The sequence below is a fragment of the Onychomys torridus genome, chromosome 8 (assembly GCF_903995425.1).
Source record: "Onychomys torridus chromosome 8, mOncTor1.1, whole genome shotgun sequence".
Classification (NCBI taxonomy): Eukaryota; Metazoa; Chordata; class Mammalia; order Rodentia; family Cricetidae; genus Onychomys; species Onychomys torridus.
Window position 1 is genome coordinate 11,830,704 of NC_050450.1, and position 130,863 is coordinate 11,961,566.

A 130,863-nucleotide genomic window follows, 5' to 3' on the forward strand; every position below is an offset into this window, starting at 1 on the left:
TCTCCCAATCATGGGAAAGGCAATTTAACTAAACCTACAACTATGTAAATATTTTAAACTAACACCCTGTAATCAGAATCCTTGCTCCCTCTCCATCTCAGAGGTGCCCAGAGAGTACTAGCTCAAGTCTCAAGACACCAAGACTCTGAAATGCCATAAATCCCCAAATGTCCTCTCTGCCCTGTGTATAACCTTTGGTTATAAAAAGGAGCTTGTAGTTCTTCCTCCGGGCTACAGAGTCAAATTATTCTCTGTAGCCCTGACTAGTCAGATGTTTTGGAATAAATGTTGCTTCTGGTTTTTAGACTTCAGTGGTCTGCTTACAGTTATTTGTGTGCAGTTCCAGGACTCAATAGGGCTGAGCAGGCCGAGTGCCTGTCTCGCATGCACAGACCCTTAGGTCACGTCTCCAGCACAGCACACAAGCAGGCATGGTGGTGCGCACCTATAAGCTCAGCACTTGAGGTGCAGGGTGGGCAGATTAAAGTTCAAAAAGTCCAGCCCTACAGCTGTTTGAGACCAGTCTGGGATTCTTTTTCCTTTCTTTTTTCTTAAGACATCTGACCTTAAAATTGTGGAATCTTCAACCCAGCTGCCTCAGGCTGTGCATTTACACTGACAGTAACTTTCCAAGGCTGGCTGCCAGACAGTTCACCCTCAACCAATACTGAGTTGACTGCATGCATGTATCCACATGTTTTTTTTTTCTTTTTTCTCCACACTGTCTTTTATATACAGTATATATCAAATCCAGGCTCCTAAGCTGCCTGATGCTGGGCATGGTGTACATACCCATCATTCCAGCTCTTGAGAGGTGGATGCAGAACCACCACCAGGTAAGACCAGTCTGGGATACACTGCTAGACGAGGCCAGCCTGGTCTATACAATGGTATCCTGCCTCGACTCCCTCATGTGTCAAAAAATAGGCACATAACAATATATACCTCAGCCAGGCAGTGGTGGCACACGCCTTTAATCCCAGCACTTGGGAGGCAGAGGCAGGTGGATCTCTGTGAGTCTGAGACCAGCCTGGTCTACAAAAGTAAGATCCAGGACAGCCAAGACTGTTACACAGGGAAGTTCTGTCTCAAAAAAATAAAACAAAAACAAAAAAATACATACCTCATAATAAACTTGCTAGGGAAATTTCAAAACACCAATAGTATTCTTGATATAGTAGATATTCAAAATGATCATTAGAATATTATCACTATTATTATTAGTTACTTACGATTATTTAAAAAGCATATTTAATGTAAGGTAAACAGGGGCTGGAGGGATGGCTCAGCAGTTGAGAGCACTGGGCGCTCTTCCAGAGGACCCAGGTTCAATTCCACCACCCACGTGGTGATTCTCAATGGCCTGGAACTCCAATTCCAAGAAATGGGGCACCTTCCTCTGGCCTCCGTGGGCACTGTATGAAAGTACTGCACAGACTTATATGCAGGTTAAATATCTATACACATAAAAATAAAAATGAAAAAGTGAAATATTAAGGTAAATTGCCTTCCTGGCCAGGCATGCTGGCATATGCCTTTAGTCCTAGCATTTGGGAGGCAGAGGCAGGCAGATGTGAGTTTGAGGGCGCCTGGTCTACATAGTGAGGTGCTGTCTCAAAAAGAAATAAGTGAGTAAATAAATCAGCAAATAAATTGCTGCCTTCTGACCCTATTGCTTCTCTGATGTGCTGGATGCCATGTGTAGGCCACAGGCTATTGTGATACCATTCATCACTAACCGACTCTTCCAGTAGGTCTATTCTTCATGCACTCAGGAATTAAATAAAAAGGATTTATATTTTCTATATGTGTGTTTTGCTAGTTGAGGACTTACAAGTGGTTGTAAGCTGCCATGTGAATGCTGGGAACTGAACTGGGTCCTCTGCAAGAGCATCAAGTGCTCTTAACTTCTGAACCATTGTTCAAGTCTCAGGAATTCTTTCTAAAGAGTTATTTTATTTTATTTTAAATTATGTGTATACATGTGCATCTAAAGGTGGGTATGTATATGTGAGTGTAGGTACCCATGGAGACCACTAAAGGGCATCAGACCCCTTGTCCTTGGAGCTACAGGTGGTTATTAGCTGCCCAACATGGGTGCTGGGAACTGAACTCGGGTCCTCTGCAAATGCAGCACTCTTAACTGCTGAGCCATCTCTCCAATCCCAAGTCACTAAGGAGTTTTTCTAAATGCATCTTGGATGATTCCACTGTCCCAAACCTTCAGCAGCCCCCTTGCCCTCACAGGAAGCCTGCCCCTCAGAGCGGTGCAGAGGGGCCGTCAAGGATGCAAGCTGGGCTACCTCTTTGATTTCCCATGTCACCTCATCTCACCTCCCTGTGACCTCAGAGACACTGTCCTGCTCTCTTCTGTCTTCTGCTCAGTCACTGAAGCTTCCCCTGCAGAGTTCTGAAGATCAGACTAGGGGCTTGACTTCTCACCTGCCTGATCCCAGGTATCATGTGGGTTTCCGCTGGACTTCCGCAGCCCCTTGCAGATGGAAGGGAGGCTTGGGGGCCCAGGAAACTCACACAGAGCCTTACTATTGTCAGAGGTTTATGAATGTGAGCTCCCCTTCCTCCCTGCCCTGCCCTGCCCCACACTCCGCGTTTGAACCCTTGGTTCCCAGCTGGTGGAATCTTTAGGAGGAAGTGGGTCTGGGGGTAGCCTGAGGTTTGCTGGCCTCATTCCACTTCTGTTTGCTCTTTGCTTCCTGACCGAGGAAGCAACGTCACCAGCTGCCTCAAGTTCCTGTGACCACGCCTTCTAAACTGTGATGGACTGTATAGTTTCTTAAACTTCAAACTGAAATAGAACCTTTTTCCTTAAGTTTCTTGTCAGATAGTGGATCACAGGAGCAAAGTAAAGAACACAGAAACCCACAAGACTCACAGCACCCTCCTGAGATTCCATAAACCTCAGGGAGAGGGACTTTCCAGTGGCAAAGCTTTTATGAGTTGTCACCTACGGGCTGTGTGAGTACCCCATGTTACTACAAGTAATCGGTAACCAGTAAGTGACCAGTAGGTTGACTGGTTCACCAGGCTGGACTTGGTTGGAATCGTTACTTAATCTGCCAATGCCCCGTGTGGAGCAAATGGGCACTTCTGAGAATTAATGCAACCCCCGGAAAAAGCCGACATTCACTCTGATGTTTCCATTATAAACATTTTCTTTTAATTTAAGAATACTGATTAACACAGGACACAGGTTTAATTCATGGAATTGTGCACATGGTCACCAGTTACACCGTGACATGTTAGTTTCCTCATCACTTATTGGCACTGTCGAACAATTACTGTAAACAAGATCACTTGGTCTTTGTGAGTCTGCGATACTCACTAGTTGTGGTTTCCTACAGTGAGCTGATATATATATATATGTGTGTGTATAGATAGATAGGTACAGATCTAGTAACTAGTACATTAATGTGCACAATTTTGCATGGTTACTGAGCATCAGTAAAAATTATAAAAAATTATAATAAAAAGGGAGGATGTGCTAAGACTTGCTAGTACTGGGCCTTGTTTTCTGCAAAATTGACAGGACTGGCTAGAGACGTTTACCAAACTTGACTATACTAATGCATGATGGGTATACATCCAGACCTGCACAGAAGCGCCTCTTTGTGGGTACTGCCCTAGGCAGAAGCCTGCCCACCAGGCTTCCTGGGTTTTCACCAACCGTTTCTAAGTTTCTACCATCTTGAGTTTTGTGGAAAATCCTTTTCCTTGGAATTGGTCGAGCTAACCTCCAAAGATGACATCTCAGGAACTTTGTGCCCGAGTCAAGAACTTAATTTTGTTTGTTTAAAATGAGAAGAAGAGCTCCCAGGCAAGGAAGGGGTGAAGGATAGCTACATCTGGACTTTCTAGAAGAAACAGTTTCAATCTTTGTCAACACACCCTGGGCAAGAAAGGCAACAGCAGCCACTCCCTCCTCCAAAGAGAGTGATTCCCACTTGTGTCCTCGCTTAAAACCCTTTGAATGCCAAGGACCTGACTGAATCTGCACGTGTTGCTATGGTTCTCAGGAGGAAGCATGCTTAAACTAATAGATGAACTGGGGTTTGGCCTGCACTTGTTTGTTAAATCAGACCTTGAACTTTGGGATATTCTGGGTGGGGTCTGGCTCCTGGGCGGGGTCTGGCTCCTGGGCGGGCCCTGTTTCCTGGGCGGGGCCTTTCTCCTGGGCGGGGCCTTTCTCCTGGGTGAGGTCTGTTTCCTGGGAAGGGGCTGAGGCTGTGAACAAATGCCCCTCTGCACATGCTTTCTTTCCCATTCTTCGCTTTTCCTTGCTTTGTCTGTGCTTGACTAACTTCTCATTCTGGAGAATTTTGCTCAAACCCCCATTACCCCTTAAAGGGTCCTTGACTTACGAACACCCAGAACCCCTTGCTGGAGCACTTGCTGCTCTGACTTCAGCACTAAGGGTCTGTGCTCCCCGAGGGAGTGGGTGTCCCTGGGAGCGGGACTACATCTCATTTCATGTTTGTGTTCCTGGTGCTTAGAACAGGGCCTGGAACAGCACAAATATTTCATGAAAGGTGGGTGAGTGACTAAGTTATTAATGTGGAAATAAACATACTGGTGAACGAAACCTTACTGGGAGGGAGGGAGGGAGGAAGGCAGACCCCGTCACTTAAACGGTTGGAGAAATGATCTTACACATGGCTATGAAAAGAGGAGGCTCAGTCTCAGACCGCAGGGCTGTGAGGTGGATGGGATTCAGGGATCTGCTGTTTCTATTAAGCATGTCAGTGCCTTTCATGTTCAAGGCAAGTAAATTGATGACCATGCCTAAGGAAGCATAGAAGCTGGATCTTTGGATGACTCAAGAGCAAAAGGCTGAACTGGGAACCTTGGTATACCTATCTCTCCAGACAGTCAACAAGGGCACCAGGATGCAAAGCGAACTTTGGAAGAAGACAAAGCAGCCCTCTTCAGTCTACCCCATTAAACACTGCCTCTCTGAAGGATGAGGGCTCTGCTCAGGAGCCTCTCAGGTCAAGTCAGTTCTAAGAACATCATGCCTCCAGCTGAGGTGCTGGAGCCTGCATAAGCACTGGCTGCTGGCTGAGGGGAAGCCACACTCAGAAAAGGCCTAGACTCTGGTGGAGGTGGGGGGCAGTCCAAGAACACCATCATGAACCAGCAAGCTGCTTTCCACGTGTGGTATTCTTATGTCTTTATAACAACACATTACCTTTAATAAGAAGTCTAGCAGTGGACCCTGCATGGAACAGCCCTGCTCAGGACAGGAGGGAAGGTGGATGAGCGAAAGCCAGATTACGGAGTTCCCCAGATGAGGGGTCACAGGTCAGAGGCCCTGGCGATGAGATGAAGGGGCTCTATTGCCCGTGCTCCGCAGCTTGGGCTCCAGAGGCAGCTCCCTTGTGACCCCTGGGTGCTCAGGATGTAGTTTCCTTCCCTAGGGTCCAAACTGACACAGGGTGGAGAACCACCGCTGGTCCCACCACTCAGAGATCCTCTAGGAGCACAGGTCAGTCAAGGATAGAATTTGCAGGCCATGGACATCACTGGGCACAGGGCTGGGTGGATCTTGGTGTTCAGGGTACCAGAAACCCCTCCTCTCCCCCAAACACACTTCTTACCTCCTTACTTTGTCATTTCCTGAGAGCCATCCAGACCCTCACTAAGTCATGAGCGGGGCATGGAGCTAGAGATTTGGTGAGAAGCAAGGAAAGTTCATTTGTGAAGGACAAGAGAACACCAGCGTCTCTGATCCCAAGACAGGGTACTTGAGAAGGACAGAGACCCAGGGGTCCTGCCCGTCTGCCTCAGTACAGGTGTAATGGCCTTGAGTGGCTTCTAAGAAACTGGTTGGTCCATCGTTGGCAGAAATACGGCCTCAAGGCCTTTCCTAAGACAGTGTGCAAGGCTTACACAGAACTTAAGGGCTTTAACCAATTGGCACCATGAGTTCTGAAGGGAGGAAACTCAAATCCAGCTCCTCTCCCCCACTGCTCCTCCACAACCCACTGAACAATGAGCCCGCCCCACAAATGACCCATCAGTTTACGCATTCGCCTCTGATAAACTTTTAAGTGAAAATATGAATTAGGCAAACTAATCAAGTTGACACCACCGAGTCCAGGCATTCTCTGAATGTCACGGGAATGGCTTCTTTACTTGAAGTCTGCTAAGATGTCACTGAAAATATTGAGGAACAGGTGAGCGTGGTGATCTCTGAAGACCAGCGTGGGACGGAAACGGATAGATTTGTCACCGCAGCCCCCCAGTACCACACCTGGAAGAAGAGCAGGATCAGGTTAGGAGGGGGAGTCCGGGCCACGTGTGGGAGACTGGAACCTAAGTGGCACTGACGTCTGCCCTCCATTGCTCTCTCATGCAGCCCCTTCCTTCTGCTGTCCATTCTCCCTTTCTCCTGTCTCTCCTCCCTCACCAACCCTCTTCTATCCTTTCCCCTTAATTTTGATGTTTGTTTGTTTTCGTTTTTTGAAACCCGGTCTCACTGTGTAGCCCTGACTGGCCTAGAACTTCCTATGTAGACCAGGCTGGCCTTGAATTCATAGAGATCTACCTGCTTGGTGTTAAAGGTGTGTGCTACCAGGCCCAGCTCTCCTAACTTTTTTTTCTGGGGGGGGGGGTTCAAGACAGGATTTCTCTGTGTAGCCCTGGTTGTCCTGGAATTCACTTTGTAGACCAGGCTGGCCTCGAACTCACAGAGATCTGCCTGTCTCTGTCTTCTGAGTGCTGGGATCAAAGGCATGTGCCACCACCACCCAGCACTTCCTAACTTTGTATATCAGCTCTCTCCCTACTGGGTTGGATGATAGAAAAATCTCAAGGTAAAAGTTCTTGCCCATGGTGCACTGTGGGAAGAAAATGGATAAATAAGTACATTACAGCTGGGCGGTGGTGGCACATGCCTTTACCTTAATCCCAGCACTTGGGAGGCAGATCCAGGCAGATCTCTGTTCCAGACTAGCCTGGGCTTACCAAGTGAGTTCCAGGAAAGATGCAAAGCTACACAGAGAAACCCTGTCTCAAAAAACAACAAATAAATAAATAAATAAACAAACAAACAAGTAAGTAAATACACTACAAAAGCACACGCATAAGGGGCTGAGCCATTACTGAAGAGGGGTGGGTCCTGCTGATTTTCAAAGGGGGTTTCATCGTGTGTATTGGGTATACTTGCTGAGTTGCTCATTATCTTTGGAACTATTTTTCACATTTTCAAAAGGAGGCTACGGTTGGTGGTGGCACACACCTTTAATCCAGGCAGGCGGATCTCTGTGAGTTCGAGAACAGCCTGGGCTACAGAGTGAGTTCCAGTAAAGCTGCACAGAGAGACCCTGTCTCTCAAAAAACTGGAAGCTAGCCGTGCGGTGTGGCACATGCCTGTAATCCCAAACTCGGGAGGCAGAGGCAGGTGGATGCCAACTTCTAGACCTAAGCTATACAATGAGAACTTATCTCAAAATATAAATAAATAAAAGGTTAAAAGCTAGCTCAGTGGAACATACCTATAATCCTAGCTACTCAGGAGGCTTGTGAAGGAGAACTGTAAATCCAAAGTGAGTCTGAGTTACAGGGTGAATTCAAAGCCACTCTGGCAAGTTTAGTGAGACTCTTATTTCCAAATAAAAGGTGGTGGGGGCTCATGGGGGTAGGGGTGGAACAGGTGATTCAGTAGATAAAGCATTTATCATGCAAGCAGAATGGCCTCAATTCGATCCCTGGAACTCATATAAACACAGGAGAGAACTGACTCCATGAAGTTGTCTTCTGACTTCCACATGTGCTCCATGGCACTTGGACACTCACATATACACATATCACAGACATAACAATAATTTTTTTCCTTTTTTTTTTCTTTTCTTTTTTTTTTTTGAGACAGGGTTTCTCTGTGTAGCTTTGGAGCCTGACCTGGATCTCGCTCTATACACCAGGCTGGCCTCGAACTCACAAAGATCTGCCTGCCTCTACCTCCCGAGTACTGGGATTAAAGGCATGCGCCACCCCAGCCTGGCAACAAAAAAAAATTTTAAAGGAAAAATAGGGGTGGTGGGCAGGCTGTAGGGGTAGCTAGTCGAGTGGTACAATACTTGTCTGTTACAGCACAGGTAAAGCTGTAGGTTACTCTCCAGTACTACAACAAATAAATAAAAAAAGAAAACAAAACAATAGCAGCAAAACCTAGCTAATTGTCCCTGTCCTTTGGGGTTGCTTCAGGGACTCCATCAGAAGGCACAAGAAAGGCTGGAGGGTGTAGCTCAGTGGCAGGGCTTGCTTAGTGTACACAGGGCCCTTGGTTCTGCCCCCTGTACATAAATAAAAATAGAAACAAAGGAGATACAAGAGAAAGGTCTGATTGTGTATGACTGGGAGTGGGTACTCAGAGCTCCCCCAGTATCCTCCCACTTAAAACTCTCAATGGTTTGCCAGGCAGCCACGGCACACACCTTTAATCCCAGCACTCGGGCGGCAGAGGCAGTGAGTTTGAGGTCAGCCTGGTCTATAGCTAGTTTCAGGACAGCCAAGGCTACGAAAAGAAACCCTGTCTAGAAAAACAAAAACCAAACCAAAACAACAACAAAACCCCAAAACCATACCCCCCTCCCAATGGTTTCCCTTAGCTCTTTAGAAAACTCCAAAGCACTAAATTGTTCCTCAGGCCAGTGTGAGGAGGTCTGGCATCCGTTCCCCAGCATCACTCCTTCTGTCTGTCTGTCTGTCTGTCTCCAACTCAGTCTTCTATTTCTCCACCTCTCATAGTACCATCCTGCCGCAGACAATCACACATACCCTCCCTCTGCCCAGGACACCCTTCCTTTGCTGAGCCAGCCAGTCCTTGCTCATCCCTCAAGCCCTCAGTTAGGCACCAGCTCCCCTAGGAGGCCTTCCCTGACACTCAGGGCCTCTTCCCTCCCCCAGATCCCCACTCTCTTTCCTTGTTCCCAGGACTGAGGCAGTGACTGCCAAATGCTGTATTTACTATCTGCTTTCCAGACCAACCATAGCTTCCTGGAGGAAGGACTGGGCCTTTGCTGTGCCTGTTTCCACCTTTAGTACAGCTTGGCTTCTCAGTGGATGTTTGCAGCACATGAGTGGATGAAGAAATCTCTCATGGGCTAGTGGGGGGTAGCTAGTGGTAGGGCTTGTCTAGCCTATAAGAGGCCCTGGGTTCGATCCTCTGCACTGACTAAGCTAGGTGTGGTAGTATAGGCTTGTAATCCCAGCACTGGGGGAGCAGAGGCAGCAGGATCAGGTGTTTAAAGTCATCCTCAATTAGCTACATAGCGATTTTGAAGTGAGCCTGGGATGCATGACATGCTGCCTCAAAATACAGGAAAAAGAAAGAAAGTCAGATGAGAAGAAAGAGAACGAATCCCACCGCCAACTTTTCTTCTTTGGAGAAAGGGCATTGAGTCTGTTTATCTCATGCACCCCCGCTTCCCCAACTCCATACCTAGCAAAGCTGGCACCTACACCAGTGGAGTTTGAGACATGAGATGACCAAATTCAGTGTCCACTCCCATGACCTTACCTTTGTTCCTGGCAATTAGAATGAGTTTATTCCTTATGGTTTCATCCGGTGTGTCGAAGGAACAAAAGGTGCCCCGTCCTCTCACTCTGCTGACGAACTGGGGGTACCGGGCCTGCAGCAGGAAGACAAATTGGGATCAAACCTGGGTACCTGCTGGTGCTGCCATGCCCACACAGCTTTTATGTGAGTGCTGGGAATCTGAACCGTCTCCCTAGCCCTGTTGTTTGTGAGAAAGGCTCAGTCTACAGCCCTTGCTGGCCTAGAACTTGCTATGAGGACCAGGCTGATCTCCAACTTGAAATGACCTTCACTCCTCTCTGTCTCTTTAGTGCTGAGATCATTGGAGTGCGATACAGGCCTGGCACATCTCTTATTCTCATTCTCTCTCTCTCTCTCTCCTTTCTTTCTTTCTTTTGTTTGTTTTTTTGAGACATGGTTTCTCTGTACAGCCCTGGCTGTCTTGGTACTCACTCTGTAGACCAGGCTGGCCTCAAACTTACTGAGATCTGCTTGCCTCTGCCTCCCAAGTGCTGAGATTAAAGGAGTGCACCACCACTGCCTGGCCATTACTTATTTTCTATAATGATGACTTGTTGAAATAATAGTATTTTGAACATTGGCTAGGTTAAGTAAAACATATCATTAAAAGTAACTTTATCTATTTCACTTTGCTTTTCCTCTGGCTTCTAAGATATTTAAAATTACACCTGTGAGTCAGGCATGGTACCACACATCTGTAATCCCAGGACTTGGAGGTAGAGGCAAGAAGATGGGGAATTCGAGGTTATTCTTGATACATATCACGTTCAAGCCTGGGCTACATGATACCTTGTTTCAATAGAATAAAAAATGAAACAATTACACATGTGGCTCGCAACAAAGCCCATTGGACAGTACAGAGGAGGGAACTATGGCTACAAGAGCATAGGAGGAGCTTCTCAGTGGGATGTTTGAGTTTGATGTCAAGAGATAATGAGGGACTAGGAATGGCCTGAGATGGAAGAGCAGAGCTACCTGGGAACTGAAAGCGGCATGGCTAGCTGAGAACTGCTGGCCGGGGCTGAGACAGGTACCTGGAGGTCCAGCAGCCCCGTGAGCAGGGTCTTCCCGGCATGGGCCACGTTGGTGAGCAGGTCCTCCCGCTTGATGATATTGATGACCTCAGCCAGCAGCAAGTTCTTGGATGGGTCTCCCAGCCAGGTGTTGAAGATGCGGTAAGGCTAGAGTGGGATAGAGCATCGATCAGAAGGGCCCTCACAGCAGAACACTTCAAAGGGTCCCTGCCCCGAGGCACCTCCTGCCTCTCTTTGACTCCACCCCTTTCCTCTGTGCAGGTCTCTCCATGGACACTGCCCAGGAGAGAAGCCCAGTCGGCAGCCTTTAGCTGAGTCGTGGCTGTGTGCCATTTGGGGAATTCAACGAATGACTCTACTTGAAGTTTCTAACCCTCCCTTTACCCCTCCTGCAAAAAATAGAATATACCTCCACACACGTGCACAAATGTGCATGGGTACTCTCATCCACCCACATACACAAAAGAGGGCGGGTGTGAGGTGGCTCAAGCCAGGTCAGCTGTCATCCACCTGGGGTCAACCTAGCTGTTCCTCAGGAGCTGTCCACCTTATTTTATTTTTCTTTTTTCTTTCTTTTTTTTTATTTTTTTGAGACAGGGTCTTTCCCCAAGCTGAAGCTTATTGATTTGCTTCCTGCTTTTGCCTTCCCAGCTATACTATGGTAACAAGCATGCACTGTCCTGCCTGGCCTTTTATACAGTGTTAGGCTCAAGCTCATATTCTCCTGCTTGCAATCAGTTCACTCCATCTCCCCAGAACCTACACCTTTTCATCTCCCAAGGAGGAGAGACACCGGACCACCAAATATCTCAGGGCTGGGAGGGAAACATTGACTATCTCACTGAAGTTATCCAGTACTACTGAGAGAGACCTGGTTGTCAAGTACCTTGAGAAGTCTCTCAGGCCCAGAAAAATCAAGATGATTGTTCCTTAACTGCAGTGGTATGCATCACTTAACAAAGGAGATGCTCTGAGAGATGCAACGTTAAGTGATTTCATCTTTGTGCAAATATTCTTAGACAACTAAGATATCGTCATAACGTCACAGACAATTCAATCTCGAGGGAGCACTGTGATATGTGCACCCCGCTGTTGGCTGGAACCTTGCTGTGTGGTGCACAACTGCCCTACCATCTTCATTTTATACAGTAGGAAGTCGAGGTACAGAAAGGTTAGAAGATCCTAGCAAATTTGATTCATTGGTGGTGGCATTGGGATTGCATGGTGGTCTGCTGACTCTCAAACATTCCCAGTGGCAATGTTGCCAACTAAAACACTTCCCAGCCTCTCTTACAGTGTGGACTGGCCATGTGCCCAGGTTTAAGTCACATGTTAGAAGAAATAAAAGAACTAGGCTGAGGAGCTGGCTCAGCAGCTAAGAGCGTTCCTTGCTCCTGCAGAGGACCAGAGTTCCCTACTTAGCACCCTCACTGAGAGGCTCACAAGCACCTGTAACTCCAGCTCCAGGGTTCTGAAACTCTCTTCTGACTTCTGCTGGCATTAGCATGCACAGACACAACAATTAAATAATAAATCTGTGTGTGTGTGTGTGTGTGTGTGTGTGTGTGTGTGTGTGTGTGTGTATGTATGTATGTATATGTGTGTGAGAAAGAGAGAGACAGAGACAGAGAGAGACACAGAGACAGAGAGAGACACACAGAGAGAATGACATGGGAATCTGGAAGGCTGTTAAAGATAAAAGGAGGCCATTTTTTTCCTCTTCTTTTTCCTTACCACAGATTAGAACTGAAGTATGAAAACCAGAATGCCAGTAGACATTTTGGATGATGGTAGAAACTACACATAGGAATAATGCAAGAATTTTGGACCCTTGAAGGCTGTGTGTGTGTGTGTGTGTGTGTGTGTGTGTGTGTGTGTATTATATGTACACATGAAAATTTGTAGTGTATGTGCATGGCTAACAGATGGGCTCTGTGAGACTCCTGACTATCACTGATGGGCTCAGATCTTGGAGGGTGCTGTGGGTTAAACGTAAAAATGTTCCCCATAGGCTCATGTGTTTGAAAATTTAGTTCCCAGCTGCTGCTGGTGTTATGGAAGCCTGTAGGACTTTAAGGAGTGGGTCCTTGCTGGAGGAAGTGGGCACTGGGGACCCACTGTTAGGTGTTATTGTTCAAGCCACTTCCCCTCTCTCTGTTTCCTGACAGATGCAGTGTCATCTGCTCTTGTAACCATACCTCTGTCATGATGAATTACATGCCTTCAAATTGTAAGCCCAAACTCTTCTTTAAGACGTTCCTGTCAGGCACTGGGTCATGGCAACGAAAAAAAGTAACTACACAGAGGCTTGCTTGCCTTCTATACCTGGCCTGCCATAAGTAAAGCATTACAAAGAGAATACAAGACTCCTTGGTTAGATTGCTGTGTGAACTAAGGGACCACCAGAAATGGACAGGCACAAAGTGCCCATTCCACAGCAGCAGCTACTCATGTTATTATTGCACATGCCACCAAAGGAAACCTCTGTGCCACCCAGGAGGCCCCTTGGTTCCTTAGGTATACAAGGGAACAACCATGTGCTCTGAACAAGCAGAGAAAGCTGGGGTACTCACAGCACTTGGCCGGAACTCCTCCTTGTGGAAGAAGCCCCCAGTCATCATCTTCTTGCTGAAGGACATTACATCGGCTGGGTCGTCCAAGCCCCAGTGCTCATGGGCCCAGAACTTGCCCGTACAGCCCCCACCAGTCTGAACTTCATCCACCAAGAAGGCACAGCCATGCTGCTCCGAGAAGAGGGCAGGGAGAAACAAACACGTGTAAGCCTCCAGGGACCCCACCCAAGCTGGAGTCCAGCTGTGTGCCTCAGCCTTGTACTCTAAACCGAGAAGCCAAGCCCCATTCCCCAGTTATGCAGACCAAAACAGAACAGTTTGGATCAGAGCTGCATCTGAATATACCCTACAACTGCCCAGACGGAACAAAACCAGCCCCTCGAATACTCCCCACACCATCTCAGAGCTCTGCAGCATGTGGCTGCCATCCTGGGCTTGACTGCATCAGAAGGCAATGTGTGCAAGCTTGAAGCTGAGAAGTCAATCCCTCCACATCAGTGGCCATGTTCTCTGCATTACCCAGATTCACTAATTCCATGTGTGTGTAAACTGGCTCATGTCCCATGTGTCTTATCTATGAACTGACTGGTTTGATGTGTCTGTAGTACATACACCTGTTACCATGTACATAAAAACTGCACCCCCTACAGGCTCCTGTGGTGAGCATTTGCTCTCCTGACAGGGTGCAACTGGGATGCTGTGGGAAGTGGTTTAGAAGTGGGGGTCTAGCTGGAGGAAACAGGTCACTAGGTCTTGGGGGGGGGGTGGTTAGAGTATCTCTTGGTCATTTCTTGTCTCATTGTTTCCTGTCAGCTACGATGTGAACAGTTCTCCTCTGTCACATGTTTCTGCTGCCATAGTGATCTGCCCACACATGTGGGACTAGATGACGATGACCTGAACCCTCTGAAATAGAGCAAAGTCAGTCTTTCCTCTGGGGGCTTACTCTGTTAAATCAAGTAATTTGGTTGAAGTGATAAAAAGCTAATGCATACAATGCCCAATCCATTAGACCAAAGAGGTGGTATTGGCACTGCCCCTTTTATACCTGCTGACAATGGACCAGAGTGGACTGAAAAACAAGGCAAGTTCCAGAAAGAGAAAGCAGGAGGCTGTGGCCATTCCAGGGATCTCCTCACTGAACAAGTCCTGATGTGCTGGCTGGTCTATGTCAACTTGACACACAAACTAGAGTCATCTCAAAGGAGGGAGACTTAACTGAGGAAATGTCTCCATAAGATCAGGCTATAGGGCATGTCTTTTCTTTCTTTCTTTCTTTCTTTCTTTCTTTCTTTCTTTCTTTCTTCCTTTCTTTCTTTCTTTCTTCCTTCCTTTCTTTCTCTCTCTCTCTCTCTCTTCTTTCTTTCTTTCTTTTTTAAGATGTATTTATTTATCATGTATACAGTGTTCTGTTTCCATGTGTCCCTGCAGGCCAGAAGAGGGAGCCAGATCTCATTACAGATGGTTGTGAGCCGCCATGTGGTTGCTGGGAATTGAACTCAGGACCTCTAGAGGAACAGTCAGTGTTCTTAACCTCTGAGCCATCTCTCCATCCCTGGGCATTTCTTAATTGGTGATTGATAGGGGAGGGCCAAGCCCATTGTGGGTGGTGCCATCCCTGGGCAGGTGGTTCTGGGTTCTGTAAGAAAACAGGCTGAGCAAGCCAGTAAGCAGCACCCCTCCGTGGCCTCTACATCAGTCCCTGTCTCCAGGTTCCTGCCCTGTGTGAGTACCTGTTCTGACTTCCTTCAGTGATGAACAGTGATATGGAAGTGTAAGCCAAATAAACCCAACTTTCCTCCCAAACTTGCTTTTGTCATGGTGTTTTGTCGAAGCAATAGAGACCCTAATTAAGACACCAGAAGAAAACAGTAGTTTGGGGGCTGGAGTGATAGATCCATGGTTAATAGCACTGGCTGCTCTTCCACAGGACCCTAGTTCGATTCCCAGCACCCACACGGCAGCTTACAATTGTCTGTAACTCCAGTTCCAGGGGCTCTGGTGCATTCTTCTGGACTCTGCAGTCAGTGCATGCACATGCTGTACAGATATCCATGCAGGCAAAACACCCATACACAAAAAATAAGATAAAATTTAAAAAAATGAAAAGGAAAAACAAACAAAAACACCCCCCCCCAAAAAAAACCCTAGTAGTTTGGAGGCTTTTTTTTTTTTTTTTTTAAAGTTCTTACTCTATAACCCAGTCTGGTCTTGAACTGCATAACCCAAGATAGTCCTGAACTTGTGATAATCCTCCTGCCTCGTCCTACTAAGTGCTAGGATAGCAGACTTGAGCCATCACATCTTGTAAAACTTTTATTTTTCTTCTATGCTGAGGACTGAACCCAGCACCTGTGCATACCACCCAAGTGCTTTCCCACTGAAGGACAACTCCAGCCCCAGGGGCTGACCCAACAAACTTACTTTAAATAAGAATCACTCATGCCTCCCAACTCAAGCCTGCCCCCACCTCAAATGGAACACAGGACTCTGTATAAGCTAGGCAAACCTGTTCCATTGAATTATACCCCTTTTACTAATAAGGCCAGTCAGTTTCTGGACACATATAAGTTTTCATGGACCCAAGGCAGAAGAGGAGCCGACTTTTTGCTCTGGGAACCGAACTCAGAAACCTTTGTGGTCCTGTCCAGCCTCATTCCATGCACTCTAACCTTCCGGGCGATGTCTCTCAGCTTCCGGAAGAAGTCATCTGATGCGTGGTTGTCTCCGCCCTCAGACTGGATGGGCTCCACGATGATCCCAGCCACTGTTCTCTTCTTTTTCCGATATTTCACAATCAGATCTTCTACCTAAACCCAGAAGGGGAGAAGGGAGCTGCTCAGAGACCCCCCGGAAGGAACAGTAGATTTCATCGATGGGCATGGGGAGGGGGTGCATTGTGAACTTCTTGAAATCATACAGAAAGTGTGTCTGTGGCATTTCCCAGGACAAGTGTGGGACCTGTTAGGAGCCACACTCTGTACAGGAATGTGCTCTGCTGTTATTGGGGCTAGCACCTATGGGACAAGTAATTCAGCCTTCTAAGCCCTCTCTTTCTTGATCTGTAAGTGGGCACACATATTGCCCAGACTGGCCTCACATTTGCTATGTAGTGCCTGGCCTGGTAGCACACACCATTAATTCCAGCACTCAGGAGGCAGTAGCAGGTGAAACTCTGTGAGTTCCAGGACTGCCTGGTTTGCAAAGTGACTTCTATACCAGCTAGGGTGACATAGTGAAAACTTGTCTTAAATTTTTGTTTGTTTTTGTTTTTGTTATGTAGCTGAGCATGGACATGTACTCTAGACTCTCCTACTTTTACCTCCAAATTCTGGTTTTACAGGCATGTGCCACCATGCCAGGCTCTGTAAGTGGGCATATTCCAATAACCTATTGGAAAGGTGGGCATGGCCACTACTCTAAGCATGTCGCTGTTATTGCCTCTGCTGTGCTGTTACTGCTCTTTCTGCTTGTGTGCGTGGTTCGTGGGCAGACTAAGATAGGGCCTCATTTCAGAAGCTGTTGCAAAACCCATCTGTAGCAAAGGCAGACTGCAGCGTGTGGCTGTGTGTTGTGCAGTTGGGGACTGTGTGGGCAGAACACTTAGAGTGACTTGAGAAGACAGCCCAGGGTGCTAAGACATCCCTGGTTGGGGTGAGAGTGTACTGAGTCATACAATGGATTGAACTAAACACTGGAATGGCTGCCCTGAATGATATATAACTCTCACACTGCTACATTGGTTGCAAAACAAACAAACAAACAAATAAAACAAAAACAAACCAAAAAACAACAATAACTGTACATAAGAAAGGTCCCCTACTGCCCCTAAGTGCTTCTATGTTTGCGCTCTTGTTCTGAAGCAGGTATTATAAATTTTGGACAAATAGCAAGCACTATGATACTTCACTATTTGTTTAATAAGTATTCAAAATTTAAAACACCAAACCAAACCAAACCCATGACTTAAACAGTTTTTATGCAGAACACACAGTGTTCCAGGGGCTTAATTTGAAAAACAGTCTCACTGATACTTTTAAAAATATTAATTACATGTTGAGACCATATTCAATATATTAGGTTCAATAAAACGCTACGTCTCACTCCTGGAACATCAGCACTGGCGAGGCTGAGGCAGTAGGGTTTCTCCAAGTCTGAAGCCAGTCTGTGCGAAGCAGTGAGTTCCAGGACAGCTTGGCTAGAACCTGAGACTGTATCTCAAGGAACAAATAAAAAATGCTACTAAAATAAATTTCATCTATTTCTACTTATTCATTAAGACAGGGTCTCATCTATTCCAGGATGGCCTTGAATTCACTATGTAGCTGATAATGACCTTGAATTTCTGATCCTCCTGATCACCTCCTAAATGCTAGGGTTATGGACATGCAGCACCATACCTGATTTTATTTGGTGCCCAGGCCTTTGTGAATGCTGAGAGAACATTGTCTTCACCTCGCTCTACCCCCAGCCCTTGTCTTTTAAAGCCTGGTAACTAAGAAATCTGTAGTTGTCTAGGTTACAAGCCTGACCTATGGTCTCATCTCTTTTTTTTTTACTGCTAATACCAACCACTCAGCGCTCTGCTTGGCACCTGGTAGGCGTTTACTAAATACTGTTGAAAACGGTGACATGCTCAAGAGGAAAGTCAGCAGAGCTATTGGAGCATCTCCCCAGTATAAAGAATACAGTCACTGTTGCTCCAGCAGTAGACCTCTTCCTATACTTTGCCATTTCCTACATGGGGCAGATCAAAGGTGGCTGTTTCTGGGGAAATGGAGATGTGGAGGCAAAGGACTGCAGGTCCTCATTCTTTCCTAGTGTGACCTCCAGGGAAACTTACAGGAGCTCTAGAACTCAGGGAAAGAATGTCAACCAGGCAGGGGATGGGACCCATGGAGCCCTTTTCCTACCAGACATCCATATTAATTAAATACATCTAGTCTCCCTTATTTTGAAGTCACTTAAATTTGTTCCCAAAGAAATTGATACCAGAAGTGGGGATAAATGCTAGGTACCAAAACAATGCCTCTCTAGTCTCTTCCTGTATGGAACACTTGAGGCATGAGGTCTCGGTGTCCTTACTTCCTCCCCGAGGGGCACTACCACGTCCTGCACTTGTCCTCTTCTGGGCTCAGACTCAGGATAGAGAGAGAAACAGAGACAGAAGGAGGCTGTGGGGACCAGGTTACCTCTTCTAGGCAGCGGGCCTCCTCTTGCTGGTTGTCCTTCACAAACTCCTCCAGGGGGTATTTCAGCCGTGGGAACGGAGCAATGGGCCAGTCAAAGGAAGGGATGTCAATCTTGTGAATTGCTTTGGAGTGTGTGGTCGCTAAGCATCCTGAGCCCAGCAAAACAGAAGAGCAGACAGTGGGCTTGGGGCAGTAGCATGGTGTCTTTAAAGAGGGCATGATTAGCTGTTCAGCCTCAAACACGAGAACCTTGGATGGAGTGTGTGTGTGCGTTTGCTTCATGATTTGTCACAGATTAAACCCAAATGCTGAAGAGGAGAGATGAGTTCAAAACCCTTGCTCTGTCATTGCCTTGGAAGTTCCTCCCTCTGCTGACCCATAATCCATATTTGCAAATGGGTACAATCATCCCTTCTCTGCAGGAAACCGAATGGAATTGGTTGGTTACAGGAGGGATGCATGGGACATTTTTTTATATTCTGTGTTATTGCTGTTATCTTATTAATGTATACATATGTTTGTGTGAATGTAGGTCATGTGAGTGAAATGCCAGCAAAGGGCACGATACCTCCTGAGCTGAACTCACATATGGCTGGGAGCCACCTGGCATGGATGCTGGTAATCAAAACTTAGGTCCTTTTTAGAATAGCAAGCACTCACAACCTCTGGGCTATTTTTCTAGCCCTTTATATTCTAGGTTATAAGAATATATTTGCATTTCATATTGTAGAAAGGAATCTGTAGGTATGCAGTGTTTTTTTCAAAGCTATATTAAAATATTTTATTTTACATGTATGAGTGTTTTGCACGAGTGTTTTGTATGTGGACTGTGTGCTGGAGGAGGTCATCAGACCCCCTGGACCTGGAGTCACAGATGGTTATGAGCTGCCATGTGGTGGCTGGGAACTGAACCCAGATCCTCTGCAAGAGCAACAAGTACTCTTAACCATTGAGCTATTATCTTTTCAGCCCCGTTTTCTCAAAATTAAAAAAATACGTTCATGTATTTATTGGCCGGGGGTGGGGGGGAGTGTTCCAGCATGTGCATGTGAGAGCAGGGTGACAGCTAGTGGGGTCCCATCCACCATGTAGGTTCTGGGGATCAAATTCATGCCAACAAGTTTGCACCTTTACCCACTGAGTCAATTCAGCTGCTTGCATGTTCACATTGCAATAGTCCATTGTGTATACTGCTAGCGGTTGATTCTGAGTTAACCTTCAGCCTAGGTGGTGCTTAGGAAGGCTTGGGAGACTCTGCTTGAGAAATTATGAATGCTGCTGCACAGGAGAGATAATAATGAGGAAAAAGTTCAGGAGGTGATATGGAGAGACACACAAAGAGGAGGCTGACCCCTGATCAGAGGACAATACTGAACCTCAGAATGACTGATGCCTTTGTTCTTACTCCCTGTAAAATGTGCTGGAGATAGGAGGGGAAGGCATCAGCACACGTGCATGAGCATGTTCTCTCTCCTTCTCTCTCTCTCTCTCTCTCTCTCTCTCTCTCTCTCTCTCTCCAGACTGATGGCTTCCTAGATACAAGGAAGCTTAAAGATGGAGTGACAGGCATCATGAAGTCTGGAACCGTACTGGTCCCTCCTTACCCATAGTTCTCCCGTGGAAAGCACCCATGAAGGAGAGGATGCTGTAGTCGGGACATCCAGGACTCTAGAATGAAAAAATGCAGGCACCAGTCACCACTGTGAGCACTCAGTAGACCAAACAAAGGTAGGTGTCCATCAGAACTACGGTCCTTCCTGGTGTGTGTGGGGCATGTGGGGGCAGGAATGTAAACTAGACGCTAGCAGTCATGCCAGCCTGCAGGTGCTCTGTCTTGATCCCACTCTCCTTTAGCAGACTTAAAAGTTATAATTTTAAAACCAAGACATTTCACATCACTGTCTGGGTTTCTCGATTTCCACAAAGTCTGCCCCAGGTGACGTTTTTCTAATTGGTGGTAGCCGGTGGCTGAGAGCTGCCAGCAGAGGGCCTGATTCTACAGTTTCTCTGCTCCTCCAGCCTGCGCATGCTCCAGGCTGCCCTGACTTCCACAGCTTGTCCTGTGAGGCTGACCTGAGGCAGGAACTGAGCTATGGCTCTCCCTGGAAATGCATGGTCATCAGAAATGGCCAAGGCATCTAAAGAGGTTGGCCAGGGCAAACCGTGAGAGGAGGACCCCCATCCTCTCTCCTCATGGCAGGCAGTTGCCCCCTTGGGTTCCAGGGGCTCAAGAGTCTGGTGTGCAAGTTTTAGGCCCTTCCCAGCTTTAATCAGACGAGGAGGTGGTCCCTATTCACTTTCCTTTAAAAAATATTTATTTATTTAATGTGTATGGGTATTTTGTTTGTGTGTCTGTGCACCACATGGATGCTTGGTGTCAAAGAGGTCAGAAGAGGGCATTGAGTCTCCTGGGGCTGTGGTCACAGATGGTTGTGAGCTGCCATGTAGGTGCTGGGAATTGAACCTGGGTTCCATGTGAGTGCCCTTAATCTCCGAGCCATCGCTCCCACCCCAGAGTTTGTGTTCTTTACCCTCTACCAGCAAGGGACTCCTAACAGGCTTCTGGCTCCCTTGTGAAGAATTGCTACCACCTCTTTAGATGCCCTAGCGCTGAGCTCTGGGAGGCTGGCGCTCCCTGTGGCATCCTTCCTGAGACAAACTCTGTGATCTCCTTCCACACATCCCAGAATACTCTCATCACTATTTCCTGTACGTCTCCTGATTGTAAAGGTAACAGATGACCAAGCGAGGTTGGTGGCACAGGGTTGTAACCCCACAGTACTAAAAAGGCAGATGCATCGGGATCTCTGCATGTTTGAGCCTACAGGCTTCAGGTCAACCTGCATCATGGAAACTGCTATAAAACAACACAACAACACGGCAACAGACACATCATTAGGTATACTTTGATGTAGCTACTAAAAGTGAGGAATGAGGTCTGAAACCGTTAGGAGACCAGGCTGTCCTCAGACATCAAGTGAGGATGAGCCCCATCTGTAGCATGCTGTCTGAATTTGGAAGCCGGACATTTAACTGATTTTTCTGCATGCTTGTACAGAATAGGTGATGTGCATCCTTTTATGGTTGAAATTACTATAAACATCAGTGGAGTGAACACTCTAGTGTAGACATTTGTGCTGATGGTTTGGGTTGTACTAGATTTGAGTGTCATGGGAATTTTGTCTGTGTTGTGGTCTGATGTCCAAAGGAGTAGAGCATTGGGTCAAGAGGTGGGGTTCACACTCAGCTGGTTGGAATGGATCATAGAGTTGCTTGGCGGCCCCCGGGAAAAGGGAAAGAAAGGCCTTTGGAAGAAGAGGCAGGGCCAAGGGGTTGTGAGGCACTTAGTGGTGTGTGATGCGTGGTCACTTTTGGTTATCTCGGGTTTTTATTCTTAATATTTATCCCTGAGTTTTATTTTATAATAAATGGTAAAAGAAATTGGTGTACTTGAGCGGACATTCATGGTTTCTGTAGACTGTCAAATTCAGGAAGTTGTTCTGGATAATTAATGACCAATTAGGAAGAGTGCTACTCAGCCTCGTACTAGGAAATGAACTCTAGGTGCAAAGCACGGGGACTCCTCATTCAGAAGGAGGGGGTCATTCAACTAGTGACCAGGGCAAGTCCTCAGAGGGGTGAAGAAATAGGCCCAGAAACACCTATGAGCTAATTACATCGTGTGGGGGTGGGGGCGGGGTGGGTGTAGGCTGTGGGGTGAAGGATGAGTGTGGGGTGGGTGTGAGGGCGGGGTGTGGGTGAGTGTGGTGGAGTTACAGGATTGAACTCAGGCTGTCTGGCTTGGAATGAAACACCTTTACTGTGCCACCTCTTCAGGTCTGCACCTACCTGGTTAACCATGCAGGTCTCCAGCTCCTCTTTCGAGAAACCTCTTGGCCCTCGTTCCTTACTCTTGCAAAACGGAACAGAACATAATCAGAGACATGCTGGAGAAACAGGGGTGTCCCCCCCCCACACCAGGGTGACGCTTAACCCAGACACTAGACTATGTTCTTAGGAGTTTACTTGATGGTCTATCATGACATATTGAGACAGACACATGACACTAGTTGAGCTTGCAATGAAATAAGCAATGAAATTTTATCAGCAGCAACCAGGGGTTGTTGAAATGGGACAATTTAAGGCAGGGAAAATCGTGACTGTAACCCTCCGGGCAGGAGTGAAGGCGTTTGTCTGTCAGGCTATTGAAACAATGAACTCCCAAGAAACTGAAATTCCCCTGGGGTCTCATGTTGTGAGAAAAAAGGGCTAAAGACCAAGGAACACTAAGAGGGGAACCCCTCTCCTTGAGGAAGATTTACAAATTGTCAGAACCTTACAGGAGAGATTGCAGTTGAGACAATGGCGTGCGGGACCACACCCTGACCAGAACTGGTTAGTTATATAGATCTTGTCTACTTAAACCTAAGTCTCATATCCCGACCTGGAAGACAGACTTGGGGTGTGACCAGACCTCTTTTATTTATCCCTCTTCCCGATGTGGCTACATTGAATAAATCCCCAATTTTTGTATTTAATTTTTCTTTTTTTTTTTGGAGTTGAGGATCGAACCCAGGGCCTTGTGCTTGCCAGGCAAGCGCTCTACTACTGAGCTAAATCCCCAACCCTAATTTGTCTTTTTAATTGGCTTCTTGAGAATAGGTAGCTAAACCTGCCTTGTGAGTAACATAACTACACAGCAGAAGCTAAACCTTTTGTGCCACGCCACACTGGGGAGGGAGGGTGAGAGTGTGGCTGAGTCGGCATGGGTGCTCCTGCCCCAAAGCTTACCCGGTACCACATGAAGATGGTCTTGAATGCGTTCTCATTGGAGCAGGAGCCACAGGCCATGGTGATGAGCTGGGACATGCCTTTGGGTGCCACCTGCAGAGTGAGCCCACCATGAATCATTTGGACCCCATTTCTATTCCTAGAGCTGAATCCTCCAGCATTGGTGGGAGGTTAGGGGAGGCAGAGAGGGAACTAGGGATGCACCAGAAACAACAGGTTGGAAGGGTGGACTCAGTCTTTCCCAGGGTGGAGAAAAAGTCCAGAGAGATCTCTGAGGTCATCAGAGAGGAAAGAAAGCCAGAGAAACTCCGGTGAAACCCAGCCCAGTGTGGTTGTGTTCACCTGTCCATCTTGGCACCGGATGGAACTACACGTCGACACTCTGTCTCAAGTTTAAAAATAAGCGGTGTGTGTGAAAATATCAGTTCCGTCTGTGTCTCTGAGGCACCCGCACTTTGGAGATGTTAAACTGAGGTTCTCAGTGACTTTAATCCCTTGGCAAGTAGAACTAGTGAAGAGGTGACCAAGTTCTCATCACAGGACATGAGCACATTTCCCCATGATGCCCTTTGTCCCCCACACAAAACCCTTTCTTTTCTTCAAGATAAAAATTAAAAACATTCTTCTTGAGGGCTGGAGATGTGGCTCAGTTGGTAGAGCACTTGCCTAGCATGCACAAAGCCCTGGGTTCAGATTCCAGGCCCTGCATAAAATGGGTGTGCTGGCACACTCCTGTACTAAGTAGATCCGGGAGGACCAAATGTTCAAGGCTACCCCTATAGTGAGTTTGAGGCTAGCCTGGGCTACATAGATCATGCATTTGAGGCCATTCTGGGCTGTATGAGACCTGTTTACACACACACACACACACACACACACACACACACACACACACAACTGTTTATGAGAGAATCAGGTAAAAAGTTGGTCATTTCAGCAAAGCTATCTGTTGTCTCCTCCTTTATTGCATTTCCTTCCTTCCTCCCTTCCGTTTTTCCTTCCTTTTCTTCTTCCTTTTGAGACAGGGTCTCATGTAGCCAGACAGTTACTGCAGCAGCTGCCCTTCCACACACCCTTCCTCCCTTGCTTTGGATCTCTTCCTTCCCTGCCCCTGCCCCGACCACCTGAGGATGGACGGGCTGGAAGCCAGACAACAGGCAAGGGGAGGTTATCCCCAAACTCACCGACATCAAGGACTCCCGGAGCTTGTCTACAAAGTTCTCTGGAGGCAGGATGCCCAAGGCAGGTCTGTTGATGAAAGTGCTCTGTAAAAGAACAGGGGGAAAATACGTTAGTCCTTGGCCTCTGACCCAGGTCCTCTTCCACCTGGGGCCTTTGTGTAGTCGAGGGGTCAAACAGGCTCTGAGTAGCACTGTCGGCTGGCTCATGGGTGCTATTTCAGTGTTCGGGTTTTTTTTTTTTTTTTGGTGGGGGGAGACAAAATCTCACGTATCATAGGCTAGCCTGGAATTCAATATTATACCTTAATTTTAAAAGGTGGAGAGGGGCACTCTAAAGCCCTGTGACCTCCACACATGTGCTGTGGTGGACGCACGCCTGTACACTCACACACATGCAAGTGCATGCACTGTGAGTACACACACACACACACACACACACACACACACACACACACACACAAATGTGTCTTCAAATGGCCTCTGGCTGACGGATAGTTTTGCAAGGGCCTGAGTGAGGCAGGTGCCTTTAGGAGTAAAATCCCGTATTAACACACCTTCAGGGGCTGGAGCCAAAGCTCAGGTGGCAGAGAGCTTGCCTAGGAGGTAGGAGGCTCTGGGTTCCATCCTCAACACCCCATAGATCAGGTGTGCTGGCACACCTCTGTAACCCAGAACTGGGGAGGTGGAGGCAGGAGGATCAGAAGTTCAAGGTCATCCTCACCTACAAAGTGAGTTTGAAGCCTGGCTACACAAGACCCTGTCTCAAAAGTCCCTAAACAAAACAAAGTCAGTTATCAATGGTAAGTCACTTAAAACAAAGCTTCAAGGACTTTAACACGGGGAGAGCACGTTGTACCCATCTTTGCTTACAGGGGTTCTAGGAACACTCTAGGAGGTCATGGCTTCCTTCCTGTAGCCTTCCTCCTTGCCCGACTCCACCAGAAGGGAATGGTCCCAGCCAGCAAACAACAGTGAGGCCAGGGAGGAAGCACGATGCATCTGGTCACCTACTCCCTGGTCGTCACTGAACAGGGCCTTCCTGTGTCCTTTAGATAACTTGTAACTGGTCTGATGAGCAGCCTGAGCATTGGGACAGGGGTGGCATACTTTACAACTTCAATGAGTTCAGAATAGTTCAGGGTTTCAAGACAGTGGTGAAGGGAGCGTCTGGGCTCCAGGACAGGAAAGCCCAGGACACAGTCGGAGGCTGACTGGAGCCCAAGTCCCTTCCTTGTCTGGGAGCTGGAGCTGGCCCTCATGCTAAGGACCAAACACATCTGCAGTGGACTAAGAACAGAGCAGTCCTGGGGATTCGCCCCCACCACAAACCAGCAGGAGCTGGTAACAGAGAGAGGCTGCTCAAGGGATAAGGAGTGAGGTCACAAGGAAGTGGGCCTGCATTGTAAAAGGGATCACATTCAATGCAACTTGGCACCTTGGCTTGGATTCTAGGGCACATCACGAAAGTACTGTGTAGACTGGTGAGTCCCAGGTGAAATCTGTGGCTTGGCCCTGAGCAGCATTAACTTGTGTGCATCATTTGGTAAATGACCTTAACTACAGGGCCAGCTGGAGGAAGGGGGCATGAACTATCTTTGCAGTTTGTCTATACATCAAAAAGTATTCTCTTGCTATGAATAAGAATATTTTTTATAAGCTGTGTGGTGGTGGCACATGCCTTTAATCCCAGCACTTGGGAGGCAGAGGCAGCAGATCTCTGAGTTTGAGGCCAGCCTGGTCTACAGAGTGAGTCCTAGGAGAGCCAAGGCTACACAGAGAAACTATGTCTCGAAAAAACAAAATCCAAAAAAAAAAAAAAAGAATATTTATTATAAAAAATAGGTAAAAAGTAGGGATTGGGCAGGGTGTGGTGTAGATTCCTGTCAAGTTCAAGGCCCACCTGGTATACACAGAGAGATCTAGGCTGAGGACTTTGCTCCTTTGGTAGAGTGCTCGCCTACCACACACAAAGCCCTGGGTTCATGCCCACCACTGCAGAAATCTAGTATTGTGGCTCTCGCCAGCAATTGTAAGCACTTGGGAAGTGGAGGCAGGAAGCTCAGAAATCCAAGGCTGTCCTCTGCTACATAGGGAGGTTGTGGCCAGTCTAGATTCCGGGAGATTCTGTCAGAAACACAAACAAACCAGAACAGACAGATGGAGGTTGCAGTGGGATGTAGGACTTCTCAGACACTTCCTTCTCTTGGACAGGATCAGATAATGAGCTCATTGCAAACTGGAATGGTGCCCTTGCTGCACTGGGGGAGGCTCCTGGGGGCTTTGGGGTGTGGCTAGGCCAGTAGAAAGTGGGGCAGATCCATTTGTTGCTTTTCCTGCTTTGTGAGCCCTCCTTGGTGGGACTAGGAGATGCAGAGGGGGCAGGAAGGATGAGAAGTATGAATCATGAATTCTCCTCACTGCTGAGGACCACAGAGGTCAGGCAATTTGCCCAAGACACACAGACAGGACTCCAGAGAGGGCTTGCTGGCTTCTAATGGCATTCAGGGCCAGGTACTCCAGAAATGCTAATGCTGGGCACACATTTGCTTGGCACAACTGGAGACCTTGGTCTGTTGGCAGGGGCCTTACATTGCATTTCCTTCTGGCTCTGGTCTGCTCATGGGGCCTGGGAGAAATCAGGAACACGATGAGATCAGGGTGGGAGCAAAGTGCTGCCATGGGCTGCAGGGAAAAGGCCCCTGGAGAGAGACAGGCAGGCTGGCAGCTTGATTGCCTATCTGGGCCCAGGAAAGATGTGGGGGTGGTGTGCTTGCTCGACAAAGCGTGACGTTAAGAAAGAAGATATCTGGGACATGTGACTGCAGAATCAAATGAGGACAGGTTTCCAGAAGGCTTGCCACCAGCTTGGCCGTCTTAAAGCACAGCAATAGAGAACTGGCTAGGGCTGTGAAGCCTTGGGCAAGTCACCTAACCTCTCTGAATTTCAGGGCTTTGTCTGCAATGTGTGCACCTCTTGTCAGGTATTGATAGAGAGTCTTGAGGAGAGAAGGCATAGAGAGAGTACAGAAGAACGGTAGAACAGCCTAGGAGTCACAGCCTGGTGAGTGTCTTCCTTGGTCATCTCTGCATCCATCCCAAGTGCACAGAAGCCAGACTGCAGCTATTATTCACAGCAGTGTGACCATGCATGGGCTGGTCCAATACACAGTGCACAGTGTGGGGGAAATGTATTGAGATGGTCCTAGAGACATTAAAACTGGAACTCAGATGGAATCAAGGGACGGTATCCATTCTGAAGTGACATGAAATCATCAGTTTCATAGTGGTGCCATTGTGGCCTGAGAGGGTTGATAGGAAGCCAGATGTGGGTAGGGGTGATGAGAAAGTAGGAAGTTTTGTTGGGTAAGCATGAGGACCAGAACCTGAGCACATGCTTGATGGGATTGGTGGTACCCCTGTAATTCCAGCCTTGAACGGCTTAGATGGAAGACAGGGGTCCCATAGCAAGCTGGGGAGGTGAGGGTGAGGACCAGTGCTTGCCTGGGTAAGATGTGACAGGTATGTGGGGCAGGCAGAGAAGCTTCCTGTAAGAACAGGGAGACATCATTGCAAAAATCAGAATCATTGGGTCTTGACGTCACATGTTGTTGGGAAGGCTGCCTCCACAGGCAGCTGACACGGCAAAGATGTGTGACATGTTTGTTGACACATTCTTTCAGCACCAGCTGCCAAGGCATCTGGGATCTGCACAAGTTTTGAAACAAAGCAGCTTTTATTGTAAACACATCCTCTGAGCCTCTCGCTCCATTGGCCACCTTCTCAGGAGTCCCCGTGCACCCGCTCCATTAACTGGAGGCTAGACTGTCCTCTAGGACCTCCAAGGCAGGGCATTGCAACTGATCACGGATCTTTCAGGAGACCTCCAATTCTGAGGTTAAAAAGGACTTTTTGGAACAGGGTCTTCTGACCCCCAGGCTAGCCTTGAATTTGTTACATAGTTAAGGATGGCCTGGAACTTCTGATATCATTTGCATCTACCTCCTGAGGGCTGGAATTAGAGTCACGCATAATCACACCCAGTTTGTGCAGTGCCTGGGATCAAACCTAGGGCTTTGTGCAGGCTAGGCGAGCACTGTACCAAGAGTTACACCCCCAGCACAGTAAAGAGTGGGGTTCCGTTCTTGACTAGGACTGGGCTTTTTTTTTGTCCCCTGCTTTCCTTTAGGGATCAAGTTTCTTGGCATGAGTGGACAAGGATGTCCTCCCAAGTCACACAGAAACTCACATACACTAAGTGTTGGACAGGATATGAAGTGATGGGACCCCACCCCCACCCCAATGCTGGCAGGAAGGGAAGTCAGGTCAGTAAGTGTGCAAACTGGCAGGATCTGCAGAAACAGAACACGAGCACTCACGACGGCCACAGCTCTGCTGCTAACTCTGTATCCATTAGAGACACATAAGTGAACTCCACAATGACACGGGCACCATTATCTGCAGCAGTCACCCTCCTGAGAGTGCCCGCTGGAACTTTCTTCAGGAGGGTAGATAAGCTGATGCAGTATATTCACACAGGGCAATGGAAATGCCATGAATTACTGAATGGACAGTCACCTGCCCACAAGAGGGTGAGGATGAATGTCCACATGATTTTTTGAAAAAAATAATCAAACATGATAAAGAGTATATGAGGAATGATTCTGTTTGTGGGGCAGTGAAGAGGAGAGACACGGGTGTCTTTTAGGAGAGAGGGGCAGGGTCTATCTAGTGCGGATGGTGGAAATCATAGCTAAGTGACCTGTCTTGATCCCTGTTACTATTCATCCATTCTCAGTGAGAGGTGAAGCCTATCATATCCTGTTATATAGTGCAGGCTCATGGTGGCACAAGTTCAGCACATTGGCATTGAAAGGGCAGCCACAGGATGCTAGATACCCCGCTCCTCCTGCCTCCCCCAGGACCATGCCTGTGTCACCAGAAGTTGTCGTGAAGGCTCCTAAGAGGCACAGCTAGGGAGATAGTTCTGTCTCCCTTGGGCCAGTGTGATCACATGTGCAGAAGCAGAAAACGGCATGGCTCTATTGCAGGTGGTGATGGGAGGTTTCAAGGAGACCAGGGAATCTGCCAATAGGCTGAATGAGCCTCCAGCTGGGAGCCTGGGGGGCCTGCCCCTAGGAGCAGAGTCCACAGCTAAGCTCAACAGACCCCGGCCCGAAGCAGAGGCCATACACAGGTATTGCTCTGAGTTTGTCATTTTGAGACAGGGTCTCATGTAGCCCAGGCTGGCTTCAAACTTGCTATGTAGCTGAGGATGAACTTGAACTCTGATCTTCTCCTGCCTCAGCTTCCAGAGTGCTTGAATTATAGGCATGTGCCACTATGAGTAGCTTTCAGGTATTGTTTTAAATCAAAAAATTGTGGCTGACTGTTCATATAATAATTGAAAATGAATATATATAACTATCAAAATTGCATGGTGGAACAAAGAGGAAAGTAAAATTTCTCTTGTTACTACTTACTATTTTAGACAGGCTCTCACATAACCCATTCTGGTCTCTAATTCCTGCAGCTGAGGGTGCCCTTGAACTTCTGGCCCTGCCTGCATCTCTCCAGTGAGGAAATCATTGATGCTCACCACCATGCCTGGTTCAGTAAGTGGTGTGGCTAGAACTCAGGCCTTCCCTCCTGCTGGCCACTCTGACAACTGATGCACCCCAGAAAGTGACATCTAAAGAAGGTCCTCACGGGAGCGTGGGAAGCAGTAGGCTTCTTGGACAGATTCACTGAGTACACCGAGGAGGGACCCGGTCTTCTCATGTGTTAAATGTTAGAGTCATGGCTCATACTCAGGACAGCTCTTCTATGCTGGAGCTTCTCAGCCAAGGTTACCGTACCCAGCAGAAGACAGGGGAAATGGCCATTTCTAAGACTGTGTGTGTGTGTGTCCATGACAAGAGGCCCCCACAACATGGAGTGGCCTGGCTCTAAACACCATCAGTGCCAAGCTGAGAAAACCTACTGAAGGCTAAACTATTTTTTTTCATTATTGTTAGCTATACTTATCTGGGAAGAGGGAATCTCAGTTGAGGCCTTCCCTCTGACAGATTGGCTTGTGAATAAGTCCATAGTACATTGTCTTGATTAATGATTGGTGTGAGAGGGGGTGGTGCCTTCCCTAGGCTGGTGGTCCTGGGTTATAAAAGAGAACAGGTTGAGCAAGCCCCGAGGAGCAGGCTGGTCAGCAGCAGCCTTCACGGCCTCCGTGTTCCCACCCTGACTTCTGTCAGGTATGAAGTCTGACATTAAGCCAAATGAGCCCTTTCCTCCCAAGTTGTTTTGGTTGGTGTTTTCTCACAGCAACAGAAATCGAACCAGGACAAAGGTGGTGTGAACTCTCGCTGCTCTGGTCCTACCTGAACCCTGCCCACTGATGTCTCTGCTCAGGCCATTCTGTCTTTTATTCCCCAAGCATGCCTCTTCTTCACTGGCTTGCCACCTCACAGCCTCTCCTCCCGCAGATCCCTGGGAAGTTCTTCCTGACCTCTGAGTGCTCCATCACAGATGAACTCAGTTCCTGGATTTACTTCCAGCACCTCCACCGGCCCATGTGACCTTGGGCAGCATGATTAATACTGACTGTCAACTTGACAGGATCTAGAAGCACCTCTGAGAATGTCTGCGAGTGACTTTCTAGATTGCATTGCAGTGGGAGAACCTGCCCTAAGTTTTTGTGGTGCCATCACAGGGCTGGAGTGCTGGACTAAATCAAGTGAGCTGAGCACCAGCTTTCACCTCTCCAGGCCTCCTGACTTCCAGTGCACTGTGACCAGCTGCCTTATCCCTGCCACCATGCCCTCCTCACACCATAGTGTGCCCCCAAATTACGAGCCCAAATAAGCATTTTCCCCTTAAGTAGCTTATGTCGTAGCAAATGAGAACACTAGGACAGGCAGATATATAATCCTTTTGCTCTTCAGTTTCTTCATCTATTAAACATTACCGAAACACAGAATGTTGCTGTCATAAAGCATAGACCACACTCTACTGGCAAAGGCAGGCAGATCTGAGAGTTCGAAGCCAGTCTGGTCTACAAAGTGAGTTCCAGGACAGCCAGGGCTGTTACACAGAGAATCCCTGTTTTGAAAAACCTAAATCCAAAATCAACCAAACCAAACCAAACCAGAAGAAGTACATTTATAAAGAGGAGCTGGGGGCTGGAGAGATGGCTCAGAGGTTAAGAGCACTGATTGTTCTTTCAGAGGTCCTGAGTTCAATTTCCAGCAACCACATGGTGGCTCACAGCCATCTGTAATGAGATCTGGCGCCCTCTTCTGGCCTGCAGTCATACATGCTGTATACATAATAAATTTAAAAAAAAAAAGGAGCTGGAGAGATGGCTCAGTTAAGATTACTTGATGCTCCTTGGCAGAAGACCTGGGTTTCCTTCCTGGTATCCACATCAAACTGTAACCAGCATCCTAAAATTCCTATTCTCAGGGATCTGATGCCCTTTTTTGGCTTCTGAGAGTACTGTATACACAAAATGCCCATTCATATATACATATACATAAATACACACACACACACACACACACACACACACACACACATATAAAATCAAATAAAAATTAAAACCACTGGGCCATGGTGCACGTCTTTAATCCTAGCACTCGGGAGGCAGAAGCAGGTGGATCTCTGTGAGTTCGAGGCCATCCTGGGCTACCAAGTGAGTTCCAGGAAAGGCGCAAAGCTACACAGAGAAACCCTGTCTCGAAAAACCAATAAAATAAAATAAAAATGAAAATAAAAAAATCTTTAAAAAAGATGACTAAACACCCTAACAATCATCTTGGAACTCTCATCCAATAACTGATGGAAGTGGATGCAGAGATCCTCAGCCAGGCCCCAGGTGGAGCTCCAGGTGTCCAACTGTCGAGAAAGAGGAGGGTCTGCAAGAGCGTGAATTGTTGAATCCAAGATTGCAAAAAGCACAGGGACAAATAGCCAAACGAATGGAAGCACATGAATTATGAACCAAAGGCTGTGGAGCCCCCAGCTGGATCAGGCCCTCTGGATAAGTGAGACAATTGAATAGCTTGACCTGTTTGGGAGGCACCCAGTCTGTGGGACCAGGATCTGTCCTTAGTGCATGAGCTGGCTGTTTGGAACCTTGGGCTTATACAGGGGCACTTTGCTCAGTCTGGAAGGAGGTGACAGGACTTGCCTGTACTGAATCCACCAGGTTTAAATGAATCCCCAGGGGTGCCTTGATCCTGGAGGACATGGGAATGGAGGGAAGGGGCTGGGGAGAAGGTGGGGGTGAGGGCGGGAGGGGGGAGGACAGGGGAACCCATGGCTGATGTATAAAATTTAAAACACATAATAATAAAGAAAAAAAAAAGAACACAATACTTGGCACATGCTACATGTTCATATATGTTAAGCATTATCATTGTCTAATGCTTGTACAGCACTGTGTCCTTTACTTTGTAGCCTAATTGTGGTTACAATTCTCAACTGCTCTATGGGGTTAAGAGACTGTCTCCATGGCAGTGGGGATGCTGGGCTTTTCAGGCTGTCCTAGTTACATTTTGTCACTGTGATAAGGACCATAATTAAAACAGCTCTGGGAGGAAAAGGTTTATTTGTCTTACAGGTCACAATCCATCACTGAGGGAAGCCAGGGCAGGAGCTCCAGGCAGGAACTGAAGCAGAATCCATGAAGGAACTGCTGCTCACCAGCGTGTTGCCCACAGCTTGCTCAACTTTTCTTAAAAATAAAATTTATTTTATTTTATGTGCATGCCTGAGTGTATGTATGTGCACCACATGCATACAGGAACCTGGAGGTCAGAAGAGGTGTTGTATCCCCTGGAACTGGAGTTACAGATGGTTGTAAACTGCCATGAGGGATCTAGGAACCCAACACACATCCTCTGCAAGAGCACCAAGTGCTCTTACCTATTAAGCCACCTCTCTAGCCCCTTAGCTTGCTCCCTTATACAACCCAGGAACACTGCCCAGGGTGGCACTGCCCACAGTGAGCTGGACACTCCCACATCTATCACTAGTCAAGGAAATGCCCCACAGATACGCCTACAGAACAATGGGACGGAGGCATTTCCTCTACCGAGTGTCCCCTCTTCCCAGGTGACTCTAGTTTGTCAAGCTGAAAAGACCTAGGCAGCACCTCACTAAGGCATCTGAGTGCCTGGCACAGGGCACACGCTCAGCAAGCATCTTGGATGCTGCAAAGGAACTGAGCAAGCATCTGAGTCTAAGGACGTCTAGTGAGTCTGGTCGTGAGCCGTCTCGTCTGTCCTTAGTCTGCACACCAGGGAGACATACCACATTCTGAGGCTGCTGGATGAGTTTCGCCAGAGCCGGATGGTTGTAACCTGGGGAGAGGAGGGTGCAGTAAGGTTAGGGAATGCCACCGCAGCTGAGACCCCCCTCCCCAACCCCAGTTCTTCCCTCCCCACGTTTTCATCTCCAAAATACTCTGCATGTGTCAAAGGCTCTGACCCCTGACTTGAAATCTCTGTGAATGCAGCCCGGAGAGCCCCAAGTTCCCTGAGGACATGGGGATGTTTGTTCAGGTTTGAGACACCACCTGCAATGTGACCACCATGTCACATGGTACATAGTGCCTTCATATACACATGCATGTTCCTAGGGTCCCACTGCTTTTACTTTCCAGAGGGGCTGATGTTACACAATCTGAAAAGCATCTTACAGCCATCAGGTAAATAAACTGTGATTTAACACACAATAAACTCCTTGCTGTGCCACCATGTAGCCGGAGAAAAGGATGAGTCCATTTGTGCTTCTGGAATCAGTGGTGTGATCTGCTACTAAGTGAAAAGGGGGCAGATAGAAAGTAGGTGTGGGGCTGGAGAGATGGCTCAGCTGTGAAGAGCACTGGCTGCTCTTCCAGAGGTCCTGAGTTCAATTCCCAGCACCCACATGGCAGCTAACAACTATCTGTAACTCCAAGATCTGACGTCCTCACACAGACATACATGCAGGTAAAACACTAATGTATATAAAAGAATAATAAATAAATAAAAAAAGAAAAGTGTGCACATGTATGCACTGAATAGCTTATTAGAAGAAACCAATAATAATGGCTTTTTAAGGATTATCTCAGTAGACGCAAAAAAAAAAAAATTGGCAAAATGCAGTGTTGCTTCGTGATAAAAACACTCAACAAGCAAGGAACTGAGGTTGGAGGTGGGGGCCCATGCCTATAATCTAGTAGTTCAAGGTCATCCTTGGCTACATAGTAAATTTGAGGTGAACCTGGGATATATGAAATCTGTCTTCAAACAAATGAACAAACAATAAATAAGAAGGGCCGGTGAGATGGCAGGTAAAGTGCATGCCCCCTAAAGCCAACAACAAGAGTTAAATCCCTAGAATCTACAGAAATGTGACAGCAGGAATTGACTTCAGAGTTGTCTTGTGACTTCCGCACAAATACTATGGTATACATCTGTATGCGTGCACATACACACAATAATAATAATAGAAAACAAACAAAAGTATCCCCAAAGCAAAACCCCAAAACAAAAGTAACTGCTGCAAGCCTCAGGAATGTAGTAGGAATTCGGCTGTATATGCTAAAGCTATACCTGGAAAAATCAAGGAATTCTTCCAGAGGAAAAAGCCAAATCTCAAGGAGTATTTGGTGATATTTGGCTTTTAATATATTAGCTATCTTCTTCTTTGAATTTCATATGCACTTTCATAGTTTTTCCCAGTTGATTCTTTATCCTAAAAACTACTAAACAGTGTGGATTGATTACTCTTTGGACATATACATTTAAGGTATTTGAAGAACAGCCTCAGGAAAGGCTTCCTTTCTCTAGGCAAACAGAAATAACATTCCATACCACCACCTGCAAGTCTCCTGAGTTAAGGTAAATTCCATAAAGAGACACTGCCTAGATTCAGTCGGACCTTGGGTACATAGCTTTGTTTCTTGTGCAAAATTAAGCTCAGACCCTCCTTTCTTATACAGCCTTAGTGGTGTTTATATTAACATTATAGACTCCTAACATTTACCTAACCACCTCTAAGGAATGTAGTTTGATACATAAATTCCCTTTTTCTGATATGTTAACCGATTTTTGCTCTTAGTTGATCTTCTCCCTTTACCACTCCCCTTTTGGGTTAGAAAAAAAAGCCTGATGGTCACTGCCTGAGGAAAACTCTTGTCTGCCTTTATGACCCTGTAAGTATTCAAACCTGGTGACCTTGCCTTAGCCAGAGCTCTGCTATTACTGGGGTGTATAACTATAAACCTCAGAGACTGGGGGACTTGATTGGAGAACTGGATGGACGAGATGGGGATGAGGAAGAGCCTGGCGGGGAAGAACTAGGTGGGTAAGAACAAGATAGGAAAGACCAAGATGGGGCAGAACTAAGATGAAGGAATCAAGACAGAACTTAGAGGGGAGAGCAGAAAGATGTGGAGAGAATCAGACAAGAAAGGAGCTAAGTGTGAGAGCAGAAAAGAAGCTGTGGAGAGAGAACTGACTCAGAGAATGAAGTGTGTGGACTAAAGAGTTTCGTGTGCACAGACTTGTTAGCGAAACCCCTCAGATTAATCTGCTGCCAGTGGCATCTCTTGTGGAACCCCGAGTGAAGGCTATCGAGGGGCTGGACCCCATAGCTTTTGTTGTTTGTTTTTGTTTTTGTTTTTGTTTTTTCAAGACAGGGTTTCTCTGTGTAGCTTTGTGCCTTTTCTGGAACTTACTTGGTAGCCCAGGCTGGCCTTGAACTCACAGAGATCTGCCTGGCTCTGCCTCCCAGTGCTGGGATTAAAGGCGTGCGCCACCACCGCCCAGCAAACTTACTTTCTTTCTTTCTTTCTTTCTTTCTTTCTTTCTTTCTTTCTTTCTTTCTTTCTTTCTTTCTGTAGCTTTTGGTAAGTAACCAAAATGCTAAGAATTAAAAGGCACCTCAGTTTGATAAAGGATGTTTGTGCAAAACCTCCTTGGGCTAGGGATGTAGTTGAAGTTGGCAGAGTGCTTGCCTAGCAGGTCCCGGGTTCTACCCCCAGAACCATGTAAACTAGGCTTGCTGGCGCACAACTGCAATCCCAGCAATCCAGAGTAGAGGTAGAAGGGTTAGAAGTTCAAGGTCATCTTCGACTACATAGTGAGTTTCAGTCTAGACCCTGTTTCAGAACAGAAAGGAGAGGGAGAGAGGAAGAATGGAAGAGAGGGAGGGAATGGGGGGAGGGAGGGAGAATGAGGGGGGGAGATGAAAACCTCATCGCTAATGTCCTCATCAACAGTGAAAAGACCCTATATTTCTCTGCAAACTCAAGAGCAAGACAAAGACATCCACTGTCACTACTGCAGCACTAGATTCTAGTCAGTGTGACCAGACAAGAAAAGGAAATACAGTCAGACAGTGGTGGTGCACATTCTTAATCCCAGCACTCAGGAGGCAGAGGCAGGCTCTGTGAGGTTGGAACAGAGAGTTCCAGGACAGCCAGGGCTACACAGAGAACCCCTGTTTCGAAAAACAAAAACAAAATAAAACAACAAAGATCAAATTGTATTTTTATCCACTTATAATGAATGGCCCCCAAATTGAATCTAAGAAAAGTATATTGAATGGCATCATTATTAATGTTTCCTCCCCAACAAGCAGCTCCTGAAAACTAGATGCCCATTGTGCTGTTGAACCAGAGAAAGCATGTAAATATAGCTTGATCTGACTCAGTAATCTTAGAAAACTTTCATAGAAACTTCAGGTTTTACCTATACATTTCTGAAACATACATCTCTCTCTCTCTCTCTCTCTCTCTCTCTCTCTCTCTCTCTCTCTCACTCACACACACACACACACACACACACACACACACACACACACACACACACACCAGCTAGATGGATCAGCAGGAAAAGGTATTTGCCATAAGCCTGATGGCCTGATGATGATGGTGATGATTTTTAAAAAGCCCAGCAGGTGTGATAGAAGAGGTTGAGGCAGGAGAACCGTGATTTTTGAGGGTAGCCTAGACTACATAGTGAGTTCTAGGTCAACTTGAGGTACATAGCAAGACTCTGTAACAAACAAAATAAAATGAATAAAATTCATTCTGATTCCCATTTCGTGAGCATCAACTACATGCCTGGCTCTGAGCTAATGCTTGACCCTGATAATCCTTCCTTATTCTGCCAGAAGCCCTATGGGGTCAGGCATGGCCAGGCAGTTGGTGCAGATGAAAAACAGCAGATGCAGCTGGGTATGGTGGTGTATGCATGTAATCCCAGCTCTTGGGAGGTGTAGGCAGGAGAATCAGGAATTCAAGGCCAGTTTGGCCTACACAGTGAGTTTGGGGCTAGCTGGGGCTACATAAGATCCTCTCTACTCTCCTCCCTCCCCTTGAAAATAGTATGACTCTAAGAAATTAGGGAACATCCTCATGTCCTCTATGTCAAGGCAGGCCTCAGACCCCACAATTCTGCTTAGAATCACCCTCTCTTTTATGGCGATTTACATGTATTGAGTATCTACAGTGTGCAGGGAACTTTCTATTCATTACTGCTAGTTCTATGGTCAAGGTTTCTATTGACTGTCAACTTGACAGTACTTAGAATCATCTGGGAACCAGCCTTTAGATGTGCCTTGCAGAATTTAATTGATTAGGTAAATTGAGGTAGGAAGGCACTCACTCTGAAAATGGGTGGTACCATATTGAGTTCCATGCTAGCCAGGGCTATACAATGAGACCTATCTCTAAGATAAAAGATACCTAGACAGATAGACAGATAGATAGGTGAATAGATGACAGATAGATAGATGATAGATATGATGAAGGATAGATGATAGATAGGATATAGAAATAGATGATAGGTAGATAGATAAGATGATAGGTAGGAAGGTAGGTAGACAGACAGAGAGACAGACTGAGCTGAGTACCAGCATCCGTCACCTTATGCTTCCCGACTATGCATGGTGTGACTAGCCATTTCTCTGTCTTGCTACCATGTTTCCCCTGACTTGATGGACGGTATCTTTAAACTGAGCCAGAATAAACCCTTCTCTCTTAAGTTGCTTTGGTCAGGGTATTTTATGAGAGCACCAGGAAAGTAATGAACACACCTGGCAATAATCTCGGCAGGAAGGCCAAAGGAAGACGTGTGCACTAATGTCTGGAGACGGACCGTGAGACGCCTTTGCCCACTCCATCCCCACCGAGGACTCACTCAGCGCAATGCATTTTAGTTGAATGAATTAATAGCACAGTAAACCAGTGATGTGGGCAAGAACTCAAAAACTTATAAGGCATATGAGGAAAGAGCCCTAGGGGGAGCTTAGAGCGGAAGTGGGTTTTTACCACACATAATTGCAATGTTTCTTCCACTCATCTGTGGAGATCTTGGCCCCTGAGGTGATGTATTCAGAGCTTGTTTGCAGCTACTCCTGGTCTTTGGAAGGTGATTAGGTCATGTGGATGGAGCCCTCATGAAGGGAGTTAGTGCCTTTATAAAAATCAAGGGTTTTTTGTTTTTTTTTTTTTTTTTTTGCCTCCCATCTTGTGAGGACCCTGTGGGAAGTCAGCACCTTGTCCCAGAAAGACAGGGATGCCTGAATCTGTGATGCCTGAATCTTGGACTCCCAGCTCTCAAAACTGGGCGAGAGCATTGTTAGCTATAAGCTACTCAGTCTCCAGTGTTTTGTCTTAGTGTCCTCACTGGAGGAAGACGTCTATTTTTTAACTGGAATACATCTACTTTGATAAAGGAGGCTTTGTGTCACTGAGACTAGAGGCTGGATGAAGTGAAAACAACCTTCGTGGGTCTGCCTGAGGCTCTGGACCTGGGCCCATTCTCCTCACTAAAAGGCTGTTTAGACAAGTATTAAACATACAGCACCACCAGGCAAGACTCTGGCTTCACTGTGCTGGCTGTGGAGAACAGATGGGGGTGGGGAAGGGTGCAGAGGGGGAGTTAACATAATTGGGTCTCTTCCCTAGCCCACGCAGGCTTGCAGGGCCCAGGACTAGACACTGCTCATCACTCAAGGAGAGAACACTCTCTGGGTTTTTCCAACCATTTTCTGGCCAGAGTTCTGGCTTATCATGCCGCCTGGGTGTCTATGACTTTTCTGCCTCAGTAGATAAGCCTGGTCCTGGGAAACCTCATTAAATTTCAGAGGCAGCTCGAGTCACTGGCTCCCAAAGGAGAGAGATGAAAACAGAGCTCCAATTAGAACAACCTGGCTTTGAGTTGTGGGACCCCCACAGCAGGGCAGGTATCTACAAGGCTGCTCTGTGGTGGGCTGAGGTGGGCTCACTGTCTGTGTCCTGGAAGGACCTCAGACTCCCTGGACCACCAAGCAGGTTCTGTGACCTCCGGGAATCTAAAGTGAGGTCAGTGGAGGGTAATATTAAAAGACTCTGTGATAGGGCAGTCATGGCCATATACTAATGTGTGAAGCGCTTGGCAACATGCCAGGTTTCTGGTAAATTCTCAGTGAGTATTAGCTTAGAAACTATCTGGAAGCCGGGTTGGTAGTGCATGCCTATGCCAGCTAGCCCTTGGGGGTGAGCTCAAAACCAGCCTGGGGGGCATTGAGATGGCTGAGTGGGTAAAGGTGCTTGCTGCCACGGCTGATGACCTGAGTTCAAGCCCTCAAACCTACAGGGTGGAAGGAGAGAACTGACTCCTGCCAGCTGTCCTCTGACCTCCACACTTGCACCATGGCATGCACATGCACACTCACACATGTGCACACAACAAATAAATAAATATAAAACCAAATAACAACAGATGAAAACCAAGGGGAGAAGGGTTTGTAAGTCTTGAAATCCTTGGTGCCTTCAGAGGCTGAGGCATCCCTGAAGGATGAGTCACTGTTGCTGTCTGGTCACATCTCAGTAGGAAATTAGAAGGTCTGAGGACAAGTGCTGGGGAGGTAGAGGAGGAATGGACACCCAAGGCTGGGGTTCAGGGAGATCCCAGGGTGCCAGGAGGTGGGGGTGGAGAGCTGTTAACACAGAGCATCAGAACCAACTCCCCATGCCTGTCTCTTCTACAGTAGATAAGTAGTATCATCTGTGAAGGGACAGACACAGCCCACAGGCCACTGAACACAGCTGGGTATCTATCAACCAAAGGGACAATAACCATCCAAGCTGCAAACAGCAGCTGCCTCATTTCCAAATTAACCCTGTCTGTCCCACTGTCTGTATTAGCTCCATGTGGCTGGGAGAGGAGCCCAGTTGAGGCAGGTGCTGCTAGCATCCACTGAGGTTACATTTCCCAGGCAGATCATCCCCATATTCCAGCTGCTGTCTGTGTTGGCTGATAATGGCTCCAGCTGCCTCCTCCTCCTCCAGAAACTGCCTTCCATGCCTGGAGGCCGCTTGCTGGGCCTCCTCTTGGCAGTGGATAGGCAATGAGTGGCCAGCTCAAGGGTGCAAAAGGGCTAGTGTCTGCCTCAGTCTAGCATGCAGAGAGTCTCCTGTGAGAGCAGAGACCTCACCCTTTTGATCTTCTCTTGCTGGAAGCTATCTTCCTGCCTTCCCTTTCAGTTCAGGCATTCCTTCAGCAGATTCCATGAAGAATCCTCGTCACAGGCTCTGATAGGAAACCCAACCTAGACAGCACCATTGAGCTGTGATTGCTCTGTGAGTTTACCTCTTCTAGCTTTCTTCACCTAGTTGCAAAATTGGCAAAGAAATGAATACACACTCATCTGGTGACATCTGGAGGAGGAGAGAAGGCCCTCGTAGGTGTTAGAGCACAGAGGCTGCACCTGTTGAGTACCTTCCCCAAGCTGCAAAGCAGCTAACAGCGAAGGTGGGGTGGGGCAAGAGGACCAGCTCCCAAATCACTGCTTTGTACACTATTTAGCGCCTTTGCTAACCTGATAAGCTCAGAGACCATTCCCTTCCTAAGTGCAGCGACTCCTGCCCTCTAAAGGCTATAAATGTAAGGATCTCCTTCCTTCGCTCTGTGAATTGCTGCAGGATCTCCTATCCCAGCTTCCCTCACTTCAAGTGTCAGAGTCATTAAAAGCAAATTGATTGCATCACCTCTGCTTACCAAACCTGTAAAGAATCTTTATTATTTACAATAATATCTAATGGGCTGGAGCTGTGGCTCAATGATTAAGAACACTTCCTGCTCTTGCAGAAAATCCAAGTTCAGTTCTCAACACCAATATTAGGTAGTTCCCAATCATCTGTGACTCCAGCTTCAGGGATTCCAGGAGTATCTGTACTCACATACATACACATAATTAAATAAGTCTTAAATATAACGTGAACAAACAATGTCTAGGGACTGGAAAGATGGCTCAACAGTTAACAGCACAGCTACTCTTCTAGAAGACCCTGCTTTTATTTCCACTACCACATGGAGGCTCACAACCATCTGTAATTTGGGTCCCAGGGGATGCAATGCCCTCTTCAGGTCTTTGTAGGTACTGCACACAGGTGGTATACATACATGCAAGCAAAACACCCCCATACTTAAAATTAAAAGAAAAATCCTTAGCAACAACAAAACAGTGTCTAATCATGTCCTCTCCACCATTACTTGTTCATTCACTTACTCTTGGTGAGAGAGGCTGGTAAAACATGGAGGACAAATATTTAAAGCCTGATAATCATAACTAAAAGGAAGCGAGAGGTGACTGTCCATCTCTTACCTATGGGGACAGAGGAGATCTGAGAATACAGGTCCAACATGCGGTTGCCATCCACATCTACTAGGTAGTTGCCTCGGCTTTCTTCATAGTTGCAGAAAAAGTGCACAGCCTCTGCATTCTTGGGAAAGAGGAAACTGGTTCAGGCTGGCTACTCCTCCCCAGATTCATAGTCTTTTAGGACTAGGCTTGGACCGTGGAAACAGACTACATCCTGCTCATTCTACACTACATGGGAATCTGTGGGTGCTGGCTAGCTTCTGTGTCTTTCTCTGGGAAAGATGATCCAAGTGGCTTGCTTTAAATTGGTTTGTGAAGCCATGGTGTTGTGTTTTGTGAAATTTTATGTCTGGTTTGTTGATCACAACAAAAAATGGTTGAGAAGTAACTCAGAAGCAAGTTCGGACAAGTCAAAGAATGTGTGGTGGGCCTCAGAGGAGCCACTAAGAAAACTAGAAATGAATAGAAATTAGAAATATAAAAACATGGGCTGGAGAGGTGACTCAGTAGTTAAGAACTTGTATTGCGTATACAGAGGACCCAAGTTTGGTTCTAAGCACCCATGTGAGATGGCTGCCTGCAACTCCAGCTCCAGGGGGATCTGACTCCCTCTTCTGGCCACCATGGGTAACTACACATAAGCGCATACACAAACAGACATGCACACATAAATACAATCATTAAAAAAAGAAATAGTAGAAGGAATCTCCTTGTGCCCACTCACCTGGATTGTGTTCAGCTGTTTCATTAATTCCTGCAGGCAAGAACAGAAGTATCAGCCATGGATGGTACTCTCCTGCCAAAGTGTCTTAAATATCTCCCATGTTTTTCCAATTATTGAGGCTTTGTTTTTGGCTTCGATGCCAAGAACTTGATAGCCTATTAGTCAATATTATAAATAAATATTTAAAAATTACTTAATACAGATAATTGATAAAAATCTACTCCACATCACAGTAAGTGGCAATTACAACAGATAGATCAGAGATTCGGATTTAAATATTCGGGAAAGTAAAGGAAGCAAAAAGTTATTTTATTCTCTTATTTATTTTTGAGACAGAGTCTATTGTGTAGCCCTGGCTGGCCCAGAACTCAGTAAGTACACTAGGTCAGCCTCAAACTTATAAAGATACACCACTTCAACTTCAGAGTTCTGGAATTAAGGGCTTTGTGCCACCACACCAGCCTGGAAGTACAAATGTAGCAAAAAAAAATTTTACGCTGAAGGCATTTAATGTCCAAAAATAAAGAACCCTCTCTTCTTTTTCTGTGGTACTGGGGATAGAATCTAGAGTCTTGCACATGATGGGTAAGTTTTCTACAACTGAGCACAACAATTAATAAATGGGACCTCTTGAAACTGAGAAGCTTTTGCAGGGCAAAAGACACAGTCAATAAGACAAAAAGACAGCCTACAGAATGGGAAAAGACCTTCACTAATCCCACATCTGAGAAAGGATTGATCTCCACAGAATATAAAGAACTCAAGAAACTAGACATCAAAATACTGAATGATCCAATTAAAAAATGGGCTAAAGAGCTAAACAGAGAATTCACAAAAGAAGAATCACAAATGGACAAAAGACATTTAAAGAAATGCTCAACATCCTTAATCATCAGAGAAATGCAAATCAAAACGACTCTGAGATACCACCTTACACCTCTCAGAATGGCTATGATCAAAAACACTAATGACAGTCAGTGTTGGAGAGGATATGGAGCAAAGGGAACACTCCTCCACTGTTGGTGGGAGTGTAAACTTGTACAACCACTGTGGAAATCAGTATGGCAGTTTCTCAGAAAATTTGGAATCGAACTACCTCAAGACCCAGCCATACCACTCTTGGGCATATACCCAAGGAATGCTCAATCATACCACAAAGACACATGCTCAACTATGTTCATAGCAGCACTATTCATAACAGCCAGAACCTGGAAACAACCTAGATGCCTGTCAACTGAAGAATGGATTAAGGAAATGTGGTAAAATACACGATGGAGTACTACTCAGCAGAGAAAAACAATGACAGCATGAAATTTGCAGGTAAATGGATGGAAATAGAAAAAATCATCCTGAGTGAGGTAACCCAAACCCAGAAGGACAAACATGGTATGTACTCACTCATAAGTGGATTCTAGATATAAAGCAAAGGACAATCAGACTGCAACCCACAGTACCATGTAGGCTATATATATATAGCAGGGGGGACCCTAGGATGACTGTGGCTTATAATAAGTTTTGGTTTTACTCAATTACTCTTGAAACCTTCATGTGGCCTGGGTCATTTTCACACATCTCTAGCAGACGCTCTGAGAGGATGCCTAAGCCACCTGGCACCTGTCTCCTGGGTCTTTGTCCCAGGTGTGGCTGACTCACCTGAGATCTAGGCCCTGGGACTTCTGTCTTCATCAGTGGCCCATCATAGTCAAATTCAATGTCAACCTTGGCAGCAGCTTGACTGATGTATCTGGATCCTGCAACACAGAAGACCAATGAGAAGCCCCGTGACAAGACACAAGGAGAATTAGCCTCAACAGATGCCCTCAGTCCTTAACAGGGGGCCCAGGACCTCAGCTTTGTTCAGACAAGGACATCCAGAAATGCTGCATCTGACCCAATTAGACCTGTGAGAACAATGAAGATTCTAAGACTGGGAGAAGCCACAGCCAGCGAAGTAGCTGGAAATGCTCCATCGTAAGGGAGCATGACGAGCTGACCCAGCTTCCTGTTCCTTGTGTTTGCTGGCTTGCCCTAGGTGCACAGTGAGTGTGCAGTGCCTGGAGGCCCGAAGGTGTCAGATTCCTGGGAACTGAAGAGGCTGGAACTCCAAGGCGGCTGTGAGCTGAGTGGCGTGGGTGCTGGAAACCAAACCCAGGTCCTCTGCAAGAGCAGCAAGTGCTCTTACCTGACGAGCCATCTCCAGCCTCCATTTCACTTTGTGAAGACACGTAGCAAGAAAATGATGAACCCAGTGTACTGAGCTCCCAACGTGTGGGAAGGCCTAGGTTCCATGCTCAGCATGTGTGTGTGTGTGTGTGTGTGTGTGTGTGTGTGTGTGTGTGTGTGTAGGTCAGAGGACAACTTTTGGGAGTTAGTTCTTTCCTTTGCCTGTGGGTTCAGGGTTGAATCTAGGTCATTATTCTTGAATGGCATGTGCTTTCTCCGGCTGAGCTCTCCTGCCTGTCCAAAACCTTCAAGGACCGAAGACTGAAGAGACGGCTCACTTCCTGCTCTTGTAGAGGACTCAGCTCAGCTCCCAGCACCCACATTAGGAAGACCTCAACAGCCTGTAATTCCAGCTCTGGAGAGTTGATGCCTTCTTCTGGCCTCTGGAAGTACCTTCACACCACACACACACACACACACACACACACACACACACACACACACACACACTTTAAAAAAATTCAGAGGCTGGAGAGATGGCTCAGTGGTTAAGGCCACTGGCTGCTCTTCCAGAGGTCTTGCGTTCAGTTTCCAGCACCTACATATTGGCTCATAACATCTACAATAGGTTCTGATGCCCTCTTCTGGTGTGTACACATACATGCAGACAAAGCAGCACCCACATACATAAAATACATAAATACATTTAAAAAAGAAACCCAGTCCAAATTAAAGCCAGTTGTATATCTGCAGAGCAGAGTCTCTCAGCCTCAGGACTGCTGACATGTTGGCTGGTCATCGTTGGCTGCTCAAACACTTCAGGTGCTCAGAGACATCCTTGCCATCGGACAGTGGGATACAATGTACACCCATCCTGGTTAAGCTCTAAGAGGGGAGCTGAGTGCAAGGGCATGTGCCTGATTGCAGATACTAGGGTAGTTGAAGCAGGAGATCCCTTGAGCCCAGGAATTCAAGGCCAGTTTGGGAAACATCATGAGGCCCTGTCCATATCAATCACTTTTTTCACTGCTGTGATGAAGTTCCTGGAAAAGGAACACAAGGAAGGGTGGGTTTCTTTTGGCCTACAGTGTGAGGGTTACAGTTATCATGGCGGGGAAGCCTCGTGACAGGACTGTGAGGTCACAGTGTCTACAGTCAGTAAGAGATGGAGATGGACACTGGTGTTCATCTTGGTTTCTCCTGGTTTTTGTTTTGTTTTTGGGTTTTCAAGATGACGTTTCTCTCTGTGTAGCTCTGGCTATCCTAGAATTCACTCTGTAGACCAGGCTGGCCTCGAACTCACACAGATCTGTCTGCCTCTGCCTCTCAAGTGCTGGGACTACAGGTGTGCGCCACCATCGCCCGGTGTCAGTTGTTCTCAACCTGTGGGTATAACCCCTTTGGGGGTTATATATCAGATATCCTACACATTAGATATTTACATTTCGATTCATAACAATAGCACAATTACAGTTATGAAGGAGCAATGAAATAATTTTATGACTGGGGGTCACCACAACATGAGGAACGGTATTAAAGGGTGGCAACATTAGGAAGGTTGAGAGCCACCGGTCTGCATGATTCTAAGCCCTGTCAACTTGGCAATCAATATTAACCATAATGGGGTGGGCGGGGGGGGGGGGGAGATGGCTCAGATGGTTATGTGCTTGCCACACAAGCATGAGGACATGAGCTCCATCCCTAGCATCCACATCAAAAGGGACATGGTGAATAATTCCAGAGCCGGCCGGGGAGGGAAGGAACCCAGGGCATGCTTTCTACTCTCCAGACCCTGAGGATACCCTGGTGCCTCAGCAAAAGCAACACTTCTCCCAGAATCAAATTCTTATCAGAATCACAGAGAAAAAAAAAGGTCTGTAGAAAGCAGGAGTATGTTGTGGGCACACAAGACTGGACGCAGCAGCAGAGGTTCACGATCCGGCCCTCTGTGGTGACGATGGTGCTTATGGCTCAAGGTCAATTCTTTACACCACAGAGAACAGTTGCCAAAAGTCCTTAGCCTCCTTCCCACCCCCTTTTCTTTTTGAGACAGGGCTTCTCTGTGTAGCCCTGGATGTCCTGGAAATAGCTCTATAGACCAGGCTGGCCACGAGCTCAGACATCTACCTGTCTCTGCCTCCCAAGTGCTGGGATTATAGGTGTGCACCACCCACCACCCCACCTTTAATATCCTCTTGATCTTTAAAGATAACTATTAGTTTCTTTAGAGTGTGTATGCATGCACACTCATGTACCATGTGCCTCAGGGATTGTGTGGAAGGCAGGGGGTAACTTTTAGGAGTCCTTTCTTTTCTTGTCTCCCACTGCCCCCGCCCCGACTCATCACCCCCTGTTAAGGCAGGGTCTCTTGTTATTTCTGCTGCTGTGCTACAGACCCCAGGCTAGCTGGCCCTCACATTTCTGGCCAGTTCTCTTGCTTCTGTCACAGGAGTGCTGGCATTATAGCTAAATGCTCCTCTCCCCAAATCTGGCTTTCAACCTGGGTTTTGAACTCAGGTTGTCAGGCTTGAGTGGTATCCTACTTAGGGTTTCTGTTGCTGTGATGAAGCACTATGACCAAAAGCAAGTTGGGGAGGAAAGGGTTTACTTCAGTCACACTTCCATATCATAGTTCATCCCTGAAGGAAGTCAGGAACTCAAGAAGGAAAGGAACGGAGGCAGGAGCTGATGCAGAGGCCATGGAGGGGGGCTGCAGATTGGCTTGCTCTTCATGGCTTGCTCAGCCTGCTTTCTTATAGAACTCAAGACCACAAGCGCAGGGATGGAGCCAACCACAATGGGCTGGGCCCTCCCCCATCAATCACTAAATAAGATCTTACTTACAGTCAGATCTTAGAGAGACATTTTCTCAGGTGAGGTTCCCTCCTCTCAGACAACTCTAGCGTGTGTCAAGTTGACATAAAACTAGCCAGCACAAGTAGCAAATGCTTTTACTAGCTGAGCCAACTCTCTGGTCTTAACAAATGAAACTATCATTCCCAGAAAACAATTGTTCCGTATGTGAACAATGTCAAGGTAAAATCCAGCTAGAGCCCTGCCCTGCCCTTCCTCCTCTCATTCATTCACTTGTGTGTGTGTGTGTGTGTGTGTGTGTGTGTGTGTGTGGTGTGGTGTGTGTGTGTGTGTGTGTGGGTATATGGGATGCATGAGTGTGTATATGGGATGTGTGTGTATGTGCATGTGTGTGGGATGTGTGTGTGTGGTGTGTGTGTGTATGTGTATGGTGTGTGGTGTGTCTGTGTGTCTGTGTGTGTGTATGGGATGTGTGTGTGTGTGTATGTGCATGTGTATGGGATGTGTGTGTGTATGTGCATGTGTATGGGATGTGTGTGTGTGTGTGCATGTGTATGGGATGTGTGTGTGTGTGTGTGTGTGTGTGTGTGTGTGTGTGTGCATGTGTATGGGATGTGTGTGTGTGTGTGTGGGATGTGCATGTGTATGGGATGTGTGTGTGTGCATGTGTGTGTATGGGATGTGTGTGTGTGCATGTGTATGGGATGTGTGTGTGTGTGTGTGTGTGTGTGTGTGTGTGTGTATGGGATGTGTGTGTGTGTGTATGGGATGTGTGTGTGTGTGTGTGTGTGTGTGTGTGTGTGTGTGTGTGTGTGTATGTGAAAGGTGCATGTGTTGAAGTAGTGTGGTGACTTCTTCCCTCTCTCCACCTCATTGTTTGCTGCAGGGTCTCTCAGTTAACCTGGAACTCAATGATCTTGCTAGACTAGCTAGCCAGAAACCCTAGGGCCCCTCTTGCTTCCTTTTACAATGCTGGAATTACAGGTGTGTACCACCGCACCCAGCTTTTACACACCCAGATTTTATGTTGCTGCTGATTCTCATACTTGTGTGACAAGGCCCCCCCTCACTTTTGTTTTGTTTTGTTTTGTTTTGTTTTTGAGACAGGGGTTTCTCTGTGTAGCTTTGCGCCTTTCCTGGAACTCACTCTGTAGCCCAGGCTGGCCTCGAACTCACAGAGATCCCCCTGGCTCCGCCTCCTGAGTGCTGGGGTTAAAGACAAGCAACACCACTGCCCGGCTAGGCAAGCCTTTTTTAAATCAAGATCAGAGAGTAGGCTCAGCTGGTAAAAGCACTTGCCACTCAAGCCTGACTACATGAGTTCGATTCCTGCAACCCAAGTTAAAAAGACTGAGCCGTTGCCTCCATCCTTTTTTGATTGTTTTTGAAACGAAATCTCACGATGTTGGCCTAGAACTCCCTATGATGCATCCCAGACTGGCCTTAAACTCATGATCCTTCTGCCCAGTATCCTGGGTGCTGGGATTATGGAGATAATAGGCTAAAGAGACCTTGTTTCAAAAATAAATAAGTACAATTAATGACTTGGTGACAGATTCCAACTTGCTGCAGGTCAGCACTTGGAGACAGCCCCATGCTGTGCATGATTAGATGGAGTGGGTCAGAGTTCACAGTTGGAGCTCAGTGCCCAAACACTCAAATCAGACAGTTAACAGCTGGGGTTGTGTGCACCCTCCAGGCATCTGTTCCCATCACTTTTCCTTTTCACTCCCCTTCTTTCTTCCCCACCCTCTTTCTTCTTTGTGTAGCTTTGTGCCTTTCCTGGATCTTAGCTCTGTAGACCAGGCTGGTCTTGAACTCACAAAGATCTGCCTGCCTCTGCTTCCCAGTGCTGGGATTAAAGGTGTGTGCCACCACTGCCTAGCTCTTCTTTCCTTCTTAGCCAAGCCTGTACTTGAACTCCTGACCCTCCCAACTTAACCTCCTGAATGCTGGAATTATATGGCCATTGGCATCATGCCTGTGACTTCAGCTTTTTTTTTTTAACATGTCTCATGTACCCAGGCTAGCCATGGACTTTCTATATAGCTGAGGATGACCTGGAGTTCCTCCTGACCTGAACTCCTGAGTTCTGGGATTATGAGTGGTTCCCACATCACCCTTTGGTGTATTTGTGTGTGTGTGTGAATGTTGTGTGTTGGGGCACTAGAAGCTGATGTCAGGTATCTTCTTCTGTTGTTCCCCTAAGGCACCCTGATGAACCCTGGGCTGTCCTGTCCTGGGACTTCCTGTCTCCAACTCCTAAAGGCTGGAATTATAAGCAGGCTGCCACACCCATCAGCTTTTGTGCGAAGATCTGAATTCCAGTTCTCACTCACAGTAAATCCACTATCTAATGAGCCATCTCCTCAGCCCAAATGCCCCTGTTTATACAGAGCTGGGGAGTAAACCCTCAGCTTTGTGTGCTAGGAAAGCACTCTGCCACTGAGCGACACACCCTCAGCCTCATTTTTTGTGACTTTCTTCACTCCTTAGCACCAACCCCAGCCATGCGTCTTCCTTTCTGGGTCCTTCTGCCTTAGAGGCCACCACCCCTGAGCAGAGCGGCGCTCAGCCGCATCAGCTTCCTACTTGAGAACTGTCCATCTGTGGACAGGCGTGATGCCCACAATGGGAGTAAGTCTCACCAAAAAATGCTAGGAAAGCTCCAGAAGCAGCCAGATCCTTCTATCTTGACCAGAGACCCCTAGTCGTCACTGTGTCTCTTGGGGAGTCACGCCAAGACCTTGGGTACTTACCACATGTGAAGAGACAGAGGTTTTTCTGGGAGCTGCAGGCCACCCGCCGGGTGAGCAACAAGAAGGCCATGACCCCCTCCTTCAGGAAGAGGATCCTTTCACTCCTGAAAGAGACCGAAAACACAGACTTAGGCCCACGGGGATCCAGCACCGCAACAGGCATCTGAACTCAATGTTGCCCATTTTGTAGCGAAGGTTCTTAGGATACAAATCCCTTCTCTGTATGCTAAATACTCTTCAATCAAGCACATTTTGTGCTGAATATACACTTTAATTTACATACTTTTTCCTCATCTTTTACACTGCAGACAGGATGAGCATACTCACTCTCTATATAGAAAAATAGAGGCCCAGAGAAGTGGTCCAATTAGCAAAGTGCTTGCTATACAAGCATAAGGGTCTGAGTTTGATCCCTAGAACCCTGAGAAAGAGCTGAGTGTGGTGGTGCATGCTTGTAATCCCAGTGCTAGGGAAGTGGAGACAGGGGGATTCCCTAGTGCTCACTGGCTAGCCAGTCTAAACAAATCAGCGAGCTCCAGGAGAAAAAGAGACCCCTGTCTTAAAACACAATGTGGAAAGTGACTGAAGAAGACATCCAAGGTTGACCTCTGGTTTCCACACACCCCCGTCATGTGCATATCTGCACACACACACACACACACACACACACACACACACCCCTAACAACTCAGAGTTGGATTAAGAGCCCCCTTAAGTGAGGACAAGTGTGTGCTCTGGGGGAGGAAATTCTGACAGGAATCTTCAGTGCAGACATCTCTGCTGACTCAGTGCTAGAAGCTCAGAACTCTCAAACCTGTCCCTTCATGGGCTGTCCAGGGAGCTTGGGTATGCAGTGTGTGTGGGGACAACTGGTGCCCATTTCATAGGACACACTGTCTTAGAATAATAAACTGTCCAAATGTGCTTGGAATGGAGAGATTCCTAGCACATGAAACTTTCCATTTTGAAACCAAGGCAGTCCTGGGTTATTGGCACTGTCACCCTATCTAGGGTCTCAGGCCTGAGGCTCATCTTGGCTGTGGATAGTTAGAGCACTAACTATGGTGATATTTTATTTGTGCTGAAATGTGGTGATATTTTATTTGTATGTTAATAAATGAAGTTTGCCTAGAGATCAGAGGAAATAGCAAGTCATTTTAAGAAAACACAAGTCAGATACTGGTAGCACACTCCCTTAATCCAATCACTTAGCAGGCAGGGTCTCTGTGTGTTCAAGGCCACTTTAATCCTAGTACTAATCATAGAGACCTGGAGGTCTGTACAGACAGACAGAAAGTGACAGAGCTGCGTAGGAAGAGGAAGTAAGGTAGCTGGGCTAAGATAGCCAATGAGAGGGCAGAACAGCAAGGCAATAAAAGCCTGAGTAGTCAGGGAGTCTTGGCATTTGGATGCTGCAGAACTGGTGATGTAGGCTGGCTGGTGGCCGTCACTATTTCCCTGATCTCTCTAAGGCTTTCACTCCTATATTTGGCTCTGTGTTTTTTATTTAATAAGACCATTTAGAAATTCGTCTACAGCTAACACTGTTAGGAAAATGCAAGTTCCTTCTCCCATAAATGAAGAGGGCCAGTGGTGTTTCCCTCATGGATGTCCCCCGAATCAAAAGGAAACACGAGGAATACGAGTTAGGAGTCCCTACCTGAACAATGCCTTTGTGAGCAAGTGTAGAAATTCCTTCGTAGCCTGGCCACCTTTGTTTTAACCTGCTGGTGCTAGCCGGAGCAGTTTCTGTTGTCATGGACAGAGTGATGGACCCTGGGCAATAGTAGATTCTGTTCAACTCTATCTTTTGTCTCTGGGAGGATCCACCTCAGCCAGCTGTGCTGGAGACCTTAACTCTTCCTGGGTGGAAATGCTGTCACATGAGTATGGACTGAAATGCTCCAAAGGGCACACTGTCTGGCTCCAGATATCTGGCCAGTTGTCTAGCAAACAAAGCTCCCCCCATTTCAGATCTGAGGCAGGGCACTCACAGGGGTGACCACATTGGTCATGGGACTGCCTGACACCAAACACTGCTGTACTTGTAATAAACTAATTAATTAAGTTAACCTAACCACAGTAGATAGAAGGCTCAAAGTGGGGGTGGGAGACATAGTTCAAGGCTGGGCATGGCACCTCATGACTTTAATCCCAGTGTTTAGGAAGAAGGGATGAACAGACTTTCGTGAGATGGAACCTGCTCTCCATAGTGAGTTCCAGTCAGAAGCTGCATGGTGAGATCCTGTCTCAAAAGGAAGCCATTCAGAGAATCCATTTCATTTCTTTTCATAAGAGAAAAATTAGGGAGAAAACAGCAGGCTTTAAAACTGTCACCATAAGCCAGGTGGTGGTGGCGCACGCCTTTGATCCCAGCACTCGGGAGGCAGAGCCAGGCGGATCTTTGTGAGTTCGAGGCCAGCCTGGTCTACATAGTGAGATCCAGGACAGGCACCAAAACTACACAGAGAAACCCTGTCTCAAAAAATCAAAATCAAAAACAAAAGAAAACTGTGACCATAAATTAACTTAGAAACTATATTCTTCTTTTGACAATTTAATGAGTTCCTAAAAAGGTGATTCTACTATGTCCAACTCCAGAAAGCCTACTACTTCAGCAGCAGGGTAACCATGTAGAAAAAGTGGTCACCACCTCTCACTTAAGGCCGATGGTCTCAAACGGCACTGAAACTTCACAGAATTCAAGCTTATTCCATTAAATATGTTCTTTAAGGGCTGGAGAGATAGCTTAACAAGATCCTCTTGCAGAGGACCTGAGTTCAATTCCCAGCACCCACATGATGGTTAACTCCAGTTCCAGGAGATCTGCTGGCTCTTCTGACCTCCTCAGGCACCAAACACATATGTGGCACACATACACAGATGCAGGCAAACACACTCACACACAAAATAAAATGAAGAAATTCTATTTTAATAAATATGTTTTTGAGAATTCAAGAATCTTGAAGGACTTGAGCATGAACGTTTGAATAGCCCATCAAAATGAGAGCCACACTCATGCACTTTCAATGACAAGTCATTTTGGAAAACGTATCCTAGTGTCGTGTGACATTTCAGTGCCCTGCAGCTGAAACTAAGCTTATAGCAAAACACAATCTCTGTCAGACATTCTCAGAAGAATTCATGTTGTTCATTCACTTTCTTGCCCACCAATTCATTCAACAAGAGTTAATTAAGTAGCTCTTACAGGCAAGGCACTGAGTCACTTAGGCATAGGAGGAAGAAATCAGATAAAACATGTTCCTAATTCTCTGGCAGAGGGCTATGATCAGAAGAGTGGGAGAATTCAGTGTACTAGGCTGCTTTATTCAACCTGTCATTAACTTCCTAAAATAAGCTGGCAAGGTATGCATATAAAAAGAATTTCCAGTTCACTGTCAACAATGAACTTCACAGAGCACAAACCAAAAAGCTAGGCATGGTGGTACCCCTGTAGTCCTAGCATGTGGGAGTCTGATGCAGGAGGACTGTGAGGTCAAGGCCAGTCTAGGCTACAGAGTGAGGTCAAGGTCAGCCAGTGATGCTCTGTAAGACTGCACTTGCCTCAAGAACAAAACCAAGCAACCAGACAACTCCAGCATAGAATCCTGACTGACTGGCTGGTATGTGCAAGGTGCTATGTGAAGATGAAGAGCTTTCTTCTGGACTAGGCAGGTGTGTGCGTGCATGCGTGTGTGTGTGTGTGTGTGTGTGTGTGTGTGTGTGTGTGTGTGTGTATGTGTGTCTTCTTTAAGCTACAAAGTTAAGTCGATTCCAAAGCCAAAGAAGAAGGGGAGCCGAGATAAGTAGTGCTCATTGGTGTCAGATGTGGGAGACAGTGAAGGGAGGATCCAGATAGTGCAGAGCCGGACATGATTGGAGCAGGAGGGTGGGATTTGCTGGAGCTCACCCCAAGCACAGTGTCTATTCTGACTTCTGTGGAGAGACATCTCCAGAAGAGGTGACCTAGCAAAGCTGTCAGGTTTCCTGAGAGGAGCAGAGGACACGCATTCAGCCGACCTATTGGACACCAGGGTCACCATGAGCACACAAAGTAGGCTTGTGGGACACTGATATGGGAGAGAGGATAGAGGAGGCCTGGAATAACTCCACAATCCTTAGTCTTGAAGTTGGTGTAGATGTTCAGATATTTGGGTTCTGCCCTTAGGTGATGGCAAACATCTGTAACCCTAGAACTGGGGAGAGCTTGTGTGTGAGCTTTAAATGAGACTGTCCCAAACAGGTTCATGCATTTGAATACTTAGTTCCCAGTTGGTGGCACCGTTTGGGGAAGTTTGGGCTTATTGGGAGAAATATGTCACTGGTGGTGGGCTTTGAGAATTTAAGGCCCAGACTTGTTGTAGGATATTTGATCACACTGTGAACCCTGAGATTGTGTTAAGTAAATAAAATCAACCTTGGGGCAAGAGGCAGAGCCAGCAACTAGTTGACTGGAAGCAGCCATTGAGAGGAAGAGGGAGTCAGGAAGACGGACAGAGAAATGCAGAGGAAGTAGTAGGGAGGGACTTCAAGTCCGGCAGCGGCGGTTTTGGTTTAGAACTGTGGAAGAGAAACTCTTCTTCTGAGACACCAGCTAAGGAGGAAGGTCAGTGGTTGCTCCTCAGCCTCTCTGAGCTAGCAGGTTTTCACCCCAGCATCTGACTCCCAAGTCTTTATTGGTGAATTGTAAGACTGAGATTTAGATTAAAAACAACACACACCATTTCCAGTCACTCTGTTTCATGCTTGTGGTTCAGGATAAGAGCTCTCCGCTTGCTACTGCAGCCATCATGCCTGCTGCTCCCGTGCTTGCCCACCTTGGCGGTGATGGACTCTTACTCTGGAATTGTAGACTCAAACAAACCCTTCCTTCTGTGAGATGCCTTGGTCATGCTGTTTTATCACAGCAATAGAAAACTAACTAATACACTGTGGCAGGATTCTAGAGTTTGGGGCCAGCAAGTGCTACTATATAGCAAGACCCCATCTCAATAAATAAGTGAATAAAAGAATTATGGCTTCTTTTTAACAGTTACGTGTGTGTGTGTGTGTGTGTGTGTGTGTGTGTGTGTGTGTGTGTGATATGTACATAGATATTATGTAGAGTCAGGGGACACAGTCTAGAAGGCATTTCTCTCCTTCCACCATATGGGTCTCAGCATCCGAGCTCAGACTCTCAGCTTTTGTTGCTAGTGCCTTTACTGGCTAAGCCATTTTACAGGCCCAGAACTACAAGTTCCTAAACACGGTGTAGTGGTACAGTCCTGTAATCCTAGCACTCAGAGACCAAGTTCAGCTTGAGCTATAGAGGGAGACTAATTAAAAATAACAAAATCTGTGAGTTCCTCAAGAAGTTAAAGGGAGCCGGGTGGTGGTGTTAACACACCTTTAATCTTAGCACTCTGGAGGCAGAGGCAGGAGGATCTCTGAGTTTGAGGCCAGCCTGGTCTACAGAGTGAGTTCCAGGATAGCCAGGGCTACACAGAGAAGCCCTGTCTCAAAAAACCAAAAAAGTTAAACAGAATTGCCATATGGCAGATTCCACTCAGATGCTAATATGACAACGAAATGGGAAACAGGACTTAAACACACCATTCCATATGCTCACTGCATCACTGTTCACAATACCCTGGGCCTTAAACACACCATCCCATACACTTACTGCTCCACTGTTCACAATACCCTGGGACGACTTAAACACACCATCCCATACACTTACTGCACCACTGTTCACAATAGTCTGGGGGCTGGCATAATCCAAGCATCCATCAACAGATGAATAGATAATCACAGAAATGAACAAAGGGGGGTGGGGATTTAGCTCAGTGGTAGAGTGCTTGCCTAGCAAGCGCAAGGCCCTGGGTTTGGTCCTCAGCTCTGGAAAAAAGAAAAAAAAAAAAAAAAAGGAATGAACAAAGGGCTGACACGGGCTATGTCACAGAAAAAGCCACATGTTAGATGACTCCACTGATGTGAAACTTCAAGAACAGGAAATCCAGGGCTGTCGAGGTGGCTCAGAGTGTAGAAAGCTTGCTCAGCATGCATGAAGCCCTGGTTCTATGCCCAGCACAGGCATGGTGGTAGGTTATCCCGGCACTCTGAGGTGGATGTAGGGGGAAGAAGTTCAAGGTCATTCTTAGATATATGTTGACTTCCGGAACAGCCTGCTTTATATGAGACCTTGTCACAAAACAAAACACGCATCCCCTTCTCCAACCAATCAACTAAGCAAAACAATAGACTAGGAAACTAGCTGAGAATAGACAGTTTCAAAGGTGAGTTGCTAGGCAGTGGTGGTACACACCTTTAGTCCCAGCACTCAAGAGGCAGAGGCAGGTGGATCTGAGTTCAAGGCCAGCCTGGTCTACACAGAGTGAGTTCCAGGACAGCCAGGGCTACACAGAGAAACCCTGTCTCCCAGAGGGGGGAAGAAGTAGGCTAATACTGAGTGGTGCTTTTTCCTTTGGTATGCTCAGAAACCAAAGAGAAATTTAAAATCAATTAAACAGCACGGTGATTATCAGACCGCACGGCAAGCCAAGAGTACTTTTGCTTCAGCCTAGAGGTGGCTCCACAGTAATTCTGGTCTACTTCCACCAAGCCAAGTTGAAAATTCTGCTCTACCCAGATAGCTAATGCCTCATTCCTGCCCACCTCTCCCATCCCACTAGCTTTAATTAAAATGCTAATTAGCTCCTGTGCTTCCTCTTATCTGCCTGGTGCAATGGGACAGTGGGCTGGAGCAGGATGGCTGGAGAGGAGAGCTGATGTTGTGATCCACAAGGTGAGAAGAATTCACCTAAAACAGCAGGGAAGAAAACCAGAACCGCCTCTTCCAGGTTTGCTCGCTTGGCGGCCAGGCGAGTGCGCAGTGTAGCCTGGTCAGCACAATGCCCACACTGCAGGAAAACAACCACCACCCAAACAGAAACCTTCCCAGGGAGGGCATTTACTCCGCAGGGAGAGTGGCAGGGGCATTCACTCACATTTATTGCTTACAGACGACATTCAACCTTCCCCCGCCCCTTTTTAAGAGAGGGTGCTATGTGGCCAAAGTAAGCCTTGAACTTCTGACCCTCTTGAAGCCACCTTCCCCACCCACTGAGTGCTGGGCTTGCAGGCACCACCACCATGCCTGGTTTTGTGCTGGATCTCCAGCCCAAGGCTCTAGGGATACTAGGCAAACCCTTGGCCCACTGGGCCACATCCTCAGCCTTTGGTGTATTTTGTATCTAACTTAATTTGTCAGCAGGATCTGCCTTGGCTGAGAGGCTCAGAAGTTTAGTGGGCTTGTAAGTTCCCAGAGATGCCAGGCCAGAGACTGGTGGCCCTGGTTGTACCAGGTTGTGTCAAGTCCTGCTCGCACCAATACACCGGTATCTCACTTGTGCCACCTGGGCAGGAAAGAGCTCTGGACACGAGTTGCAACTTCTGCTAACTACCGGAGGGTAGACATGACCATAGGTCCTGGACATATGGCCACTGACCCTGAAGATCAAACATAGGGATGCAAGAGAGCAAATCCTGCAGTGGTCACCTGCAGAGGAGGTGTGTGGAAACCAGATTCTTGGGGCTGGAGAGATGGCTCAGCCATTAAGAGCACTGGCCATCCTTCCAAAGGACCCAGGTTCAATTCTCAGTACCCACATGGCAGCTCATATGTGTTTGAACTACAGTTTCAGGGTTTCACGTAACACACACGTGGGCAAAACACCAATGAATATAATATAATATGATATGATATGATATGATATGATATAATATGATATAATATATAAAAACATATTCTTTCCCCTTGATTACCCATGTCTCGAGTTGTTTACAACTTTCAGAGGGATGTCACCTCTGAGATTGGGGAGATGGGTCAGTCTGTAAAGTGCTTGCACATAAGCCTGAGGACCTGACCCTGAGCCGCAGTACACACATTACAAGGCACACACTTTTGAGACACCTGTAATCCCAGCACTGGGAGAAGAGACAGAAGGATCTCTGGGACTTACTGGCTAGCTAGTCTAGCTCAATCTGAGAATTACAGATTCTGTGGGAGAGTCCAGCTCAAAAAAGATATGAGGCCAGGCTGGTGAGCACACCTTTGATCCTAGTATTCAGGAGGCAGAGGCAGGTGGATTTCTATGAGTTCGAGGCCAGCCTGGTCTACCCACTGATTTCTAGGACAGCCAGGTGTTGTTTGAATCTTAGATGGTCTTTTAGTAAAAAATCCAGAGCCAGACATCAAGGTGAAAGTTGAAAGATCAGAGAAGCAGAGCAGCCAGCCACTAGTTCTTACCTCTATGAAATCCTCAGCCTAACGAGAGTGAGTTCCTGTTTCTTCTCATCTTAAATACCTGTCTCTGCTCTGCCATATTACTTCCTGGGATTAAAGGCGTGTGTGCTTCCCAAGCAAAGGCATGAGATCTCAACTGCGGGGATTAAAGGTGTGTGCCACCACTACCTGACCCCTGTGTGTAATCTAGTGGCTGGATCTGTCCTCTGATCCTTAGGCAAGTTTATTAGGGTTTACAATATATCACCACAGCCAGGGCTACACAGAGAAACCTTGTCTCAAAAAATAAAGTAAGGTGGAGAGTGACAGATGCTAACCCCTGTTACATGCCCATGAGCGCGCGCGCGCGCGCGCGCGCGCGCGCGCGCACACACACACACACACACACACACACACACACACACACACACGTCACTGCTATTTGTCTGGCTCAGGAGCAATGCCTACTTACAGTCATTGAATAAACATTTAATGCTTGACAAAAATCTTGATGACGGCATCTGCCATGGGCCCTTTACACAGGAAAACTTTGTTAGGACCATATGTATGGTTAGAAAGCTACACACCTCCCCCGCCACCTCTCTGGAGTTCAGAACGCTTTTTCATTCTCTGTCTCACTGAGCTTGAGACAAAGTACTGGCAAGGTCTGGGACATTCTTTTCTTCCCTTGCAGCTGGCAGCTTTCGCAGACTTAATGGCACATAATGGCACACAATGGCCAAGTGTCCCACAAGGCCAGGGGTTGCCACGGCAACCCATAAAGCCAGAGCCCTGGGTCTTTGCAGAGGGTCAGCAGGGCCTCATTCACATAGTGATGGGTGGGTGCAGCACAGTCCTCAGTCCTTCAGACTAGGTCTGGAATCGGCCCCTTTCGCTGTAGCAGGGACACTCCTCCCTCCATTCGTGAGTGGTTTTTCTCAGCCTGCCTTATGGGCTTTTTTTTTTTTTTCCCCCAAGACAGGGTTTCTCTGTGTAGCTTTTTGCACCTTTCCTGGAACTCACTTGGTAGCCCAGGCTGGCCTTGAACTCACAGAGATCCTCCTGCCTCTGCCTCCCAAGTAGTGGGATAAAGGTGTGCGCCACCGCCACCACCACCCAGCCTTATGGGGTTTTATAATCTCATTGGTGATTTGTGTAAAGAAGGAGGAACAGTATTCTGTTGCACAAATTCTAAATGGTCTTATAATAAAAACCCAGAGCCAGATATCAGAATGAAAGCTGAAAGATCAAAGAAGCAGAGCAAGCCACAGCTACCACCTCTAACCTCACCAGCTCCTCAGCCTTCAAGAGCATGAGTTCCAGGTTGGGGATTTAGCTCAGTGGTAGAGCACTTGCCTAGCAAGTGCAAGGCCCTGGGTTCGATCCTCAGCTCAAAAAAAAAAAAAAAAAAAAAAAAAAAAAAAAAGCGTGAGTTCCTGTCTCCTTCTGCCTTATATTCCTTTCTCTGTCCAGCCATATCACTTCCTGTCCCAGTGTCCCCAGTGCTGGGATTAAAGGTGTGTGCAACCACTGCCTGACTTCTATGGCTAACGCTGTGGCTGGCTCTGTCCTCTGATCCTCAGGCAAGCTTTATTTCTTAGATTTCAAATAATATATCACCACAGTGTTCTAGAAATGAGCAAGGGTTTCCTAAGGAAAATGGAGGGGTGCGGAAGGAGGGTAAAGGAGCCATGTAAGCAACACATCACAGCTGGGCAGGTAAAAGAGCTTGGAGACTCCAGACAAGAGTTTCATTGCAGCGACAGAAGTGGATCCGGAGCAACACCGATGCATCTAGGCTCACTCATACTATTTCTGTTTACCAGGAGGAAAAATGGTTTTGCTTCTCACACAAGATCACCCAGCGACAGACAGTGGGGTTACTTACGGTAGAAGGAACTCAGTTAGATGTAAATATAATGACCCTTGTCACATCACCAGCTTGGTGGCTTCAGTACTTAGCCCAAAAATGTCACCAGACAACTTGGACCAACACGTATCCATTCTCACAGAAAAAGGACCCTCACCATTATCAATGTTACAGCTTCCTAGAGACCTGTGTTCTGGTCACACACTTATCCTTCCTGGCTCAGTCCCAACTGAGCAATGAAACCTCAACCCACATTTGGCTCTTTCCCTACACTGCAATTTCTTGCCCCTCTGTCTCTTCTGAGAGGCAAAGTTCCAAATTCCATGAAGGCCTCTCTCCCATCTAAGGTCTGATTGTCTGGGTCCTCCCCTATTGCCTTCCGCACGCTCACTCCACCCTTGAAATCCACATGTTGCAAGCTACGCCTGGAGCGTAGCATGAATTCTAACTGGTCTAAATAATAAAAACCTGGAGTCAGATAGAGGGGTAAATGCTGAAAGATCAGAGAGACAAAAGAGCAAGTCACAGTTACCAACTCTTACCTCACCAACTCCTCAACCTGAAAGAGACTGACCACCTGTTGCTTGTCTTACATTCCTCTCTCTGCCCAGCCATATCACTTCCTGTCTCCATCTCATAAGCATGAGATCCGAAGTTCTGGGATCAAAGATGTGTACCACCACTACCTGGCTCTCTTTCTCTTTTAGACTGGATCAATCTTGTGTAGCCCAGGGTGGCCTTGAACCCACAGAGATCTACCTGCCTCTGCCTCCTGAGTGCTGTGATTAAATGTGTATGCCACCACTTCCTGGCCTCTATGGCTAACTAGTGGCTTAGCTCTGTACCCTGACCTTCAGGCAAGCCTTATTTGTTAGATCATAAACAAAATATCACCACACCTGGGGTGATCCTATTTGGAGACAGAAGCTTTGGGAGTGTATTAGGTCAGGAGGGTGGATCTGCCACATAAATGAGATCAATGCTCTAATCAAGATGCCTCAGAGAGATCCTTCAACCTTCCCTCCACTCGAGGACACTGAGGAAAGTTGGTCATCCATGAGTCAGAAAGTGGGCCCTCTAGATCCACCAGATCTATCAGCACCCCAGTCTAAATCTTGGAACTCCAGCCTTCAAAACTATGAGGAATAACTTTCAGTTGTCTATAAAGCATTCAAGTCAATGGCATTTTGTTATAGCTACTTGAAGCTACTAAGACAGTCATTTGTTTTTGTTTTCTGAGAATGTTTCTTGCTATGTAGCTCTAGCTGGCATGAAGCACACTAGGTATACCAAGCTGGCCTTAAATTCACAGTAATCCTCTTGCTTCTGCTCCCAGAGCTAGGATTTCAGGGGTGTGGCATTACACCTGATCATTAGCCAGTCTAACTGGAATGACATTTACAGCTCTTTCTCATGGATCTTAAAAAAAAAAAAAAAAAAGAGCCAGGTGGGGGCTGGAGAGATGGCTCAGTGGTTAAGAGCACTGGCTGCTCTTCCAGGGGACCCAGGTTCAATTTCCAGCACCCACATGGCAGCTGATCTGACACCTTCATACCAATGCACATAAAATAAAATTAAATTAAATGTTTTTTAAAAAAATGAGTCAGGTGTGGTGATGTACACCTTTAATCCTAGCAATTGGGAGGCAGAGGCAGGCAGATTTCTATGAGTTCAAGGTCAGCTTTGTCTACATAGTTCTAGGCCAGCCCATAGTAGCATCATGAGAACATGTCACAAAACAAAATAAAGTAATGTGTGACTTCTTACCTTTTCTCCCTTTTCTTTCTCATCAGTCCTTATAACATCTAGGTATCTAAGTACAAAGAGGTAATAAAGGGGAGACCCAAGGGTGGACTAATGAAAACCATCCCAAGTCTTGCCATCCTGCTTTCATAACAGAACACTAAACTAGCAGACTCCTACTCCTTTATTATTTCTTTATAATTTGTTTTGTGTGCGTGTGTGTGTGTGCTGGGTTTTGAACATAGGGCTTTGAAAAAGGTCTATTATTATAATTATTTATTTATTTAATTATATTCATGATATTCATTAATTACACTCATGATATTAATTACATTTGTGGTGTTCATTGATTACATTTGCAATATTCATTCAATAATTATATTTATGATATTCATTAATTATATTGATTTATTACATTAATGATATTATGTCCTGATACTACTTTCCATTTGTGGGGCTTCTCTATCACACAAAGCAGAGATTCTGTACTTAGGAAATCATTGCTCTATATTCCTTTCTTCTCCATCTTGAGATAACGTCTAATCTTTCTGTCTCTATGAATTTGCATATTCTACATATTTCATGTAATACAATTCTATAGTATTTGTCCTTTTTTGAATGTAAAAACATTTTATGTACAACTGCAGGAGAACTAGGTCTATTATTATTATCTTTATTATTTTTAATTATGTGTATATATGTGCATCTGTATGTGGGCATGTGCACATGAGTACAGTGCACCCAGAAGTGGCATTGGATTCCCCTGGAGCAGGAGTCACAGGCAGTTGTGAGCTGCCTGGCATGGGTGCTGGACCAAATGTGGGTTCTCTGCAAGAGCAGTATGTGCTCTGGGCTACTGTGCTATCTCTCCAGCCCCTGAACTCAAGGCTTTGTGAATACCAAGTGCAAGGTCTATCCCTGAACCACACCCTGCCCTGCACTAGTTTTGGAAGGCAGGTAGTGTATTAACTTTATTTTTTATTTCAAAGTTTCTCTCTCTCTCTCTCTCTCTCTTTGTGTGTGTGTGTGCATATAAATTTCAGGCTTATATTTGTTTTTAATTCGATGGAAACACCATTTGAATCTTGATAGGGATTGCATTTCATCTGTAGACTCCTTCAGGTAGTAAGGCTATTTCCACAATACTGATGTTTTCTAACTCATGAACATGGACTCTTCCTACTTTGTGTCCTCTTCAGTCTCTTTCATCAATGTCTCAGAGTCTACATTAGAGATCATCTGACTTTTCTTTTCTTTCTTTCTTTCTTTCTTTCTTTCTTTCTTTCTTTCTTTCTTTCTTTCTTTCTTTCTTTCTTTCTTTCTTTTTTCTTGGTTTTTCAAGACAGGGTTTCTCTGTGTAACATCACTGGTTGTCCTGCAACTTGCTCTGTAGACCAGACTGGCCTTAAACTCATAGAGATATGTCTACCTTTGCCCCCTTAGTGCTGGGGTTAAAGGCGTGCACCACTCCGTTGAGATCATCTGACTTTTGATTAAACTTACTCATAGGCATTCTGTTTTTGTAGCTCCCATGACAGGGACTGTTTCCTTGGTTTGTTTTTTAGGTAATTTGGAATTATCTGAAATTAATACGAGAAAATGGCTATACCAACAAAAAGGGTGTACAGAGTCAATACAATCCCCATATCTATTCCAATGACATTCTCACAGAACTAGAAAAAAAACAATCCTAAATTTTTACACAGAAGCACAAAAGACCCCAGATAGCAAATTGATCCTGAGCACAGAGAAAAGCGCTGGAGGTATTCCACTTCCAGACTTCAGCTAAGCGGTTAACAAACGCAGTTATTAGCACAGAAACAGGAACCTGGGCATTGGAATAGAACACAGGACCTAGAACTGAACCCACGCTGTTGCCTGAATTTTCAACAGTGCCACCAGAATCCACTGGAGAAAAGCCTGTTCTTCTACACACTGTGCCAGGAGTAGTGAAGATCCGCACAGAGAATGAAGCTAGATCCCCTGTCTCGCCCTGGAGAAAAGGAATTAAAAACAGATCCTCTCTCTTGGTAAACATCGAACTTTGAAGCAGGGAAAGGAAAGCGCCGAGAAACTTCCAGATGCTGACCCATAAAAGGACTTTCCGAAAGGCGCCCAGAGCTCAAGAACTGACAGTGAGGGCGCAGCAAACTGAAAAGCTCCTGGCATGGAAGGGAACGACGGGAGCTCACACGGGAGAAACCGGCCAGTTATACGTCCGACGGAGGGTTAATATCTAAAGAAGAGTACCAAGGAGGAATAAACGTGAGAACTATCAGCATCCTTTAGCCTCGCTCTGATCAGAATGGCTGCCACGGGAAAACAACAAATACAGCGCGCGTGTGGGGAGAAGGAGCCTGCGCACCCTGCTGGTGGGATATAAAACTGTTCCTCAAGGAACTAGGAACAGAACCACCACTAGGCTCAGTACAGCACTTCTGGGTGTTTACCCGATGGAGGCTGGGTCAACATATCACACAAACGCTTAGACATCCATGTTGACTGCAGCACAATTCACAGTAGCCAGGTTATCAGCCCGTCAATAGAGGAGGGGGTAAAGAAAACATGGTACACATGCACAAAGAACGAAATGGTACCATTTTCAGGAAAATGAGTGGAACTAGGGATCATCATATTAAGCAAAATAAGACAGACACAGAAATATGACGTGTTTTCTCTCATTTGTGAATTCCAGATTTTATACACAAAGGGACTCTGACCAGTGTGGCAAGCATGGCTCTGGCAGGCCTTGCCCCTCCTTCTCGGTCATCCCCTCTGCCTTGCCAAAACCTAAAGCTAGCCATCAAGGTCTGTTCCCTTATTTGGTCACTTCCTCCTCCTGAGGCTGACCACAGAGGTCCAGCTATCGAAGTATTGAATCTAGCAACCAGAAGACCCCTTTGGCTGCCCCAATTAACGTGCCCAATCAAAATATACCACTGCATCCTAGCCCATTCTAACACAGGCCTTCCCCTTTTCTTGAAATTCTGAAAAATCACCCCTGCAAGGTCATTTGCTGCTGTTTTCCTGCCTGAGTCAGAAGAAGAAACCAGCACTTTACATTTTCTTTCCTGCTTAATAAAGGATCTCTGTAAAAACAGGTGCTTGGATATGGTTTGTGCCTAATCCGGGGTCCATGAGGGAGTGCCTGCTGTGTAGGGAGAGGTGGTGTCTCCTTCTATATAGATACATACATACATAAAAATACATGTATATGTATGTGTATATACATGTGTGTGCATTCAATATAATCTCCATCTGAAGTGGCCGAAGTACATATGTTTAAAAGATTGTCTGCATAAGCTCATCACTATTTACACTTACTACACACTAATAAGAAGGCTTATGTAAGAATGGGGCCACCATGACAGCTCAGTGAGTGAAGGCACTGGCCACTCAGCCTGGTGACCTGCGGTGATACGGCAGAGGGAGAGAGCCAATCCTGAAAGTTGTCCTCCACATGGGAACCCCCACATACATGCAGGCACACAAAATAAATAAACATGTAACTTAGAAAACGGATATTTTAAAGTGCAAAGATGAAAGAAATGCTAAGGTATGGGATGAAAGAAACAACTTTGGTGCATTGGTTGCAATAATTTTTGGTAATCTTTAGTGTTTTCTGTACATAAGATCTTGCTGTCTACAAGCAGTGACCATGTGACCTGCAACTTTTAAATTTGGATAGCCTTAATTTTTTTTTCTGCCCAATTGCTTTTTCCTAGCTCCTTGAGGTGCAGTGATATATAGCTCACACGATCTTTTGCCCTTTTTAGTATAGGTTTTGATCCTTACACAGTTCCTACTTAGTGTGTCTTCTGTTGTGTCCTAGAATTTTCAGAAGTCTGTTGAAGGAAAGGGTTGAAGTGGCCACCTTAGTCTTGTTCTGATCTGACAGAAAAAGCTTCCTTCCTTCCCTGATTCTGCAGGTTGGCTTTGGGCTTGCTACACATAGCCTATGTTATATCATGATATGTTCCTTGTATACCTAATTAACTCAGAATTTTATAATTAATTAGTGCTGTGGATATCGCTCTGTGTAAATAAAATTCTGATTGGCCAGTGGCCAGGCAGGAAGTATAGGCGGGACAAGAGAGAAGAGAATTCTGGGAAGGAGAAGGCTGGGAGAGACACTGCCAGCCGCCGCCATGAGAAGCAACATGTAAAGACACTGGTAAGCCACAAGCCATGTGGCAAAGTATAGACTAACAGAAATGGGTTAATTTAAGATAGAAGAAACAGATAACAAGAAGCCTGCCACGGCCATACAGTTTCTAAACAATGTAAGTTTCTGTGTGCTTTCTTGGTTGGGTCTGAGCGACTGTGGGACTGGCAGGTAAGAGAGATTTGTCCTGACTGGGCCAGGCAGGAAAACTCTTACTACACCCTATGTCTCCTGAGACAAACATACAGTTTTGTTCTGGTATACCGTGTTTTTTGGTTTGTGTATGTTGAACCACACTTGCATTCCAGACATGATTCCTATCTACTTATCAAGTCCTCAGTGTACTATTTAATTTTTTTTTTTTTTTTTTTTTTTTTTTTTACGATTGAACCCAGGGCCTTGTGCTTGCTAGGCAAGTGCTCTACCACTGAGCTAAATCCCCAACCTTCGGTGTACTATTCATTGGACTCTGTCTGGCAGTGTTTCGTTGAAGGTTTTTGGAAGAGTGGCCTGTGGCTTCTTTAGTTTCTTTGTGTTCTTGTTTAATTTGGGTACCAGAGTAACTAATGCTGGCCTTACAGAACAGGTTTGGGAGAACTGTTTCTTCTTCAGTTTTCTGTGCTGTTGAAGAATAATTAGTAGTTGTTCTTTAAATGTTTGGTAAAATCAAGAGTGAAGCCATGTGGTCCCAGGCTTTTCTCTGAACGGTGACATTTCATTGCAGGTTTAATATTATTTGTTATTTGTATCTTCGAGTTTTCTATTTCTTTGTGAGTCAGTTCTGGGAAAGTGTATAGACACAGGTTGGTCCTTTACTGCTAGTTTGTTATATTAGTTGCTTTTCTTATTGCTGTGACCAAATGTCCAACAAAAAGCAGCTAGGGGAAGAAAAGCACTGGATCCCTGGAAAGTTGCAGAAAGGCGTGGGACACTGTGTGGGAGCTGGAGCCAAACCCAAGTCCTCTGCCAGAGCAGCAAGTGCTTTAAACCACTGCACCACCTCTCTAGCATGCCCTATATGACAGCTCAGGTGGCCATGCCAGCTTTTTTAAAAAAAATTATTTTAATGGTTTTTTGAGACAGGGTTTCTCTGCGTAACAGCTCTGGTTGTCCTGGAACTCACTCTGTACACCAGGCTGCCCTCGAACTCAGAGATCTGCCTGTCTATGCCCCCCTCCCCCCTGCCAGGTGTTGGGATTAAAGGAGTGTGCCACCACCGCTGAGCAGCGTGTTTTTGTAATTCCTCCTTCATTTGTGAAGGATAGCTCTGCAGAATATTATGATCTCGGTTGGTGGGGCTTCTTTTTGTTTGTTTTTTGTCAACATTGTAAATATCTCATCTTTTCTCCAGCCTGCAAAGTTGCTGCTGAGATGAGATGTCTGCAGCGGGATTAAATGAACCATCCGTGTGCTGCTTCTTTCCTCCTCTTGCTTTGATGGTCTCGTCTTCAGCTTTAGCCTTTGAGAGCTCAGTTGTCTTGAGGTGGATGTCCTGGTTAGCGTCCATTGTCAACACGGCTTAGAATCATCTGAGAGAAAGGGTTGGTGTGTGAGCATGCCTCTGGAGGACTGTTGGGGTTGGGAACTTTTGTTGGAGGACTCAGCCAGCTCTGGGTGGCACCACACCTGGTCAGGTTCTCCTGGTTGTACAGGAAGCTAGCTAAGCATAAGCCTGTGAGTGAGCCTGCTAGCAGCGTTCTCCCGTGGTTTCTGCTTCAGTTCCTGCCCTGACTTCCCTCAGAGATAAACTGACCTGGAAGCTCCAGCCCAGCAAACCCTTTCCTCATCTAAGTTGTTTCTGATCACAGTGTTTTACCACAGCAACAGAATGAAACCAGAGCAGCAGACTTAATTCTGTGCCTGTCACCGTTGACTGTCCTGTGCCTAGGTACCTATACTCTCTCTAAACTTGGGGAGTTTGGCTATTGTTATTACTCTCTTTAAATAGCTATCTTTTGGCATTCCCGGTCCCCTTTGAACCGCAACATTGAATATATGCCTTTTTTCCCCCAAAAAACAGGGTTTCTCTGTAGTTTTGGTGCCTGTCCTGGATCTCACTCTGTAGACCAGGCTGGCCTCGAACTCACAGAGATCCGCCTGGCTCTGCCTCCCGAGTGCTGGAATTAAAGGCGTGCACCACCCGCCCGGCTGAATATATGCACTTTTAATGCTGAACCAAAGTCCTGGAAGCCTTCTTTATTCATATTTACTCTTCTCCCCTCAAATTGTGTATTTTCAAATAGTCTGTCACGGAACTCACTGGTTTCTAAAAATGGTCTTCTAACTTCAGACATCCATTCGAGGCCAGGGTGGGCTCCATGCCTTAGCCGTCATCAGCTAGTGCTTAGGCTCCAAGCATCACCACAGAGGAGCTGGCTCAGCTGCTGCAGTATTTCCCAAGCAGATACTGGTATTCTCTGTGTGATGCTGGAGTCTGGAGAAAGATGTGTGGGCAGTCCTGTGGCCAGCAGTACAATAATGCTTCACTGCACCCTGCCTGAGTCGACAGCCTAACAAAACCAGTGCCCCAGAGGGACAGGATGAATGCAGCCTGCCTGACATTGTGTTTTCATGTCCTGAGGCCACTTCAGCTGGCTGAAGGGTATGCCCATTGAAGTCCAAGTCCGTCTCAGTAGACCTAGGGAGAGTCTAGATGCTCTGTCAATAGTCATGGGTCTGTTGGGTTCTGCTCAGTGCTGGGTTTTATTTCTGATTGACAAGTGTAAGTTCCAGGATAAAGTCCTATGCTTACTGTCCTGCCCTACATCAGGGGATGCAGTCTTTCTCCAAACTGTGCTACTGGAGGCTGGAGATGGTACCCACAGTCCCTTATCTGTCTGGCTGACACAGGCTCAGTCTGTGGCACTGGCTTGGCAGAAGGGACTTCGGAGTTCTACTCAACACTGAGACTCACCATCCTTGGCCTGGTAATGGTCTGAATCTAAGACCTAGATTTAATTCCTTCTCTTCAAAATGAGAGTGTGGACTTCCGTGATGTGCACCTCAGAGCTGGGAAAGAGTGATGGGACCAACTCTCTCCTTTCTGTCTTCTTCAGTGAGAACCCGCACACGTGTGTGTATGTGTGTAGGAGGGTGCACATGAGTTCATATTGCATGCCAGAGGTTCATGTCAGGTCTTCAATCACTCTCCACTTTTTTGAAATGGTTTCTCCTTGAACCCGGAGCTAATCAATTCAGCTAGACTGGCTAGCCAGTAGATCCCAGAGGTCCTTCTAAGTGTTGGGACTACAAGTACAAGGTACTATGTCTAGTCCTTTACTCCAAGTTTTGGGGAGTCAAACTTGTGTCCTCATGCTCGCATGGTGAGTACCAATTTTTCCAGGCATGTCTTTTCATCTCCCTCTCTCTCCCTCTCTCTCCTCTCTCTCTCTTCCCCCTCTCTCTTCCTCTCTTTGTCTTTCTTCTTTAAGACAGAGTTTCTCTGTACAGCCCTGGCTGTCCTGGAACTCGCTCTGTAGACCAGGCTGGCCTCAAACTCACAGAGATCTGTCTGCCTCTGCTTCCTGAGTGCTGGGATTAAACGCCACTACTTCTAGCTGGCATATCTTTTCTTACTACAATGATTTCCTTAGCTTTTGAGAAAGTAGTTCCACATATAAGTAACTGTTCAGATGTTCCTCAATCTTTTTCAAAATTTTTTATTTTTGGACAAGGTCTCAATTATGTCAGGCTAGCACACTATGAACTCACTATGTATCTAGGGTGTCCTTTAGCTTCTGACCTTCCTGTCTTCACTTCTCTAGTCTGGGAGATACTGGTGTGAACCACTACTCCTGGTTTAATGTGTTGCTGGGGATCTAGGCAAGCTCTCCATCAACTGTGTTCCTGGCCCCAGAATGATAGCTGGAGGATTTGAACTTGTGACCAAGTTGCTGTGCCTGCCTTTCCCTTTCGGGGTGGCCATGACAGCCACCCAGCATTGGCCGAACACTGGTCTCCTGAACATCACTTGGGGTCTTTATTTAGAAAGTCCTCTTGCCTGCATCTACCTCCCTGTGGCTTGTCTGCATGGGAAATTCAATCCACCCATTTAGGGGGTGCATTGGCTATCACAGAGCAGATGGCCAGAGCCATTAAAGGATTAACTGTGCCACCCACGATGTCTTTTGAGTTGTTTAGCTCAGTTTTGCTTAGTCAAGAGAATGGGAATTGATGAAGGGTAGAATTGAGGGCTGAGCCACGAAGAGGTCTCTGTGGGAAGAGGAGGAGGAGGAGGAGGAGACCATGGGCTACTCCTGGTTATCAAGGCTCAAGGCCAGCAACTGTTACTTTTGTCTCTTTTAAAAAGAATCAACTCGGGGGTGGGGGTGGGGATTTAGCTCAGTGGTAGAGCACTTGCCTAGCAAGCGCAAGGCCCTGGATTCCGTCCTCAGCTCTGGCAAAAAAAAAAAAAAAAAGAATCAACTTTGCTCTAACACTTTATCCATACTGAGCTAAGGATCCAGACAAGTAGAACTGGGAATTTATGCTATGTGGCCTTCTTTCCAGGATGGGGGAGGCCATCAATGTGCCCACAGCTTCCAGAGTTCCTGAGGTGCCTAGTTCCCAACTTCGAGAGAAGTGCCCCTTCCTTTTTTCTGATTGACACTTATATGGGCAAAGGGACTTGCCAACTGATGTAAAGCAGACCTTTAACCAGTTATGGGAAATGTTGGAAATCCCCACCAGTCCTCTAGGAGGAGGGCGAAGGGCTGCAAGGACCAGCTTCGGGCTTTCATTAACCCCTTCATTTCTTGCATAGCAAACTAACACAGCCACTCTCTTGCCTAGACATGACCTGGCTCCCAGGTACCCTGAGGAGGATAAAGTTACAGTCTTGGGGGAGGGGGCACAGTGTACTCCCCATCTCCCCTAGCTATCTGTCTCACCAGAGCACCAGAGCTGAGTGTACACTGATCTTCTGTTGTTCAACCAGTATCATTAGCTGTGGTGTCTTTTCTATCTCACCCCCGGCCGACATTCCTCAGTCTTGGGCAACTTCTCTCTCTCTCTCTCTCTCTCTCTTTCTCTCTCTCTCTGTTTTTCGAGACAGGTGTATTTTTGAAGCCTGTCCTGGATCTTGCTCTGTAGACCAGGCTGGCCTTGAACTCACAGAGATCCAACTGGCTCTGCCTCCCGAGTGCTGGGATTAAAGGCGTGCCTCACCACTGCCCGGCATTTTTTCCTCTTTTCTTTTGTGTGTATATGTGTGTGGAATACAGATATGTTTGTGTAGGTGTGTGCATGTGAGTGCCCTGTACATTTGTGTGCATGTGGAGCCATGATCAGCTGGGTTGGCTATCCACTGAGCTCCAGGTCCTCTGGCCTCTGCTCCCCAGCCCCGGAGTTACAGGCACAGCAGTTTTTTCTTGTGTCAGTTTTACTGGCTGAGCCATCTTCCCAGATTCCTTGTGCATCTTTTTGTGGTGAACCTCAGGTCACCTTCTCTAGGAAGCTTTTGACAGGTACCGGTTAGATGCCATTTATCTACGTTTCTTGCCTTCCTTCTCCCTCTTCCTCTCCTTCCCTCCTTCCCGCTCTCCCTCCCCACTCCTTTCCTCTCTCCCTCCTTACCTACTGTCTCTCTCTCTCTCTCCTTTCCTCTCTCCCTCCTTACCTACTGTCTCTCTCTCTCTCTCTCTCTCTCTCTCTCCCTCTCTCTCTCTCTCTCTCTCTCTCTCTCTCTCTCTCTCTCTCTCTCTCTTTTGAGACAGTATCACTATGTATATGTATCCCAAGCTGGCCTAAAATTCACCAGGCTAACCTTAAGGTCATGGTGACCCTCTCTGCCTCAGCCTTCCAGGTGCTATAATTATAGGCTTGGGCTGGCATGCCTGGCTTTGTTACAAACGATTTCAAGTCCACAAGGTGTCTGAATAGGCTTGGTGTGCTCATCCTCCACTATCCAGTTTGTTTGTTTGTTTGTTTGTTTGTTTTTAAGCTGAGGATCGAACCCAGGGCCTTGCACTTGCTTGGCAAGCGCTCTACCACTGAGCTAAATCCCCAACCCCACTATGCAGTTTTAACAGTTGCTAATATCTACCATGCTCAAGTTACATACAAACTTAAATGACATGTTCTTCATTTTTTGAGACACTGTCTCAAGTAGCTAACTTGGCCTTGAAGTTGTTATGTCACTGAGTATGACCTTGAACCTCTGATCCTCTGGCCTCTATGTCCTGAGTGCTGAGATTACAGATGTGCATCACTGCTCACAGTTGATGTGGTCCTGGGCACCAAAACCAGGGCTTTTGTGCATGCCAGGCAGGTACTCTACCCACTGAGCTACAGCCTCAGCTCAGTGTAGCATGGGTTATTTCACTGTTTACCTGCAATATTTTCGTATCTGTCTTTCCTGTTAGTCTGTTAATTCATTCATTCATTCATTCATTCGTCCATCCATTGTTAGATACTGGTGTTTCCTGACTATCTACTGTCAGGATACACAACACTAAGTTTAAGGACCCAAGTGTGGGGTGTGGAAACAGATAGGAAAACCTCTGCATTCCATTAGAAAAGGCAGGCCACAAACAAGTAAACACATCATCATCTGTCTTCACAGAGGGACATTCTTTGCTCTCCAACTCCTTGGAGGCCCAGATAACTGACAGGACTCTACCTGCACCCGCTCAAAATGGCTGCTCCTCCTTCATGCCAGTTTCAGGGTAGATTCTCGAAAGAGCCATAAGAGCCAGGAAGGAGTACATTTACAAACACTCTAATTTCTGATTCCTCTGAGGAACTATCATATTTAAAAAGGGAAATAACACAAAGCAAACAAAATGGAAGAGCCTCATTCCAGCTCTCCAGGGCCCAACTTTGGAGGCTCTGGTAGGTGTTGTCTGTCTATAAATTCCTACTGAACAGGTGTGTATACATGCAGTTCTTTATAGAACTCCAGAGAGTCCTAGGCTTGGCAATCCAGAGGCCAAACATCCTTCTAGTTTGCAGGTAAGTCCTAGATACTGGTCCTGCTATTCAGTGTAAACGTGTGGAAAACTCCTAACACTATGCTGGGAATGAGACCCAAGAGCCACCATTTGGGACTTGCCCTCTGTAATACATAAGCTTGGCTGTCAATTTGTCTGTATTTAGATCACCTAAAAGGCACACCTCTGGAGTCTGTAAGGACATGTTCAGAGAGGTTTAGCTAACTAAAGAGGGATGATGATTCAGCCTCAGCGTGGACAGCACCATGCCCTGAACTGGCATCCAAGGCTGAACGAAAAGGAGAAAGGAGGAGGCTCCAGTATCTTTCCTGCTTCCTGACTGAAGAGGGCATGTGACAGGCCAGGTGGAGTGCACGGCATGTCAGACATGTGCAAAGACATGTGTCAAATTCTCTGGTAAAAAAAAAATACTAAGGGTTCCAAGGTAGTGACAGCAGAATTAGAAACCAACCGTTTGTGTTGCAATCTCACACTGTGTCCCTGAGTTGTAATGGTCAAAAACCCACAAGCAGGCCCTATATGTACCAGGAGAGGGACCTCTGGCCAATTCAGGGGATACTGTGATCTCAACACAACAGTAAAGCAGAGACAGTGGCAGTGTATGCTTCCTAATTACTACCCCTGGACCAAGCCTTGTCCTAAGTTTTGGACATATACAAACATCTTTAAAGTTCATAACAGTCCCCAAAGTAGATACTACTCTTATCTACTCACAGAAGGAAAAGAAGGATGGGAGAGAGGATCAGTGGATAACTCACACAGCAGCTAGGTTGCTAACCAGGACACAAGCCCAGGCTGGCTCTCCATCCAGTGTTCTTTGTTTTGAGACAAGGTCCCTGGTAGTGCAAGATGGCCCAGAACTTAATATGTAGGTATGGCTGACTTTGAACTCTTGATCTTCCTGCCTCTGCTTCCCAGGGACTGATCACAGGTATGAACCATCATGGCACACTCACTGCAGTCTTCTTCACCTTGCAGTACAGGAAGGAGTAACAACCACTCAGACACTTTAACTTCTTATAGTTAAAATCCTGCTGGGTTGATCTCAGTAATTCCACAGTAATCAGCAGGCATCAGATCTGCCTCTTCTTCCTCTACTGGAAAAGGGGTATTGTGGTAGTCTGAATGAAAATGGCCTCCATACCCCCCATAGTGAGTGGCACTTTTGGGAGGTGTGGCCTTACTGGAGTAGATGTGGTGTTGTTAAAGGAAGTGTGTCCCTGGGGGTGGGCTTTGAGGTCTCAGAAGCTCAAACCAGGCCCAGTATGGCATTCTCTTTCTGCTGCCTCCTGATCCTAATGTAGAACTCTCAGCTACTTCTCCAGCACCATGTTTGCCTGAATGCTGCCATGCCTCCCACCATGACGATAATGGACTAAATCACTGAACTGTAAGCCAGCCCCAATTAAACGTTTTCCTTTATAAGAGTTGTGGAGCTGGTGGCAGTGGCGTATGCCTTTAATCCCAGCTCCTGGAAGGCAGAGCCAGATGGATCTCTGGGAGTTCAAGGCCAGCCTGGTCTACAGAGTGAAATCTAGGACAGGCACCAAAACTACACAGAGAAACCCTGTCTTGAAACAGGCCCCCCCCCCAAAAAAAAAAGAGTTGCCATGGTCATGGTGTCTCTTCACAGCAGTAAAACCCTAAGACAGGTATGAAGGGCTCTCTGATCCCCAGGCTGCTCTGAAAATTAAAGATGATCTAAGTACAAACCTAGAACAGACTTTCAAGCCTATCACAATGAAATGGTTGTAATGACACATTGTATCAATTCTAGCAGTGGGGAGGCTGAGGCAGGAGGATTACAAGTTCAAGGCCAGTCTGGGCTATTGAATGATTTAAGGGCAAGTCAGTCTGAGTAACTTGAAAAATTTTTGTCTCAAAAGTAAACATTAAGAAATATAAAGGCTGTGGGTGTAGCTCAGTGGAAGAATTCTTGCTTACCACACACAAGACCCTGGCTCCCACCTCCAGTACACCCAGAGAACAGAAACTTAGCTAAACAAAAACAAAAGCAAACAAACAAAAATCCTAACCACTAGTGACCATAAAACCTTCAACTGTTAAGTGAAAACTTTACCATACTCCTCTTTACACTCTGTTTATTCCTTCTTTCATGTCTGGAGAGTGCACTCGGAGGCCAGAGAAGCATGTTGGGTGTCCTGCCTGTCCCGGCCTCTCACTGAACCTGGTGGTCATCAAGTCCTAATGATCCCCCTGTCTCCATCATCTATAGCACCAGGGTTATAGATGTGTGTGTGGCCACGCCTGGCTTTTTACATGGGTTCTGGGATCTAAACTCGGTTCTTATGCTTTTACATTTCAAAGAAAGCACTAGAACCCATTAATCTGTCTCCACTCCCCATACCAATCTTTCCGTTCAATCTGCCTTCCCAGCTGAGTCACCACCATTGTGATATCCTGTACCTTCAGAGAGCAAACCCCAGAATAAATGACTCCAGAGGGAAGTGTTGCACTCTCAAGAAACGTACCATTGAGAAAACGCCATTATCATACACAGTCTATCCTCAGATTCTCCATTTGTCTCCCAAATGTCTGTGGCTGTTTCAGGTTCTCCCAATTAAGTATTTCAATCCATAGCTTTAAAAAACATCTCATTTCACCTGGAAGCATCCCTTAGCCATTTTGCTTTTGAAGACACTGACATTTTAGGAGTTGAAGGTAGTTACTTTACATATACTTTTTCTTAGTTGATCAATATTTTTCTTTAGTTTTCTGCAAAATAGGCTGGAGTTCATGGGCACATGAGAAGGAAGAGGTCAGGCCAGATGATGAGAAATGCCCATGTATTGGGGGCATGTGGGTAGAAGTTAAAGATTTCCTAGAATCAGCCTGGGGTGGTGACTGTGACCATCATTTGGGAAATGGACATAGGAGGATCAAGAGTTCAAGGCCGGGGTGGGGCCCAGGATGTCCCACCAGAGGAGCTACTGGTAGATCTTGATTGAAGAGGGAGAGAGAGCTGGCTGTGGTGGCCCATGCCTTTAATCCCAGGACTCAGGAGCCAGAGGCAGTTGGATCTCTGTGAGTTTGAGGCCAGCTGAGTCTACAAAGTGAGTTCTAGGATAGCCAGAGCTATACAGAGAAACTCTGTCTCAACAAACAAGTAAAACAAAACAAAACAAAAAAAAAAAAAAAAAAGAGGAGAGGGAACCATTTTCTTTAGAGGTCTAGCCACTAGTAAGTTGTTCATGTTCCTCTAAATAACTCCTCATCCATGATCGTGCACGTAACACTAAACTAACCCAGTGAGTCACAGGCACACGAAAGATATGAAGGGAGGGAACGATGGGGGTAAATATGATAAAATACTTTATATCTGTGTCCAAAATTGTCAAATATATTTTAAAGTCAACCAGCAACTAATAAATGAGATCATTGGAAAAATCAAATCCTCTTTTAAACTGGTAAAGAAAAAGAGTTCAAGGCTGGACTCTGCAGCAGCTCAAGGATAGCCTGGGCTACATGAAGTCCTGTCACAAACAGACAAACACTTTCCTGCAAAGCAGTGAACAGGGAAGCTGAGAGATGGCTATATCTCCACAAGATGACAGAGGCAGCCATGAGCGAGGCTGGAGAGACTGAGAAGCAGAGGTGAGTGCGGAAAAAGTGGTTGAGGGGCCGTGGGGGCCGGAGGAGGAAAATGGCTGCAGAGCTGGGGGGGGGCAGGGCTCCATGTGCACCTCTGATCTATTCTGATTTGGAATACACACTTCCAGAGGTTAAGGTCCTGCTATCCCTTCTCTCCCAGGGTACCTGGGACACTTTACACACCACCGTCAGCATTCACCCAGGCTGCTGTCTGCCAGCTGCTTGCCGAGTCTCCCAAGTCTTCAGGGCAGGTCAAGCACAAAGGCTTCCCTGCCAGGGTGACTTGGTTGCCAGCTCGAACACACTGGCCGTGGGATCTTAACCTGCAAGCTGCCAGGATGCTCATCTCACCCTGCAAATGAAATATCATTTCTGAAATCACTGCCTCTGGCTGCCTCTTGGGGCATGGGCTTCTTCTGAGAAAAATAAAAAATGAACTTCTAATTGAGTACAAACGTGCAAGGAGCCGGGCTCCAAAGCTGCCCCGCGCCTGCTCTGGCACCAGCTTTCCAGATTGCACCCGCAGTTCTCAATGCAAATTTTCTGTCCTGTGGAAGCAAGCAACGTGCTGCAGCTTGTGTCCCTGGGCCCCTCATTCAGTGTGGCGTCAAACACGAAGTGGTGCAAGTGCAGTGTCCCCAGCAGGGGAGGGAAGGATTTATTCTGGGGCTCCAGGATAATGCCTTTTCAAGGTGACCCTTTCTTGGTTTTCAGAGAGCAAACAAATGCCTACAGCATTTCTCCATCTCTGTGAAAGGACATTCCTTATCGTTATTATAACCATCTTTATTTTGTTAATGGTGCTCAGCCTGAGGTGTTGTCCCCTATAAAGCACCCGTCAAAAAATGTATGTACATCTCTGTGTTCTTTACACACAAAGCCACACACAAGTGCAATTCACAAATATAAGGCTGCATGCACACAATTACATACTCTTGACATTACACTGAGACACACCTCCATACACCAGGAGAAAGATACAAATGGGAGACTTGCACACATGCGCACACATGCAAACTTGCACTCACATGCTTGGTGGTCAGTGTTCCAGAACCAGCTCAGCTTTTCTGTTTTAAAACATTTCCTTTATGCCATTCTGTAGGACCCAGAGACAGCCAGAGCAGCTCATCCTCTGGATGTCCAGGGAGGCCCCAAAACACAGACTCAGGGCACAAGGAGCCCTCTGGAAGCAAAGCAGTCCTGGGAATGGAAGTACTGAGTTGGTACCCAGCCCATGCATGAGGGAAAAGGATGGAGAGAAGGTGAAGTAATCAGAAGAAACAAAGAAAAACAGACAGAGGAAAAGGTAACTAGAACACAGCTGTTTAAAAAAGATGTGTGAAGCCAAGCTTGCTTCAATCCAGAAAGAGGAAAACAGCACCTGGGACTTCCGGAACGGGCTTCTTCCCCTTCCTCATTCCAGGGGCCTCTCCTCAGATGTTTCCTTGGAAGGCTCAGGCATCCCTGAGGAATGTGCTGACAGGCAAAGCCTTAGATCCCTAAATGGCTCCCCTGGACTCAGGTGGCTGTGGATGACACTCAGCAGATGCAGCCCCTGCCACTCAGGAGTATATGTAGTCACACAAAGACCTCCAGAGTCCAGGAACTTCTCTGGCTTTGTGGTCCACCTGCTCTCTCTTCTCAGGGTGAGAGGTGACCCTGAGAATCAAGCACTTCCTCCTGTAGCCCAAACCAGGGTCATTGCCTGTGGGGTTGTGGGGTCAGGAAGAGGAAGAGGGCTGATCGCAAGCAGTGAGGGGTGTGATACAGAGCATTTGGTCATGTGCTGCTCATCAGTTGCCATGACAACGACAGCAAGAGGGCGGAGGCACCCCAGACGGGAGGCTGAGAGATTCCTTGGTTCTAAATCACAGTGACAGCACTTCAGTTGAGCTATTACGCCGTTGCCGGGACAACCAATGGGATCAAATCACAGAGGAAATCTATAATTATTACAAGCCAGATACTGGTGTGTTCAGCACAGTAATCAGCATGTCAGGACAATTCAACCTGAACCCTGGGAAGGAGAAACGCCAACCTCTGGCCCCCAAATCTGGAGAGAACAGGCTAGAAGAGACCCCATGTGGTAGAAGTATTGATGTTACAGATGTCAAATTTAAAAGGATCGCTTAGCCAGGGGACACATAAACATTAGGTGAAGCTACATGAGATTGCCAGTAACTGTCATTGAAATGTTTCCTGTGGATTCATCATGGGCATTTCCAATGCACAGCAAAGTTTAAACAAAGTCTACAATGAATGTATGTGTGCCTACCACACAACTCCAGGCATTAACAATGTTACCATGAGTGCTTTCTTGGCCTGATTCATTTTTAAATGCATTTTAAACTAAATCACAGATATTGTGCCCTTTCCTAAAATACTTTGTCCTGAATAAAACGAAGTGTTTGATCATTAAAACAAACAAACAAACAAACAAAAAACAACCAATAACATAAACAGAATGAAGTCTGTTAGGATTTTCTGTTTTTCCCCATCCATCTGCTCTTACATCCCTCTATTTCTTGGCCATCCTATTTCAGCCCCTAAATCTTTCAGATTACAAAGTTTAGGCTTTTTCCATTGAGTAATCATCTCTCTTCTTAGATGGTATGTTTGGAAAAGTGCTGTTGAAGACAAATATATAAACGGAGATGTAGCTCAGTGGTAGAATGTCTGCCTGGCAGGCGGGAGGCGCTGACTTCAATTCCTAGCAACACAGACACACACAAAGTAATATGTGTGACTTCAAATCTTCTAATAGTTCCCAATAAAAAGATAAGAAATTGGTAAGTTAATGTGAGATGTAAATTCTATTTAACCTGTGTCCAAAACCTCATCATATCAACATGTAATCAGCACAAAAGCTAATTAATGTAATTCATATTCCTCTTGGCAAGCCACCTTCAGAATTAGGGATGTATTTATGCTTACAGTGTCTCAATTCAGACCAGACACAGTCCAGATGCTCGGAGCTGGGCATCTCATTGGAGAATGTAGTTTAGCTTAGTACATCTAGACTACCCCACCTTTAAGTGAGGGTGCTCACTAGTATCCATGGAGCACCTACTGTTTATTCTCACGAGCCTGTGAAGTAGTGCTTTTGTGAGCAATAGGGAGAGAATCTCAGGTAATCTAGGAATCTACCCAGCATATTAGCAGTAATCGCAGGACCTGCTGCTTAAAGCAGAGTTCGTCAAAAACATGACCTCTCATGCGGTTATCAATTGATGACGACTATTTTATTACTATCAATCACACATGTATGCAGGAAACTGATTGCTTAAGCATTCATTTAAAAAGTATGGAAAAGGGGGCTGGAGAGACGGCTCAGTGTTTAAGAGCCCTGAGTGCTCATGTGAACTCATAGACGGAAGCAGCATGCACAGGGCCTGCTCCGGCGTGCACCAGGTCCTCTGTGTATACTGCAGCTTCCAGTTTCGTGTTTCGATGGGATTCCTGAGTGTGCAAATGAACGGGTCTCTGATTCTTTTGCCCTCTCTTTGGTCTCTTCCTTCTGCTGGTTTGTCTTGTCTAACTCCGAGGTGATCATTTTTGTTTTATCTTGTTACATCTTATTTTGTTATATTTTTTAAATGTGAATGAATGAATGAAAACCTAGCCACCCTGGTTAACAACTAAACTGTCACTTATGCCTGCTATGAGAGGAAAAGTCGGTTCCTGACAGTAGAGTCACACTGGGTATCAACTACTCCAGGACAGACCTCGTGGTCAGGAGTAGTTGACCAACATAAAATGGACTCCACTGGTTTATCTGGGTGCTTTTTTCACAGTTTGGTGGGGTTTGTTGTTGTTTTGGTCTTTTCCTTTAGGGTGTGTTTTGTTGTTGTTGTTGTTGTTGTTGTTGTTTTTGAGGGGTTTTGTTGTGTTGGATTTTTGTTTGTTTTTTGAGAAAGAACCTAAAGTTAGGTGGGTAGGGAGGGGAAGAGGATCTGGAAGGAGATGGGAAGGGAAGAACATAATCAAAATATATTGGTTTAAATTAAAAAAAAAAAAGGAGCCCCTCCTGCTCTTGCAGAGGACTAGAATTTGGTTCCCAGCATCTACATTAGGCAGCTCACAACCCCCAGCAAATCCAGCTCTAGGAGACCTGACATTCTTTCTGGCCTCCATGGGCACCTGCACACACATGCACATAAAAATCTTGGTTAAAGTGTGCAGGGGGGGTTGGGAGAGTGCTGGCCTAGCATGCACCAAATCCTGGGGTTTCATTTCCAGCACCACATAAAACATGTGTAGTAGCACATACCTGTAATCCCAGTACCCAAGACATGGAGCCAGGAGGATCAGAAGTTCAAAGTCATCTTGGTTACATGGTGAATTCTAGGCCAGCCTAGACCTCAAAGACCAATCATGGAATAAACAAGAATATGCAGTGAACTCTGAACTTCTTACCACTGAGAGATCTTAAGAATGAATAAACCTGATTAATTTAAAGATTAATTAAGAATTAACAGGTTCCTCTACTAGTGTGCCTTTTGTCTCAGTGGGCTGTGAATTGGGTGGAAGGTCAGGCTTCCACTTGCTCAGAGCCCTTTATGGGCTCCCATCCCAGGAAGGCTGAGGCTCTAGCTCTCCCTTACTTGGTCTGGGTGTAGACCCTCATTTTAATGATGCTATCCATATATTGACTGTGTGCTCATGGGAATGACTTTATGTCTAGGACTTGGCATGATCATGTACCAAACGTGACCTGGGCAGCCACCATCCTTAATCCTGGCTGGCATGTTCAGGGGTGAATTCCAGTTAGATGGCTTATTTATTTATCTATCTATCTATCTATCTATCTATCTATCTATCTATCTATCTATCTATCTGTCTGTCTGTCTGTCTGTCTATCTATCTATCTGTCTATCTATCTATTTATTTATTTATTTATAAGTTCTACAGTGTGGCTACTGCCTTAGAAATGTCAGCAACTCTCTTGCTTCTTGCAAACTGGCATAAAGCTGATGTTTTCAACAGGATTAGATTGATCTGGTCATGAGCTTGAGGAAGAAACCCAAGGAAGAGGGAGGGGACTCTGCCCTGACTCCAGAGCGTCTTAAATTCACTTACTTCATTTCCACCCTCCAGATGACCAGGGACAAATGTAGGGATAGTCATCTTCCTGCCTTTCAGCCTTAGCCTGTTGCCTACCTTAGCCATCCCTACCTGCCAACTCTTCAGCCATCTCTTCTAACTTGTCAGGTCACACAGCCCCTGGGAGGTGCACGGAGCTACAGCCTTGGGGCTTTTTGCATACATCATTCTTGCTATCTGCATTTCTTCCCTCACTCCCCCTTGGTTAACTTCTGTTCATCACCCAAATTTCACATATCCCCAAATATTTCCTCAAAGAAGCCATTTTTAAGTTTCTGGTGGAAATGATTTTCCTAGTTCTGAAACTATGTTCTCCCAGCTCCCCATATAATTATTTTTCAGGCATCATGGTTAGGTGCACAGATGTCTTCCCTGATACATATACCCAGTTCACATGAAAACATTCAGTATTCAATGAAAGAGTTTTTAAACTTTTATTAAATTTTAATTAACCTATTAATTTATTGTGTGTGCTTATGCATACACATGGGTCATGGTGCTCTTGTAGAGGTCAGAGGTCAACTTGTGGGAAGTTAGTTTTCTCCTTCTACTATGTGGACCCCCAGAGACTGAACGTGGACTTGGCAACAAGTGCCTTGACCTACTGAGACATCTCACTGGCCTCTGTTGCATGAGTAGCTATTCCATTTTACAGATGAAGATGAGATCTCAGAGGAAATGCAGCTTCTGCAAATGGAGGAATTGTTCTAGAAGCTTCCTGTGTACATAGGTCCTATCCTGAGAACACAGAGGCTCTACTGAGGGTCATGGGGAAATGGCTGGTGCCTAAACTCGGTGATGGCATCATTTGCTGCAAGGACTGTGAAATCTGTCCTCTCTCAACTGCTTAGAAAAATGGAAACGAACAAACAAGAAACATGTGTGTTCAGTGTGTGGAGTCAGTGAAGGAAGCTCCCGGGCATTAATGCTATCTGCACATCTCATGACTGAGAGTCAGGACACTCCTAGGACCACCAGGGTCTAACCCTTTTGGAGAGGAAAATAGCCACAAGGACTAACGAGAGGTGGGTTTTTGGTTTGTTTTAATTGTGAATGCACATAAGTGTAAGTGCACGCAGAGGCTGGAGATGTCAGGTGTCCTTTATCAATTTCCAGCTTATCCGTTTGAGACTCGATTTCTCGCTGAACATGAGACTTGACTGTTTTCAATGAGGCTGTCCAGTGAGCCCCAGGGACTCTGTTGCTTACCTGTTTTTGTTGTTTGTTTTTCTGTGGGTGCTGGGATCAGAACTCAGATCCTCAGGCTTGCAAAGCAAACACTCTTAGCCACTGAGCCATCTCACCACTCCAAGATCTTAAACATTTTTACCTTAAATAATCTCAACTTCAGAAATTTAGCTAATCCAGGTAGTTATCAGTGGGGCAAGAGTTCTAGAGCATATCTGACAAAGAGCAGCCAGCTGAGAACAATGGCAGCGGCCTGCAGTAGAAGCCTTGCTCAGCACAGACAGCAGTGTGAAAGCTTGGTACTCTTGACAGTTTCCAGACACTATGCAAAAAGATAGGAATAAGATTTTTGAACTCATATAAAGAAAGAAAAAAGAAACCTGTGGGGGGCGGGGAGTATTTTTTTTTGAGACAGTGTCTCACTGTGTAGCCCTGGCTGGCCTGGAACTTGATGTGTAGACCAGGCTGGCCTCAAACTCAGAAATCCACTTGGCTCTGCTTTCTGAGTGCTAAAATTAAAGGCACCACCACACCAAGCCTGGAAACCCATAAAAATCTTACATAAAGTCTGAGTATAATTTGTGGAGGCATGAATCAAGACTCTGACGAAGGCCTAGCCTGTTTAATAGCTTGATCTCGGACAGAAGGTTCTGGGTAGCAAGCTACTTTTTTTCTCCCTTCTCCTCCTTCCTCACTCCTCCTCTTCTTTTCCATGTTAGTTCAGTTTTGTTTTTGAGACAGAGTCTTCTGTATCCTAGACTGGACTATATAGCTAAAAGTGATGTTGAGTTTTGGATCTTTGTGTCTTAAGTGTTGCGGTTACAGGCATGTGCCACTATACCCACTTTATGTGGTACTGAGGATGGAACCCAACACCTTGGGCATGCCAGGCAAATGCAGTACTGATAACCCCATCCCTAGTCTACATTCTGATTGCTTGTTAATGGTCTATACAGTTAATTTTACCAAGTGGGTAAAAGCACATCTGGTTTCCTCAATAAACAGGTAAACTGTCACAGGAAGGAGGGAAACACAAACAGATGGCAGCTGGATGGGTCTAGACATTTAATTATGGAAAAACACTATTGAGGTACATGACATGATATTAGCAGGGAGCCTGGAGGCACTTGGACATTGATCTGAATTCAGTTTGGTTTTGAGAAGTGTGAAAAGAGATGAGTTTCCAAACAGATATAAAAGGACATTAGGATTCTGGCACTGAACCAGGTCAAAATGGCTTCTAATCCCCAGGGGGAAATACTTAAAAGTTGGAAGTAGGTCAGCACAATCAGGGAGTTTAGCACATTTGCAGCATGAAGTGAAACTTTATCATCTCACTTCAATGGAAAGCGGGGAAGCTTGGAGAAAGATGCGTGGAATTCCTAGAGGGTCAGGAATGAAGGTGTTCTCAGGCCCAGGTTACTCTGGCTTATTCAGTTCTGGACTAGGAACCTGAAACACATGGCCATGGCCTTTAAAACTAGACTTTTATTGCAACACAGCTGTACCCACTTACCTATGGTTGCCTTTGCACCATAGAGCAGAGTTCAGTAGCTGGGAAAATGGCCACTGGCCTAGGTAGCCCAAGCTTAGCTGTATAGTCACAGATGGTCTGTCTGCTCCCTGTAAGAAGTGGTGGCCCTCTGCACTTGGTTACCAGGAGCTCAAGTTTAGGGAACACTCCCAGATTTTGGGTTGATAGGGTCCTTTTGGTATCAGAGATCACTCCCCCCCACCTCTTTTTTTTTGCTGATGTATCAGCAGGACACAAAGTACATCTCTTTCCAAGTCCACATTAGTGTACTTATATTGTTTGTAACATTTCTCCTTGGACTGAGAATGTAGGTCAGAGAAAGACGGGGGTGGGGTGGGGGGGGGGGGGGGGGGGGTGGGGGGTGGGTGCGGTGGTGGAGAACAGAAGGCTGGAGAGAGAGCTTAGTGGGTAAAGGTGCCTGCCGCCAAGCCTGAGGACCTGAGTTTGATCCCTGGAACTCACATGGTGGAAGGAGAAAAGTGACTCTAATAAGTTGTCCTCTGACATTCCCATGGACACTGTGGCACTACCCCCCCCCCCCCATACACAAAACAAAACACACATTCTAAACTGAAATCCCAAGTTTCTTCACAGAGTAAATAACTTTAAAACCTTTATTTTTAGTGAGTGCTTTGTGTCTGTGAATCTCACGCATGTCAGGTCCTGTGGAAGACTGCAGAGGGCGTCAGCCACCCCTCCCCACCAAGAACCGGAGTGACAATGTTATAAACTGCCATGTGGGTGCTGGGAACTGAAGGCAGTCCTCTGGAAGGGCAGCCAGGGCTCTTAACCCCTGAGCCATCTCTCCAGCCTTGCTCCTTAACTCCCCCCCTCCCCCATCCCGAGACAGGGTTTCTCTGTGTAGTTTGGAGCCTATACTGGATCTCGCTCTGTAGACCAGGCTGGCCTTGAACTCACAGAGATCCACCTGGCTCTGCCTCCCGCGTGCTGGGATTACAAGTGTGCCACCGCCACCCGGCGCACCTTAACTTTTAACAGAAATAAATTTAAGTGGACAGTTATATCTATTGAATCTAGAAAGCCGATACAGTTTCATATAAATAAACTCTAACTGAACTCTGGTGCCCGGGATTAGGCTACACCCTCAGAACAGCTCGGGAATCTCCAGCCCCTCTCTCTTGGATCTCCACCTTCACCACCACCTGCCAGGTCCAGGCTTCGGCTTCCTGCACCGCAGCCCTTACCCTCCTCGGCCTCTCTCAGTTTCCTATGGTCTGTATGCCATAAAGGTGGGTCCTCTTTCTGGCCAAGACAACCAGTCACAGTGGGCTCCAGGAGGCTCTGCATGACCCTTCTACCCTCTCTCCCCTTCTCAGTCAGCATGCCTCTTGCTGTTCCTACAATATTCGAGGCGAGCCCCACCCGCAAAGCTTTGCTGTTCCCTCTCCACCGCTCACAAATCTCATCCATAGCCTGCCCCTCCATGGCGCCCTTCTGTCTTCTCCCGGTCTGTCTCTGCTGGCTGTTTCCAGCTGTATCTGCCCTCTGCGCTCTCTCAATTCTTCCTCTGATGGCAGTTAAGAGGGAAGCATCCAGCCTTCAGAGAGAGGGGCCCTGCTAATACCCGGGTTTGTAGGTGAATCTACTCCTGCTGCTTTAAGTAACCCCCTGTCTTACAGCGATCCTAGAAACCATAAGTCAGCTTTTGGCGTCTGTGTAGATATGCTCCAGGACCCCCGTTTGATTTAAAAGTCTGCGCATGCTCAAGCCTCATGTGTAAACCAGGACCCGTGCATGCCCTCTGTGTACTTCCAATCACCCCCAGCTGACTAACAATGCTTTATGTTATTATAATACCATATTTATATATTATACATTATTGTGTACTAATTATTATAAAACCACAAAAACACTATAGACTATTGTTTAGGGAGTAATAATAAGGAAATCTATCATGTTCAGGACAATTTTTTTCCTGATTTTCTCTCCACTTTTTTTTGTAAGTTGTCATATACATTTTGGGTTAATATAGGATGCCAGGGGCTTGTGTAGCCCAGGATGACTTTACACATCTGAGCCTTCTGCGTCCACCTCCCAAGTGCTGGATGACAGGAGTGTACCACCACACCTGGTTTATGTGGAGCCAGAGGTCAGACCTAGGCTTGGCACTCACTAGGCAAACACTCCATCAACTGATCTCCATCTCCGCCCCTTCTTCTGAAAATTCTGATCCATGGTTGGTAGGAGCTTGCAAATACAAAGCTGCCCGTGTTGTAAAATATTCCTTTATACTGTGTGAAGATATTTCACTGTGATGGGTTTAATAAAAAGCTAAATGGCCAATAGCTAGGCAGGATTTTCAGGGCAGAGAATGCTGGGAAGAAGATGGTCAGAGTAGTGAAGAGACGGCAGGACTCAGGAATCAGCATGGGCAGTACAGAGCAAAGGTAACATAGCCATGAGACGGAGAGTAAATTAATAGAAATGGGTTCATTTAAGTTGTAAGGACTAGTTAGAAACAAGCCTAAGCTATCTGCTGAGCTTTCATAATTAGTAAGAAATCTCAATGTTGTTATTTGGGAGCTGGCTGGAGGAACAGAAAAATCCACTTACAGACTGGTCAAAAACTAATCATGACTGCTATATTTTCCTTCCTGTCGCTGTGACAAAACTGTCTACCCAAAAAGCAGCTTCTGGGGAAAGAACTCATCTGGCTTACACTCTGGTGACAGCCTGTCATTGAGGGAAGTCAGAACAGGAACTCAAGGCAGGAACTTGAAGCAGAGACCACAGACGAGCTTTGCTTGCTGGCTCACTCCCTCAAAGACTTATGATTAGCTAGCTTTATTACACAGCCAGAACTACCTGCCTAGAGATGGTGGGGCTAGGCCCTCCTACATCAATGATCAACCAAGACATCCTCCCACCCACCCCCTCCCACCTCCTACCCAAGACAGTCACACAGGCCACTCTGATGTAGGCAATTCTTCAATCAAGGCTTTCCTCTCAGTGGACTCTGGGTTGTGTCAAGTTGACAAAGTCAACCAGGACAGTGACAATCCCTATAGGTAGAAAACATTACGACCTTTAATTTACAAACCACCTTCTGTAGACTACAGTGGATGCAGGAGGACCACAAGCTTGTACATCCAGTATACCAGGGGCATCTGTACCCACGTGTCACCTGCACATTGTGCTCAGACTTCACTACGGACATTCTCAGGACACTCACTCCTCTTGTCTCCATTCAAATCCAAACTGCCACCTCCTCTACTCAGGTAGCCCCAGCAGCCTCCTTTGAGGTCTCTCCATTCAAGTCACTTTCATAGAAAAGCCAGAGGGACTTAGTGAAGGATATCATGTCTGGTGCTTTCTATGAAACTGTTACGGATTGAGCTGGATATACTCCCCACAGGCTCATGTGTTGAAGGTGAATCTCTAGAAGGTGTTGCTACTTAGAGAGGCTGTGAAACCTTTAGATGATGGGACCTAGTTTGTGAGTGGACCACTGAGAGTGTGCCTTTAAAAGTCCCCATCTCAGCCAGGCGGTGGTGGCACATGCCTTTAATCCCAGCACTTGGGAGGCAGAGGCAGGTAGATCTCTGTGAGTTTGAGGCCAGCCTGGTCTACAGAGTGAGATCCAGGACAGGTACCAAAACTACACAGAGAGATCCTGTCTTGAAGAAAAAAAAAAAAAGTTCCCATCTCTTCCTCTCTCTGCTTCCTGCCCACTAGGAGGTGGACAGCTTTTGTACCTACATGTTCTGTTGTTGTGATATTTTCCCTCCACATACAGCCAAGCAACCACAGACTGAGCTTTTAGAAGCCATGAGCCAAATAAGACCTTACTTCCTGCTTTGTGTTGGGTATTTTGTTGTGGTGATTGGAGAGGAAGAGATGTGTCTGCCACAGGGCTCTGACTGCAGAGTCAAGGACAACTGTCTAACTGGAGGCTGATGTTCTCTCTCCAAGTGGGCCCTGCTGTACATCTGATGCTGGTGGCTCCTTCCTCATGCTAATATCACCCTTCAGAGAGGCCTCCCTTGACCCATAACTTGATCAAACCAGCCCCACCTCTTTGGGGCACCATATTCATTTTTGTTTATCTGTGACTAATGCATTGATCTTCTCCAGAGGCATGAAAACTCCTCATTTCCCTTCACCTCTGTTACTGCAATGCAGTAACTGCAGACAGGAAAAGCAGGCCAACTTTCCAACAGGAAAAATTAAAAGCAACAAATATTAACTGTGGTAGTTTGAAAGAAAATGGCCCCCAAAGGAAGTGGCACTATTAGGAGGTGAGGCAGTGTTGGAAGAAGTGTGTTACTGTGGGGGTGGGCTTTGGGTTTTCTATGCTCAGGATACCACCCAGTGTCTCAGTCGACTTCCTGTTGCCTGCAAGATGTAGAACTCTCAGCTCCAGCACCACGTCTGCCTGCACGCTGCCGTGCTTCCCACCATGATGATAATGGACTGAACCTCTGAAACTGTAAGTGAACCTCCCTCCAATTAAATGTTTTCTTTATAAGAAACATGCAGGGGGTGGGGGTGTTGGGGATTTAGCTCAGTGGTAGAGCACTTGCCTAGCAAGCGCAAGGCCCTGGGTTTGGTTCTCAGCTCTGGGAGGGAAAAAAAAGAAACACGCCATGGTCATGGTGTCTTGTCACACAAATAAAAACCCTAACTAAGACAGAAATTCAACTTGAGGAGTTTCCTCCACAGGAACACAGATTGCTTTTGGTCAGCTGAGACAGGTTTGCACAAGATCAGCCTTCTTCACTCTGTCCCTTAAGCATCTGGCTGCCAGAAACACTCCCTGATTCCTCTTGTAGTGCTTCCATAATCCCATAAGCCCCCACTGACAAGAACTGACCAGTGCTCTAGCGCCATGGATAGATTGCTGAATTCCAAACTTGCAGAGAACGCCTGGGTGCAGGGGCCTGCCCTTCACTATGAGTGTTCATGCAGTCAGGTCCCTTAATCCTGTTGTGCATTCTGTGCGAAGTCCTGGGTAGAAAGTAACTCTGCAGGAGAAAGTGGGAGTTATAGAGGACACAGGGTGCAGAGGTTACAGGTGTGATTTGTGTACTCTGACCTGGATTCAAGTCCTAGATGTGCCTGATACCATGGCTGCAATGTTTTGTAAGTTGCAAAATGGGAAAGAAACTACCAGAAGGTAGATCCACCTCAGTAAACTAAGAAAGTTCCTTGCATGGCATGGGATTGGCTCTAGGGAGTGAGCACCTTCTGGTCTAGACGGCTGGAGAAAAGCTTCAAACATTAGTTTACGCAGTCAGTTCAGAGGGTTCTGAGATCCTGTTTACTGTTCATCTCTCCATCTTTTGCTATTGGAGAATGAACCCAGGGCCTTGCTGCATCCCAGCCCTTTTCATTTACTTTATTATATTTCCCAAGACTTCGAAAATTATTTTAAAAATTGGATATGGTGACACACACCTGAAATCACCCACAGCAGGCTGTCACTGCCAGTTCAAGGTCACTGGGTTTTAAAGGGTGAGTTCTAGGCCAGCCAGGCATACACAGAGAGAACCTGTCTCCAAAAACAAAGTGCAGAGGCTGTGGAGATGGCACAATGGGTAAAGGGCTTGCCACACAAGCATGAGGCATGCTTGCACTAATCCCTAGCAGTAAGAAGCCTGGCATGTCAGTGTGTACCTGTAATTCTATAGCAGGATGGGAGGTGAAGACAGGAGGTCCCTGTAGCTTGATAACCAGCTAGCTAGCCAATTGGTGAGCTCTGGGTTCAGTCTCAAAATACTAAGGTGGATAAACAGCAGAGAAACATACCTGACATTGCTCTCTTTCCTTTACATGTGCACACATTGGCACAAGCACCCCCAACACATACACACCACACACACACATCTCGCACCACACACACATACACACACACCACACACACACACACACACACACACACCACACACACACACACACACACACACACCACACCACACACACACACACACACACACACACACACACACACACACACACAAAAAAAAAAAAAAAAAAAAAAAAAAAAAAAAAACAAAACAAGGTTTTGCTAACTTGTCCATGCTAGCCTTGAACTTGTGATTCTCCTTTGGCCTCCACAGAAGATGGGGTGGCAGGCCTGCATCACCAGACCTACTTCCATTCCCTGTTGGTAATTGACTCCCTTAGGCAAACTCTGGTCCAATGACAGGTACTTGCCCTGGGGCCCTGGGAGCAGAGCACTCCAGTTTCCACCAGAAGATTCCTTGTCTGTCTCTGAACCATCAGTACTGTTTGTGTTGAGACTAGACACAGCATCTCCCAGCACAGGGACACTCTCTTCCCCTTGGCAGATGAGAAGAAAGGAAATGCGAACTCAGGTATGCTTGTCTGAGTAGGCAACATATGCAGGCCAGAGGTTGACACTGAACTGCCTTCTTCAGCCACTTTCCCATCTTCTTCTAATTAAGAGACAGTCTCTTACTGAACCAGTAGTTTGCTGTTTTGACTAGACTAGCTGACCAGCAAGCTCCTGGGGTCTGTATATCTGTCTGTCCTCAGCACCAGGGTTACCCGGCTTTTTACATGGGTGCTGTGGATCTGAATTCAGATCTTCATGATTTCACAGCAAGCCCTTTACCCACTGACCACTAGTGACAGTCTTAAGCATCTGTGACATAGGATAGTGTCATTTTGTAAGGGGAGAAACTGAGTCCAGAGACCCTGTGTCTGTTCTTGCTTTCTGCAGCATCATAAGTCAGATCTTAGGGGTGCTCTGCAGAGGCCAGGAAAGGCAATCTTCACAATCATTTGGCTCCTGCAGGAAATTAAAACCACAGTGAGTTCCAGCCTCTTATTTGCAGCCCTGGGAGCCATCTGCTTCTCACTCCAGTCTTTGAACAGAAGCCTCAGAGGAGAGCTCTTCTCTGTCACAATGCCAACTCAACTAGGGAGATGTCCTGTCAACTCAGCAACTTTCCCCAAAAGCCATGTGGTGTCCGCGAGACACTCTTATTCCCAGAGGACATCCCAAGACAAGTCCCAAGGCTTGCCATTTCAGACTCAAGGAGACCCAATAAAGACTGTGCTTACACTGACATGCTGGTCAGACAAGGATAGACTCCATGTCCCCAAGCACCAAGACCCAGGGCTCCATGTTGGAATGAAGTTAATGGGATATGGCAGCCTGTTGGATTTTTCCTTTTTCTGCATTTCTTTTTTTGTTCATCAACTCCTGGCCCAACCTAGCTTAGGACACAAACTGGAACTTTTTTTTTTTTTTTTTTTCTGAGACAGGGTTTCTCTGTGTAGCTTTGTGCCTTTCCTGCATCTCACTTGGTAGCCCAGGCTGGTCTCGAACTCACAGAGATCCGCCTGGCTCTGCCTCCCGAGTGCTGGGATTAAAGGCGTGTGCCACCACCACCAGGCACAAACTGGAACTTACTGAAGGGGTATCTCAGCTTTGCAAATGTGCCTATCACAGTCACACTATCACCATACCAAATCCAAGCCTTCTCACTCCTAACCTAGTGGTTATAATAGCTGATAACTTCAAATCAAATACTTTTGGTGCTGGATAAAAACCTCAATGAGGGGCTGGCAAGAGGGCTTAGCAGGTAAAGGCACTGGCTGACAAGCCTGACAACTTGAGTTTGAACCCACATCATGGAAGGAGAAAAATGATTCCCATCTCTGACCTCCACATATGTGCCATGGCATGAACACAGAGAGAGAGAGAGAGAGAGAGAGAGAGAGAGAGAGAGAGAGAGAGAGAGAAGAAGAAGAAGAAGAAGAAGGAGGAGGAGGAGGAGGAGGAGGAGGAGGAGGAGGAGGAGGAAGATGCATTGAATAATATAAATGGAAAGCTTTAATGAGATCTTGTCTAATGTTTTGATTTCTGAGGTCCTAAGAAGACAATGGGATGTTTCAGGATACATGTGCCAGGAAGTAGGGACATTTCTGAAGAGCCTATGAGGTGCCAATCAACTAAAATCTCCTGATTCATTCTGCAAGGCAGATCACACTCTCTACATGAAGAAACTGAAGCTCAGAGTCACATGGCTTGGCCCGCACATGCTAGAAAGCATCCAGCAGATTTCTCAGGACCCCAGAGTCTTGAGATGCATTTTCCAAGCTCCAAATGACAACAATAGATGACATTTATCTTAATGGTAACATTTTCTATTTAATGTACATTAAGAAAAAGGAGAGGCAGGTGCTGGGCAGATGACTCAGCCAGTAAAGTGCCTGCTTTGTAAACATGAGGATCTGGGTTTGGATCTCTAGTATCCACTTAAAAAGCTAGGCCCAGTGGCATGCAACCGTAATCTCAGGGTAGGGGGATCCCTGGAGCTCATTGATCAGATAATCTAGCTCAATCAGTGAGCGCCAGGCTCAGTGAGAGACCCTGCCTCAAAAAATGAGGTGGAGAGTGACTGAGGAAGACAGCCCCATATCAGCCTCTGACTCCCACATTCAGACAGACAGACAGACAGACAGACACACACACACACACACACAGAGGCAGAGAGAGAGAGAGAGAGATGACAGACAGACAGACAGACAGAAACAATCAGGCATGGAGATGGCACATACCTGTAATCACAGCACTTGGGAGGTAGAAGCAGGAGGACTAAGAGTTCAAGGCCCAGACTACATGAGACTGTGTCTCAAAGGAGAGGGAGGGAGGGAGGGAAGGAGGGAGGGAGGAAGCCACTATGTGCTACATGAAACACTGTCTCAAAACAAGAAAGAAGGAAAGGAGGAGAGAGAGGCAGGCAACATAAAAGAAAGCAAGCCTCTGTGAGCAAATCAGGCCAGCAGACGTCCTCAGGAGCACTAAATACAACACCTCACACTGGACTATCGGTAAGACGCTTTCTGTGATACTGATCCTAGGGCGATGCTAAAGACACAGAGGACTCAGGCATCTTGAATCAGGAGACTTGTGGTCTAGTAGAACTGCAGCAGAGTGGTGGGCCCGTGGGAAAGGGGAACTGGGAAATGACTTTCCCAAAGAGCACCTAGCCTGTGCATCAGAATGGCTTTTTCTGTGAATGACAGGGACCTGCCCTGCACCAGTGTGGCTGCTCTCTGGACTGATGTCCTGTAACATTTCTGCCTATTCTCTTCCCAATCCCTTGTGCTGGAGGATCAATCAGCCCAGAGCCTCACGCATGCTGATTTAGCTCTCTACTATGGAGCGCCAGGCCCACCCTGCCCTTGGTACAACTCTAATCAAATAGTACGGGAATTTCAGATGTGGACAGTCTCAGGGTTCATTTTCTTCTCTACATGCTTCCCCTTCCTTGCTTGTAAAATACTGATGAGAACTAAGAAAGTTGCTGCAGAGTTCAATGATTAACAGGTGCAAGGCCTTGAGTGCCCTTTTGCTCCCTATTAAAAGCACAGGATGGTGCTACCTACAGATCCTGGGTGTAGCTCCCAGGGTCAGCCTGTATGTGATAAGTCCCCAAGTGAGGAGCCTCTTGGCTTCTGCAGTTCTTTCCTTGCTCTCCTAGGCTGGAGGACAGAGGGGCAGCTTCAGTTCCCAGCTGAGTCTCTGTAAGGACTTGACTGTCAGTTCATGGGAAAAGGACTGTGTGCCCCCACTGTATGCTTTCCCAAGTTAAAGGTTAGCAGTCTTGCTGAACCCCGGTTGTAACCTGCAATCACTTAGGATAAAGTGTCTTTGGCCTGGGGTAAAACAGCCTTTGGATCCTGGTGGAGTAATTCTCTCTTTCATGCATTGGAAGTGTTCATTCACAGAGCAGGTAGTAAAACACCGATCAGAAAATCGTAATACAAAAGGCAAGATATGTGTGCTTGCTTGGTCCCTCAGGGCAGATATGCAGGGAGCTGACCTGGATAAAGACAGTGACCTTTTTGAATCATGACAAACAGCAACCATGGGACCTTTGGAGCCTGCTCCATTCCAAGAAGTAGTGTTAGAACTTGTGGCTCCCCACAGGGACTGTGGGGAGGGTGTTCCTCTCAACCACCAATTAATGCAGCTACGAACTGGTGCAAAACTTCCAGGAAGCAGCCGAAGGAGCCAAGTCTCACAGCCCACCTCCTTCCTCTGAGTTTCTGTTTGTGTGAGTGTGTGTGTGTGTATGTGTGAGTGTGTATGAGTGAGTGAGTGTGTGTGTGTGTGTGTGTGTGTGTGTGTGTGTGTGTGTGTGTGTGTTTTGAGACATAGTCTCATTATATATAGACCTGGCTGACCTGGGACTCACTCTGTAGACCAGGCTGGCCTTGAACTCACAAAGATCCACCTGCCTCTGCCTCCTGAGTACTGGGGTTAAAGGCATACACCACTAAGCCTGGCTGTTCTTTTTTTCAGGTAGGGTCTTAGTTGTAGTCCAGGCTGGTCTGGGACTAAAGGTGATCCCCCTGCCTCAGTCTCTTGAATACTAACATTATAGATGTGAGCAGTCATGCATGGCACTTAGTCATGTCTCTCTCTCTGGACAGGGTCTCACCTATCTTAAGTTAACCTCAAACTTGCTAAAGAGCTGAGGATGCCCTTGACCACCTCATTCCCCTGCCTTAGTGCTAGGATTACACACGTGCATCACCATGTCTGGTGCTAATGATGGAACACAGAGATGTGTATATGCTAGGCACACCCTAGGCGCTCCCTTTCTCTCTGTCTTGTTATACAGCCCAGGCTGGCTAGAACCATATTCCACACTGCCTTCAAACTCACAGTCCTCCTGCTTCTGGAATACTGAGGTTATAGCCATTCATCATCACACTCAGCAGAATTTTTAAGTACATTTTTAAATCACCCTGTTTATTTGGGGATGTACATGGCATCATGGCAAATGTGTGGAAGTTGCGGGACAACATGCAGGAGCTGGTTCTCTGCCTCCTGGGGACCCAACTCACACACAAGTCAGGTTGAGACTTTCACTCACTGAGCCATCTCACCAGCCCCATTTTTCTGATGTTTTGACCCTTCTTTTCTATTTGTTGTGGTAGCTGGTCCCCTCATCCCAATTCTCAGTGACTAGAAACATTCTTGCTCACACAGAGAGATGAGTCCACTGAAACCAGGGAGCTGAGGATTCCTCAGATGTGTCCATGTGGCCAGGAGACACTGGATGCTGCTCCTATGCATAGCCCTCTGTGGGGTCTACTTTCTGAGCCTGTTTCTTACGTTTGAAATCTGGTCATTCTTGCCTTGTGAGATGCATAGGTTCTGGCTAACTCTTAGGATGTCTGCCCCTTCGTCATTCATGAGTCATCATGATACTGGTACTTGGTCAGGATCCTTTGAGGAGTCCTCTTCTTAACATGACTTTACCAGCTCAGCTTGGAAGCCTTCTGCAAGCCTGTCCCTAGGTCACACTGTCTATGCTCTTGTGTGTGTGTGTGTGTTCTTCAAGCCTGGCTTGCAGCCCCTGAGAGGGTGGTACACTCAGGGCCAGGGCAGAATGCCAGGTGTACACTGTGCATTCAGGCAGTAATTTGCACAAACACTTCTTAGTATGCTCATTTCCAGCCTGTCCCCACAAAGGCGCTCAGACTGCAAAGCCAGTGGAGAGCTATTTACAGCTGTGGACAAGGAGAGGGGAGGCAGCCTTTGTTCCTGCTTGGGAACAGCCCTGCCTGTAAGGTGGTGCCTGGCTCTTTTGGCTGGCATTCATCCAACCTTTCCCCCAAGGAGCTTTATGGTCTTAGAAGCCTTGGCTACAAGGCCAGAAACCTGCCTGCAGGATTGGCTGGCTCCCATGTGGAACCTGGGCTCAATGGCGGGGGATGAGTGGCCACTCGCCGCCCAGCTTCTTTAAGTGCTCCTGAAATCACATCATTGCCTTGCTCAGAACCCCTAGTATGGTTCCCAGTGGATCTCTGGGTCCAGCCCAAAGGGTCACCTGGCTAGTAGTAATCTGCCCCTTCCTGCACTCTCTGCCCATCAAGGGCCTCCCATTCTGGAAATCTTGGTTTTATATAGAGAAGTTGCTCATCAATGGGAAACTGCACCCCGCCTACATAAAACCAGCCTTTGGGTTATCTAATTCCAGCCTTGTTCATTACATTTGAGCCAGCCTTTTTTTCTTTTTTTAAACTCCTTGTAAGTTGCAGGAAACTGATAGATAAGCAAGTTCTGCTTCGTCAGACCATTTCTGCCTCATTTGTGACTCATGCCAACATTTTTCTGTATCCATGGCCATACTGTATCTGGCTGTTCCTTTGAACTTGTAAAATCTGCTTAATAAATCCAGTAACAAGTATTTATTTTTTCCATTTCACAAGAGCCATACTTTTTCACCCTTCCCCTACATAAGACCTATTGTGTACAGGTACGTACACACACATGTGAGAGTGCATGTGTAACATATGAGTGTGGGCCAAAGGTCAACTCTGAGTGGCACTACTTAGGAGCTGTGTGCCTTGTTTTTTGAGATCTGTTCTCTTATGGAATTTGGGGCTTGCTGGTTAGGTGAGCACCAGGGATCTGGCTCCACTTCCTAGTGCAGGGATGGCCAGTGCACCATTGTGCCTTGCTTTTGTTTGGTTTTTCGAGACAGGGTTTCTCTGTGTAGCCCTGGCTGTTCTAGAACTCAATCTGCAGACCAGGCTGGCCTCAAACTCAGAGATCTGCCTCTGCCTTTGAGTGCTGGGATTAAAGTCGTATGCCACCAATGCCTGGCTTCATGCCTGGCTTTTTACGAAGGTGTTGGAGATCAAATTCAGGTCTTCATGGCTTTGTGGCAAACACTTTCTATTCTGTGGTCTCCCTGGGTGTTAAACTCTCTCTCTGTCTGTCTGTCTGTCTGTCTGTCTCTCTCTCTTTGTCTCTCTCTGTCTCTGTCTCTCTCTCTGTCTCTCTGTCTCTGTCTCTCTCTGTCTCTCTCTCTCTCTGTCTGTCTGTCTGTCTGTCTGTCTCTCTCTCTTTGTCTCTCTCTGTCTCTGTCTCTCTCTCTGTCTCTGTCTCTCTCTGTCTCTCTGTCTGTCTGTCTCTCTCTCTCTCTCTCTCTCCTTTTCTCTCTTCCTTCCCTCCCTCACTCTGTTTCTTTCTTTTCTTTTTCTTTCTTTTTTTGTACTGAAGAAAGTGCTGGAATTACCCAGGGCCTCTCATATGAACCTGAGTGCTGGTATGGGGTCAGAGGACAATCTCAGATGTCAGTCCCTGCCTTCCAACTTCTTTTGGGACAGGGCTTCTTTTTGTTTTTTGCTTTTTGATATGCTCACCAGGCTAGCTGGCTAGCAGGCTTCTGGGACTCCCCTGACTCCATCTCCCATCTCCTCAAGGAAGCGCTGGGATTACAAATGCCCAAGTCATGCGCATCTGACATTTACATGTCAGGGACTTGACATTCTAGGGACTTGAACTTAGGTCCTCATCTTGCACAAGTGCTTGTGCTTTTATCCACTGAGCTACCTCCTCAGTCCAAATAATGAGGTTCTAACACACAGTGGATCCCAGCTTGCCAGAGAACAGATGCTGGCAGAAGGCGATAGGACTTTTGGGAACTGACTGACCCAATGAGGTCGGGACTGGTCAGGGTTTGCAGAGGGCAAGGAAGATGGTTTGAGAGTGGTCTACCACCTGGTGATTCTGTTAGAGCTTGAATTCTGTTGGGTGAGCTGTTGGTCTATTTTACAAAGCTTTCAACGGGGTGCCCATGTTAAAAGTGTGAGGACTACCTTGCTCAGGAGTGAGAGCAGCACACTCCAGCAGGAAGAGTGGTGCTCCAGCACAGCCTAGGAACATGTCCAAATCTTACAAAGTGCAGTCAGTCATCCATTCATTCATGGAGTGCACACATCATACAGTGCATTCATCCATCCATCCATCCATTCATCCATCCATTCATTCATGGAGTGCACACATCATACAGTGCATTCATCCATCCATCCATCCATTCATCCATCCATTCACTCATACATTCATTCATTCATTCATTCATTCATGGAGTGCACACATCATACAGTGCATTCATCCATCCATTCATTCATGGAGTGCACACATCATACAGTGCATTCATCTATTCATTCATTCATGGAGTACACACATCATACAGTGTATTCATCCATTCATTCACACATCCATTCATCATTAGTCTGTCTAACAGGTGTTGAATCCATCCATTCATCTATCTATTCATCCACTGATCCACATGCCATGCACCCATGCATACATTCACCCATCTATAAATTTACCCACCCACCTGTCCAACATCCAACAAATAGGCCTCAAATACAGAATTTTAGCTCTCTATGCTTGTTTCAGCCTCGTAGTTATTTCCTCTCCTGGAGCAAGGAAGGGAAGGGGAAGTATGACTATGACTCAGAAGCCAAGGAGACTTACAAGCCCATGAAAATTCTAAGGTTCCTGAGGACTCTCCCCAAGGTTACAAAAGTGATAAACAACTGCTGAGGAGAAAAGACTTTCTGGGGAAGCTGCCTGCAGGTTGGGCAGGGAGGTCCTGGGTGCAGCCACTGTGAGTTGTCACCCATGCTGGGGTGGGGCTTTTTCAGTGACCAGGCTGCTTTGAGCCACTCACCACTGTGTCGACAACCCTGGTAAACTCATTAGTTCACCAAGATTGACTTGGGTGGGATGCTGTCTTTGGTCTGTTGTCAGGTGTCCCACCATGTGTTTATCCATTTCCTCGTGCAGCCAAGGAACAGTTACATGACACCTCTAAAGTAATGATCCTCAACCAGGAGCAGTTTGCCCCCACAGAACATTCAGCTTGTGTGGAGGTATGCTACTGACGTCTCAGCAGAAAGGCCAGTGATGCTGCCGCACTAAGTGGGTGTCTGCCCACTCCGAGGAAGCCAGCAGTGTTGAGGCTTCATAAGCACTAAATGCTTTCGATGCACAAGCACACCCGAAGTTTGATCCCACAACCCACATGGAGAAAGGAGAGAACCAGTTACTGAGAATTGTCCTCTGACCTCTACAACCACACCACAGAACATGTGTGCCTGCCCTCTTAATCTTCATTACAGGGTGATGAACGTATCTTAAATAAATGTAGAATTTGTTCTTTTTGTTTTGTTGAGACTTTGGTTTAATGAGACTACTCACAAAGTAGCCCAGGCTCGCTCGGAGCTCTCTATTGGACTAGGGTGGTCTTGGACTCAGATCCACCAGCCTCTTCCTCCCGAATGCTGAGATTAAAGGTGTATACCACCACATCAAGCCTCTAATTTTTTTTAAGTGGAAAAGAGCTCCAAGAGACACAGATGAGCAGCAAGCACCTGAGTGGACACTTAAGGTCACACTGTGAGTGGTTACTGAAATAAGGCCAAAACAACAATGTAGCAACATCATATTCCCTAGAAAGGCTGCAATAACAACACAGAAGACAGTAACTTCTCAGGATGTGTGGACACTGGGACCTTCATATATTGTGGGTGGGAATGTAAATAGTGTTGCTGTGAGGCAGGCTGGTAGTTCCTCAGAAGGTTAAATGAGGAGTCAGCACCAGTGTGTGTGTGTGTGTGTGTGTGTGTGTGTGTGTGTGTGTGTGTGTTTGCATGTATGAGCTTGAAGAGGATGGGTGTCCTTTTGCCCACTAGTTTGTTTCCAGAGTCTGGAGTTACAAATGGCCAGCAAGTCTGCTTGGCTTTTATATAGGTTCTGGAGATTCAAATTCCAGTGCTCATGCTTTCCAGGAAAGCCATTTGCCCACTAAGCTTCTCCCCGGCAAATGCCTAACCCCTTTTTAAAGGCAGGGTCTCCACAAATCCCAGGTAGGGTTCAAACTTATTTATAGCTGAGGCTTACTGTAAAGCTAGAGCTTCATGCTAGGCAAGCACTGTATCAAATGAGTGACATCCCAGCTCAAAACCAGGTCTTTAATCACCATGTTTGCACATGCATGGTCGCTGTATGCAAGATAAAAACAACTCCCATGTATTGGCTGGTAAATGGAGGAGCAAATCATGATCAACCTATATAATGGAATATACTTCACTCCTAAAAAGGAAAGAAGTCTGTTGTATGCACAATAAAGGAGAAGCTAAACCCAACAGGTCATGAAGTATTTGGGGTAGGCAAATTGTGGTAGTTTGAATTTAATTGGCCCACATAATCTCATATGGAGTGACACTCTTAGGAGGTGTGGCCTTGTTGGAAGAAGTGTGCCACTGTGGGGGTGGGCTTTGGGTTTCCTATGCTCAGGATACCGCCCAGTGTCTCAGTCAATTTCCTGTTGCCTGCAAGATGTAGGACTCTTAGCTATTCCTCCAGCAACACGTCTGCCTGCGTGCCACCATGATCCCCACCATGATGATAATAGACTGAACCTCTGAAACTGTAAGCTGCCACCTCAATGAAATGTTTTCCTATATAAGAGTTGCCGTGGTCATGGTGTCTCTCCACAGCAATAGAAACCCTAAGACACAAATCCACAGGGACCCAGAGGCAATGTATAAAGAATGATCTCTTAATCTTCCTTACAGGGTGATGAACATATCTTAAAACTAGGTAGTGATGGTGGAAATACAGCACTGTGAATGCACTTAACGTCACAGAGCTGTATCTTTAAAGTGGTTTTAACGTTCAATTGTTTGTGATGTCTGTTTTCTCACAGTCCAAAGTGCACAGATTCAGGCTAGCATCTAGTGGCCAGAGAGATGGCTCTGTGCTTAAGAGCACTTGCTGCTCTTGCTAAAGAACTGCTTTTGAGTCTCAGCACCCACGTGGCAACTTACAACTGTCCATCCAAGGCACCCAGGGCCTTCTTTTGCCCTGCTCAGGCACCAGGCACACATAGTATACATATATACATGCAGGCAAAAACTCTGAAACACCATAAAATACAAATAAATTTTCTAATGCAGAGATACATTCAGTAAATGTTTCTTGCTGCTAGAAACTGGGCAGTGCATTTGGGATATGGGCACAAACAAGGCAGTTGCAAGCCCTACCTGCTAGGGAATTAACAGAGGAGAAAACCCAGCCACAGTGAAGGTACCAAAGGAGGCTGGGATGTGGGTGGAGGGAGAAACTGTTTTCTGGCTTAAGGTAGAGGAGGGCCAAAGGAAAATGTCCCATTAAAGATGCCAGAGTCTCTAACCGAGCACATGGAAGCAGAGGCCGGAGGACTGTCCTGAGTTTGAGACCAGCCTGAGCTACATCTCAAATGCAAGGCCAGCCTGGGCTACACAGAAAGGACTAGTCTAGCCAGAGCTAATAGTAAAGCTCTGTCTCAAAATATTAAGGGGCTGAGGAAAGGAAGCAAGGAGAGGAAAGGAGAAAAGAGGGAGGAGAAAAGAGAGAGGTGGGGAGGGAAGGGAGGAGAGAAAAGGAAAAGAGATAAGATGGATTTTGAAGCAGCTTTTGAAGGACAATCTGCCCTTGGAAAGTGGAATTACGGATATGTAATTAGAGGCCACTCTTTGAGCCCTTAGCATGCAGTGTTAGAGGAAGCTGGTGAGTCAGGCCCAGGAGGAGGAACACTGGAACACAGCTCCCTCAGAGGCCTCCCCTGACTTTCAGCTGAGAACCTGAGGCGGGGTGGTGCAGAGGCTATCAACCCAGTCTGCCGCGCAATCCTGCAGGCCCCGGGCTCCCCAGCTGTCACTTAGGAGGCTTTTGTCGTCTGTCCCCAGCCAGGGGACAGGCAAGCAGAGGGGAGAAGAGATGAGAGGCCTCAGCCACGTAAACCAAGTACTGACTATTAACTGAGGGGTGGAACACAAGGTCCCCGAGAAGCCTCACACGAACCCAGTCGGGTCGCTTCCGCCGCCGCCCCAGTTCTTAATTCTATCATTGTTTTCTGTTTCTTTTCTTTTGCCTTTTACCAACACCCTATGGAAGGATAGGGTAACAAGGCTCTGAGACACCACAATGGCTGCCAAGAGAAGCCCAGTTCCACAAGCAGGCAGTTGGAGACACCCCTCCACACACTCAGTCAGCACAGAGGAAGTCCTTGAGTCCTATTTCTGAGCCCCAGAACACTCTGCAAGCTCAGAAGGTCTGAGTTTCTGCCATTGGCAACTTCAGGTATACATCAGGCTCAGCCTCTGGGCTTTGTTTGCTCAAGCAAGAGAAGCTGGCTGGGACCCCTTCTCCTCTTCCCTCCAGAACACACCCAGTGTGCCCCCTTTTGGGAACCACACCCATCATTTATCTTTCTATCATTCTGACCAGTTGCCTAATGTGCTAAGATGGTGATCTCTCTCTCTCTCTCTCTCTCTCTTTCTTTCTCTCTCTCTCTTCTTTCTTTTTTTTCTGAGACAGGGTTTCTCTGTGTAGCCCTGGCTTTCCTAGAACTTGCTTTGTAGCCCAGGCTGACCTCAAACTCACAGAGGCACCTGCCTCTGCCTCCTGAGTGCTGGGATTGAGGGCATGCACCACCGCGGCCGGACCTTCTTAAAAATTCCTAAGTACATTTATGTGTGTGTGTGTGTGTGTGTGTGTGTGTGTGTGTGTCATAGTATTCTTATGAAAGCCAGAAGACTGCTTCTTAGGAGTCTCTTCTCTCCACACGTGGGTCTTGGGGGTGGAACTCAGGTCATTAGCTTGGTGACAAGTCTTCCACCCACTGAGCCATTGCAATGGCCCCTAACTCCTCATTTTCTTGTGTATTTATATTGTGTTTTTAAAATAGGACCATCCTCTTTATACTGATTCAGTGACTTTGTTTCACTGAATTATATGTTTGGATCCTAAATCTAACTCACTCTTCTAAAAAGGCCGTTCTTTCTCCAGTGGAGCACACCAGAATGCTGCCCCTTCCCAGAGGCATGAAAAGAGGGTATTTCTATGTCACCTGCACACATGCGGGGACATTGCTGGAGCAGATCCCTGGGTGCTGGACTGTTGGGTCTCCCTGGAGTTTAAATTGTATGAGAGGGTGCCTCATATCCTTCTGAGAAAGTCTCTAAACAAAATGAGCCCTAAACTTTGGTCAGGGTTCAGCAAGCAGGTGAAGGCACTTGCTGCCAAGACTGAAGACCGGACTTCCATCCCACCAACTAGAAGGAAAGAAACAACCCTAAGACCCAGATATGCACATTGTGGCACACGCAAACCCCCATCGCACATAAAGAAACAAGCGCCTTCTCCTTGAGCATGTCTTTGCTGTCTGTGGGGAAAGGGTGATGCTGTCAGACAGGACTTTCCCTCTCCATCGTCTGTAAAATGGGAACCTCAACTGTGCTCTGTGAATGGCAACGTTCTGCTGAAAGGAGAGGAACTGAAATGTCACCCTGCCATCAGGAAGACACTGCAGCACGAGGCTGGTGCAACAGGAGGCAGCTTAGCTCAAACGTCAGCCGTGTCTGAAGCCACACTAGAGCAATTGTTCTCCACAGAGGAGGAGGAGGACTTTGTCCTCGATCAGACGTTTAGTTATCGGGAGGTGTATGTGTGTGTGTGTGTGTGTGTGTGTGTGTGTGTGTGGTTGTGCTCACCTTTGCACACATATGTGGAGGCCAGGTGTCTTACTGCTGCTCACCTTATTCTCTGGTGACAGGGTCTCTCATTGAACCTGGTGCCCATCCTTTTGGCAAGATTGGCTGACTAGGGATTATTGGTCTCCATCCCTAGCTGTCTAGCCTGACTTTTAGGTGGTTCTGGGGATTCAAACTCACGCTTGCATACCAGACATTATAGCTTCTACCCCTGATCCTACCAAAAGATATTTTCTATCAACTGAGGTAGTGTTATTGGCATCTAGTATATAAAGCACAGCAAAGAAGATAAAACTCACCGCTGAGAATCACCCAACTCAAAATCAGTGGCGCTAAGAATAGGAAACCTCTCTCCAGGTTGTCTCTTACCTGATGCCCACTCCCACATGCTAAAGACAAAGAACTGAGGCTCAGAGAAGTCAATGACTTGATCATGTGCCCCAGAAGTAGCCGGTCTGACCCTAGGTTCTGACTGGCTTTATGGTGTGTGGTCCATTCCACACACTGCTCTGTTTCCCTAAATCCTCACTTGTCTCCAGTGGCCCACATTCATCTATTGCTTTTGTCCTGGTGGACTGTCTACAAAAGAGGTGCCTAGGCACAGCTAGAGGCATTGCCGCCATGGTCTGCCAGTCTGAGCTGACTTTGCAGTTGAAATTGTGACCACTGTGTCTACTTACTAGCTGGGCAATTTCCTTTGAGGATTAACTTATTTCATCCTAAGGATAAGTAACAGAGAGAGGACTTTCCCAAAGGTCAAGGGCCATAGCTCAGTTGGTTGGTAGAGTGCTTGCCTAGCAGGTACCAAGCCCTCCATTCCTGTCTCAGCACGGCATGGAAACTGAGTGTGATCCCAGCATTCAGGAGGTGGAGGAGAAGGATCAGAAGTTCAAGGTCATCTTCTACTGTGCAGGGAGGTGGAGGCCAGCCTGTCCTACATGAGATGGCCAAAAAGAAAGAAGGAAAGAAGAAAAGAAAATCTTCCCAAGATTGCACACCAAGTAGCAGGTGATGGACACCTGCCCTCCCATCTCCACACTTTCATCTTGAACTCTTGGCTCTCTCTCCCCTGAAGTCTGATAGTTACCCTCCAGCTGAGAGAAGAACAGAGCGCTGGCACCTCAGACTCTCCCATCTACTAGCACTTATCTATCTGAACGGTCCTAGAGAATCACCCATGTGCCAGGAAGGGGTGCAGGACTCTGAGTAGGGACAAGCCATTACTGCAGAGAACAGGAACCAGAGAGAACAAACAGAGATAGAGAGGAAAGGGGCACAACTTCCTCAGGCATCCTTCCTGGAGCAAATCCAGCTATGCAGCTGAGGTCTCCACAGTGGCCTCAGCTCTAGAATATTGTAACTGGTAATACCCACTGCTGGGTCGGTCTTGATTTTGGCTTTGCTTGGCAGCAGGTTCAAGACAGAAACCCATAAGACCCCAGGAGTGGGTTCCACTGGGAGCCCGTGGAGTGCTGACAGACATTCTAAAAGCTCTGCTCCTTCTCAGCTGACTTTCTCAGTGGGGACATGGTACCTGGAAACACCACTTGTACATGTGAAGACTGGAGCAAGTGTTGGGGAGCCCCAGGGACCCTGTAGGAGCTCTGCAGGTTTTGTCAGTGACCAGTTGGGTGACCTTGAGCAAATCCCTTTCTCTCCTTGTGCCTCAGTTTGTTCGGCTACCAAACAAATGGTCAGTCTTAATCTAGATGCTCTTTTATATATTTTAGGATTGCAGACAGAGTCATTTGTCCCTCCCAGAGCTGACCTCTGTTCTCTTGGACCCAGAGCTGACCTCTGGCCCATCCCGTAACACTGTGCCCAGATCCAGAGAACAAGCCAAGATTCATTGCTTTCCTGTCTCCTGGTCTGCCCCCAACCAAACTAGGCTATTGTGAGGGAGCCATGAGGCTAAGCCAACACTGTCCTCAGACCAACGGACAAGCCCAGCAGCATCCTTCTCTTGGCCTTAGGCCCAGGGAATTCCATGAGGCAACAGTCACAGGAGTTGATGGGGAAGGCCTTCTCTGTGTTGATTCTGCTTTGTCCAGGAGTGGAGAGACCTGCCTCTGGAGGGTAACACTGAGTAACAGCCCTTTCTGTTTGTGTTGGTGGGGTTGCGTAGGGGTGGAAGAGGGTGCTTGCTGGTCCTGCAGTGTGGGGCCATCTGTATCCTTAGAGTTTGGAGGCTCCTGAAAGGGGCTCTAGGCCTGGAATAGTTTCAAGGGCCTCAGTTTTACGAAGCCTCTTCCGGTCTTTGCCTTTGGGCTGAGGAAGGTTGAAGGGATGATCCGGAGAGTCCGGATGGTGTGGGAGTGGAGTTGGAGTGTGCTGGGAAAGGATGGGAGGGCAGCAGTGTTAATAGGTGAGATTTATGTGAAAAGATCATGGAGGACAGAGCACTTGGCCAGAAATGAGTGCCTGATTTGGGTGTAAAAGCACCTCCCCTTCCACTGGAAGGAGAGGTCCCTAAAAGCTTTTTTGGGAGAGGTGGACATGTGGCCCCTCCTATGGTTGGGGGAAGGTCTTCATAGGGATAGAAGAGAATTCACCTGTCTTCAGAATTCAGAACCTGGTTTCTAGGGTAGGCAAGCAGGTGATTTGGCCCGGGATGTCCTTGTTGAAGGGAGGGTCTTATTCTCTAGGACTTTGACAGTCGGGGAGAGACAGGACCCTTCTATACGAGCTATGACCTCAACATTCCAAGGAGACAGGAATGAGAGAGAAGCAAAAGACCCTAACTTAGTTTATTAGGAATGAGAGGAGATGGTAGAGGGTCTAGATATCTGGGGAGGCAGGACTCCACTTGGGGGAGCGGCTTCTATTCCAAGGGTTAAACAAGGGAGGGATTTCCTCCTCCAGTCAGCGGCCAGGACGAACGACCCCATTTTTGAAGGTTACACGAAGCTCTCTTGCTTCCTGGAGGCTGGGGAGAGGAAGACCCTTCCCCTTCGGGGCAGGAACAGGCGTCCTGTTCAGATCGAGGGCCCAGATTCTAGAGGAAGATGCCGGGCTCTGGCTTCCCGGGTGCAAGGCTTCCCTCGAAAGGATCGACCACGCGCGCCCGGACGCGTCACTCTTACCTCCAGGCCCCGGCTGCGATCTACAGGCTGCGATCCGCAGGTCCGAATAACGCGATCACCTTCCGATGCTCCAGGCTGCTCCTGGCGTCTGCTCGACTCCCCCAGCGACTCGCCAGGCTCCCAAGCTTTGCCAAGCCGCCCCGGCCAATCAGCGCCGCCGCCTCCAGCCCTTGCTTGTGCCACAACCAATGAGAGCGCCCGCCATGGGCCACCGCCCCCGGGGGGGAGGGAGAAGGCGGGGCGGGGGCACAGTCCGACCTCCGCGGGTAGGATGCGCCCGGGGGTCTCGGAGGAGGGCCGCGAGGGCCGGAGCAAGGGGCTGGGGGAGAGACAGCCTGAGGGTCCCCAGCCAAGTCTGACAGAGATTAGGGGTCGTTTCCTTACCAGCGGGGGCGGCTTTGCAGACTAATTTAACGTAAATCTTCATTGTTCCCCCTAAGATCCCGGGGGCTGCTGGTGAACGAAGCTGCCCCACCCGCTCCTCCCGGTGCCTCTGGTCTCTGGAACCTGAGAATCCGGGGCTCTGAAACAGGACCTGTTGGCGGTGCCCTCAGGCCTCCATACCACCTTTCTGGTCCATCAGTAGTGCACAGCAAACAATGAGAAGAAAGTGGGAGTCAGACCCAGGGCAGGTCTCTTCCCACCCCCTTCCTCAGTATCCTTAATGATAAAGGGAGACGGGATTGGTTGTTTCTCTTTTATGCGTTCAGAAAACTGAAAATTCAGTGTGAAAACTAGTTAAAACGAGGAAGTAAATGATAGTCCCATACTTTTTCTCTTATTAAAAATAAGGTTGTTTTATTTTAATCATCTGTTTGTCTGTCTGTGTATGTCTCTGTATGAGGAGGCCATTGGAGGTCCTGGGATTCCCTGGAGCTGGAGTTACAGATGGTTGTGAGCTGACAGAATTGGGCGCTGGGAATGGAACTCAGGGTTCTTGCAGAAGCAGTACGCACGTGCTCTTAACTGCTGGGCCATCTCTTTTCCCTTTCTCCTTTTCGTTCTTTCTTGTTTCCCACTATGTAGACCATTTTGGCTTCCAACTAGCAGAGATCTGTTTTCCTCTGTCTCCTGAGTGCTGGGATTAAAGACCAGTGCCACCATACCTAGCTGGCCCCACCTAATCCTTCTACCCTCCTCTCTCCCCCTGGAATTTGCTATGTAGAACAGAAACTCACAGGGATTCTCCTGCCTCTACTTCCAGAGAGTGCTAGGGTTAAAGAGGGTGTGTCACCATGCCTGCCCCTCCCCCTTTCCAAGGGCGAGAGAATTTCTTTTCCTTTGGAGTTTGATGGGATGATCTGTGTTTGGAGGACAGTTGCTTGCTCATTTCTTATGGTCCCACAACTTTCTACAGTTAATTGGACAGAGAATACAACCAGGCAGTAAAACCAAAGACACAAAAATTTAACCATCTCTAAGCTTATCTCAGGCAACTATGTCCTGATCTAGTCGACTCTTGAAGAGCCTAGAGGTCCCTGTTAACTTGAGTCCATGAACCCAAGCAGCTTCATGTTAGTCATGGATTATAAAACTAGAAATAAAGGGATCAAGAGAGATATGAAGTAAACAATAAATAAAATACCTCCAAATTAGCAATCTACTGCAATCCCTAACAAGCCAAAAGAATCACTAGAATAAGTGAAAGGAGAATATGGGAGAAAGTCCTGACCCTCAGTCCCGTGGGAACCCAGAAGGCACTGTCTGTTGCTTTGGATGGTAATCCTGTCACTTTGCCTAAGGAATTTTCTGGAGGCTGTGTTGTAAATCTATCGAGTGAGTTTTCCTTACTAACCTGCTGATAATCCCTTTATTGCTCCAGACTTGCCCAGGGAAAGCAAATGGTCAACAAGTACTTTCCAAAGAAAGGCAGGTTAAAGCAAGACGATGGAAACATTTTTTTTTCCATCCAAGATGGCTCTGCCCTCACCACTGTCTGTGAGCTTTCAAGGACCTGCACAGTTTCATGGATGGCTGATTCATCTTAGCCATTCTTCAGAGAAATTGGATATTTCTATTTTTAAAAATCTTATGGGTGTGGTGACACACACATTTAATACCAGCATTAAGAGGCAGAAGCAGGCAGATCTCTGTGAGTTCAAGGCCAGAACGGTTTTCATAGTTGAGTTCCAGGACAGCCAGGGCTACATAGTGAGGCCCTATCTCAAAAAAATAAAAAAATAAATAAAATCTTACAGCTCATGCTATAATCTCAGCATTCACAAAACAGAGGCAGAGGATCAGAATCCAAGGCCTTCCTTGGCTGAAATCAAATTTGAGGCCTGCCTGAGATATCTGAGATGTCCATTCCATAAAATGAATAATTCTATAATCCCAGTACTCAGGAGCCTGAGGCAGGAGGATTGCCATGAGTCTGAGGCCAGTTTGGGCTATTTATCAAGTTTTAGGTCAGCATGGGCTATCATGTGAGACTCTGAGACTGTCTCAACCATCACCCCCTGCTGCCCACTTTAAAAAAACCAAAACAACAAACTCAAAGTGAGTAACAGAAGTCATACTAATAGAGAGGCGGGATGGGTAAATAATACTCATTAGCAGAAGTAGATGTCTCTGCATATTGAAGTTATGAATTATTTTAACTTTATTTGTTTTCAAGTGGCTATTTTTATGTTGTTAACAATATAGCCCAATTTAGCCTCAAACATCTGACAATCTTTATTGTTGTTTTGCTACAGGGTCTTTCTATATAGCCCCGGTTGTCCTGGAACTCACTCTGTAGACCAGGCTGGCCTCGAACTCAGAGATCTGCCTGCCTCTGCCTCCCTAGTCCTGAGATTAAAGGTATGTGCCACCACACCTGGTTGAGTATTGCTGATTAAACTTCTTCAGTTCTGGGATTATGAGGATATGCTACCATGCCTCCCTTTACTAATCCCTAATTATTCTATAATGTCACACACACACACACACACACACACACACACACACACACACACATCTTCCTCTACTAAGAAAAAATTAGTTAAAATTTAGAAACAGAAACAGAAAAGCAAACATCTAAGCCTAGATTATTCAACCAGCTCATGGGCCAAATGTGTAGAGATATATTTATTCTAGACAGGTCAACTAACTATGTAGTCCAGGCTGGCCTTGATCTCCTGTTCCTCCTGTTTCAGACTGCCTAGTGCTGGAATTAAAGGCCCAGGACTCATCTGTTTTTGTATGAAATTGAACTAAACCTACGTTTTATATTTTAAATGACTGGAGAAAAAAATCTGGGGGAAAAAAAAAAAGGCCCATGAAACCAATACAAAAAGAACTTTTCAATGCGCACAAGGAAAGTTTTATTGGGACACGGCCACCCAGAGTCATTTCTGCAGGGTCCGTGCCACTGTCGTGGCAGAGTTGAGCAGCTGCAATGTGCTCTTGGTGGAAAAGTTTGCTTCATCCTGAGCTGAGGCGTTCAGAAGAAAGGGTCCAAGGCTCATTTGTTCAGCCTTCTCTCCACTGTGTGAACACACTGTGGGCCTCACCTCAGGGCTCCCAAGGGAGCCATGCTGCCGCTTTCTCTCTGGCTACTGGAAGGAGTAGGGAAGGGGTGTTTAGGAGCAGGTGCTTTGCAAGCTGATTCTCAAATAGGTTCACTCTGCCACCTGTGAAGAAAACTGTCAGCCGGCCCTGACACATTTATTTCCACAGCCTTGCAGTTTTCCTACAGCTGGGACGGTGGCTGTCATTGGGGCGGGAATGGGGTGGGGTGGGGTGGGGTGGGGCGCTGAGAGGGTTTTCCAGAGGACTTCCCAATTTCAGTGTCTGTCCTGAAGAGCCGCTCTGGCTGGGAGTAGGGTAGAGGGCACCACTAATGAAGACCGTGGAGCGTGCGAAGCTTAAAGGGAGCCTGGGTTCCCATCATGCCCCTCCCCCATTTCCCCAATCACCCCACCCCACCCCAAGAAGAAGAAAATGAGGCCCAGAAACCCAGAAGAACTTGTCTGGGGTAAAGACATATCTGTTTTCCAGGTCTATGCCTTGCACAGCAGGTCAGGGGGGACAGCTCAGTCAGTAAAGTGTTTGTCTCAGAAACAGAAGGGCCTGAGCTCAATCCCTAAAACCCAGGTTTAAAAAACAAAAACAAACAGAAAACCAGGCACAGCCGGGTGGGGTGGGGGGTGGCCGGGTGGCGGTGGCACATAAGGTTAGTGTCAGCCCTTTAGAGGCAGAGGCCAGTGGATCTCTGTGTATTCAAAGTCGCCTGGACTACATAGCCAGTTCAGGCCAGCTGAGGCTACCACAGTGAGACCATGACTCAAAAAACAAAACAATCAAACAACAAAGGTCCAGGCGTGGTAGTGCTAGTGCATGCTTGTAATTCCAGTACTGGGAAGGCAGAGACAACTGATTGAAGATCTAAAATTGTAAAGTTGTTAAGGAAAACAAAAACATAGGTCCAAATCTTCATAACTGCAATTTGAATTTGCAATGATGTCCTTTTCTCGACCTCCTTTTTTCCTCCGTCAGTACTGTGACTTAAACTAACAGCATTGCATTGTGAGTGCTAAACAGGTACTCTACCTCCGAGCCTTTGACTGTGTCCTGGTTACGTTTCTGATGTGGGGATAAACACCATGGCCAAAAGCAACCTGGGGAGGAAAGGGTTTATTTATTTCAGCTTACAGCATAGGCAGTCATGAAGGGAAGTCAAGGCTGGAAACTGGAGGCAGGAATTGAAGCAGAAATCAGGGAAGACCTCTGCTTAGAGGCTTGTTCCCCTAGGCTTACTTGTTGAGTCTGCTTTCTTATACCATTCAAGACCATCTGTCCAGAGTTGGCACTGCCTGCTGTGATCTGGGCCCTCCCATAGCCATCATTAAGCAAGAAAATGCCCCATAGACTTGCCTATAGGCCAGTCTGATAGAAGGATTTTTCTCAGTTGAAATTCCTCTTCCCGGGAAATGCAAACTTTTGTCAAGCTGATAAACAAACAAACAACAAAATAAAAACCTTCAATTTAGCCAGGCAGTGGTGGCACATACCTTTAATCCCAGCACTTGGGAGGCAGAGGCAGGCGGATCTCTGTGAGTTTGAGGCCAGCTTGGTCTACAGAGCAAGCAAGATCCAGGACAGCCAGGACAGCAACACTGAGAAACCTTGTCTCCCAAAACCAAAAACCAACCAAGCAAACATAAACAATAAGAACAAAACCCTTTCAATGCTGTGGATATCGCTCTGTACAAATAAAGTTCTGATTGGCCAGTGGCCAGGCAGGAAGTATAGGCAGGACAAGAGAGAAGAGAATTCTGGGAAGTAGAAGGTTGGAGAGAGACACCGCCTACCGCCGCCATGAAAAGCAACATGTAAAGACACTGGTAAGCCACAAGCCATGTGGCAAAGTATAGACTAACAGAAATGGGTTAATTTAAGATAGAAAAAGTAGATAACAAGAAGCCTGCCATGGCCATACAGTTTGTAAACAATGTAAGTTTCTATGTGCTTTCTTGGTTGGGTCTGAGCGACTGTGGGACTGGCGGATAAGAGAGATTTGTCCTGACTGGGCCAGGCAGGAAAACTCTAGCTACATTTCAATGTGTAATTCTGCTGCCTCTCCCACCCAAGTGCTGGAACTACCGGCATGTACCACCTCACTGGTTTAATGTGGTGCTGGGGATGGAGCATGGCCCTAGTACTCAAAGCAAGCTCACTGTCTCTATTAACTGAGCTACAGCCCTGGTCCAATTAAAAAGATACACGTGTATGATTGTTTTTGCCTGCATGTATGTCTGTGTGCCACGTGGATGCTTAGTAACCATGGAAACCAGAAGAAGGTATTGAATTCCCTAGTATTAGAGTTATAGGTGGTTGTGAGCCTTCATGTTGGTGCTGGACTTAGGTCCTCTGGAAGAGCAGCCAGTGCTCTTAACTACTGAGCGTCTCTCCTGGCCTTCTACTCTCACCCCACTTTTTTAAAAAATGGAGTCTTGGTATATAGCCCAGATTTTGGAACTCAAAATCCTGCCTCTGCCTCCTGAATACTAGAACTAAAAGTGTGTACCATTGGTTTGTGTGTGTGTGTGTGTTTTCCAGGCGGTGGGTGTGGTGATAGTGATGGCTCACTTTACAATATCGTGAATATGCTTACAGAGCTCCACAGTATACTTGACAATGACTAAAATGGTTAATATTGTTCTGTTTAGTCACAATAAAATGTATCCAATGTAGTGTGTCACTGCATAAAAGAGAAACATTTGCGCCCAGCCCCTAATGGGCACACACACATTGTAATTTTTTTTTTTAAGGCAGGGTCTCTCTATGTAGTCCTAGCAGGCCTAGAGGATACTATGTAGCCCAGGCTGGCCTTGATCTTACTGGGAAGATCCTTCTGCCTCTGCCTCCATTGTGGTGGTTTGAAAGAAAATGGCCCCCATAGGGAGTGGCACCATTAGGAGGTGTGGCTTTGTTGGAGTAGGTGTGGCTTTGTTGGAGGAAGTGTGTCACTGTGGGGTGGACCTTGAAGTCTCCTATGCTCAAGCTATGTTCAGTGTGAAACACAGTTGTTTCTGCTGCCTGCAGATCAAGGTGTAGAATTCTCACCTCCTTCTCCAGCACCATGGCTGTGTCTGCCTGCACGCTGCCATGTCCTGCCATGATGATAATAGACTAAGCCTCTGAAACTTTAAGCCACCCAATGGAATGTTTTCTTTTATAAGAGTTGCTATGGTCATGGTGTCTCTTCACAGCAATAGAAACCCTATCTAAGACAGCCACCCTCTCTGGCTTCATACTGTGCAGCCTTTGTTTTCATAGTTTACCAAGTTGCCTCCTTGATTGGGAAGGATGGCTAGAGTTCATTAATTCATTCATTGTCTTAGTTACTTTTCTATCTCCATGATAAGACATCATGACCAAGGGAACATATAAAAGGACATTTATTTGGGTTTACTGTTTAAGGGGGTTAGTTAGAGTTCATGACCATCATGTCAGGGAGCATGGTAGCAGGCAGGCCATAGGCAGGCAGGCAGGAGGCAGGCAGGCATAGCAATGGAGCAGTGGCTGAGAGCTCACATCCTGAGACACAACCATGAGGCAGTGATAGCACTAACTAGGAATGACAGGGCTTTTAAAACCTCAAAACCCACCCACACACCTCCTCCAACCAGTCCATGCCTCCTAATCCTTCCCAAACAGTTCCACCAACTGGGGACCAAGTGTTCAAGCATGTGAGCCTGTGGGGGCTGTTCTCATTCAGACCACTGCATTCACTTATTATAATTATCTTCATTTAATTGTGTGTGTGTGTGTGTGTGTGTGTGTGTGTGTGTGTGTGTGTGTACAGCTATATGTGTGCCCACAGAGGCAAGAAGTGGGTGTTTGATTGCCTGAGGCTGGGATCACAGGCAGTTGTAAGCCACCTAATAGTGGTGCTGGGAACCAAGAGTCCTCCGAGGAACAGCAAGCACTCTTAATCACTGAGTCATCTCTCTGTACCCCGATTATTATTTTTCATCCACTCATTAGCCCATTCAACAATAAATGCATTTAGTAACTACTCTGTTTTAGGTGCTAACCTGGGGGTTTGAGGCGCTGCCCAGGAGTCTCCATCTGGAGCTGGGCTACAGTGTATAAAAAGTTAATCTAGTGAGTGCCTCAGGGAGTTAGTTTCCAGTGAGTGCTCAGAAGGACAGCTGGCTATGGTGGTGTACTCTTGCAATCCTGGCATATAGGAGGCAGGAGGATTGCCTCAAGTTTGAGCTATGTGTTAAGTTCTAGGCCAGCCTGGGCTGCAGAGTCAGACTCTGTCTTGAGAAAAACTAAGCCCAAATTAAAAAAAAAAAAAAAAAAAGTGCTCAGAAGGAAGAAACAGTAAGAGGATTTACTCAGGGTTGGGGCAGCACTTCCATCATGCGGGTCAGGGGTCCTCTGGAACAGTGTGACATTTTGGCTGAGGCCTGAGTATGAAGAGAGAGCCTTTCACGGGTTCCCCTTCCATTCCCATGCATCTTGCCTCTGCGCTGCAGTCCTAGGAGATCCAGGCTGCCTCTTCCTTCCTCATCTGAGAGACCCAGTGAGACCTGATGGTGTTTTATAATTGAGCTGCACCTTGTAGAAACTGCTGGGCCTGTGACATGGCACAGATCTGTCATAGTTTTGCTCTGATGTCACTGTGGTGACCGGGACTTTTCAGAGCTGCCAGCTTGAGAAAGACACCATGACAGGAAGAGATTCATTTGGGAGAGCACTTGCCTAGCTTGCACGAAGCCCTGGGCTTGATTCTCAGCACTGCATAAACCAGGGGCATGCTTGTAATCCCAGCGTTCAGGAAGTGGGTGCAGGAGGTTCAAGGTTGCCCTCAAGTTTGAGGCCAGCCTGAGCTACATGACACCTTGCTTAATTCTTCTTCCCTCTCTACTCCCATACCCCTACCCTAGACCTCCTGAAACTTGAGTGTCCTGGCATACACTGCCCATAATACCAGAACCTGGGAGGCTGAAGTAGGAGGATTTCCATCATTCTAAGGTCAGCCTGGCCTATTGAGAGCTTCTGTCTTGGAAAGAGAGGAGAAATCAGGACAGGGAAGAATAGTGTTGTCCCCCACCCCAGCACAGAACATACTGGAATAATTGCAATTGGGTTGGCTACACCTACTGCTTCCTAGGGGCAGACAAGGCACAGGGCATTAAGAGGTGAGAGGCACACCTGATTACTGCTTACTGAGAGGTCAGTGTGTATGGAATTCCAAGGACATGGAAGATGCTAAACATACCCTAGGCCTTTTGTCTTGTGCCTGGAGAGTCCTCCCCACTGACTACAAATTCTTGCCAATGCAGTCAGTCTTCTGCCACAGCTGAGTGCAGAGTTTTTCACTCTATGATAGGGTCAAAGCAATGTGCAATCAATAGAAACCGTCTCTTGGTTTTTGAATTTTGATATATTTTCCAGGTGAGGTGTACTGGTATCACAATGCTGGGCAGCAGCAAGCTACAGCTCCCAGAAAAAACTGATGTCCCATAGCTGTAGCATTCCTGGCACTCAGTCATTAACTTTAGTTCAGTGCTGTGATAGCTTTCTTTGGTTGTCAGCTTGACTGTATCTGGAATGAACTACAATCCAGAAAAGGAGGGCATTTGTGATCCAGATCTTTTTTTTCCCCCCTATCATCAGCTTGATACCCTAATAGTGAAATGTTTCACTGATGCTTGCCCAGTGATTGAGTAAAACCAAAACTTATTATAAGCCACAGTCATCCTAGGGTCCCCCTGCTATGTAGCCTCCCTGGATCTGTGGGTTGCAGTCTGATTGTTCTTTGCTTTATATCTAGTATACACTTACGAGTGAGTACATACGATGTTTGTCCTTTTGGGTCTGGGTTACCTCACTCAGGATGGTATTTTCTAGTTCCAGGTGATCCAGATCTCGAGGCAAGAAGATAATATGCCTTTGATCTGCATTTTGAGGCTGGAAGGCACATGCCTTTTATCTGGGTCATACCTTCTACAAGAAGCTATATATGGACAATGGAAGAAGGAAGGATTTGTTGCCCTTGCCCATCAGCAATCCATTCCTTCTCTGAGACACCCAGCTCCTGGGACTGAGCAGCTACTAGAGTCTTGGACTTTCCATTCATAACTAGCCATTGCTGGACTGCAGCCTATACGTCATTCCAATAAATTTATATATGTATATATATGTATATGTATATATATATATATGTACACATATATGCTGTGGATATTGATCTGTATAAATAAAATGCTGATTGGCCAGTAGCCAGGCAGGAAGTATAGGTGGGACAAGGAGGGAGGAGAAGCTGGGAAGTGGAAGGCGAAGGAGAGACACTGCCAGCCACTGCCATGACAAGATGTAAGGTACTGGTAAGCCACGAGCCACATAGCAACTTATAGATTAATAGAAATGGGTTAATTTAAGATAGAAGAAGTAGATAACAAGAAGCCTGCCATGGCCATACAGTTTGTAAACAATATAAGTTTCTGTGTGTTTACTTGGTTGGGTCTGAGCGTCTATGGGCATGGCGGGTGAGAGAGATTTGTCCTGACTCTGGGCCAGGCAGGAAAACTCTAACTACACACACACACACACACACACACACACACACACACACACACACACATGTATATATATGAGAATGTGGAGACCCAAAGAAGTTTCCTAGTGAGAACTTACCAGGATCTGAGAATCTGAGCTTGCTTTACCCAGCAGGGCTGCATAAGATTATGTGACCACTGGCGTGGTTACCAGGTGTTTGGAAGGGTCTACACTTGGCTATGTGGTGTGCTTTGATCTAGCAAGGGGAAAGTCCTTTTGAATAAATGGAAAAGGCCGTTGGGTATTGACCCAGGTCCTCCCGAAGCTATCTTGTGTTACTGTCTTTCTCCTCTTCACTATCTTTCTATCTAATATTTTCTTATCCCGCTCTCCTCATAAGAACCCTTGAGAAGGTGGGAGCTGGCCTCCCACACATGAGAAAGATTCATTCCATAAATTCTGTGACTCTAGAGAACCCTGACTAATACAGTGCCTTTGAGAGTCTTCAGGCCAGGTTCACTATCAGCTGTGTGTGCTGATGGCAAACACAACACAGGTATGTTGCTCATATGCAATGCAAGATTCAACAGATGATATGAGATAGTCAGCCCTTGACTGTGAAGCAGGCTTTGGGTTAGCTGACTAGCCCAACTGTGATGTGGTGTAAGTCTTCTGAGGATGTTTAAGGCAGGCCAGGCTTAGCTCTCGTATTGGGTAGGATTGAGGTGCATTATTTTTGACTCATTGACATTTTCAATTTAAAATGGATTTATCACAAGGTAACCTGTAAGTAATAAGTCAGTGGAGGAAAAGAAAAGACTCAGTTCACCCTCAAAATATTGAGAGTAAATGTTCACTGATGTGAGAGGGTGGTGTCCCCAAACTCCATGGCTCAGTATATGGGGGTACAGGAGAATGCACCACACAGGGTCTGAGAATAGGTTTTTGTGGTTGAGAGTAGAGAATGCAGAAGGTATGGCTTTGACAGGCCTAGGAACTGCTTTTTTGGGTGAAGTGTTTTCCAAACTCAGGCTGAGAGGCAATTCGAACTGACTGCTTTTGCAACCTCCATGCTCCAGAGTTCATGGTGGGGCTGACTGCTTCCCAGAATTCCATGAACAGCAGATTTCCTGAAACCTTGGGTCTGTTTCATGGTCCTGGCGGTGTGTGTGTGTGTGTGTGTGTGTGTGTGTGTGTGTGTGTGTGTGTGTGTAAAACCCCATTGTAAGTCTAACACCATCTTTACATCCCCAGGGAGTCTCAGGGTCAGATGGGATGTGATTTCCGTTCCCATCTTCACTGCCAGAGGGCTGAGCATGAAGCTAAGTGGTGGTGCCTTTGTCTGGACACATGAAGACCTTCCTTCAACCATCAGCACTGCAAAATCAAGACTCAAAAGAAATATGCCATCATCTTCACTGCTGGAGAGAACAGCCAAACATGGCATCCCTGGTGAGCTCCTGGAAGGCCTGGTTTCTGATGCTGATTGTCTCATAGAGAACCATCTATTTACGTTTACTAATCTGTCTCATCACTCCCCTGCCTGAGGAGAGTCTGCCCTGAGGAGCTGTCCAGAATCTTGTTGCTGAAATTTCACAGTAGCTGAAACCCAAACCAAGTTGGAGCTTTTCTTGTGCAGGATCAGAAAATCCAAATATCCTTCCTCCCTATCCCCATCTCTTCTCTCTTACAGGCAAGGAAAGACAAAACACAAAAACTCCATCCCCACCACAGGAAACAGTGTGACACAAAGTATATGCCCTCACACTGTAGCCATATAAATCTGGGCTTATAATTCTAGCTGTAACTGTAAAGACTTGTACAAGGGGCTGGAGAGATGGCTCAGTGGTCAAGCAAATGCACCACTCTTGGAGAGGGTTGAGTTCAGTTCCCAACACTCACATCTAGCAGCTCACAAATGCCTCTAACTCCATCCAGCCTCAGAAGATCCTGTGCCCTCTTCTGGCCCTTGCAGTTACCCATACCCATAAGCACATATCCATACATATACAAGTCTATGTAATTAAAAATAAATCTTTTTTTAAAGGTTTGTATGAGTTTACATTGATCACTTAAAAATCTCTGAGCCTCAGTTTTCATCTACAAAGTGGGGTTGATGTTGTAATGTAAACATGTGCAGTGTTGTGGGTGTTTTGTGGGAGAAACGTCTTAGAATTTGTCATGTGGAATGGAGTGGGTGACAGGCAGGCAGTTCTTAATGAGGTTAGCCAATATTGTATTACTATTAATCATCAGAGTTATAATTTGTGTTTCTCAAGAATCAGATGACCTTGAGACAAGCACTCTTGAGTGCTTTACTTGTGGGGAGACACCGTGAGTAGAATAGAATCTGAATAGATTCTCTAGTAATGACTGTGGAGGGGACCTGGAAGTCCATTCCCTTGGGATGCTGGGCCCAGTGCAGAACATTCACTCCAGTCAGCCCCTCAAGGAGCAAGGGAGCTGGAGGACTTCAGCTACAGGGCATTGCTCAAGCAACAGCTGGCCAACTGGGCTTCAGCACTTCTGCAGCATCCTTCAGACTGAGCAGGTTCAAGTGGCCAAAAGAGGCCCCAGGCTGAGTCTCCAAGTGACAGGATAGGCGGCCATGACAAGCCATAAGGAATGCTGACAGGCAGTGGCTTTCTTTCATTCTCTCTCTCTCTCTCTCTCTCTCTCTCTCTCTGTGTGTGTGTGAGTGTGTGTGTGTGAGTGTGTATGAGTGTGTATGAGTGTGAGTGTGTATGAGTGTGAGTGTGTGAGTGTGTGTGTGTGTGTGTGTGTGTATTTGTAGTTACTTTTCTGTTGCTGCAATAAAATGCCATGACCAGGCAACATATAAAAGAAAGTTTGCCAGGCGGTGGTGGCGGCATATGCCTTTAATCCCAGCCCTTGGGAGGCAGAGCCAGGCCAATCTCTGTGAGTTCGAGGATACAGCCTGGTTTACAGAGTGAGATCCAGGACAGGCACCAAAGCTACACAGAGACACCCTGTCTTGAAAAACTAAAAAAAAAAAAAAAAAAAAAAAAAAAAAAAAAAAAAAGTTTCTTTGAACTTAGGATTTCCAGGGGATAGAAATCCATCATGCAGAGGAGCATGGCAGCAAGTGGCAGGCATGGCAGTTGGAGCAGGTGGCAGAGAGCGTACAGCTTCAACCACAAGCATGAGGCAGAGAGGACAAACTGGAAGTCAGCAGGGCCTTTGTGCTTAAAGCCTCAGTGACAGAATTCCTCCATCAAATCACACCTCTAACACTCCCCCAAACAGTGCCACAGCTGAGGACCAAGTGTGCACATATCTGGTCCTATAGGGGACAATCTCTTCCAAACTATCACAGTATGGATAGGTGCATAGTGTAAGTACATGTTCCTGTGAGTGTGTGCATGTATGTGAGGATGTACATGTATGTGATTGCATGCATAGCTCAGAGACTGATGTCAAATGTCTTCCTTAATCACTCCTCACCTTAGTTTTTGAAACAGGGTTTCTCTCTCTGCATCTGCCTGCAGCTTAGGATATAAGCTCTTAGCTACTTCCCTAGTACCAGGTCTGCCTCTCTGCCGCTAAGCTCCCCATCATGCTGGTTATGGACTAATCCTCGGAAATTGTAAACAAGCTTTCATTTATAAACAGCCCTGGTCATGGTGTCTCTTCATGGCAATAGAAAAACAACTGAGCCATGGTCCTTTTCACTGAATCTGGAGCGGATTGCTCTGACCATCCTAGCTGGCCATCAAACCCATGGGATCTGCCTATATTCCCTAAGCACTGGGGTTATAGGCCCATATACCTCCATGAGCTGGGATTTTATACAGGTGTTGCAGATTTGAACTCATGTCATCAGGCTTGGCAGCAAGCACCTTTACCCATTGAACCATCTTGCCAGTCCCAGGGTGAGTTTTGAGCAACACAATGCTGTCTTGGGGACACTTTGGATATCACTAGTATGGTGGTATGAAATAAAATGGCCGCTATAGTCCCACAGGGAGTGGCACTATTGGGAGGTGTGGCCTTGTTGAAGTAGGTGTGGCCTTGTTGGAGGAGGTGTGTCACTGTGAGGTGAGCTTTGAGGTCTCCTATGCTCAAGTTATGCCCAGTATGGCACATAGTCTTCTGCTGCCTGCGGATCAAGATGTAAAACTCTCAACTCCTTCTCCAGCACTATGTCTGCCTGCATGCTGCCATGTCCTGCCATGATGATAATGAACTGAACCTCTGAAACTGTAATTGAGCTACCCCAATGAAATGTTTCCTTTATAGGAGTTGCCGTGGTCATGGTGTCTTTTCACAGCAATAGAAACCCTAACTAAGACAACTACTATGATGGTGGGGGAAAAGAGGCATTCTACTTACTGTAGGTGAAGATGCTAAACATAGGTCGGTGCCCAGAAGTCCTCCACAGCAGGCCAGCATGACCCAGAGGAACCTGCTCTGGCCATATTCCTTTAGTTTGACAAGTAAAATCTGAAAGGTCCAACTCACCAGTACATGATTAGCAGACCCACCTTGGCCAAGCTTTAGCCTCTTGGAGCCTCAGTTTTTTCTCATCTGCAGGATTGGGGTAAGAATCATAGCGCTTACCCTATAGGGCTGTGTCAAGGTTCTAAAGCTTTTGAACACAGCATCTTACCCAGGGGTGGAACACTTGGGGCTGGTGAACATACCCAGGAGCAAGGAGTGGGAGGAGCCCCATCTTGCCGTTATTCTAAACTCCTCCTTGTGTGGTTGCCCTCCCTCCCCCTAGAACATCCAGGTGTGTGTTGCCATAGAAACCTTTTTAGTACTAATGCTCTTAAGAACTTGGCTGATTTTTTTTTCTTCCCAAAATAACCCACCTCATCAATCAAGTAACGCTTAGGCAAAGCAGTTAGATAAGTGAGACTGTTTTACCATCATTAACTTTTGAGTGTGGCACCTACTTAGGGAATTTCTATCACCTAGAAATAGGCAGTTAATAGAAATGAAACAGTAGGTGATGATGATGGTTGTCTTAGGTACTTTTCTATAGTGTGACAAAACACCATGACCAAGGCAACTCACAAAAGAAAGCACTTAATTGGAGGACTCATGATCCCAAGGCCATCATGGTGGGGACATTGCATCAGGTAGGCAGACATGGTGCTGGAGCAGTAGCTGAGAGCTTATATCTGATCCAGAAGCATAGGGTAGAGAGGGAGCTTGAGGGAGAGAGGGAAAAGGAGAGGAAACACACACACACACACACACACACACACACACACACACACACACACGGCCTAGTATGGGCTTTTGAAACCTCAAAGCCTGTACCCAGTGACACACCTCTTCTAATAAGGCCACACCAAATCCTTCCTAGGCAGTCCACCAACTGGGGACCCAGCATTCAAACATAGAAGCCTATGGTGGCCATTCTCTTTTAAACCATCACAATGATGATGGTGATGATGATGATGATGATGATGGTGATTATTGTTATGGTAATGCTGATGATGGTCATGATAGTGATGAGGATGGGGGTGGGGGTGGTGTAAACCACTGTCAATAAACTCTTCCATTACATCTCACATGATAGATACTGTGCTTACACTATCAAATACAACCTTGACAAGGAAGTAGGAGAGGCTAGGACACTGAGATCAGAGGGATGTATGTTGGGCTGGGCTTGAGTTTGAATGCCAGGTGCCATGTTTTAGCTATCAAGCTCTTCCACTTCTCAGGAAACCCCAGAAAAAGAAAGCTTGCTTTGTCTTTGGTCCTAGCATCCAAGCCATTGATTGGAGAGTCTTCCAGGTCACTTCTGAAATTCTACTAGCTGCCTGTGAGACTTGCCTCTTTCCTGGGTGAGACTTGCAGTTCCACACAAAATCCTTGCTTGTTTCCTGAATGCCAAGGAAGTAAGAAAAAGGCTGGACCCCATCTTATCCCTGGCAGGACTGACCCTTCTACTCATCCTAGGCCAATGGCCCAGCCAGGTGTCCTGCCCACATGGCTCCTGATCTCTTGCCGACCTACAATAGCCTTCACAGGCAACCGAAATGAAGAAGACACTGCACTTGCCCCTTCAAGATGATGGACCTTGGTTTAGACTATACACTTGATATTTCTGAGCTCACGGCATTGGTTGGCCCATTTAAGCCTCTTAGCCTTGGCTTACCAGCATCTAAAATGGGTGCAGAGTCTGAGGATGTGGCTTAGAGGTAGTGTGTTACTTAGTATTTATAAAGCCCTGGGTGCCATCCCTAGCACTGCCAGAAAATAAAATGGGTAATGAGTCAAGTTACCTAGATAACTGCAACTAATGGTAAATGCTTCAGATTCACGCGTGTGGCTGGGCGGTGGCGGCGCATGCCTGTAATCCCAGCACTCGGGTGGATCTCTGTGAGCTCGAGGCCAGCCTGGTCTACAGAGCTAGTAGTTCAGGACAGGCTCCAAAGCTACAGAGAAACCCTGTCTCGAAAAACAAAAACAAACAAACAAACAAAAAGATTCATGGGTGTGATCTGAATTAGGATACAAGAGTAGCTGGGTGCTAAGGGTGCTCAGAAGTAGTGTTAGACAACTGTATGATATGGATCACAACAGTGAGAGTCTCTTGAGAATCCTTGGGGACTCACTTTGGAGTCGTTGTCAAGGTGCCAAATGCCTTTCAGATGCACCCCACTCATTCATTCATGAAGTTAGGCTGCCACCTCGTGGTGAGAACTGTTCTAGGTGCCAGTGTGAGCACTGGGTGAGGGAGTTCTCTGGCCTTGGGCCATAGGGAGGAGATTCATCTCTGGGAGTCCTGGTGATCTCAAAGGTGGGATTAAGAGCACAGTCCAGGGCTAGGACTGCAGTTCTGTTGGCAGAGGGCTCGCCTGGCACCCAAGAAGCCCTGGCTTCAATCCCTACTAGTACATAAACTACATGCGGCATTGGATCTGTAATCCTAGCACTCAGGAGGTGGAGGCAGGAGGATTGTAAGTTTAGATCATTCTCAGGTATCTGTGAATTTGAGGCCAGCTTGAACTAAAATACTGAGTGGGAATACATATCATAATTTTTCTTTACCAATGAAGGAAGGACTAGACAGGAAACCATGTTCACCAAGGGACATGAAAACCCAGGAGTTTTGTTTAGGTCATGGGGGTGGGAGATGAGATACGATTTCTATGAGACATAAACCCAGTAATTGTCTTACAGGGCGAAACATGGTTTCCATGGGGACGATCATCCCATGCAAGAAAAGATCTTGCAGCTTTAGTTTTATGGTGTCATAAAACACATTCTAATCAATGGCTACAGAAACACTCTGGTCAAGGTTTTGGTCTAAGGTCACCTTGCACCTCACTTCTGGGCATTGAGTCATTCTTCTCTGTGTTTCCTGGCATTATAGTATGGGCAGCTGCTCAATTTACTGTGAAGTCTTGTCTCCACAGACCTGTTGTTAAGTTGAAACTATGTCAATGGAATGCACTTAGTACATCCTAATTTGCCCAGTATCCCAAGAGTGTATCAAAACAACATCCATAGCCCCATGGTGAAGCTGAGTCCCATGGTAGGGACTATATGTACTTATGCCAGATGCCTGTTGGGTGTAGCTCCTCAGTGAGGTGTGGAAGCCTCCTCTTCCATGTCTATGTAGTTCCTAGAAAAATACCCAGAATCCACAAAGAATCTGATAGACATAACATCAGGCTGGGAAGTGAATGCAAAAGCCAGTCCCATGGGATCTCTAAATCAGGCTGGCTTTGAACTCCCTCAGCAATGGAGGGGGAGGCCCACTGGTGGATCATTCCACATACTTCAGGACTGTACTGTGTTGAGTACAGGATATTGCAGCCTCAAATCCACCTGAGAACTGGTCTTCCAATGTCTTCAAGTCTTTCTGGAATCTCTGGGATGAAATTGTTTTTGTTTTTTTTAAATTGGCTGTATAGCCATATTTCAAAAGAACGGTTAATTTGAACCACTTGTCTTGAAACTTGTCACTTGTAGAGGATTGCTTTTGAGGTGTGTGTAGTAAGTTTATTTTTATTGTGTTTTCCCCTCTCCAAGACAGGGTTTGCCTGTGTGGCCCTGGCTGTCCTGGAACTCACTATTGTAGTTCAGGCTGGCCTTGAACTCAGAGATCTTCCTGCCTCTGCCTTCCAATATTTTATCATTTTAATCAGAAAACAAAACAAACAAAAGACTCAGGAGGTTGGAATGATGGCTCAGCAGTTAAGAGCACTGGCTGCTCTTCTAGAAGACTCGGGATCAATTCCCAGCACCCACAGGGTATTTCAGAATGGTCTGTAAGTCCAGTTCCAGGACATGGGATGCTCTTCTGTCTCTGTGGGCACTGCATGCACATGGTGCTTAGACATACATGAAGGAAAACACTCAGACACATTAAAACAAAACTACCTCAGAAACAACTTACACTGGCTATAACAAACTATGAGCATACAGCATGGACCCTAACATGTTATAGTTCTCCTTCCCTGGGATTAATGACACTTAGCAGTGCGGTGTGTAAGTTTCACATGTTAATAAGCTGCCATGTCTCGGTTATATCATGTGGGTAAGTTACTTGGAATGGTGGATAGCCTGGCAAGTAACTCAGGCTCTGGAACTCTACATCCTGGGTTCAAATCCTGACTTCATGCCTCAGAATGTATATATGACCTTGGAAGAGTTCCCCAGCCCCTGACTGCAGTTACCCCATTTACCATTTCAGGACAGCGCTCTCTGGCTCTTGTGGGCATGGTGGGCATTGAGCTTTGAATCTGATGTCCCTAGAGCTGTTCAAATGAGACTCTGGCGCCTCTTTGGTATGTTGTGGAATCTTAAGGGCATCAGGCCTGGCTAGGAGAAGCAAGTCCCTAGGAGTGAGCCTTGGAAGGTTCTGTTGGGACCCTGGCTCCTGTGCATCTTGTTTCACTGTGTACCTCCTCAATGTGGTGGGCTGAAACCCCCAGAAACCAGGGACCAAAATGAGCCTTTTACCCCTTTAAGTTATTTCTGTTGGGCTCTGTGGTCACAGTGACTCGAAAGTAGGGACTAAAGGGAGACACAGAGAAGGGACATTGGTATCATGTTACATTGATTCTCCAACATTTGTCTTTCTTCTCTTTCTTTCTTTCTTTCTTTCTTTCTTTCTTTTTCTTTCTCTCTCCCTCCCTCCCTCCTTCCCTCCCTCTCTCTCTCTCTCTTTTTTTTTTTTTTTTTGAGAAGCAGGGTCTTTCTGTGTTGTGCTGGAACTCACTCTGTAGACCTGGTTAACTTCAAACTCTGAGATCCACCTGCCTCTGCCTCCCGAGTGCTTGGATTAAAGGTGTGTGCCACCACGCCCAGCCTTTCTTATCTTTTTTAATTGAGATAGGGTCTGCCTCAATATGTAGCCCAGGCTGGCCTAGAGCTAAGGGTGTTTCTGCCTCTGCTTCCTGAGTGCTTGGATTACAGGTGTGCGCCACCATCTTTTCCAGGAGCTTCTGCCCTAGCGAGTCTGAAGCGGTTTTCCCCTGGGTTTGGAGGTGAGACTTGTGAGGACACAGCATGGCCGGCATCATGAGCATGTGTGCTCCCAAGCCTGGGTCAGTACTCTGCACGCGTGTCCTCCAAACCTAAGTACTGGGGATGGGGAGGACCTTGTGTCTGCTCCCCAGCCTTCACTCACCTCTGCTGGCTGAGTCTCAAAGTGATAAGCAGGTTTGCTGAACTTCTACTGATGAAGGTTTTACTGCCTACAGCAATGAAGCTGTGTGGGCTTTTTAAAATTGATTTTTATTTATGTGCACATGTGTGCCTCTGTGTGTGCAGTGCCCACAGAGCCCAGGAGACGGCTTTCTGGGAGCTGGAGTTGAAGGCCATTTGAGTTGCAGAAGAGGGTGCTTCCCTCTAGAAGAGCAGCAAGCACTGTCAACTGCTGAGTCATGTCTCCAGGCCGCTCAAGGGTGTGCTGATGCTCATGATGCTGCTGCTCAACGTCACCAGGTCTTTTCTGGGGAAAATCCATTTTGACTAGGTGGCTGTCAGTCATGCTAGCCCAGGTTGGCTTCTATCTCTCTACATAATCAAGGATGACTTTGAATTGATCCACCTGTCTCCATTTCCTAAGTATTGGGGGGATTACAGGCATGCACCACTATGCCTGGTCTATGTGATGCTGGGGCTAGAACCTGGGGCTTTGTGCATGCTAAGCAAACTCTACCAACTGAATCATCCCAGCCCCTCCTACCATGGGCTTTAATCACTGAGGGTAGCTATACCCCAGCCCCTGCTTCACATACCCCTGCCAATTACCACACCAGTACCTTCCCACCAATGCACAAATCAGAGTCTCTGAATATCAGCTGGGATTGACAAGAGGCTGTGTCCCCATGGGAACCCAGCCGAGTCACACATCCACAGGCCTCAGAGTGATTTCTGAGGGCAGTACAGAGCCTAGAGGTGGGGTCAGTCTGTTCCATTTGACTTCCCAAGTTTCTTTTGGGACAGAGGATCAAACATAAGCTATTTATTGAGTGCTTGCCTTTTGTACAGGAGGCTATGATTCCAGACTGTGAAACAGCATAGATCACACAGGCCAGTGGTGTACCAGCCGAGAATATTCCCAAGCTGACAAAGCACACTAGAACAGTACCTCACCCACTGAAACATCCCCAGCGTCAAAACCTCAAATGACCTGTTGAAGACAATCATGGTGCCCTGGGGAGAGAAGTCTTAACTCTTTATAGATGAATTTGAGGTTACAAGAGGCCAGGGCACTTGCCAGAGGTGCCAGAGGTGGTATGCAACAGATCCAGGACTTGGACCTGGGTCTACCCAAATGGAGTTAGTATGTATTGTTATTGAGCTAGGGTTTCATATGGGCTGGTCTTGAACTTACAATATCACAAAGGCTGACCTTGAACTTCTAGTCTTCTTGTCCCAGTCTTCCTGATGCTGGGATTATAGGTGTGTGTGTGTGTGTGAGTTTATAATTATTTTTGGTGGTGGTGGTATATGTGTTCATATTCATGTGGAGGCCAGAGGTCAACTTTAAGTGTTGTTCCACAAGACAACATCTACCATGTTTTTTTCTTTAATTTTTTAAATTTGCTTAAGAGACAGAGACAGAGAGAGAGACAGTGTATACACATGTGCCATGGCATGTATGTGGAGGTCAGAGGACAACTTCCTGGAGTTGGGTCTCCTTCTACCATGTAGGTCCTTGGGGGCTGAACTACAGGAACTCAGGTACCTTTACCTGTTAAGCTTTGCCTACATGTATATATATATAGCATATGTGTACAATGTGTACAATGCTCACAGAAGTCAGAAGAGGGAGAGAGCACCAGATCCCCCAGAACTAGAGTTACAAAAGGTTGTGAGATGCTTGGAATCAAAACCCAGGTCCTCTGCAAGAGCAGCCAGTGCCCTTAGCTGCTGAGCCATCTCTCCAGCTTTATCTCATTTTTTTGAAATGGTCTCTCACTGGCCTGAAACTCACCACATAGGCTTTGGGCTGTGACTCCAAAGATCCTACTTTTGCTTCCCCAGACTTGGGGTTTCAAGCACATGCCACAGTGCATTACATGGTGATGCCTGGGGACCAAACTCAGGTCCTCATGCTTATATTCTCTCTACTGACTGTGCTTCGCTGTGGTCGAGACAGGATCTCAACAAGCTGGCCTCAAACTTACTATGTAGTCAAAGACGACCCAGAATCTCTGTCTTCCCTCTACCTCCCAGGGCTGGAATTAAAGACATGTGCCTGGTTTTATGCAGCACAGGAGACTGAACCCAGGGGTTTATGGATGGCAGGCGAGCACTCCAGCAACTGACTCAAATCCCTAGCCCTTGAGTGTGTCTATAACCAGGAATGACACAATGCAGCCTTGGTATTGCCCATGTGCTCTGGACCGTCATCATGGAACATATCATGGGCATGTTAATTGCAGAGGGAGCCCCTGTCTAGGAACCAGGTAAGAACTGGCAGCATCTGGACTCCTACTAATCCATATGTCATCATCTGAGAAGCTTGTGGGGGAGGATGTGGAACCACGTTTTGTTGCTTGAACAAATCTTTCCTGTTTCATGCAGGCTATGGTTGAGCAGTTGCATCATCTCCTTGGGCCATATATTTCTCTGAAAATGTTAGAATGTGTCAAGTAAAAACTGACTCCAATGGTTTGGGTTAATTACCTACCATCTATCTCAATGGTTTGATGATTCTGAAATATCACTGCAAAAAAGCTCTTGTAGAGGCTTTCAGGGAGGCTGTAAGACAGAGGCTGGGCTGGGACAGGATGCCCTGCTTGCACTATGAATTACAGCCAAGAGGAATTCTGGGATGTCAGGAGGAAGGTTTTAGGATGAGTGGCTTAGGCATAAAAGTGGCTTGTCCTCGTGAGCTGGGTGAAGCAGCTGGCACTGCTCTATTGCTTGGGGACAATTACACAATATGGGCTTCTCCCCAGAGAGCTAGTGAACTGTCACTCAATGGGTCCCCCCCCCCCAACCCCCTCTCTCTCTTGAGATAGGGTCTTTCTATGTAGCCCTGGCTGGAACTATGTAGAGAAAGCTGGTCTCAAATTCACACAGATCTGCCTGCCTGTCTCTCAAGTGCTGGGATTAAAAGTATGTGCCTGGCCCTTTGTGGGGGTCATTTTGAAGAACATTTTTAGAGGGGGAGGCAGTGCATGTGTGCACACGCGCGTGAGTGATGGCATATGGACTGGCTGGTATGGCTGTGTACACATACACGCAGGAAAGTATGGAGGCCAGAGGTTGATGTTGAGCGTCTTTCCTCTGTCCATCTCTTCCTTTAGTCTCTCACTGAGCCTGAAGCTCACTGCACTGGCTAGACTGGCTGGCCAATGAGCTTCAAGGTCGCCTGACTGTTCTCCCTGGCACCAGGGCACCAGTCCTCAATGCTCTGCCTTTGTTGAGATACAGGCTCTCACAGAGCCTGGTGCTCACCGCTTTGTCTTGGTTGCACAAGCTCCAGAGATCTGTCCATCTAGCTGTCCCACTCCCCACTGCAGGGCCAGTTTGGGGATCTGAACTCAGGTCCTCAGACTCTGCTACAAGTGGCCATCTCACCAGACCAACTCTGAACTTTCCTTCTCCTGCCTCAACCTCTTGAGTGCTGGTGTAACAGACCCCAGACCTTGGCACAACTGATACCATGCTGGAAGTACCATCCAGACCTTGGAACTTAGCATGTAGACACCAACATCTACCAAAATGAGAACAAAGACCTGACCCATCAAAGTCCACTCTGGCTTCTGTAGTTCTGCTTCTGGCTAACTGTTGTGGCTGAGGCACGCCAACCCAGGATGTGGGTTTTGTGCTTTAAAGCCCACCCTGAGAAGGGCTCAGGACTGCAGTTGGGACCCAAACACTCAGTGTAGCCACCAGCTGGCTAATTAAGACCCTTTTTCCTTTTGGTTTTTGAGACAGGGTTTCTGTATAGCCTTGGCTGTCCTAGAACTTGCTCTGTATATCAGGCTGGCCTTGAACTCAGATCCACCTGCTTCTGCTTCCTGGAGTGCTGGGATTAAAGGCATGCCCCACCACACCTGGCTTAATTAAGACTTTCTACTGGCTTGAACCTGTGTCTTCTCTGGTGGATACC

The 130,863-nt window shown here is 46.7% G+C and overlaps 1 protein-coding gene across 1 annotated transcript; it reads right to left on the reverse strand.

Moving 5' to 3' along the window:
- Nucleotides 1-3,155: 3,155 nt before the first annotated feature.
- Nucleotides 3,156-107,422, reverse strand: Abat (4-aminobutyrate aminotransferase). Its single transcript, XM_036195629.1, has 16 exons — nt 107,301-107,422; nt 50,446-50,549; nt 44,363-44,460; nt 42,710-42,739; nt 41,989-42,106; nt 33,658-33,707; nt 24,352-24,432; nt 23,168-23,260; nt 22,226-22,288; nt 19,981-20,044; nt 18,377-18,525; nt 15,857-15,994; nt 13,185-13,352; nt 10,612-10,758; nt 9,539-9,650; nt 3,156-6,271 (listed from the first exon to the last, which is right to left on the reverse strand). The coding sequence occupies exons 2-16, from the start codon at nt 50,513-50,515 to the stop codon at nt 6,150-6,152; spliced, it is 1,503 nt and encodes a 500-aa protein (XP_036051522.1). The 5' UTR covers nt 50,516-50,549; nt 107,301-107,422; the 3' UTR covers nt 3,156-6,149.
- Between the last annotated feature and the right edge of the window lie 23,441 nt (nt 107,423-130,863).

Coding starts and splice junctions, on each gene's coding strand:
- Abat (XM_036195629.1), bottom strand. CDS start 50,515: ATGGCCTTCTTGTTGCTCACCCGGCGGGTGGCCTGCAGCTCCCAGAAA. Junction 15,995..18,376: donor AGGCCCGCTGCCTAGAAGAG/GTAACCTGGTCC, acceptor TTCTGGGTTTAG/GTAGAAGATCTGATTGTGAA. Junction 13,353..15,856: donor TGAGAGACATCGCCCGGAAG/GTTAGAGTGCAT, acceptor TTCTCGGAGCAG/CATGGCTGTGCCTTCTTGGT.